The 144179-nt window shown below is 49.0% G+C and overlaps 1 protein-coding gene and 1 pseudogene across 1 annotated transcript; both read left to right on the plus strand.

Annotated features, from left to right (window-relative positions):
* The first annotated feature begins 70941 nt into the window (after positions 1–70941).
* VSTM2B (V-set and transmembrane domain containing 2B) lies at positions 70942–97757 on the plus strand. The gene is made up of 5 exons (XM_044260429.1): positions 70942–71023; positions 71579–71763; positions 72678–72707; positions 74062–74542; positions 97259–97757. Exons 1-5 carry the CDS (start codon positions 70942–70944, stop codon positions 97345–97347), a joined length of 867 nt encoding a protein of 288 aa, XP_044116364.1. The 3' UTR covers positions 97348–97757.
* A 43980-nt stretch (positions 97758–141737) lies between these two features.
* LOC122911489 overlaps positions 141738–144179 on the plus strand; it is a 5525-nt pseudogene continuing 3083 nt past the window's right edge.

The following is a 144179-nucleotide window of genomic DNA, read 5'->3' on the forward strand; positions in this document are numbered from 1 at the left end:
AATTTCCCAAATGCACACAAGGCTCAGGGGATAGACTGGGTGCTATTCACAGATTGCAGGATCCTGTGACGGTTTTAGGCAAATGAGGAAAGAGTATTATTTGCTTCTCTAACGGTTGCCTGGTGCATTTTGGTCTTGATGATGGCATTTCCAAAGCAGTTTCAGAAACAGATTAGAGAAGTAGCATTTTTAATCTTTAGCAAAAACCCAAGATGTCAGGAAAATTGTAATGTCTGGCGTTTTTGTTTTGTGTTTTGTGTTTCTTTTTTTAGGACTATGTTTTCTAGAGTTGGGGCAAAACGTGGCACACAATAAAGCAACAATGGCATTTACTATGTAAACAGCTACATTATCTCCAATCACTCAGACTCGGGCTGCCTGCTCCCCCCACCCCAACCTCAAGAGAACAAGGAAGGGAGTCAAGGGGGCAGACGCATGAGACCCACCACTCACCAGGAGGATCTGGAGCCAGGGGAGAAGCCCCTACCCTACCCCCAGTCTGGTATTCCATTGTGAAGAGATGTGTTTCTCATGTGATGCCGCTACCCCCAAGGACAGTGGTCCCTTTAGTGTGAAATGGACTAGAACCTAATGAAGAAGTTGGGTGGGATACCAATAAGAAATAAATATCTGGTCTTTGTCCCAGGTTGGTGGCACATAGCTCCTAAAACTTTTGGGGTCTTCTGAATGGTGTGAGTGTCTTTTGTATGCTAAGGAGATGACTGGTGGCAGGGAGGAGGGGGAAGGGGGCGGTCTTCGGGGCTTCAGGATGGGGGCTGGTCAAGAAAAACCAAGCATGATTAGAGAGTTGGAATTTCAGCCCCTTCAACCCCCATACCTCCCAAGCAGGGAGGGGGCTAGAAATTAAGTCAATCGCCAATGCCAGTGATTTACTCAATCATGTCTGTGTAATGCAACCTCTACTAGGAAAAAGAAAAAAAAAAAAAAAACCCTAAACCAAGGAGTTCAGAGAGTTTCCTAGTTGGTGAAAGCACCACGTTCTGCCAGGGTGACATGGTCCCAGCAGACAGATGTGCTGGGCGCACCCACCCCCCATCTTGTCCTCTGTATCTCTTCCAGTTAGCAGTTCCTGGGGTGCTTCCTTTCTAATAAACCATGGACAGAAAGTAAAGCACCTCCTTGAGTTCTGTGAGCTAGTCAAGCAAATGTTCAAACCCCAGAATTCCAACTAATTCACAGCCAGGTCAGAAGTGTGGGTGGTCCTGGACTTGTGATTGGCATCTGAATGGAGCACAGCCTCTTGGGATTGAGTCCCTATCCTGCCGGGTCTACGGGTCTATGCTAGTGTGAGCCCTGAATGGGATTGTAGGACACTTAATTAGCATCTGGAGAGATGGAGGGCTGGCCGGTGTGGGAGCAAAAATACCCCCACACATTTGCCGTCAGAGGGCTGGTTGTTAAAAACAGTGCACAGAAGAAATCCAGAACACACCCGGACAAGACTCACAGGGGACATGGTGGCAGCCTCAGAAGGAGGAAGGGCAGGCAAGGTGGCAGAGGCTCCATGGCATTAGGAGGACAGGTGTGGTGCTCAGGGAGGACAGACAGAGGGAGAAGGGGCCGTGAGAGGTCAGTGGCCAGCCCCCTAAACTCCCCATGCATCACATGCTGGGCTGGTGCCTAGAGCAGAGCAGGACAGAAGGGTCCTGAATCGAGTGTGCCCAGGACCAGCCCTCAACCAGGAGCACCCAGAAGCCTCTGGACGAATAGCCGGCTTCACCACCATTCCATCGGGATAATTTGGAAGCATGTCTCACGGCATCTCCCAGAAAGCTGCCCAGAGATGCAGAGGCCCCAGTTACCCCAGCAGTAACCTACTCTCTGGGTCGGCTTCTGGGAAAACCCAGCAGGACCGATCTAGCCTCTCCCCATGGCGCATGACACTGCGGCCGGGGATGTAGTGCTCTGATTTGCCAGACTTGGGCCACATGCCCGTCCTAGACCCAGATGGGGCACAGGGTTTAGACCCACCTGAGACATAGGGGCTAAGGGTAGGAGAGGGGAGCTCCCAGGTGAACGCAGGGTATGTCCCCAGAAGAGAGAATGCAGGTGTGAGCAGGAAAGGCAGATATCTGCCGTGGCCTGCAATGAGAGGGCAGGGTACACACGCATCACAGAGCATTCCAGAGGGACTCTGGAAGCTGAACAGGGTACGATGGTGCAGGGCACAGGAAGGAGTTAGCGGACAGTGACTGCCACCATCAGAAGTTACTCTGCCCTAGGGCTGGAGGGGGCGAGGCCACAGGAATTCTGCGCCGCTATGCTGCAGAGCCACAGGGCCCCACCCAAGCCTCCGTCCTCGCACAGAGGTCACTTGTGGGAGGCTGTCCACCCCCTCCTCTGACTCATGTATTTCTGTATCCCCGGCTGGAAGGAAGGAGCCGTTGGGGAATGAGCTCCCCGAGAGCCGAGGCGTGGGACTTACACACAGCAAGCTCTCAGAGATGCTGCTGTTTATGTAACTGGGCCCGGCCTGCTGCCAGGAGCCCTGGGAGGGCCTTTCCCAGAGCTTGTGCCTCAGAGCTCCCAGGTCTGCAGAATGTTCCTGCACATGCCCAGGGTGGGTGGAAGGGGAGGAGTGATTCTGCCATCTCGAAACCGTGGGAAAAGGGAGGATTATGTGAAATTGGATGGGTGTCTACCTCAGGACTTCTCGGGGCCTCCTCTGTGTGGGGTACATAGGACTCTGCGGGGAGAGGTATCACATGCAGTGTTTCCCAAACGACGCGACCTCGGAACACTTCTCAGAGCATAAGATGTCTCATCCGGTAAGGTGTCAGGACCAGGTTTCAAGGAAACCCTCTTCTAGAAAGTGCTGACCCAGCAAGGCCCCCTCTCATTCCCCAGACGCCTCGCCCTAGAACACATTCCAGACAATCCGCCACACAGCCCCAGCCCTGGCTGCTCCCCACACTGACCTGTCACCTCCCATCCCCACATCTGACATCCAGGACAAAGTAGGCGAAGCCAGCAGAGTCAAAGGCAAGGCTAAGCCACTCCAACGGCGTAGACACAGCGAAGCCCGTGGCTACGGGTGTGTTGGGTGTCCTCAGACTTCCCCCCATTACTGCGTGTCAATAATGAAAAGACTTGGGTGCCTGAGCGCTGAGTCCCTGTAACCCCGGATGCCCGATACCGTCCGCAGGTGTCGACAGCACACGTCTTGTGTCATTCCCGGATGAGACATCTTATTACAGAAATTGCAGCGGAATCCTAATTGCTTCCTTTCTAGTCCCACCATGATAAGACTCGTTGTAAGGCATCTTTTTTTTCTTTCTTTCTTTCTTTCTTTCTTTCTTTCTTTCTTTCTTTCTTTTCTCTTTGGTGTGCAGCGTCACTGTTTCCTGCCTCACCTCATCTCTGACAAGACGTTATCCGCACGTGGTCTTTCTTCCAGGAGCGTGCTGGACTTTACGGGCTCTACAGGAGGTACGTTTCTGGAAAATTAAGTGCCAGGGATGCCTACTTGTCCTAGCAGTGCAACCTGAAAGGGCCTGGAACCATCGCCTCGACACCCCCCGAGACGCCGCTAAAAACACTGTATATCCTCGTGGCGTTTTCAGGAGAACAAGACTATACACAGACTCGCCCTCGATGCAGGGCTCTTTGCACACATCCTCTTGGCAGGGTTTGCCCATCCCAGGTGCCCATCCCATCTCGTCGTTCAGGACGAGAGGCTGTTTTGCCTCCTGTGAGTCAGAGACAAAAAAAAGCCCAAGTTTGGTCCCTTCGGAAGCCAAGAGCGGGCCACCCCCTGCCTCGCAAGTTAAGAAGAGGATTTACTAGCCCACGGCCATGCCGGCTGCCTGCCTCCTTCACTTCCACTTCTCAGAGGCTTCGCCTAAGGTGCAAAACTCTTCTGCATCCCGTCTTGAATGGTGTCCTCGTCACAGTCCTGCGTGGTGGACAGGGCAAGCTCGTTACTTCTCCGGTATAGGGGAGAGAACCTTGACGCTAGGATCAGCCGCCTATGGCTCCAGGACATCAGAGTGTTAGCGGCAGGATGAGAACCAGGATCATCTCAGGATGGCCGGGCAGCGCTCTACACCTTCCTCCAATATCTTGGCAGAAAAATCAAGCTGGACTCTGAGAAGGTTGAGCTGCTGTCCAGCCTGTGGGAACTCTGCTTCTTCCAGTGGGGAGGGGGCCCGGTGGCTTGGAGGCAGCCATGCCCTGCTCCTGGCCCACCAGGGGTGCTCTCTTGTTCCTTGTGGACAGTTCAAGTACATTCTCCCTCTCTCTCTCTCTCCCCCAACAACAGTGTCATTTCCTATTCCCCAACTTTCCCATCAGACTGCCCCTCTCATTGTTTCCCAGCCTCTGCTTGGGAGCGGAGTGGAGACCAGCCTAACCTGGTCTAGCCTTTGGGCATCTGGATGGCTGGCGCCAAGTAGCTGAAGCCCCTTGCCAAGGAGGGACCTAGGTACCGTGCCGGATGCCTCTTCCTGGCCAGCCCAATGCCACTTCCAAAAAGCTCCTGTGATACCCCGACAGAAGCGGCAGGTGTCTCCTGCCACAGCCCTTTCCGCGCCACATGCCCCTCAGCTGCCCACTGCCCTCTCTGTTATGGGGGCTTCTGTGGGGGCAGGTTCTGTGTCCCTCACCTCTCACGGTGCTGGGCACAAGAGGGGAGGACCCTTGCTGGGTGACAGCTGCAGGACACTGAGTGGGTTTGCTTTCCCCGCAACCCTCCCCCTGAAGAGGAAAGATATCCCATGGGGACAGCCAGATACCTCCCAGCGAGAGCTGAGAAAGAAGAAGCCAAGGGCAGGATCAAATGTCTGAAAGCGCAAGCCTTCAAGGATCCGGGGTGGCGCCAGGGACACATCCCTCCCCTTTTCCCTGGTCCTGCAGCGTGTCCCGCGGAGGAGAGTGGCTGAGCATCGGCACAGGGGTCGCAGGCCCGCACTCCTTTACAGACTATCTGATAACCGCTTCACACCAGGAGTGCCTCCACGTACACAGACACTGACTTTGACCCTGACCAAAACCCACTGTCTCATTTTAATCCACCCAGAGCACGGCTGAGTTCCCCAACTTAACTCTCAGACTGAGCACAGAAAAAGGAATGTGAAATACCTCATTAATATTTTTTTGTGTTGATTATATGATAAAGTGCTAACATCTTGACAATACTGAGTTAAAGAAAATATATTATGAAAATTAATATCTCCTCTTTCTTTTGACTTTTTTTTTTAACATAGCTACCAGAAGATTTCAAATCCCACATTAGCAGTATATTTCTATCGGTCAGCACTGCTGCTGCCAGACCGAGCTTGAATATGGGAAGAAATGACTCTAAAGCCCTTGGCAAAGGCAGACAACGTGTTTTCTATGGGTCACACTGAGGAGTTTGGGCTTTATGTAGACATAAGTCTCCCCAAGTCCTGAGGATACATCTGTCAAGAAGAAAGACATGGCTCCCCCCTGGTGTGGCTTAAGTTCTAGAAGGGAAAACAGACCACAAACAACTAAGTGAATGAGCAAGACAATGTTAGATAAAGAATAAACCTGAATGATATGGAGTCGAGTGACTGGAGAGCCTTTTAGGAGGAAGGTCATGGAGGGCTTCTCGAAGGAGGTGGCATTTAAGTTGGGACTAAATGAAGACATGGTGTTGATGAAGCAAATGCTGGGCAGAAGGAGCAACAAACCTCAGTGCCCAGCAGGAGCAGGGGTAAGCCATGGGCATTTGGGAGCCAGAGCTGACTGACCAGAAAGAAACAAGAGTAAGATCCCCTGGACCTCACACAGGGGTCTCGTGTCTCAAAAAGAGTGGCCCTCCAGGGACAGTGGGTGATCATTTCTGTGGCCTGAAAATCAGGGTCTCTGGGCTGTTGTAATCTTTCATCCATTTATTGGTTGTGGCTTTAGACAAACCTTTCTTTTTGCTGAGTTCTCATCTCTGAAATGGAGGAGGGAAGCCTGCAAGGCTGCCTCATGGGAGTTCAGTAGGACCCAATAAAGCAATAGTTGTGGATGCTTCCCTCACTCCACACCACTGAAGGGCCTTCCTCTATGGTCTGGAAATAATCACAACGGCAATAATGATCCATGGTGAGAGTGTGAACAAGTCTTTCAGCAACAACACACATAACCTGAGTTTGCATAGAACTGTGGGGTGCGGAAGGCATCTCGGAAGAAGTGGCTTTTGATCTGTGCCTACAGTCAAGCAGAATGGAAGGAGATAAGATGACCAGAGAGAGGAGGGCATGGCACCTACCAGGGTTTGGAGGTAGGGAAGGACAAACAGGTATGGAAGACAGAGCACATGCCAGAGACTAGCCTCAGCAAAACACCAAGCGGACAAATGCTACTTACCCAAACGCTGTGCTTGTGAGGAAACTACCAATGCCTCCGGGGCAGACCTTCCCCCATTACCCAAGATGGCCCCAGACTGGTCCCAATGCCCCTCCAAGACTGTGCCCACAGCTTGTCGGTAAGAACAGACAGCACCAAACATGTAGATAAGAAATGTATAATGAATAAACATTATTTAAAGGGACTGCATAATGCCATGAATTTTTCAGTGGCAAAAACAGCCGAGAACTTATTAAAAAATGCATGAATTTCACATTTGATTATAAGTCAAGAGCAACCAAAAAGAGAGAGGGAGAGAGTTCAGTGTTGTGGGGGGTGTGGGGGGTGGCAAAAGACACCAGCAGCCTTGCAGACTAGAATTAATGAGGTTGTTCCTAACGGGGAAGGAGTGACATGGTGATTAGTTAATTACTATTCAGCCGCCTGTAATTAATGCACAACTGAAATTGGTGTACAATGAATTAAACTACCACATAAAGCTGCTACCCAAATTGAGCCGAGGACCTTGATTACTGATTGAGGAGGTCTATTACCACGGCTGCAGCATTGTGATTTCAACAGTGTCTCCCTCCGACAGCTTGTTGCATGACTAGCAGGAGAGTTGAGCTGAAGAAACCCGCCGCCTGGGGCTGGGTGTGATTCTGATGCTCACGCGCAGGGTGGGGCTCCCCACACTGGGCGGGGCTCTGGCTGTGCCCCAACATCCAGCCCAGGGTAAGCCCACAGAAGGGGCTAGGGAAGGGGTGTTGAGGACTGGATGGCGGGAAGGAAAGAGGGATGAGAGGGGAACAGAGATGCAGCTACCAAGGAAGAAAAGAATCTGTTCTCTGCTCTCCGGGAGCATCCTTATTATCCCAGGCTCCAAGGCATCCTTACCCCTTTCTGAGGGCACTGCACCCAGGCTGAGGGCTACTGCGTTCTCTACACAGCAGCCAAAGGGATCTTTCATAAAGTCAACTCAAACTGTGTCTCCCCTGCTTAAAACCCTACTGTGGATTTCTACCATAGTGAGAATAAAATGTATTTTCCCTAATGCGGCTTATGAGATCTCCATTACCTCCCCTCCTCCACATTCACATGGTCCAGCCCTCTTGATCGTTCTACACCACAGAATCTCCAAGCTTAAGTCTACCCCAGAACACATGCCATTCTATCTGCTTGGAACTTTCTTCCCAGGCTTTTCCTAGAGATGAGGTCTCAGCTGAAATCTCATCTTCCCAGAAAGACTTGTTCTAACTTCTTCATGTAAATTAGCCTTCCCACTACTACCATTATTCTCTGTCACATGAACCCTGATTATTTCCTTCATGGTATACCCTAGGATCTGAATTATTTTCTTTGGGTATGCTGTCCCTTATTGATGCTGTTTCCCCATTAGATCACAGCCTCCGCAAGGGCAGAAGGTGTCTGTACTCCCATGTACGCCCATGGCCCCAAGACTAGTGTCCAGCAAGGAAAAGCAGCAGGGAGACCCATCACAAAGGCCTCATGGAGGCCCCGTACAAATGATGGGTCTCATGGTACAGGAGACAGCAGAGGTCACTCAGAAATTCCTTCTAGCAGAAGTCCTGGGACTGCCCATTATCCCCTCTTATGTGCTATCCCCACATCCGGTACCCCTGAGAAAGTGGGCTGACACAGTACAGCTAGAGGGACCCCGCAGAAAGACGTGACTATGGGAGTCAGAGACCAGCTGAAGCATTCAGTCCACCCAGAAGCCTTCACTAACCAGACGGTCTCCTCTGGACCCCACCACCCCATGCCCAGAGCTCCACAGGGCCTTCCTCCCCATAGACAGGGCCCTGGGAGAGTACAGCCTGTCTACCCATGGCATCTCAGGTGGTGCTATGATGACCTAAGCCAAATGCCCTAGAGACTGTGAGGTCCCTGGGGACAGAAATCACATGCTCCTCTCTGTGCCCTGGTGAGCATGGCCCACCACTGACACCCCCAAACACACTATTGTGCCAGTCAGGGCCCTGTGGTTATAAGTAACAAGGCCTGATTCAAACTGGTTTAATTGACAAAAGGGAGGAGTTACTGACTCACTGACAGAAAAAGTCCAAGAGAGGCTTCAGGCATTGCTGTATCCAGGGATCAGGACACTATCCCTCCTCTTCTGTCAGCTTTGCCTTCCTCCTGGGAGACTTAGCTCTCAACTAGGATCTCCCTAGGAAGTTTTTCTGTTTTGTTTTGTTTGTTTGTTTTTTAAGATTTTATTTATTAATTTGACAGAGGGAGAGAGCACAAAAGCAGGGGGAGAGGCAGGCAGAGGGAGAGGGAGAAGCAGGGTCCCTGCTGAACAGGGAGCCCAATGCTGGGCTCAATCCCAGGACACTGAGATCATGACCTGAACCGAAGACAGATGCATAAGTGACTGAGCCACCAAGGCGCCCCTAGGCAGGGGTTCTTAACAACCATTTTTATATTAGTCTGGTGAAACCTATGGGCTCTTTCTGAGAATAATATTTTTAAATTTCTAACATATTATTAAAATAAATGGAAAAATAAAATATATAAATACATAAAGTAAAAATGTAAAATTTACTTCATAAAATAATATGTATATGCTTAAAATAAAAATACGGGAAATGTAGTTATGCTGCAATACAGTTCTACACATTCACCTAAGTCAAGAACCCCTGCCCTACGGGTGGTCCCCAGGAGCTCCCCAGCCACATTCCCCACAGCAGTACCCATGAAAGCTCAGGACTGGTTCGTGCTGGGACCGCCTAAGCCACCTGACCACCTGGGCACCAATCACTCACAGATCAGGGTGCTGACTGGCCAGGCCTTGGTCATGTCCTCTATGGAGATGGGGGGGGTGGTTAGGCCAGGTTCAAGCTCCCCTGAAACATAGTGATTGGGAAGTAGGGAGGGACGAGTGACCCCAAAGAGGAAGCGGGCAGAAACAGCAGACCTCATGAGTGACAAGCCCAACTCCAGCACACGGAGCACAGGGGGAAGCTGCTTTTACATCTCCGTTTCCCCACCAAACGGTGATGACTCTGGACAGTCACTTAACCTTTCTGAGCCTCACTTTCTCCCTCTCCAAAATGGGGGGACTCACCAGCTCACAAGGAGCAGAGACTAAGAATGAAGCTCAATATGGACACAAGGTACTGAGTGAGTGCTCAGCTAACATTCGCTTCTCCCCGTAAGTGTTTGCTGAGCACACACATTGTGCACGCATCCTTGACAGGACACACAGATACTTTCTGCCCAGTCCAGCTCTGGGGTCAGCCTCTGACCAGCTGCCAGCCAGCCCCCAGTGGCTCTGCAGTGGGTTAAGTCTTTGGGAAGGAGTAAAGAGCCTCAGGTCAGGTACTGCTGAGGTCAGGGAGCCCTGGGCCGGCGAGGAGTTTCATGGGGGCTGCTCAGAAGGCAGCGACTGTGGGTTCAGACCAGACCAAATGTCACCTTGCCCCAGTCCCAGGCCAGCGGGTTACAGGGTGTCTTTCTCCCTGTGGGTCCCACATCAGGAGGCATAACTACTTCCCAGAGCCCTGACCAACCTCAACCACAAAGGAAGAGAAGAATAAGCTACTCAACCCTCCCTCAACCACAAAGGAAGAGAAGAATAAGCTACTCCCCAGTCTAATGCCACATAGGGAAGTCTGAGAACATTAGCTCAGCCCCCAACTTGGTGTTCAGGCAAGATCCCATGGAAGAGGAACAGAACACAGCTGGACCTTCCTTCCACTCAGGCTCTGGCATGGTAGGAGACAAGCCGTGGCTCCCTGCCCCATCAGCTTTAACGGAAAACAACTGCTAACTCCAAGCAGAAATTTCATGAGGCCTTGGAGGAGTCTCCATGCCTCTGTTGGCCTCAATTCTCCCATCTGTACAATGAGGGCAAGAATCCCCACTTCCTGGCATTGTCCTGAAATCACGGGAATGAATGAGGATGCAACTCTTCCACCAAGTGCTCTAGTAGTTCACATCTACAATGGAACCAGGCCAGGGAGGATAGGATCTTGGGGCCTGGCCCATGGGCCCTGAGGAAACCCCCCTGGGGAGTGTGCTCTGCCAGCACCACAAGGCCCTGTTTCTGTCTGCCCCCTCTGGCGCTCTGCACTTGCTTCCAGCTCCGACTCCCTGGGTAATGGCCAAAGCCCATTTCAGACCAAACTTGCAAGATTTTCCGAGAAGGAGAAAATTAGATTTGTTCTCGGTCTGACTTGCCCCCCTGCTCCTTCCAAAGGTTCTCAAGCTGGCTCTGATGCCCCACTGAGGGGCTGATTCAGTCCCCACTGGTTCCTTCCACTGAGCAGCAGCTCAGGCTCCCGTTCAGGCCCCCAGATGATCGAAGGGGGAGGCTAGGGAAGAACCTTCCTTTCTGACTCTGGAGGGGACCTATAGGTTATGCTCTTGAAGAACACAGGATGCCTCAGAGCCTGAGAGGTACTGAGAGGTGTTCCCTCCTGGGACTGGGAACAGCGCCCTGGCTCTAGCTCTGTCACTAAACGCTCATATGACCTTGGCCTGTCACCTCCTTGGGTCTCAGTGTCTTTGTCTAAAGATGGGTCCACTTATTCTCATCCTGACTGCCCCTCATGGGAGGTTCAGTAAACTGAGGTCAGACACAGGGCACAGTGGGTGTCACCTCAGGATGAGTCCTGGCTCTGTGGGGCACAGACTGTTTGCAGATGCCTGGCTGCCCAGAAGTGAAGGGCCATGGACTGGAAGGCTCAGAGGCCTGGCCAAAATCTTTCCCCTGCCTGTTGCCTACTGGAGGGAGGGGAGAGCAAGCCCAGAGGACCACGCTGAACTTGCATGGCCTGTAGGCGAGGAGGAATGAACCCCGGGGCCTTGACCCCCACTCTGAATAGCATGTCCAGGGGCCTGAAGCCTGTCAGACTGTGGCCAGTCACCAGCTGAGAGAAGCTTCCATGTGGAAGCTCCCAGTTTATTGGAGGTCTCAGGAGAGGAGGTCCCAGGACCTGGTCACACTGCCAGACTAATAGCCAACACTGAGGATGTGAGAGGCTCCTAGGAGTTCTGCCTGGGGAATGAAGAGGGGACCATCTTCATGCCCCTGGGATCTTGGACAAGAACTCCAGGGGCTCACGGTGGGGTTGGGGACAGGGAGAGGCCAGAAGACCATGTCTTTGATTACAATTTTGATTTTTCATTTTTTTTGAAGTATAACATACATCCAGTAAAGTATCTGAAAGCTCCAGCTCAGTTAATTTTTAACTTACATGCATGTGTAACATTTCCAGCATGCGGGGTTCCCATCCTGTCTCCTGTCCCTGACCCCCCTACCAAGATGACCAGGTCTATCAATGTCAGTGTTTGAGCTTTGTGTAACTGGCTTTGTGTGTATGTCCAGCATAATGTTTTTGAGACACTTGTGGTAATATAGGTATCGGTAGCTGTTTTCTGTTTTATTTCTGAGCAATATTTCATCATGGGGTTGTACTCACTTTGGTTTTCCATTCACCTATTAGTAAGCATCTGGGTGGTTTTCCAGTTTGGGACTATTATGAGTAAAACTTCTATGAACATTCTTGTTTCTATCTTTTGGTGCACAGAGTCATTCATTTATTTGGATATATACCCAGGAGTGCGAATGTTGGGTCAGAAGGTATGCACACATTCAGTTTTAAGAGAAAATGCTAACAGTTTTCCAAATGAACGTATCATTTTATGTTTCCACTCATAGTGCTGAGAGTTCCAGTTGCTCCACATTCTCGCCAGATCTTGGCGATGTCCGTCTTTTCCATTTTGGCCATTCTGGTGGGCGTGAAAGAGATCTCACTGTAGGTTTGCTTTGCATTTCTCTGATGCCCGATGATGCTGAGCATGTTTTTTAGGTACTTGCTGGCCATTTGTGTATCTTCTTTGGTGAAGTGCCTATCCAGATCTTTCACTCATCTCCTTTTTTTTTTTTTTTAATTTATTTATTTTTTAATTTTCAACATAACAGTATTCATTGTTTTTGTACCATACCCAGTGCTCCATGCAATCCGTGCCCTCCCTAATACCCACCACCTGGTTCCCCCAAACTCCTACCCCCCGCGCCTTCAAGACCCTCAGGTTGTTTTTGAGAGTCCATAGTCTCTCATGGTTCACCTCCCCTTCCAATTTCCCCCAGCTCCCTTCTCCTAACTCCCCATGTCCTCCATGCTATTTGTTATGCTCCACAAATAAGTGAAACCATATGATAATGGACTCTCTCTGCTTGACTTATTTCACTCAGCATAATCTCTTCTAGTCCTGTCCAGTCCCGTTGCTACAAAAGTTGGGTATTCATCCTTTCTGATGGAGGCATCATACTCCATAGTGTATATGGACCACTCATTTCCTTCTTGAATTGTCTTTCCTTTCCTAGATTTGTAGGTATTTATATATTCTGGGTGGCAAGCCCTTTGTCACATAGATGGCATAGGAGTATCTCCTCCCACCCAAGGAGTTTGTTGAAATGGCTGATTCCTTGGCTGCCCCCCTAAAGATTCTGGTGAAGAGGGCTTTGAACCAAGGCCTCCCCTGGGATCTGCTGCCTTGCTCACATTTTACTTTGAGAACCACACTGAAGTGTAGGGTGGGAAGGCAAGGCCCAGGATGAATCCCCATTCTGAACAAGTCTGCAAACTTGTGGAAGTTGATTGGGGCTCCTAGCAGTCCCTGCCCCATCCCTGCCCCCAGCTCCACTCTGTGCTGGGGGAGGGAGGAAGAAAAGAGGCTTTTCCAGGCAGCAGAATGTCCCAGGGTCTGCACACAGTTTAGAGAGTCGACAGATGTGGACTGAAGGCCTCTGGCTCTGTCACTCTTCAGCCTCCTTATGTCTCGGTGTCCTCATCCGTGAAATGGGGATAGTAACTCTGTTTACCTCAAGGGTCACTGAAAGAGCTAAATGAGACAACGCATAGGAAGTGCTTAAGCCTAGCACACAGCAGTACTCCATAGATGGTAGACAGCTTTACTTATTAAATGACATGTGGCCTTTCGGCTTTAAATGGCTACCATCTGTCTCCATAAGGGCTCAGCTTTTCCTTCCAGGAGGCCTCTGTCCAGTTCACTCACATCGGTCCTGGAGTTGCACGCAGACGTTTAGGAAGGCCTGGACCAGGCAGAGCACAAGCCCCGGGAACCCAGCCCTGGAGCCCAGCCCTGCTGCTCAGGGCTTATGGATAGAGGACACCAAGAGTGGATGTGACTCTGGCCTCACGATGGTGCTCCCAGATGCCAGGCCACCCTTCTCCCAGAGGAACATTTCTGTCTCATCCCTCCCCGAGGGTGTCTTTGCCCTCATTCGTTGTGAGTCTGTTTTGCTGATTGACTGCAGCTACCTGCTGGCAGCAATTTCAGCCAGAGACTTTACCCAATAGAATAAAACAGCCATCACCTCAAGAAGGTAGCAGTAGAGTAAATGCCTGTGTGCCCTTTAGATTTCAGGAGCTCCTCAATTACTCTGCCAGCCCTAGAGAGGCAGCTGCCCGAGGACTGGGAACGTGTCAGAAAATCTTGCCTTGGCCTCTCCGTGCATGGCATGGGGTTCTGGAACAGTCTGGCAGCCGGGCTTGTATGTCATTAGTAGCATTCAGTCTGTTTGTGGAATGAATGCATTAACTAACCTCAGATCCTCTCATTCATTCAGTTTCAATTAAAAAAGCATTATGGAGCAACTCCTGCTTTCACTAAACGTGTGTGACCAGACCTGAAGAGTTTGTTTTGCAAAACACAGACTCACCCCCCGATGGGATAGGATGGGGATATGACTTGGCAGAGCTGTTGACCTGCTTGAGGGACATTTCTTCTTGGGAATCCCATGGACTTAGAATCCATAGCCACAGTGAGAAGTTTTCCTATTTGTCTAATCTCTACCCAGCCTGCTTTCGCCTAACTAGACTCATTTCCTGAATCTGTACTTTGAACCTGACAGTCTGGTACAATTCCTCAGTCCGAGGTTCCACCTCCACCAATGGCACCTTCTCCCTCAGACTCAGGAAATGGACTCATCTCAGGAGCAACTAAGCTGGAGAAGAAGGAGCCACAAGGACCCAGGCTTGGCCCAGGAGGGAAGATGGACAGACCATCCCCACAGTCCTCACTGTGCAAAGGGACCTAGAGATAGGCAGGAAGACCTTCTCAGAAGCCCCCTTCTGGTTTTCCCCTGTGGGCAACGGATTGCAGTTGGACTCGAGTCTCTAAGGATGTGGTCTTCCCTGGGCATCTAAGGATGGATTCCAGAGTCCCAAGGAGGACTGGACAGTCTCCTTAGCAGACACACTGGCCCCCTCCTTTATAATCCTCTCAATACCCAGGCTCTCCAAACAAAAACCTGCTATGTAGTGTCAGTGGCCAGACAGGGCAACATGAAGACATGCATCATCTCTTGATCCAGAGGTACAATATATCTCATGGCAGAATCCCTCCAGTCCCGTAGGTGTCAGAGTCAAGCCCCAGGTAAGCTGGCTTATTAGACACTGTCAGAACTCCCCCGCTATGGAGGACTGACCAGTGGCTGGCCATTTCATCTGCCAGCCTGCTTCTCCAAATTCAGAAGCCCTTTGCCTGTCATGCTTGCCCACAGACCACCCCGGGCAAATCTGCCCGACCCAAGAACTTTTTAGCCCCACCATGTCTGTTTCCCGTATGATCTTCAAAATGATTTGGCCACTGCCGCACACAGTCACGGACAAGAGGCCTTGCATGGTATGAGCACGCAGCCACTGGTTAATGATCTGCCAACGCTTACCAACACATGCCTCCTTTAAGCATCTTATAATGTCAACTAATAAGAAAAAATGGCATCCACAAGAAAAGAAAGCAGTCAGCCTTCCAGAGGCGTGCTTGCTCAGAGAGGGGCTGCTCTCTGACAGTGGGAAGGAAATTGGCCAAACCAATGGAGACTCCCCAAGGTGCAGTTTTAAGAGTGAATCTCTCCCCACAAGTCCTCTGCAAAAAGAAGGCAGTCTCCATAGAGAGACGATGCCCCCTCCCGGGCAAACAAAAGGAAAGATGTGATAGTCACCCCAGGATACAAAAACCTCACAGGAGCCAACGAGTGAACGCCATGACAACAACCACTGGTGTTTATTGGAAATTTTCTCTCTGTTGGACTCAGGCTCAGAAGTTCACATTTATATTCTCAATTAATCCTTGAAATTACACCAGGAGACCCTCTTTATTATTGCTTCCATTTTACGGTGAAGATTAGGAGTCTGAGAGGTTAAGGAACTTGCACAAATTCACAGAGCTAGTAAGTGGCAGAATTAGGCTTTATGCACAGACCTATCTAATTTTAAATACATTCAGCCCACTGTCTGTCTATTCCATGCCTCTGCAGCATGCCTGCTATGTTAGGACTGGCCCCAAAGTGGTTAAGGCTCAGCCCAGAGCTTCCCATGCAGGCCTGGGCCAAGACATTCATCTGCAAAGCTATTTTTGGACAAGCCCCAAAGGCTCCCACCTGGACCTTGAGTGAAGCTGAGACCGCTGGGAGGTCTCCAGCCCCTGGGGAGACCCTGGGACTATCCTGACCTCCTGAGGCATGAGTACCTGGATATCAGCAAAAGCACCATCTTTGCCACCTGGCCAGAGGGAAAGTTTCCGTGTAGCCGAGGAATCGTCTTTCCTGACTTTAATTGATGACAATGATCACACTTCAGTTAACCTTAAAACCCGCTTTGGCTTCACACTCTGTTTCAGAAGCCAAAGATGGAATTGCTTTTCCAGTCCTCCCCTGAAGCCAACCAGCCTGCACACAGGCCCTGACAGCCTTCCCACCACTCTTGCTCCCAACAGAGTTCTGGGGGTACCTGATTTCTAGCTGTGACCCAATACTGCCCTGGCCAGCCCCAGAGCCCACCCCACCCCAAAGACAGGCCAGGTCCTAGGCTGAGGATCCTCTCATAGTCAAGCTGTCTGCTCAGGACAGTCAGAAACGCTACTGACCAAGAGATCAGTGACTAGGAGGCAAGGACTGGCCTGGCAGCACCTAACTGTATGACTTCAGGTTAGTCTCACGTCATTGCTGAACTTGGTTTACTTCTGTAAAAGAAGGGGTGCTTGCAACCTACACCCACCGACTTCAGGTTATTCTCACGTCATTGCTGAACTTGGTTTACTTCTGTAAAAGAAGGGATGCTTGCAACCTACCCCCACCGCAGGTAATAATGTAAGGTAAGCACTCACTTGCCAGAGAGTGGTGGGGAAGGATCTCCCTGCTGTGGGCGAGAAGTCCCACCCCTGTGCCAAACGCTCCAACAGCGGCAGCTTCAGGTAAACCTTCACGAGTCTCACTTGAGAAATTGTGTATACAAATCCCATTATTAGTGACGTAGCCCCCTCTAATTTCACTCTGAGCACTCTCTGTGGGACCTTAGTCAATATTTGCTGAAAATCAAATACGGACCTTGTTATGATTCAGTGCAAACACTGTGCTAAACTCCACCAAAGCATGACCCAGGCTCAAGAAAGAGAACATTAAATTACTTTGCACAATAGCCAATGGGATGAAAGGCATCTCCTGACCCCTCTTCCAATTTAGGGGACCCAGGCTCTGCCCAGGCATTCTCACTGACTCAAGGACTCCACTATCCCAATGGTGCATCATCATCAACATGCCTGAAAATACGAGGCACGGAGCCTGGCACATTCTCGGTATTCGGTGAACAAAGTAGGGAAGGAAAGGACTGACAGTAGGGTGGCAGGAAAGCCAGACCCAGAGTCGCAGAGTCTGGAGCTGGTCTTGCCCTGCCACCCCCGTCCGCATTCTCTGGCTTACCCTCCGAGTCTCCAATTTCTCACCTGGAAAATAAAGTGAAGATTATATACAGAAAGGATTAAATGAAAAGATCTTGGTAAAGGGCATAGCACAGCGCCTGACACATAGTAGACTCTGAAAAGCTACTGTACTACATCAGCCACCTCATGATAATAATAAAGCCACATGTCCATAAGCACAATTCAGATATATGTACTTGGAGACGTCAACTATTTAAAAATGTAGACCTAGGAAAAGGCAGGCCGGGATTCCACTTAGGACAGGGTTGTAAATTCCAGTTTGGAGCCTGCCCTGCTTCAAACTCATGCCGTTATAATAGGTAGAATATAATTCAAAAAATTGTGAAACACAAAGCTGTCTTCAAAAACAAGATAAGCATCACAATGAAGAGCGATGAATTAAACACACAAAGGGGAAGTCAACTGCCACACGCAAACACAGAACTCCAGGGTAAGAAGCCCTGGAGGGCACCCTGCAGGGGTCATGGGGACTGAGACCGGCCCCCAGAAGGCAGGAGCCACTGGTTGATCCAGCAGACCAGAGCTAACTTACAAAGGGTGGCTAGGAAAGAGTGTGTCCACCACTGTCAGGTGAGGGGGGTGCACTAGAGGACTGACAAGTCTAGAATCTGAGATCAGTGGAGGACGTCTCAGGGGTAAGACCTGTAGAAACCGTGAGGTGCTGCTAAGTGTTATTGGTGCCTTGAAGAGGAAAAATGACAGAATCCCGTCAGCCTATTAAAGACCAACTTCAGGTATGGCATGATGCACAGAAGGCCTCTGTGATGATGCTGGACCAGATCACCCCCTCCTACACTCGGAGGAACAGACCAGGCTTCAGAGGAGCCCTGGAATCAACCCGCAAAAGCAACTAAACTTCAGAAGGACCGACACCTCCTATGCCCAAGTCAAGGCCTTGAGAGAAAAGAACTGCAGGCTTGGGAGTCGTGATGGTGACATGTGAGCGCAGCCTTGAGAGCACGGAACCCCCAGATTCCCCCAAACCCTCTCTGTCTTCAGAAGTGGCCCCCTATCCCTTTTAGAAGACAGCAGACCTCCTTGCCCAAAATATATTCAGAGGCCCCCATGGTGACAAATCCCTTGCAAGGTATCTCCTTCCCGCCTCAAGATCTGCCCCCACCTCCCCTCCTGACCACTAGGAGGATGGCCAGGGTCAAGCCTCAGAAGGGCCCAATTGGGGAAATTCTGTTCTTCTCAGAGAAGAGAAGGATTGTTCACCAGGAGAGTGAAGGACCTGACCGATATGAGCCCACAGGAACCTGCAAAGTTTGCCTGAAAGTAGATCTTGCGGGTGTTAAACCAAGGGTAGGTAGGAAAGGGGCACAGAATATAGGGCTGTGAAGAGATTTCACACTTTGTCAGGTTCTGGGAGCCATTCCTAATAGCTTCTGGAGTGGCTCCTAGAGTCTTAGAAAAAAAATGTCTCACCTAAAATAATATATGAAAATATGAGGTCAGCCTCATTAGAGTGTTAAATAAGGGATTCAGATCTCTTGATCTCAGTGTAGCTGGCACGTTAGAATAGATCTATTATATAAGATCCAAGTTCTTACCATATGACTATGTTGCTAGAGGGACCCCATAGGAAGTGTCCTTAACTAAGAAGCAGGGAAGGAGCTGGGGAGGGGGCGGTGGAGTGGGTATAGGCATCATTGAGAAGCTCAGAGGTTGCTATCTGCTATAAGCTGTGTAGACAATAGATCGTGTCGTAGTTGGCTCCCTAGAGTCACTAAAGACAGAGGATTCTAAAACAGCAGAGGCCATGCGGCAGCACGCAATCATCAGGAGCAAGGTAGAAAGCAAGTTCAGAATGGCAACCGGGGGCTTTGACCTACAGGGATGTGTGGTGATTCCCAGCAGACCGTGGCATATCTAGAGCAAGATATATGGGTAGTTGGCAACGCTATTGATCGAGAAAGGATAAAAATGAGCAAAAACTAGAGATAAACCTCAGCAGTGGGTGGTCACAGTGTTGTGTCACTTCTCAGACCCAGAGCCCAACAACTGAAGAAAGACCCCGCAATGCTACTAGATGCATAAACCACGTCCGTTACTCTAGTTCTGAGTAACAGTGCATTGGAGAAAGCAGAAATCCTCCATCTCTAGTATTGGACAGAGCATCTGACCTGACGTCAATACTTGGGGACTCAAAGCACAATCATTCCCCACCCCTCATTACAGTAAAAGTGCATAGGTACAAAGAATGAATGGAATCTTTCCCCCAGTGTGTACCATAGATCACAGACCTACCAGTCATTTCCCCCGTTCCTGAATACATAATCAGGATGGACATACTTAGCAACGAGCATGGTAGGAAAGGCCAGATGCCAGGCCCTGAAATTGCCCCTGACCATCTGACCCCATCAATCAAAATCAATACAACATCCCAGCAGTAAAGGCAGAAATTAGTGCTATTTTCAAAGACTTAAAGAATGTAGCAGCAGGGACCCTGTTATGTCTCTTATGTCCCATTTCATTCACAAGTCTGGAACCTGCAAAATCCATAGTAAATCACAGTGGATAATGGTGAACCACCTCAGACTTAACAGAATTTTGCCTCAGTCACAGCTCCTAGGGCAGATATGGTGGCCAACAACAGAATGAGAGCCTCTGCTACTTCCAATGCAGCTAGGGATCCAGCAATTTTTTTTAATCCCTATCAGGAAAAAGAACCAGAAGCAGTTTTCATTCACTCAGGATGGACAATAAAACATCCTCGTGGTCTTTCCCTAGAGCTATGTTTACTCTCCTGTTCTCTGTCACAATGTAGCCCAAGGTGACCTTGAACATCTGGACATTTCGCAGAACATCACGCTAGTCCACAATTGTCCTACAGAAGTTGGAGGATAAACTGCAAAAATCCCAGGGCCTGTCATATTGGCCCAGTGGGCTCAGGAACATTTGTGAACAGTATACCTCCAACCACCCAGGAAAAGCATGGTGTTTGTGTTCTGAAGAAGTATGCATTACACTCAGAATACTTCTCTGACTCATCTAACAAGCAACTGTGAGTAAGGCCCAGAGTAAGAAAGCTCTGCCATGGTCCAGGACACAGTGCAAGCAGATCCAATACTTGGGTCATATGATTCAGCAGACCCAGTGGTGCTGGCAATATCTGTGGTAAACAAAGGTGCGGTGTGGCGTCTCCCCTATAGGAGGGTTATAGCACAGAGTTCAAGATTTTGGAGTAAGCCATGCTCCAAAATGTTTTTTTATTCAAAAATCAGCTCCTATAATGTGAACATCATGTAAAGACTGGGATTCTAACCATGGCGCATCAAGTGAGCTGCAACCAGAGCTGTCCATATCAAGCTGAGGGCTCTCTGAAGTGACAAGTGGCCGTACTGTTAACAACGCATCATTTTATGGGAGTTATACATGAAGATCAGGCACAAGCAGGTCCAGAAACACAAGGAAGCTATACAAACAAAAGACCCAGACCCTCATGTCATCAATCTATGTCGTGCCAATTCACAGCTATGGTTTTACTGGGGGTGGGAAGTGGTCTCTACAACAAGCCAACAAAGGAGGAGAAAGCCTGGATCTGGCTCACGGTTTGGGTCTCCTCAGCATGGTGATGCAGATGAAAGTCTACTTCCACGTACAAGTTAACATAGGGGCAGCCCTGTGAGCCCAAGCAGACCCTCTGGTCATCCACTTTGCATAGAGGAATGGCCAGAGGTAAGGATGTACATAGATTCTGGGGCAGTTGAATTGTTTGGCTGATTGGTCAGGGTCAAGAAAGAGAAAGATTCAAAAGCTGGGAACAAAGCCATCTTCTATGACCTATCAATGCCCACAGGGAGCACCCCATGTGGGGGGGGGTCTTTTAAAAACCAGGTGGACAGGTGCTCTCAACCAGGAGGTATCAACTAGCATCATCAACAACCACAATCCTTCACCACAATACACATTAGGCCCCTCAGCAGAAGCCTCCCACACAGTGTCATCCTCAAGGACATCAGCAAAACACCAGGGGCAAATTAATTATATCCAAATTCTTCCTCCCTGGAAAGAACAGTGACTCACCCTGTGAGGCATTAATATACACTTTTGGTAGGTTTGCCTTCCGTGCCCATAGCATCAGCATCCAAAGCAAACAGTGCATGATTTATTGTTGCTGAATTCCACACACATTGCCTTACATCAGGGACCCAGGTGATGAGAAAAGAGGTCAGACATACACAAGGCTCATTGGGTCTGCCACATATATCACCCCAAAGCTGCCAGTCTGAGGCACTAGCTTGGAGATGATACCCTGCAGGGTTGACATATAGTCCTCAAGATGCAGAATATACCTTAAACTGAAGGCCATTATATGGTGTTCTCTTTTCAATAAATGTAATATATTGATCTAAGAAGTAAGAGGTTGAAGAGGGGATGGTCCTGTTATACATCACCCCCAATGACCTCCTCTGTTCCTCCTGGTCCCCTGAAGGAGAGGTTTTGCCAGGAGATACAGTAGAGTCTTAAAACTTAAAAGTAAAGCTGTCACCTAGTTATCTGGGGCTCCCCATACCAGTAGACCAGCAGGGAAAGAAAGGAATTGTCACACTGGCAGGATTACTAGAGAAGAGAGGGTTGATGATACATGATAGAAAAAGGAAAATCATGTTTGGGACAGAACAGGACCTGATGGGCATCTCCTGGGGCTGATGTATGATCATTATGAATGGTAATTATAGCAATCACAGCCTGAGAGGACAGAGTTCAGACCCCTCAGGGAATGATGGTCAGGCCCACCCACCAGGTAAGCCACCTAGACCATCAGAGGAATCCAAAATAGGTGGTTGAGGAGGGATCCACTGAGTATAAGTTATGGCCTCAGAACCAACTGGAGTAGTGAAGGTTGTAGCTTCTCCGACTTACCCTCTTTGCCTAAGTTATACTGCCGCAGAAATTGTAAGACATCACTCACCCAAAGAACTATGATGGGACAGAGTGAAACTATGAGACATAAAAGGTGGGATAATGCAGTACTCTACCCCAAATCCTTTGGCTCTCTTTGGACACCCTTCACCCATCTCTTGGACCCAAGTCTGGGTAGCTCTGAAACATAACTTCCACTCCAGAACTCCCTGGGAGACCAGGCTAAAGCCACTCTGCAAGGTCCTGAGCCTGAGCCCACCCTCCTCCACCCTCCCTCACTCCCAGCCTTCACAAACAATTCTCACATAGGTCCTCATCTCAGAGGCTGTTTCCACAGACCTGACCAAGAAGGTATCTCTGTCTTTTCTTTCTCTCCTCCTAGAAAAAAGAAAATTCTTTCTGAGGAGAATTAGGGGATTGTTGGAGCAAATACCAGGACAGACACTCTGATGTGAGGGAAGGCTCCAGGATAACCCATTGGATGCAGAAATGTCCCAAAGCCCTAAGGTATCTCCTACAGGAATGTCAATGTTCCTATATAGATGTAGTAAGCCCCAGAACATTTAACAACACCTCCAAAAGGGTTGCAATGGCTTTGCAACCCTTTTGGAGGTGTTGTTAAATGTTCTGGGGCTTACTACATCTTCCTACAGAGCCTGCATACCTCCCGAGGTGATCTCACGCCACCCCCCCCATACCATCCCTTCAGGTAGTGAATAGAAAGCAGGTATGCAGCCACCACCTGCAGCTGAGAGGGATGGACTCATAGTACAGTGATCAGAGCAGAGAAGATGCCCAGGCAGATGCTATGTGTGAGCAAGACAAAATACCTCAGTGTGGAAGCCAAGTGAGCACAAAACAGAGAAAAGGGAGGTGGGAACACACACAATAGAGACAAGACAACAGGATAACTAGACAGACCAGACAAACGCATCCTCCAGCATCAGAAGATAAAAGCCCACCACTGCTTGAAAGTAGAGAAGAATTTAATAGAAATAGCAATTTAATAAAATTAAAATTCAAAGATGAGATGATAAAACTACAGAAATGAGCTGGAAAAAGAGATTGAAAACCTTAAAAAACAAATTAGATCCCAAAAGACATCACTATAGAGGAAAACATGGGACACTGTTGATTATCTAATTATTGACACAGAGGAAAAACTTAGGACAATAAAAGTGAATGTGAAAGAAGAAAAGAAAGGAAGGAACAAAGGAAGAAGGGAGGGAAGGAGGGAGGGAGGAAAAAGGAAGGAGGAAAGGAAGGAAGTGGGGGAGGGAGAAAGAGAGGGAGGGAGAGGAAGAGAGGAAGCAAGGAAAACCCAAGGAGATCAAAACCATTACAGAGACAGACACTGATTTAAAAAAAATAATAAACATTTTAAAAAAGATTATTTTAGAAACAGTTGGTGATCCTAAGAAGAAGATCCAACAAATGAAACAAATTATATATTCAAAGATATAATACAAGAAATTTTCCCTGTATTGAAAAAAAAAATGGAAACTGCCAAAAACAAAACAAAAAAACACAAAAAGAGCACAATGTATTTCAGGAAAATTTGAAACAGAAATCTCACACAAAGATACATCCCATCCTAATTAAGTTAGTAAAATCCAAAATTAAGAGAGAAACCTCACACATCTGAGCAGAAAGAGCAAAATCATACACACTAGGAAAATCAGGCCAGAATCTGGCTTCTCTGCAGTAACATTCAACCAGAAGAAAAGGTGCTCACATTTCAGAGTTCCAAGGGAAAGAAAAAGTGAGCCAAAAATAAAACACCCAGCCAAAGTCATCCCCGCATAAAGGCAAGAAGCCCCCATTTCAAGACATTAAATACTTCAAGAAATACAGAACACATGTACACTTTTTTTGAAAAAAGAATTAAAAAAAAAAAACTATTCACGATTACATCCAACCCATTAACAGATCAATAATAAAGATAAACTCAGGAATTTTGACACAAGGTAAAAGAACTGGGGATGGACAGGGAATTTATCTAAATATAGAACAAATACTAAGCAACCAAGAGAATGAGGATTATAGAACACAGTATATTCACTTGGGTAAGGAAAAAGTCATAACCTAATTAAAAGATAATGCCTAGCAGATGAGAGGGAAGCTGATAAGGGTCTCATTTTTTAAAAAAGGGAGTCGAGGGGCACCTGTGTGGCGCAGCTGGCTAAGCCTCTGCCTTCAGCTCGAGTCATGATCCTAGGCTCTTAGGGAGCCTGCTCCTCTTCCTCTCTTTACTCCTAGCCCCACCACTGCCTCCCTCCCCTGCTCTTGTGCTTGCTCTCTCTCTTTCTAATAAATAAATAAAGTCTTTAAAAAGTTAAAACAAAATAATACAGAAGGGAGTCCATTGAGTAACTCAAAACTCTGAAACAAACTTGAAACATACTTTTTAAAAAATAGTGACTATGAATTCCTGATGCTTCTCAAAATCTCTTTTTTTATTTATAGGATACCTTCTAGGAATTAATTTTGTTTACTTTAAAAAACATTTAATATTAACAATTCCCTTAATTTCACTTCAGTTACTTTTTCCCCAAGTTCTAGGGAAGTTAAAAATAATACCTTATATTTTGAAAGAACATCTAGAGATGGTCATATTTTTATAAAAGTAAAAGTAAGTCACTGCATCCATATTGCCTTTGGTCATATACTTGCATAGATAACTGTCTAGAATAATGTTTTGTCAGGGTAGAGGGATTTTTTTTGTAACTAGCACAAATTTTTTTTAACATTCTTCATTGTACATTTCTTCTTGTTTAAAGTCTTTATAATAAGCATATTTCATTTTTATAAAAGTAGTAGATTGATTTCCTAGAAGTACATCTGCCAAGATAAGTGATTAATTTCTGGTAGTGGGAATACTGATTTATTTGTCTTGTATTTTGTTAACTTTAACCAATTTGAACTTTAAAAATATGTTTAAGAAAAAATAAGGATAATCACTTAGAAATAGAAATCAAATCTATAATCTCCCAGTTAACAGAAGAAAATGATAAAAGCTTTAGTAATCAAATGTAAAACAGAAAGGGAATTGCAGAGAAGCAAAGAATAACCATGGCAAACAAAACATAAAATAAGATAGTAAAAATAAGTCCAAATAGATAATTTCAATAGCCATAATAAATATAAACAGATATAAGTTACTGAGTAGATGACTACCCGACTACAGTTTTCTTAGTCTAGTGATATGGTGCTTCCTACAAAAGATACACTAATATAAATAACACAGAAAAGCCAAAAATAGAGGAATGAAAAAGAAAATTCCCGGCAAAACAACAAAACAAGAATACCAATATTAGTAGCAGATAAAATCAAACAAGGCAAAAGCCCTTCATAGTGATAAAAAACAATATGTAATTGTAAAAGGAAAGGACTCACCAAGCAGTTACAGCAGTCATGAATACTATGAACCTTACAACATCATAGCCCCCAAAATACATAAAGCAAAACTGACAGAATTACAAAAAGAAGCTGACAAATCTATAATCAGAGTGGGAGATTATAACTTGCTGTATTAGAACCTAGTCCTGCAAACAAAAATTACCTTGGGTATAGAAATTTGTACAACACTGTATTAAGCCTGATCTAATAGATATATAAAGAAGCATGCAATCAACGAAAAAAAAAGTATGCGTTATTTTACAGAAAATCAGAAATATTTACAAGTAACCAAACTTTCAGTAGAACAAAGCAGAAGTCTCAACCAATTTCAGAGAATCAAATGTCACAATTACCATTCTCAGAGCCTACCACAATTAAATTAAATTAGGAATTGCCAATGAAAAGAACTTTAAGACAAAACTATGGAACATTTTTAATGACATGCCTTAACTACTTCTACTTATGTGTTAAAAATGAAAATCCCTATCCCAAATTAAAATATTTAGGGCAAAATGAAACAGGGGTTCTACATACCATAAATTGTGGGACAAATTCAATATAGTTCTTGATAAATTCACTTACATAAAAATAAAGGGAGTTGAAAATAAATTAGTCATACAACTCAAAGAAAAGTAAACTCAAAAAGTAAGTGGAAGAATAACATCTAAGGTAAGGACTAGAATGTGAATAATCCTAAGGAAGTACTCCCAGAAGAGACCAGTAAGGAAGGAAGGAAGGAAGTGGAAAAGCAGGATTAGGAAAGGAAAGTTTTGTTTGTTCCTGTGGCAAAGGAGTTGAGCCAGTCCTTGGCTAAATGTTGCATGAGGGTGGGAGGGATGTAAACTGCAAGGACTTCTAGCTCTCCATGCCAGCAGATGGCTCCAGTGCTCAACAGCACTCCTTTGAAGATTTCTAGTACAAACATTTAACAGTGAAGCAGGCAGAAGCTGGGAGATGGGCACACCTAGCTGGTAAATAGGATGCAAAGGCATTTGGGAAGGGCACCAACAGAACCTTCTACAAATAGCAAACAACTCTGCCAAAAGAGAAGCTTAATACAACAACAACAACAACAAACAGTTATTTTAAAAGAATAAGAGTAGATAAACGCCTAAAAAAAAAAATACAAATGAAGAAAAATAGTGACACCACTTTTGAATGTTTAGCCAACATTGACTAAGCTCATCATAATCTATCTCTTTCATTGATTACAACTAAAATTCTAGACAAAATAGAGAAAACAACAATGTTGAGAAGTTAAATATTCCAGAGCAGTTACTAAAAACAAAAGAACCAACAGGTTAATAAAAATGAAGGGTAGCAAAAAAAATCCAAATAATCTAAAAGCAGGCAGGAAGTAAAGAACAAAGAGTAGAAACAACACACAGAAAAAGTACAATAAAACACTTGACCTAATCCAAACATATAAATAATTATATTAAATATAGATGATTTAAACATACTAAATAAAAGACAGAGATTGTAGTTTGGATTTAGAAGGAAAAACGTCCACTAAATGCTGTGCAAATACTTAAGGGAGAAATAATAACAATTCTACCCAATTTATTCCAGAACATAGAAAATGAATTAATATTTCCCAACCCATTTTGTGAGGCCTGCAGTACCTTATTCCAAATCTGATAAAAAGATATTATAAGAGAAATCAAGCAATCAACAAACTACAAATATCCAAAATATATAAAGACATTATATAATTCAACACCAAAAAAACAAATAACCCAATTTAAAAATGGGCAGAAGATATGAACAGACATTTCTCCAGAGAAGAAATACAGATGGGCAACAGAAACATGAAACATGAAATTCTCAACATCATTCATTATCAGGGAAATGCAAATAAAAACTACAATAAAATATTACCTCACACCTGTCAAACAGCTAAAATCAAAATCGCAAGAAATAACAAGTGTTGGTGAGGATGTGGAGAGAAAGGAACCCTTGTGTACTGTTGGTGGGAATGCAAACTGGAGAAAGTGGTACAGCCACTGTGGAAAACAGTATAGAGACGCCTCAAAAAATTAAAAATATTATTACCATATGACCAAGTAATTCCGCTATTGGGTATTTACCCAAAGAAAATGAAAACACTAATTTGAAAAGGTATATGCATTTCTATGATTATAGCAGCATTATCTACACTAGCCAAAGTATGGAAGCACCCCAAGGGTCCATCAACTGATGAATGGATAAGGAGGTAACATATATATACAATGGAATATTATTCAGCCATAAAAAAGAAATTTTGCCATTTGTAACAATATGGATGGATCTGGAAAGTACAAGGCTAAATGTAGTAAGTCATTCAGAGAAAGACAACTACCATATGATTTCATTCACATGTAGAATGCAAGAAATAGGAAACAAAGCAAATGAACAAAGAAAAAATAGATAAACAAAAAGACAGACTCTTAGCTATAGAGAACAAACTGATGGTTATCAGAGGTGAGGTAGGTGGGGGGGATAGGTGAAATAGGTCAAGGGGATTTAGATTACACTTATCTTGATGAGCACAGAGTAATGCATAGAATTGTTGAATCACTGTATTATACACCCGAAACTAACATAACCCTGTATGTTAATTACACTGGAAGGAAGTAAATCAGTAAGGAAATAGGTAAACTACAGACCAGTATCTTTCATAAGTTTAGATGCAAAAATTCTGAAGAAAATGTCAGCAAATCAATCCAATAATATTTTGAAAGAATAATACATCAAAGGGGTGCCCAGGTGGCTCCATCAGTTAGGTATCTGACTTTTGATCTTAGTTCAGGTGATGATGTCAGGGTTGTGAGATCAAGCCCCACACCCATGCTGGGTGTGAAGTCTGCTATAGATTCTCTCTCTCTCTCTCTCCCTCTCCCTCTGCCCTTCCCACCACTTTCTCTCTTTAAAAACAGAGAGGGAAAGAGAAGAAGAAGAAGGAATAATATATCATGATCTTGTGAGCTTAATTCTGAGAACACACAGGTTAGTTCAACCTAGCAATAAGTGTAAATCACCAGATTAACAGAACAAAAAAGAAACAGCTTGAGATCATCTTCATAGGTCCAAAAGAAGCATTTGACAAATTCAACCATTTGTAAGTTTTTTTAAGATCTCAGCAACCCTGGAATATAAGGGAACTTCCTTAATCTGATAAAGGGCTTCTGCCAAAAAAAACCTATAGCTAACATCAAATTTGATGATGAAAGATGGAATAATTTCCTCCTAATGTCAGAAACAAAGCAAGTCTTCTATCCTCATGACTTTTATTCAACATTATACTGCAAGTCCCAACTAGTACAAAAAGGCAAGAAAAGGAAATAAAATGTATACATATTGTGAAGGAAGAAATAAATATCCCTTTTCTCCCCCCTACCCCAGGCTAAATAAGGGCTAAGCAGAAAAACCAAAGGAATTGATTAAAAATAACTCCTGCAACTAATAAGTGATTTTAGCAGGGTCATGGGATATAAGACAAATACACAAAAATCAATTATGTTTCTATATACTATATACAAAGGAAATTAAAAAATTTAAAACAGTACCATTTTGTGTTTACACCACCTACCCAAACATGAAACACTTAGGTATAAAATTTAAGAAAACATGGTTGGGACTTACACACTGAAAACTACAAAATGCTGGTAAAAGAAAAAATCTAAATAAATGGAGTGATAAATTTATGTTTGAGGGTTGGTGTGTCAGTATTGAAATTATCTGTAGATTCAGTGTGATTCTAATCAAAATCCTGGGATAGAATTTTATAGATATTGATAAACTGTCTCTAAAATTGATTTGGAAAGGCAAAGAAAATAAAGTAGTCAAAAAATTCATGAAATGTAACAACGAAGCCACAGGTCTTTCACTACTTGGTTTTAATATTTGTCATAAAGCCACAGTAGTCAAGACAATGTGATTGTGTAAAGATAGTGCAGAAGTATAAAAATGGACATAGAAATATATGGAACAAAATGGAGTCCAGAAACAGACCCAGAGAAATGCAGTCAATGGATTTTTTTTTTTACAAAAATGTAAAGGCAACTAAATATAGAAAAAAACAATTTTCAATAAATAATCACATGAAAACTAAACAATTGGGTAGATAAAAGCAAGAAAGAGAGAGAAGAGAAGACAAAAAGAAAAAAAAAAAACTTCCACTCATACCTCGCACTTTATCCAAACTTTAACTAAAAATTTGTCTTAAACTAGAAAATGTATTTTAAAACTAGAAAAAGAAAGGAGAAAATCTTTATGACCTTGGGTTGGGAAAAGACTTCATAGATACATCACCAAACATGACCTACAATAGGAAACAAGTGCAAATTGACCTGCGTTGAAATAAAAAAACTTTGCTTTGTGAAAGCCTCTTGCTAGCCACGGAACGGGAGAAAATATTTACAAATCACAGATCACACACACACACACACACACACACACACAAAACAAAACAACAACAAAAAAATAAATCAAAAACCTGTATCCAGAATAAACAAAGAATTTAAAACTCAACAATAAGAAAACCATACAAAGTGGGCAAAAGATTTGAAAAGGCACTTTGCCGAAGAAAATACACAGATAGCAGGTAAACACATTTAAAAGTTCTCAACATCATTAGTCATTAAGGAAATGCAAATTAATACTACAGTAAGATAATATTACCTACCTATTAAAATGGCTAATTAAAAAAAAAACAATCAATACCAAATGCTGTCTAGGATACAAAGTAACTTTCAAACTTTACAAAGGAACAAAGGAACTTTAAAACATTGCTGGTAGGAATGCAAATTGGTATAGCCACCAGGGAAAACAGTTTGTCAGTTTCTGATAAAATTAAACATGCACTCATCACTTCATGCTGCAAAACCAGGCTCAGGTATTTAACCAACAGTCATGAAAAACTTATGTCCACATAAAATCCTATACATAAATAATGTGTATAGTCTGACTTTATTCATAATCACCAAAAAAACAAACCAAAACAAATAAACAAACAAAAAACCCTGGAAAAAATGCAAATGTTTTCAACTGGTGAATGGAACCACAAAGTGGTGTGGGTGTTAGGTCCATAATCAAAGGAGCGAGACTGACATAAAGCAAAGGTCAAGCAAAGCTTTATTTCGTGCCAAGCATTGAGAATCAAACTGACCGTTTGGGGCCGCCTCTTACAGAGAGGGCAACCCCTCCCTCCTTACAGACTAACTTTCATAGAACAAGGGCCATGTGGTTAGACCTGGCCACACACACTTTGGCCAATGAGATTGTAATACACAGAGAAAGCTGCACAGTCATGCTAGGTCACACACGGGTGGCCAATTGAATTACAATTTACCCTAGTAGATATTTGAACTAGCCTATCACCTTGGTCAGAATTGGCACCCAAAAGGCAGGACCTGCACTCTTTGGTAGCTAGGGAGACAGTATGCGCACCCCACTGATTGGATGTCTCCACCTAGCCTGACCTGTCCTTGTATTTGGGCTTTGTTACCTGGGACTGGTTTCCTGGACTTGCTTTTAAGTAATTTCCCTGAGGGGCCAGGGGGTGGGTGGGGGGCAGGGTCAGTTTAAGTTTTACTGCATAAACAACAAAATCACTGTTTAACCGGATGGAATTGCTCTGGCTAAATAGGCCCTTACAGTGGGCATACAGTGGAGTGCTTTTTTTTTTTTTTAATGGAGTTTAGCAATCTGATTTTAAAATTCAGATTGAGGGGAGGAAATAGGGAAGGCAATATGATTTTAAAAAGAAAATGTAAAGAGGGAAATGCACCAGGTAATAGATTTGTTAGAGAGCAAACCTCATTGAACCAATGAGGTTGAGATAAACAGACCTGGGCTAATCTAGAAATAGGAGGACCATTTAGTGGGGAAAGGTGGAGTGTTCCACCAATGTGAGGGGACAACGGTCTATCTATCTATACATACATATATATACACATGCCTGTGTAAGTCCACATGACATCCACCTATAACATGGAGGGAGCTCTAGAGATATTTATGTGGATCTCTGTGTGTGTGTGTGTACACATGTGTGTATATACACATATACATAGAATATATATATATATGTATATTCTATATATTCCTACATCTCACTATTTACAAAACTGCAATCTGGGAATTATAAAGTAATAAATGTGAAAATGCAAAAGGTTTGGAGGTGGATTTCTTAAACACAATACCTAGAGCACACACCACCGAAGAGAATACAATGATAAGTGTGATTACATTAAAAATTAAAATGTCTGTGTGTCAAAGGCACCATTAACAAATTTGAAAGTGTAAGTCATAATCTAGGACTATATATCCCAACCCATATAATCAACATCACAGTATCAAGAATTTATTAAGTACTCCTACAAGGCAATTAGAAACAAATAGTTTAATGGTCAAATTCATAAGAGATAAAACCCTAATGGCCCATAAGCATATGAAGTGCTGCTTAATTTCACTAATATTCAGAAAGAATTCAAATCAAAACAATGAGATGCAATTACTCCACATCAGAGCCTGCCCCCAGATTGGCTGAACTGTGAGGATCTAGCAATATCCAGTGGCGCCTGAGATGGAGGGCAAATAAAAACATTCACAAGTTGTTGGTGGGCATTAAAACTAATATAACTACTTTCAAAAACAATCTGGCCGACTCGAATCCAGTAGACAGTGCATATAGCCAGTGGCTCAGGATGTCCACCCTGGGTGTCTGCTGCAGAGGAAGTCGGTCTGGCTGTTCACGAAGGTGCGCTCAGGTTGTGTCCGTGGCTACAGCAGAAAGTCGGCCAACAGAGAGTGGATACAACATCGTGGTGCATTCAAGATCTATAACCCTTCCATTAAAATGAAAGAACAGAATGTGTGCCTTTCCACGGGGAAAAATCCCAAAAGCATAATGTGGAGGAGGAAAAAACAAAGTGGAGATACAGACGAATTTCATGACACCATTCCCGTAAAATGTGAGATCACATACATCGTTCACGGATGTGTATGTAGGAGGCCACAGGAGGAGTCCTGATAAGGAAGGACTCACCCCCACTTCAGGGGCTGGTTCAGGGGAGACAGAGGTATGAAAAAGGTTCAACCCCATCTGTAACCGTTTTCCTGAAGGAGAGGAGGGAAAGAGGGGAAAGCAAGGGAGAGAGAAGGACAAACGGATGATACATTTGTATGTGGATGGTCTGTTGTCTGTTTTCCCCTGTATTTTGCTTCTTTCTGTTTGAATGATTCTGTAACTAAAATAAGAAGAAGGCAGAGATGAGGGAGAAAGGAAGGAAGAGACCAAATAGAGATTCACTGAAATACTTAGAGCAACCGTCTCTTCTCGACGGGAGATCGCTTTCTGTTCTTTAGGCTCGGTCATATTTTCTCAATTATCCCCAGTAAGCAGGTATGACGTTCATCAGCTCAGCAAAAACAGTGAATGCTGTTTTAAAAGCACCTTGTTAAGCTGTTGTGATTTGAAAGTCTGGACGGTGGGAGAGATGCTGGTATTTTGGACATCCAGGCCGGCTCCCAGAGCAACTTTTCCAAGTCAGCTTTCTGGAGGAACTGATAAGGGCACAACCGGATTTAAATTTCACTATCAGTGCCACCCTCTGGGCCTCAGGAGGTGAGGGTTCTAAGAGTCTCGATCCCTCTGCCAGCCTCCCGGGGGGACAGGGGCTGCAACAAGAGATAAAAGCCAGCTTTGTTGTTCTCTCCGAAAACCTGAAAATCATTCTTGAAAACCAAGGTCACTGTCCCCACAGCCAAGTCATCACCGGGAAGGTCCACTGGATGCCCTCGAAACGTGGCTGTGACCCCATCTCCCAGTAGGGACATGATCCCATGCGCATGGTGCAGACATTGTGCTCGGCAACTTTGATTTTATCCCCAAGGGCTCTTACATGTATTTCTCAGACCAACTCTGGGAAAGCTTTGTCTTGTTTCCATTTCAGAGGGGGTGAACTGGGAGTCAGAAAGAGTCACCCAGCTAACACGCAAGGTAGAGTCAGTACCCCAGGAGGCCACCCTGAACTCGAATGGTGGAATATAAGGTACCAGTAAAAAGCTGAGGAGTTAAAATATCGGATAGGGATGGAACAGTTCCCCACATCCTAACCCCACATCAAGAGAGCAACCCCAAGTGTAGGGGCAGGGTGGGGCGTACTGGGAAATCAGACTCTGGGCATTCCCATCCCAACACCATCCCTGCCGTCCTGTCCTACAGGGGTCCCTATAAGTAAGAGCCCGCCACCTCCTCCCACCTCCCACCACTCATGCTTAATTATCAGGCACTTAATGTTAATACAGAAGACATTTAAGTACCCTGGAAAGAGCTAAATGACAGGAATGAGAAAAGGCTCAATGTTTTCTCCCATCAGTCTTTCTGTTGCTCTTTTTTTTTGAAAGATTTTATTTATTATTTATTTGACAGAGAGAGATCACAAGTAGGCAGAGAGGCAGGCAGAGAGAGAGGAAGGGAAGCAGGCTCCCTGCTGAGCAGAGAGCCTGATGATGCGGCTGGATCCCAGGACCTGAGCCAAAGGCAGAGGCTTTAACCCACTGAGCCACCCAGATGCCCCTTTTCTGTTGCTTTTAATTTGGTTTTCCGGACAGGATCTGTTGCAGCCAAGCTTCAAACTAGTCATTTTTAACCTCCTCCGTCAGGAAAGACACCCAGCACTCAGAGGCCCACAGGGGTCCTCAAGAGATCTAGGCAGGCAGCAACCCACAGCGTGGCTATTCCCCCAAACTGGGACAGGATCTAGGAAGTCCTGAAGGTTTCTGCATACCAGCCTAACAACAAAGCTCCCAAGAGGAGGACTAGAGGCTTCTGGCCAGTCTCCTGATCTCCTCTCCGGGACCCTGGACCTGCCAACTCCAAGCTTACCCAGCATCCATACTGGGTGACTTCATCCCCTTGCCCCATGGGACAAGCTCCTTCTGCATGCCAGGCTCTCCCAGGCCTGAGGATGTGTCCAGGAAACTGGTCTTGCCCACCAGACAGGAGATCATCTAAAAGCAGCAGGAATCATCACTCGTCTGCCTGGAACTGGGAAGCCACTGGTGCAGCGTATGCTGAAGGGGTCTGACATTGCTCTCCTGATGCCCTGGGGCCACAAGCTGGACCAGCAGAGCTGTTCTCAGCAGAGCTTGATACCCCGGGGGCTGTCACATCATCTTGACCCAAATCCGGGCATCTCTCCCCTCCAGTCTTAACGCAGTCCTGCAGGGGCCAGGAGGTAACTAAGTGTGGTTTAAGGGTAGCGGGGCCAAGAGCCTGGAGAGCATGTGCTCCTCTGAAAGGATCACCCCTACTCATGGTGTACATGCAGTAGAGACAACCCGACAGGCAACTAACCAGCTGTTCCCAGCAACAGGGATCCAGCAGCAGTACTGGGCCAAGGAGAGGAGAGAACCAAGATAAGAGTCACTGAGGTTGGGCACATGAATACAGGAGCTCCATTACACCACAGCTTTCAATTTTTTTTGAGAAAACCTGGAACTCCTGATTTTTATATTAAAAACTCTCAAATTTTTTTTTAAAGATTTTATTTATTTACTTGACAGGCAGAGATCACAAGCTGGCAGAGAGGCAGGCAGAGAAGTCAGGGAAGGAGGCTCCCTGCTGAGCAGAGAGCCGATGCGGGGCTCGATCCCAGGACCCTGGGATCATGACCCCAGAGGCCTTAACCCACTGAGCCACCCAGGAGCCCCAAAACTCTCAAATTTTTAACAGTAGTAACTATTTTTTTCAAAAAGGCTGTGTGTCTCTCTGAATCAAATTGAACAAGGGTGCTAGCCGGATTTGGTCTCCTGGCTACCACTGGTCTGCGGGCTGGCTAGTGGCAGGTCCAGGAACTATAATACAGCCATCGCCACGGTAACAATAACAGAAGGAAATTATTACCTTCTCACTACTGCTGACAGAAGCCTACATTCAGTCAGCCCAGTGAGACAGGGGCACAAGTGTTTTTTTGTGTGTCTTTGAACCATGTTCCACCTGGGATGTCAGAGACACGGTGTTGGGCGGGTCTGTACATGTGGACATCCGAGGGCCCACTTAGTCCTTCCACTCTCTGCCACAAAGCTTCCTTCCAGGGGTAGAGGGGGCTCCTTCTAAAACAGGAGGGGGTGGTCGATGGCCCAGAAGTGGGGGTCCCTGCTGGCAACCCTATCCAATGGTAGTAGGACTCAGTGGACAAACACCTCAAACTGCTACCTTTGGGTAGCATTCTGAGGGGACAATTGTCCCCTCTTTGGGACAATTCTGAGGGGTGTTCTGTGAGTGACTTTCGAGAGTCCCCAGCAGGAGTGAGCCATCATTGTCCATAGCAGTACCCAGCTCACTCCATTTTCTTCCCCCTGCTTCTTCTCTGCTCTCCACCCCCTCATTCCTGCTTCCTGGTATCACCTGCCAAAGAAGTCATCTTACCCAAGTTCTTCAGTTGGCCGCTGCTTTCGGACGTTCCTAAATTAGGACAGCTTGAAGAGAAGGACACGAGAGCTCAGAGAGGTTAAGCAAGTTGCCCAGGACCACTCAGCTCATAAAGGATACAAGTGGGATTAAATAAGGACTGGCTGGTTCTTTCGTCCTGTCCTTAACCACTGCCTACCACCTGCTTGCAGAAAACCAGGTTTTGGCCCCTTGACCACTAAGGTCATGGTTAGGTTTCACACTCTGAATTTGAGCCTTTCGGTACGCCCAGTGGGGAGTGCCCAAAGTGTTGCACACCCACCAAAAAGCAAGACTATCTACTCTAGAACTGGAAAAAACCAGTCCAGTGCGCACCCCGGAGGGTCCTGGGAAGAGTGGGCTCAGGACACTGCCTGGACACCCTGGAAGTTTACCTGCCTTGCTCCCCGCTCAGAAAGAGCAGAGCGGAAAGGACCTTGAGCACCCCCTAGGGGCCAAAAAGATCCAGTGGTGCCTGGAATGTCCAAGCTGAGATGGGCTGGGAGGGCTGGGGAGGAAGGCTGGGGCGTGGAGAAGGGCCACTTTCCCAAGACCCCACCTGGGTCTGGGATGAATAAAGGCACATAAGGAAGAGGAATGAGTCCAGGGTTCTGCCTTTCTCCACTCCAAGGAAAGATGGGCCTCCAGCCTCGCAGGAGTGTCAGCCACTCTCTCAAGCTGGGGGAGGAGGACAGGCCCAGCCCCAGCCTGACCTCCTCAGGGTCTAGTCAGAGAAGCCAGGCAAAGCTGGAGAGAAAGGCACAAAGGATTTGGGATGTGTGAGGCTTGCCTCCCTGGCACGCAGGCAGTGTGAGGGGTCAGGGCCTCCTTGTCACCCCTCCCGACAAAATGGGTCCAGGCTAGGACTCGAGCGCTGGCTGCAGGGTCAGATCTGTCACCCTCTGCGGGATCGCAGGTCCACGGGCTCACTTCCCGCCTCTGTTTCCTATGTACCTAACAACGACCACGATGTCGGTTAAGTTCTCCCTCATACCCAACTTTTGCTGAATCACAGCAGCCCAGTGGCTCGTGTGCTGACTGGCAATGCTGATTTGGGAGTTGAGGAAACTCAGGCGCGGCGAGGTTATTAACATCCCCAAAGTCACACCGCCTATCCACAGCCTTATGGGCTTTTTGATTCCTAAGACCATGTGGACTCACTCTGCTGCCCTTCCTCTGCTCCCTTTATTTTTAGAAAAAGTCGTTTTAGAAGGAGCCTCAACTCCAGCATTCCGGGGGATTTACTCTGCTGGATGTGGGAGAAGGAAAACCCTAAAAGATCTCTTTAAGAGCCTGTACACCAGAACAACCACCCTGAGGAGAAGGAGCAGAGCCACACCAAAGAGCAGGTGTGCCAGCAGAGCTGTGAGGGGCTGGTCTGGGGGCCTGGCGCCCCGTGGGCCTGAGCCCTGGATTCGCCTGCAGATCCCTCCCAGAAGCCCTCCCTGAGACCTGACCGGGAAAACCCCTGTGGGGCCTGAGCCAGAGCTGTAAGGACTCAGGGATACCATCTGAGAGCAGGAGAGAAGCTGACCCAGCCCTACAGGCGACACACAGCTCCCAGAGTCCAGGAAAAGGGAGAGGCCGGGGCGGGGGGTGGGGGCTGCTTGTACAAACGTACACATCCATCCCGGTGAGGCCCCTTGAGTGCTCAGGGCAGCTGTGCTATTCCCACGCTCCTGTGAGGTCCCTAAGGCTCGACAGCACAACCAGCCAAGTGGACATGGAGCCCAGGCTGCTGACAAGCACGCCCCCCTTTTTTTCATCCCATGTGTTCCCGGCAAGCGCCCCGGTCTTTACAGGTTCATGCAACAAAGGCTTGCAGACCCCGTTGGGCACCACGGCTCAGTATGAGTTCTAGCTGAGCTCATGGGATCAGGGAGGACTGGTACTTCCGCGATCCCCCTCTTGGTGTCCAGAAATGTGGGCATGATGACCTCTAGACTGGAGTTCTCTTCCATCGGGACGGGGAGAAGACCAGACTATAGACTCAGGAGGCGTATCTAAAAGCATCTATCGGACACATGTGATAAAATGACATGGAACCCCACACACTCCTTGTCATTGCCACAAGGGGTTTGATACTGTGCTATTGTTACATGGATGTAACTGTCGGCACTGGGTGGAGGCTTCACTAGATCTCCACACCACTGCAACTTCCTCCCAATCAAGAACTATTTTAAAATAAAAAGTGTTTTCCAAAGTTCTTGCAGGGAGCTGAGTATGACAGTGTTTCCCTGCCCCACCACTGTGTCTTCCCGTGACCCTAACTTTCCAGGAAGGAGGTGCAGAGCCCCAACGAAGCCTTGGCACTCTCTCCCCATACGGCTCCAGGTCAGAGCCAATCCTGGGAGTTCTCTCCTCGGCCTCCCGTGTGCAGAGATGAGCCGAAGGAGAACGCCAGCCCCTCCATATTAGCAGGAGGAAGCCTGATTTATTCCCTGGGCAAGAAGGAGATGGAGGTGCTGTAGGGACTTCCAGGGGGAGAGTGGGGGAACGATTTCATGTCAGGGTGTTTCATTGACTGGGGCCGCGGGACTCAGATTTACTGTTCCAGGAAGGAGTGAAACAAGGACCGTGATAAACTGAAGGCCAGAGGTGACCAGGAGAGGTGTATGGAGAGAGCTTGGTATCAGGAGACATTTGTGGAAATAGATTGAAAATGAGGGGGGAAAAAAAAACCAGTATACTAAAAATATACTAAAATAATTCCCACCAGTCTGTTCTTTCCCACTATGTGCCCCAGGAATATGCCTTCATGTCCTTACAAAACCTGGAGAGATGGGCGCCTGGTGGTTCAGTGGGTTAAGCCTCTGCTTTCGGCTCAGGTCATGATCTCAGGGTCCTGGGAATGAGCCCCGCATGGGGGGGGGGCGGTCTCTGCTCAGCAGGGAGCCTGCTTCCCCCGCTTCTCTCTGCCTACTTGTGATCTCTCTGTAAAATAAATGAATAAAATCTTAAAAAAAAAAAAAGAAAGAAAGAAAAAGAAAAAAACACCTAAACACCTGGAGAGAGTGAGTCCCAAGGGCTGCCTGTCCACCCTGGGGCCCTCAGTATAGTGTGCGGGCTGACCCACTGCCTGGGGAAATGCTGCGGATGATAAGATAATGTCCCAGCAGAGGCTTTTTGGTGAGCACACCCCACACACTTGTCCTCTGAAGGAGGCAATGCTATGACGCCCCCATTTCCCAGGGGAGGGGACTGAGGCTGAGAAGCTACAGAACTCACTGAGGTCCATCAGACCCCAAACTGATTCTCTGATGGGCTGTCCCAGACTGCCCCCAGCAGGGGCTGAGGTGGCTCAGGATGAGGGTGTTTTCCTCCGAGACCACCCGGGAGTGGCCGTGCTGCCAGGATGGATGCTGGGGTGAGGGGTGCAGCCAGCTGGTAAGCACCCTCTTTGCCCCACGGAGCCTCTCAGTGTTGTGCTGGACCCCGCCCAAAGTCTTCTCAGCCACCAGTGCATTGATCCTGAGGAAGCAGAAAGGGAGCCCCACTTTGCAGATAATATAGTAAAGGCCCAGGGAGTGGAACAGCTGGTCAGGGCCTCCCAACAGGGCTGACACTACTCCAGGCCTCTGGTTCCAGGCCATGCAGTGGAGGGTAGGGGGACCAGTGTGACCTGGCCTGAGACTGAAGGTCGGGGCCCCAGACCAAAGGCAGTGGAGATGGGGAAGCCTGGGGTAAGCCTGGCTGGTGTGGCCTCTAGGGGCTCCTAGCCTCTCTCCTGGCTTCATCTCTGCAGGCTTTACGGCTGCTCATTTTGTCAGCTGTGCTCCTGCCCTTACTAGGGGCTGCCAACAGACTCTGATCTACCTGGTGTGGCCAGCTCCAGCCCTCAGATGCCCCAGGGAGAACTGGGGCAGTGGGGGAGCTTCTCCTGGATCCAGCATCCACGGAATACTGCTTGCTAGTCCTCCCTGGGCGCTAGGTGCTCAAGGACGGCAGTGATGCTGGGACAAGCAGGACATAGGGCACAAACCCCAAGGCCTGGGAACTGGGGACCTGGGACCCTGCCCTGGACTGCTAGGTGGCTGCATCCTCTTCCCCTATCCACATGCTCTCCGTCAGCACAGAGGCTGCCAGGTCAGAAGTCCTGCTTGGCTCACACCTGGATGTGGGACTGCCAGGAGCAGACTGCTCACCTTGGGCCAGTCAGGCCGGCCTGAGCAGAATCCCTAAGTTAGAGATCAAGGGACAGCCTCCTGCCTGGTGAGATTTGAGAGGCAATCCCAGAAAAGCACCCCCACAACCACTCAAATATGCCTGAAATGCACCATCCCTGCATCACTTCTTGGAGGTATGCCTTAGCCACACGGCCCTCTTGGATAGGATGCTGCATCATTTCACCTACAATGGTCTCTTATCTAGCGGGACAGAAGGGGCAGCCCCCAGAGAGGCATGGGGGGAGGAGCCAGGTGGACATTCTCTCCACATCCTTCTCTTACCCAATGCAGTCCCTGCAGCCTTGCCAAGTTCATGCTTCCATTCCCACCCTACAAATGGCCACAGTGGCGAGGGGCAGCTGGAGCCAGAACTCAAATCTAGGTCATCTGAATCCTGAGCTCTTTCTCTGCAAAGGACTGCAGGGAAGAAAGGATGGACAGGCCCATATTGCCAGTCAGGCCAGCAGCTCCCAGGACCCAGAACTGCCACTCAGCCCACCTAGTCTGCCTTGGACAGAAAAGTTAGCAAAAAGCAAAATGAGCAAAAATATTAAAAACCTGACTACAAATTAATAAATCTTATTTCCTATAGAGAATATACTTTTCCAGCACCCGTGATAGGTTTACAAAAATAAATATTTTTGACCACAAGAAACTCTAATTCCCAAAGTTACTTAGGCCATAATCGTTTTTTTTTTTTTTTTAATCACAACACAATAAGACCAGAAAAGAATAACAAAGATGTAAGCCTAATACCTTGGAGCTTTCCAAATTTTTTAAATTTAAAACTGTCCCACAAAACTCTTGGATTAAATAGAATTTGCATCTTATTTAGAAAAGAACAAAAATAAGGCACTCATATCATCATATCAAAGCTTAAGGGATTCATCCAAAAATACACACAGAGGAAAATTAATAGCCTTGGTTGATTTCATTATTTAACAAGAATACAAGAAATAAACTGAGCATTCAACTCAATACATTAGAAAGAACCAGATAAGGAGCACCTGGGTGGCTCAGTCAGTTAAGCCTCTGCCTTGTGCTCAGGTCATGACTCCAGGGTCCTGGGATTGAGCCCTGCATTGGGCTCCATGCTCAGCAGGAAGTCTTCTTCTCCCTCTCCTCTGTTCCTCCCTCCTGCTCATGCTCTCTTTCTCTCTCAAATAAATAAATAACCTTTAAAAGAAAAAAGAGACAAAGTGTAGCATGAGAAAGTAAGAGAAAGGAACAGCCTCTGTCCTAACCTAGAAAGGAGGGGCATCCAAGTTTCCTACCTCCTTTTCACGAGGACGGTTTGTATAAAATAATGCAACATGAATGCTTTTCTAGACCATTTTTATATTAGAATCTATTGAAATAAACACTGTGGGACACTGCCTTAGGTAAAAACTGTTTTCTTTGTAAGACATGAAATGGGCAAGCACTTCAATGCCAGGGCCAGACCAGAACTTGCAAATGAACTACATCAACCCACATTTAGAAAGACCCAGCAAGTAAATCTGACCAGTGAGACTCAGAAAAACCTGATCTGGTGCTTGCCCATCCTCGACTCTGGCACATTAACTGCAGCTATCAGATTCAGAAACCGAAATGCCATATATATAGATGTTATATAAATATATAGCTGTTTATGACCAACACAGATTAACTGAAAAGGTAGATTGATGATGACGATGATGATAAACTGAATTCATACTCGTAATCAATAATGATGAAATATTAAAGTTATACTTTTTCCAAAAATGCCTAGGGGTGGAAAAGGCCACGATGAGGGCAGAAATTCTGATTCAGGTCAAACAGAAAGTGGAAAATGAGAGACTTTGGGAGAACACACTGTGCGGCACGCACAAGTCTGGCGTTGAACCTCACCCTCAGTGTCAGCCATGCCCTTGAGAATGCAGGAAAGGCAGATGCCCTTCCACCTGTGACTGCAGGTAGAATGACTGAAGAAGGAGAGTCTGCTCTTGGGGCTTCAGTGTTTGTGACGGTGGCTTCTCTCCCAGCAGCCTGTGAACCCCAGTGGTGCAGAGGCCAGAAATCGGGGCTCACGGGACCCTCCAGGAAGCCTACTATTGTGTTGACCCTAAAGTAAGTGCATGTCAAAGAACAAAGTCTATAAAACTTTTGGCCAACTGGAAAATTTCCATCTCCATCCATGAACAAGCCCCCAAAACTAAGATGTAATGAGGCAAGAGGGCAGGAGTGGTGGGAGGAGGAGAGGGAAGAGACAGCTTAGCCCATTGTAGACAAATGGCGACCAGCATTTACTTTGGACACCACTGCTGATCAAACCTTAAAGTCATTCGGTCTCCACATCAAGACCTTCCCAGGTAATTACAATCTCACAGGATCTGCTCGGGGCCCACAGCAATGATTACCTGTATGGTAGACACATTTCCGTATTTGATTATAATTAACTTAGTAACTACTTTATTTTATAACAACTTTATTGAAATGTAATTTACATATTCAAAAATTCACCTAAAACTACTTTAAAGAATGCATAATGAGCAATTAGGAGCTGATCAAAGTTATTAAGAGAATAGGAACTTCTCAAAGATCCTTGGGGATCCATAATTCAGACATGCACGGAATTGGACCATCCCTGGGGAGAGGCTTCAGGGAACTGGGCCCTTTGCTCCACTTCCTAAGAAAGCACAAGGGTGTGTGGATTCCAGCAGGTGGTTGCGACTGTCTATGCCCAGGCATCTCGGACTTTTTGCAGTCGAGGAGCCCCATGTTTATTGCAAAAATTATTTCTCTGAAAGCTGCTGAAAGGGATTGTGGACTATAATTAGAATAAGGCCCTACAGGATTACCTTCACAAATGTAATTACATAATCGTTTTGAGCTAAATAACACCATGAAAGGACTCAATTTCCTGAGGGTTGTGCTGGGGGAGCTGTGGGTGCCTCGTGGAGAGCCAGAGGTCACGAAACCCCTTTCTGATGCCAGTGGAGCCCAGAAATGGAGGAAGGAGAACCTGAAGATCCCTAATTCCTCAGTGGGCTTGTCTTGGACATCAGATCAGCCCAGACTTCATGGAGGATGAAGATACATCCACATATGACCCAAGCTGGAGTTCTCACCGGGTTCTCATTAAACACACTAGAAAAGAGATTGGGGTAGGGGGTGGGGGATGGGATTCATAAGCTGCTTTTTATTTGGTTCATAGAAACCCCATCTGTGGCACATATGTGTCTGCAAGCGTCAGGCACTCAGCCACACTAGAAGATGCGTAGAAGCTGTTGTCTTTACTCTCCAGAGGCCTGCAGAGCACTCAGCCTTCCGGACCTTCTCAAGGATCCCTCAGCTGAGTCTCGGATCTCTCCTATTCCATAGCGGACATTAACATGGCGACCAACCCAACCCTGGGCTTCCAGAGGCGACTGGATACCGTTTTCTTCTATCAGACAGCAGTGATTTATTCGACGTGCTCGGCTTCTCATAACTTTGTCAGATATGTCATGCGGTTAAAGGTACCACTGAGAAAATTCTCTTTCGTTGATCTGAGTGTCCTAAATTTCGGTCCAAGAAGAAAAGGTAGCTGTACAAGCAGACCACAGCTTTTGAAAGCCATGACGATAAATCGCATTAATTTGGACACCATTAATCTAGAGAATGTGCTAATCCCATAGGCCTGGAAGGAAGCTTAGCTTTGAAGAAAGCATCTGCTTTCCAAGCAAAGGAGGATGCAAACAAGCCACAGTAAGTGTAACCTACTTAAAAGCAAATGTTGTTCTTAAAGAAAAATGTGCACATTAAGTTATAGCTGTTGGTGAGCCCCAAGCTCTCAGCTCCCCCTTCACTCTAGCCATAGCCCAGCCCATCTGCTGCCCTATATCAATTCCAGGACCTCACCTGGCCCCATCAAGCATGATGATTCCTCCAGTACTGAGTTAAGAAGTAGAAGTACCCCCCGAGAGCCACTGGCCTCATAGACACCTTGGGGAACTTGAGGCCCAAAGAGGTGAAGGAACCTGCCCAAAGTCCAGCATCCAGCAAGTTCACCCAATGCTTAGAGCCCCCAGCCTTGCCTCTCACAGATCAGGGTCCTAATCTCAGCTCTCTGTCTCCTTTAGAGAGACTTTGGACACAGCAGCTTGGCCCTGTTGAGTCTCCATCTATGTAAGACAGATAAGGGCTCCAGACTTCTCTGAGGTTTAGATACCACTGATCCAAATTCCAACTGCACTATCCATGAGGATCCCCCCCGCCCCAAGATCTCTGAAAACCCCTGTGGTCACCTCTGCCTGGGGATCCCACTCCCCCGCACAGTCTCTGTTCATGCTGCACTGACGCCAGTGGGACAGCTGGCCCGTCCTCAGTGGCACATCCCCCCAGAAGTGGTAGGATGCTGAAAGGTTCACTTTGGGTTAGCTCCCCAGCAGCACAGGAAGGGGGTTGGCCTTTTGTACCCTTGGGGTGACTCAGCCAGGTGGAGGCTGTGGTGATCAGTGGCTATAATCAGCTGTGGGCAATTCCCCAGAAAGGGGGCAGAAGCCCCATAACCAAGTCTGGCTGGGGCACCCACCGCATCCAGCACAGGGAGAAGGGGGAAACGGTGCCCTGAGACTTCCATCGTGAATGCAGAGCTCCGCATCAGCCTCAGGCACCCTGTTCCCAGCCCACACCGTAGAACCCTCCTCGCCCATGCAATGCCACCCTGGCACCCACTTGTCTCTTTCCTCCATTCCCTGCTCCTCCTTGTCTTCTCTCCTCTCCCTCTCTGGAATGAGAAAAGTCTCATTTTCTTCTCCAGAACAGCTTCATCATTCTTTTATTTTTCTGTCGCCCAAGCCACTGCCCACCTGCTATGTACATGGCAACCACCATCCCCATGTTTGCTAGTTCTAGCCCTGGAGGTCCCACGTCTCAGGAACCTCCGCATCCCCAGGCAAGCTGGAACCCAGAGTATGGAGCCAGGTGCGGTTGTCTAGAATTGAAAAATCCTTAAATCTGAATTGTTTTATATAGTTTTTATAGTGACTTATCAAGGCTCCCTCTCAAATGGACACCAAGAGTGATGTTTGCTAAGATGGCTAATCGTCTTTTATTTCTAATCAGGAGTGGACACTGCATTACATCAAATGGACACTAAGTATGATGTTTGTTAAGATGGCTAATCGTCGTTTCTTTCTAATCAGGAGTGGGCGCCGCATTACATCAAATGCTGCTTCAGCCTCTATTAAGAGACTCACATGACTTAATCTGCCAGTGGAGTAATTACATTAGTATATTTCCCAATGTTGAATCGTCCTTTGTTGCTAGAATAAGCCATATTTGAACACGCTGTATATTTCTTATGATCTCATGCTTGATTTGATGTACTAATATTTTATACATAACTGAGGTTCATCCACAGTTTTCTTTGGTTGTCTTTGTCTGATGTTGGTGCCAGGCATAGGCTCACCTTGCAAAATGGGCTTGGGAACTTTTCCACTTTTTTCACCCATTTCCTGAATAACCTGACCATGAGAGCAAAAACTGAAAGAAGAAAGATATTCAAAGATACAAGAGATACAATACAGAAAATTTTCCAGATGAGGAACTTCATTTTTACATCCAAAAGGCACAATATCTTCAGGAACAAATTACTTAAAAGGATAGCTATCAAGAAATATAATGGTTAACTAAGAAAATAAATCTTCATGCATTCAGAGAGGAAAAGGAAAGTTTTCTCAGGGCAAGAGAGGTTTGTGAAGTCATGCTGTGTTTAGTCTTTTCCTCAACAATTTTCAAAGCAGTGGATGAAAGGAAAATGTCCACAAACTTGCAGTTAAAATGTAAACCTGAAATGTTATGACCATTCCATGTGTCATTCGAGCAAAAAAGCGACAGGAAAACATTGTCAAAGAACACGAAAGAACTCAGGGAACATAGCCCCCAGGAACTTTCCTTTAAAAATCTAATTGATAGTTAAAGACAGGCAAGGTATAACAAAAAGAAAAGGAAATTGGCAAAATGATAGCGTCAGAGAAAAAATGGAGAGGTCAGGGTAAGGAATCCTCAACCCTGGAAGTCTCCAACGCAAAGGCACTTTTAAAGGCAAAACTATGCATGTCTCCAGCTGTCCTTGAAATCTAAAAATCAGAAGACAGTCATTCTCCGGCATGCAGAAATCAGGCAACATAGAACCCATGATTCTCAGAAAGAAAAATAGCTATTTCACAATAAAACCAAACATCAAAATAGAAAGAAAGAAAAAAAAAAAAACACCTTGAAGTGAAAACGTCATGGGGAAAAAATGACAACCACTGAATACAATAAAACAGAGAAAAAAGAAAGCTTGTAGAAGAGAATCCAAACATTATAAACTTAGACAAGGTAAAAGAAGAATCTAGCAAGCAAACAGAGACAAAGAATCATCCGGAAAAAAGAAGCAAATCCTGCTAATTTCCTCATCTTTCGGAGTAAGGAGCCAGTTGCAATTGTCTAGAATTGAAACGTCCTTAAAATGACTGACTCTTGGCTCACGTTTTTCATAATCCTTTTTTTTTTTTTTTTAATCTTAGGGACTCATTTAGGAGTGATGTTTTTCTGAGGTGAAGACGCATTGTTCTAAAGTTCAAACACTTCCACTGTCACTTTAGGCTTCCCATTGCTGCTATTAAATCCAAGCAAAATTTGATGATTTTATTTGTGAAATAGCTGCGTGAAATAATCTCATTTTATCAAACTGCTTCTATTTATATATCTGTATATATTCCTAGAGAGATATCTGGAATGACCACCACCTAATTTTTGTTTCTTCTTCCTTCTCTCTTATGCCTGAATTGTTTATGTTAACATAATTTTTAATAAAATCAATAAATTCATGACTCTTAAAGGGAAAAAAGAGAAAGAAAGGGAGGGAGGGAAGAAGAAAGGAAAGAAGCATTCAGGTACAAAAGCATGACTCAAGTTGCTGGATAGCACTCACTCCTGAGACTTTATCTTTAACCCCTAGGGATGCTGGTGGGTTCTCTTTTTGCCTGGGCTGCTTCATCTGTTCAGATGACGACCTATAGACAGCAAGGGCACCCATATGGGAGAGCCTGCAAGGGGATTAATCTCAAAGAAAAACAGACAAACACATGGAAATAGGGAGAGGTTAAACCCCCGGATCAAGCCATGCCTGAAGGCTAAGTCTTTTATTTATTGAGTCAATAAATTGCCCTCTTTGCTTAATCCAGGTATATAATGGTCTTTATCAGCTACGACTACAAGCATCCCAACAAAGCAGCCTCCAAAGGCCCTTCTAGCTGGACTTTGGGATTTCCTTTGTCCTATAAATGTTTCCCTGCTAAGCTCTTGCCCATAGTCCTGATGAAGTCTCAGTTGCACATCCTATTCCCAAGGCTAACTGTTAAGTGAAGTGGCTGGCAAGTAGCTGAAACCCCCTGAGTCAGCCCGGAGGTGGAAGCACATGCCGCACGCAGCCGTTCCCTGGTGACCAAGACACGCACTCATCCATCCGCCAGCCTCGTGCTACAGAGGCTCCCCGCTGGTGCTCTCTCAGCCAGGCCAACATCTGCTTCAAAGGACCTACGAGGGCTGCAGCTCTCCCACTAATTTCCAGAAAGGAAATCCTGGGGTAGCGAGCAGGAGAAGTTTAGACCAAGCATCAGGTTTAAAGGGAACTTTGATAAAAACCCAGGCTGATTTCCCCAGGGAAGGCGGTCCTGTGGGAGAGCTGGTGTGCTCAGCCCCAAAGGCTGCTATTACTGCGGACAGTTTGGAGCTCAAGGCCCCTAAGGGCCCCCAGAAAATGAGGTGGGGTGCTGGTGAGAAGCACCGGCCTGCTCCTCCCATCCAGGAGCCTGCAAGGGCCTGCACCGGAATTCCTGGCTCACCGCCAGCTTCCCTGGGCTTGCCATGGGGCCCGCCTCTCCCTTGCTTAACCGTGAGCTCAGGGGGAAGAGCTGAATGTGGCTCATCTCTGACCGTCCTCAGCCCACATTGCAGCCCGGTCCAGTGTTCCGAACTGAGTACCAGACGGACGAGCGTTCGAAGGAAGCATATTCCGTGTGCCCAGCACTATTCTTGCCTCTGGGTTCAAGGAACCGAAGGCTGGAGGGTCCCTGCTGCATCGTGCTTACATTCTTTTGGCTCATGCCTCTAAACAAGAGAAAGAAGAGGCCATCTGGCCCAGGGCTGGGCATTCAGGACATCAGACCGCTGTGTGCAGTCTCTGTCAGTTAGAGTAGCCTGACCTTGTAACTAGTGCTAAATGTCTCTGTCCAAGCCAATTTCCTTCCTCAAGTGTCTGCACTAGGCATGGCATTTTTCAGTTTCCCTGAGCAGAAGAACTGACGGAGGGTCGCGCTGTAGAGTCTGGGGACAGGGTCCCAGGAGAGGAAGACTCGCTCTCCCCTCCTGAGTTCCAGGCTGAATTCAACCTGAACCCTAACTGTCCATTTCTGAAATGGGGTTTCCCATGGAGTCCCTGTGTAGTGATGAGTATCACAATCCATTTTACTGGAATCGAGAACCCATTGCTATAGCTAAGATCTGGGTGTGACACTCCAGGGGACTGGGGACTGGGGGGCTATGCAAATAAGCCCATCTTCCCTAGCAATCAGCCCTGGGACTCTGTGAGGACTGAGCAGGAGGTCCTGGGGGACCTCTTCTGCTGGGCCACGGGGGCTGCCTCATTATCTGTTTGTGTGATAAGGAGAGCCACTCAGATGTTCAAGTTCAGGGAGGTCCAGGGACCTTCTTTGTCCACAGGGAGAAAGAGAAAGAGAGAGCATGCAAGCAAGGGAGTTAATCAAGTCTCCCCTTAGAAAACTGTAAGTCGTGCATGCAGGCACCTGGGATGTCGAAAGGAAAGGGATCCTGCCCCCCACGTCAGCAATGGAGCAACTAAGGCCCAAAGAGCGGAAGTGACTTGCACAAGGTCACCGAGAGCCTCGCCTGCGCACTTCTGGCCTAGAGCTCCTCCCTGTGCCGCTACGCCAAAGCTGGTCGAACTTGACCTCTCATCCTGAAGTTACTAAAACACAAGTTGTCAAAATATCAGCTACAAGAAGAGGCAAGAAGATTATATGCAAAAAAAGAGCAACAATTTGGGTATTCTCCAAAATTCTCCAATTGCTTGAAAACTGGTGCCTTCTTTAAAACATCCCCCTTGTCTAACATGTTATCAAATATTTTATGAAGTCACAGATCAAGGTGTTTCTGATATTTTTCGGGAGCTCCATGTCAAAAGCTGATGTTAATATTTTGTGAGAGACAGGCATGGTGGAACAAATGCAAAATCAATGCCATCTGTCTCCAGGAAACTCCTCGAGATTCCAGACATCAGAGAGGCCTGACGCAAGCAGATTCGGGACCCAGAACCCCTGCCCAGGCAGAGAACGATGGGAAGTAAAATGACTCCTTTTTGGTCAAAAGAAATACTTTGGTTGTTAAAAAAAACAAAGGTAATAAGATGGAGCCATTTCCGGGTGATTCTTTCTGCTCTAAAAGCCTCAGCCCAAACACAAGTTTCTAACACAGTCCTCACACTTTGCAGCACGGTGGTATGTGGCTGCATGGCAAGAGGGACTTCCTCAGTGAACAAGGTGGAGATTGGGAACAAGTCCATGAGGCTGATCACTGGAACTGCCCGTCAGCCTAGAAGCATTCACCCGTCCAGAGGCAGGGACTGGTAACATGGCCTCCAAAGGCTCTTAAGAGGCCAAAGCTCCTGAGAAAGCTGGCTGAGCAGGTGCACTACTTGGGCAGAGGGCATGGCTGGGAAGGAGGCTTCACAGACTCCCTAGGCAGACTCCCACGCAATGTGGGCTTGAGAAATGGGCCAAGGTGGCTCTGGAAGTCCAGGTGCAGGACACATTGTGACCACTGAGTCAGCCATCTATTGGCCACATCGTAGAGCCAAATATCCACCTCAGTGGACATCTGTGCATGGGGCCACTCCAGCCCTGGGGTCCCTGGAGACTTCAGAGCCTTCTGAGCAGGTTCCCTTCCTACCTGGCATCATGGCCACTTGCGTCCGTCTTACCTCCATGGTGGCCCACGGCCTCGACATAAGGTCTAACGACGACACGTGTGTGAATGGGGAGAAACGGCAGGCTTGCAGTCTGGAGAAGTCTGGCCCATGGGTTGTCCTTATCACTGCCTATCACCACCGCGGACCACTGTCGCAGGCCACGCCGTACACAGCTCTGTGCTCTCCACAGCCCTGGGCACCAGGGAGGTTTGCTGGCCCAGTGCCCAGAGCACTCCACCTGCTGTCCCAACTCCTCCCTCTGCTCAGGTCAGGTCTTTTCTCCCAGAGGGTGCTGAGTGAGCGCCACGGAGAGCAAGCTGACAGCTCGCCACCACACCACTTCCTCTGACACGGTGCCCCATGGCAACTGAAGGGGCCACAGCTCTTGTCCTTTGCAGTCTGTCTTTAGTCTGGTTTCCTGGGGACTACCTTGGTCTCTTGGCTGGATTGGGGACCGCTTTTGGTCAGAGACATTCGGTGGTAAGGGGCATTCACTGGACAGTCGAATCACAGCAGATCTGCCAGAGGACATTCTGCAGATCCGCAGTCAGTCACGACGTTTACAATGAGCAAAGAGCCTCCGTGGCTGGACAAGTATGCCTTCGTGTGGGCATGGCAGTCAGAACACTTGGTGACAAGGGGCAGGAACCATCCAAGACAGACCAGGGGAGTTTTTATGGGCTCAGTAGTCAAGCCCCAGGAAGGCTGGGGTCCAGCGGGGCCAGATAACAAGTGGGGTTCTCAGGATTCTTTCACCCTCTGTCCTCTCCCACTCTCCCCACGTGAGCAAGCATGCTGTCACCCACGTTTCCCCGCTATGGCTGGACGGTGGCTGCCACCAGGCCAGGGCTCACAGTTCTCAGCTTCCTAGGGTTGGAAGTGGTCAGGCGAAGAGAGGCCACTTCCTTGGCTTGGATCCCCTGCCCCCACCAGCAGTAGCCTCACATCCCTCCAGGAGCCACAGGCTTGACCGAGGGTTCGAGATCCCCCAAAGTGGAAGGATGCTGATGATACAGAAGGGGCAGACCTGGCATTCCAGCAGAGTGAAGGATGGCCATGCCAGACACATTTAGAAGCTCCTCGGGGCGCCTGGGTGGCTCAGTGGGTTAAGCCGCTGCCTTCGGCTCGGGTCATGATCTCAGTGTCCTGGGATCGAGTCCCGCATCGGGCTCTCTGCTCAGCAGGGAGCTTGCTTCCTCCTCTCTCTCTCTCTCTCTCTCTGCCTGCCTCTCTGCCTACTTGTGATCTCTCTCTGTCAAATAAATAAATAAAATCTTTAAAAAAAAAAAAAGAAGCTCCTCTTCATCGGGGCTCCTACACTGGCAAGAGCTAACCCTGTATGAGGGTTGTTTACCCTTAATATCTGAATGGGGGCTTCTCCTGGCTTCATCCCAAACCGCAGAGAAGCTGGCAGGCAGTGGAGAGGGGGAGGTGAGGCAGAGGCTCCCCTCTCCAGACAGATGTGCTCTGAACACGGCGCTCAAAGCTTTGGCCGCAGAGGAACACAGTCGCCTCGATGAGCGTGTGCCTTTACCGGCTGAGGCTGACATAACGAAATACCGTAGATCGGGGTGGCTTAGACAACGGACATTTATCTTCACACAGTTCTGGAGGTCAGATGTCTAAGATCAAGGTGCCAGCAAGGCAGGCTTCAGGCTTCAGGCTCCTTTCTGGGCTTGCAGGTGGCTACCATCTCTGTGTGCTCACATGACATCCATTCTGTGCGTGGGTGTGTGTGGGGGGTGGAGATCACTCCTCCCCTTCTTAAAAGGACACAAGTCTCATCAGATTAGGACTCCACTCTTAGGACCTCAATTAACCTCATTACCTCCTAAAGACCCTATCTTCAAAAACAATCTAAGCAGGCATTGGGGTTAGAGCGTCAATATACCAGATGATGAAATGGGGGGATACACTCAGTCCATAGCAGCGTACCAGGCACTGTGGGCGCAGAGGAAGAAGCCTGCAGGGATGCATCCCTTGTGCCCTTCAAATCACCAGACATTGCCCAGCCTGGCACTGGGCCAAGGGCAGATAACACCTGCAGGAAAACAGGTGTGCAGAGGCAGACCCTCATCGGGCCCCCTGACCATGCCCTACAAGCTGTCCTCCAACCTGTCTGCTACTCTAACACTCCTCACCCCTGGGAGCTGATCCTGTGACAGAGTTTAAGCTCCAGGTGTCTATAAGAGGGCTGGGAAGGAACAGTGCAGGATGAGGCCACCTGCCGGGCACCCTGTGACACTGCAGAGCACACCACAGAGCAGCCCCACCCACAAGACGTGAAGCTGGGGGTCCTGTCATCACTGCTGAAAGCTGCTTCTGGGGGTGTTGTCTTCTGTCTGTGCAGGCATGTGCTCCATGGCTAGAAGGACATGGAGGCAGAGTTGCAAGTACAAAGGGTAAGATGCTGCTGGTATGTGGATCCACTGTGAATGAGCCAGGGAAACGCACACCAGTGGTAGTGGACACTCTCCCCGAGCAGACACTTCCAGAGGGCTGAGAGTACCCTCAAGTGCCCAGAGATGGTGGACCCCCACCAGGGCTTAGTCCTAGTGGACAAGCCCAGGCTTCATTCAGAAATGTCCACAAGCCACCAAGGGGAGCTGGGTGACCCTGATGGGTCTGCCTATCTCCTTGAGCGTGCAAAGCTACACGCCCAAGAAGCAGCATTTGCCCCAGAGTACAATCCCCCTCCGGGCTCGGCGGGCACAGCAGGACGGGGGCAGAGACTCAGTCTACCGTGTTAAATCGAGTCAGATAATTCTCCCGTCTGCCTCATAATTAACTTTACTTTATTCAGAGGAATACATTACAGCAAAATATTAAGGAATTTTCTTTAAGAAGAAAAGCCTTTTCCTCACTAGTATTATTTTTAATGAGCTAAGTGATGTTAGTTTTGAAATTGCAATTGGGAGAGAAAGCACACACACACAGTAATGGACAATTTTAATTTTCAACAATTGTGATTGTGAATAATGCTACTAATAGCTTCCACAGTGGTTTATATTCATTTGCCTAAAAGCCAGAGCCCAGACATCCCTATTGAAGAACGAAAACATGACTGGAGCTGACCTGTGCCTGCCTTGTGCGTCCCGCCCCCGCCCCTCTGGAAATTCGTTCTGGGCTGTACCCCTTTACCAGAACCGTGGGGGTGTTCTGGGCCCTTACTAGGAGCTAGAAGCGTTTGGGGAAGTGGTTAAGTTTGGACCCTCTGGCTCACGAACGGAATCGAGCACAGGAGGCGGGGGAGGCTCAGTCATTCCCTGCAAGTGACTCCCCAACTGCCACCAATTATGAATGGCTCTAACACAAAATATTCAAATGGACAGCAGCAACCCGCACGCTGTGGGCTCCTTTAAAAAGAAGCCCCATTGTTCCCCAACCGCCTATTAATAGCTAGAAAAGACATCTGTTCCTAATTTGGTCTTCTCAAATCAAGAAATCTTCCCTGCACTTCCCTCTGGGGCCAGGATGAAATCAATCAAGTGACAAAATTTACCAAGCACCAGGCGCATTCCAGCCCGGAGCTCAGAGCCAGCTCTGCAATCGGACCCCAGCCACGCAGAGGCCCGTGGCCAGAGGAAGCGAGCACCCTGTCCAGTGTCGACATCCTCCCACACTCGGGCAGTACAGAGACCATGAAGAAAGACTCCCATGTGGGCTAGTCACACCCCCTTCAGTACTCAAGACCCCTGCTCCATCACCAAAGACTGGCTGGTCCACTGGATTCTGACTCCAAGCATAGCTCCCCTTGGACTCAACCCGTGACAAGCAGCTCACCACCTACCAGGGGGACTCTTTTCACCCCTGAATATCTGTGACTGCTAGACACACCCAAAACCCAACTCCCACAACAGGACCGATTCTGCTCTAAGAGACCAAATACTGCACAACAATCCTCCCCCTATCGGTCCTCTGACTGCTTAAGTAGAGATCCCTGCCTGTGGCCAAGACTCCATGTCTCGCTTTGATACCTGCACAGCAGGGAGCTAGTTATGGACCCAAAGTCCAGAAAGGACAATGGAACCTAGTGACATAAGCCACCGGGTGGCTCCCCCTCATTCCTGGGAGTGTTCCTATGCCCCCTTCCATGCCCATGCCCGTCGTTCCAGATTCACAGTCCACTCCACACCCTCCCCTGCCCCAGGGCCTTTGCCAGCTCTTTCCTCTGCCCAGCATGACTTTGTGCAGTGTCTTCATAGCTCATCCCCGTCTCGTCCTTCAGATCCTCCGAGCAGTAGGTCGTCCGAGCAGCCTTCACTGACTGGCCTGCTAAAGGCACCCACATCACGGCCAGGCATTACCCTTCTGGTTAGACGCTTTGCATAAAAGTGAGCACTACATGCTTTCTTCTCTCTCAGCCACATGTTCCTTCTCTGACCCCCATTCCAGAATGTAAGACTGTGAATACACACAGGGTAAGAACTCAGTAAATGCTGTCATCTGAAGAGAGAACAGCTCTACAGACAAAAGAATCAGCAGCCGGAGCCAAAGCCCAGAGAAGCCACGGAGCCTACTGGTTCTAAGCACAGGCTCTGGGTCGAGAAAGATCTAGGTTGGCCCGCTGTGTAGCCTTGGGCAAATTACCTGACCATCCTGAGTCTCAGGATTGTCCTCATTTTGTGCGTGCAGAACCCGCGCAAAATAAGAGCTCATGATAAGAGCTCATGCCCCCCACCCCCCCATGATGGGAGTGAGGAGGTGTTTGTGGAGCACTTGGTCCAAGAGCAGGTTCAGAGCAAACCCTCCATCCATGGGGTGATGGTGAGTCGTGGGGAACCTGGGGTCAGAGCTGGGACTCCCGGGGGGCCCTGCATCTCAGAGGGAGACAAAGCAGGCTGGCTGGCGAAGAACATGAGCGCTTCTGCCCCAGGCAGGAGCACCGTGGCAGGAACTGCCCGGCCCCTTGGAGCTGCAGGTGGGATAGCCCACCACTGAGGCCCAGGCTGAGAACCTGCCCCTGGCCCAGCTGTTTCTCCCTGTTCTCCTCCTTTCTGCCCGGCGGAAGAGCGTCCAGCCCACTGCGGGCCTTGAGCTCAGAGGAGGGGACCAATAGCGGAGCAAATCCATAGCTGCTTTCATCTGCTGCTCACGTCCCCTGAGAGCAAGGAGGCCAGTGAGAAAGGAACAGGCCTTCAGCATCCCTTCCAAGGAGGCTCAGAGCCCCCTCCTCTGCCAGTGTGGGTCCTAGAGGCGGGGCTGCGGGAGAAAGCAGATGCCCTGGAGAAATGGGCTCCCTGGGGCCTGCCTCCAGCCCCACAGGCCCAATGCCCCCCACAGCTCCTGGACCTGAGCCAAGGCGCTTCCGTTGGCCCCTGGCTCCCCAGGACACAGCCGGAATTGTGCGGCCCGCGGCAGGCGCTAAGCCGCAGCTGAGGGGACAAGGCCCAGCTGTTCCTGGAGACAAGCGGACAGCTTTCTTCCCACATGAAAAGGGGACCTGTGTCCCCTGGGGGAGGGGAAGGAGGAGGAGGAAAGGGGCCACGGGAGGCCCAGGCAGAGCTGTAAACACCCCTCCTCAAGGTCCCCTCTGTGGTCTGGAGTGGGCCAGGTGGGGCCAGGAAGGGGAAGGCAGCAAGGGCTCTTGAACAAACTTCCTAGTCTGAGCCCCGGCTGGAGCCTGAGGCCCGGCCTCTGGTCCTGACCCCTATGTGACCTGGGCCGGTCCTTTCCCACTCTGGCCCCATGCTCTCCACTGTAAAGGGGGTGTTGGAGCGTTTTTCCTATGATCCTGCAGGGAAGGGGGTGGATCATTTCCTTGGGAAGGCAGGTCGCCCTGCATGAAGAGGAAGCAGGACCCAGGACAGAGGACCCAGGACACATGGTCTGAACAGCACTGCGGCAGGATCCTGCCTCTGTTTGGCCGGTAGACCAGCACGCTCCACGGAGCACCGCGGGCATACAGGCACATGTGTGAACCCCAAGGCCCCGAGAAGGCCCCCAAGATGGCGCTGATGGCAGACAAACTCTGCCCCGGGAGCCCCAGAGCACCGTCACAGAATATGACAGCCTTCCGAGCCCTCCCTCTGAAAACTGATGAAAATTGTCCAAGGCAGATCATTTTTTGGTTTCCTCCTCCCTGGGTCTTACCATTAATCATACACCTTATTTTTTAGAAATAAGGAATCCTAAGACATCCACACATTCTGATACCAGTTCCTTCTTACACACACACACACACACACACACACACACACACTCCCCAGGGCAGCCCAGGGCAGGCTTATCCCCCTGGGGACCTTACTGCAGGTTCCAGGTCTGGGTGGAGACAGTCCGGACGACCTTCGTGAGTGCCAGACCCCCCGCCAAGCTCAGCGACAGAGCACAGAGATCCACCACCCCCAGGAGGGCACAGTCGGCACAGAAGATGGACCAACAGTGTGACAACAGGGTTGGAAGAGGAAACCATGAGCGCATTGTGGGGAGCTTCTAGAAGGGGGCTGGGCCTTATTGAAAACAACCATGAAACGCTATTTGGGGAGTGATTCTCAGTCGGGGAGAAAGACCTGGACAGATAGTGCCAGGACTCTTCCAGTCGTAGCTGATGGAAAACTGGAAAACTGAAGTCCTGGGGCGTCAAACCGAAAAGGAAGGGACTGGCCATGGAAGTGAGGAGCATGGGGGATGCACCTGTCTCCAGGCCTGGCTGAGCCAGGGACACGAACATCGTAAGATCATCTTTCTATGGGTCAGCTCTGATTTCTCCCGAAAGGGTCAGGGATGGCTCTGGCTACCACAGAGCCCACCACCGTGAGGACCAGAGCGTGCTACCTTCCTGATGATTCTGGCCAGACTCCTCCTTGCGGCATGGACGTTACATCTAGCCAGGACCCTGTGCGTCCCTGAGCTCTTTTCCACAGATGGGGGACTGAGTGTTCCAACTGGCAAGGTCTGAGTCACGTTCACATCTCCGAAGCTGAGAAGTGGAGTCAGCCCCACATACCCCGTAAGCACAGGGTGTGGGGGAAGCAATTATCTCCATTTGGAAAGAGTTGTAGGTTTTTTTTCTTAAAAATCAGCTATTCCCTATAATGTGAACAGCATGCCAGTATCGCCCATTCCCGCAATGGGGGTGGGGGGGTGGGAGGGGTGGCTGCAATCTGCAAGAGTGGAGAGAATGAGGCTAGCATGAAGAGAAAGGGAGAGAAACAGCTAGAACAAGCATCCTGATTGATTCATTTGAGTCCCTGGATCAAGCTGTGCCTGAAATCTATTTGAGTTATGCGAATCAATAGATTTGTTTCTTGTTTGTTTTACATGGTGTGAATGGTTTTTCTGTCACTTGCCACCAAAATGAAGACATGTTTAAATCCCTGCCCTCCCACCTACAGGGTGAGCTCCAAATGATCGGAAATCATACCTTCTCCATCTCTGGATACCCAGCACCCGGGACAGGGTCTGGCACCGATGAAAGATGCTAACTGAGCGGTTGTTGAATGAATGAAAAGTATCAACGGGGATGAGGAGGTTTCTCTGCCCACTGCCCTCTGCAAGCTCTCCACACTCGCGGAGCCCATTGCTGTGTTCACCGCACCTGCACACCGGGCCCCTTTGCCATCCCCCACGACATCCTCAGACTCTGGCAGGATGGGGTCTGGCTCCCGTCCTACAAGAAGAATGAGGGCTAAGGAGAGTGTTACCCAGCCTTCTCTCCTCAGGGCTTGTCCTTTGCTGCATGTTGATTAAAATGTTTTTAAGAGACCCGTTTATGATACTAGGGAGCCACCTTTTGGACAGGTGGCATCCACGCCTCCTCAGAGGGTCCCCTTCTTCGGAGTCTCCCTACATAGCTGCCCATGTACCCAGGCACCCACTGATAAAGGGCTTCTGCAAAGCAAGGCAGGCAAAGCCTCGGACATGTTTTAAGAGTGAGATGGAAATCGTTAGCTCCCATTTTAATTTAACAAGCCCAATTTTATAAATAAGAGTGAATTTTCCCAGGCTATTATATCTAATTATGCATTTACATCAATTCACATTATGCGGTTGATGAAATGTTAATACCAAAGGCAATTTTCTGCTGACGGGTGGCATGGAGAAGAGCTTTCTTCACATTACAAGTCAATATTTTTGGAAATAATTACCCAGTTGCTCACTAGAGTCTGCACTGACTAACCCAGTAGCTGTGTCGACACAGCCCCCAACTTGAGATGCTACGAGGGGAAATCCCCTGACAGGCAAGGAAGATAGGAGAGACCACGGGCGCCTGAGTGAGGGGTCCTGGCGGCCTCTGGTGGCTGGCAGAACAGGCTTCACCCAGACTCCACCTCGTACCAGTACCAGGTCCTTTGATTACGTTATTACTCAATTGCGCCCCAGCTCAGACTTTCATCTGCGAGACGAGAATGACACTAGGTACTCTCTCCTAGGGCGTAAATGCATTTATGCCTTCACTCATTTGTTTGTTCAAGGAATGTTTACTGCAGGTTACTCTCTCTGGGCACTCGGGAAATACACGGCACACGGTAATGATGATTATATGGAGGAGGGCGAAGAACTCGGACATCCCGACGGGCCTGGCGGGTACTCTTGGTCCCCAGGGGCAACACCTCTCAGGACTGATGGAGGCCAGCAGCCACAGAGCCTGAGGGACCACCAGAAGGACCATGCTTCAGCAGAGAGCCCCAGCAACGCTTCACTGGGCTTCCTCCCCATGGGAGACAAGTGCTTCCTCCCCATGGGAGACAAGTCCCCAGGGGCCAGGGGACGCCTGGGCATCAACCAGCAAGGGGTGGCAGGGATCAGGATAGGACGGCCACTGAGGAGGTGAAGAGAAGCGGGTGATCTGAGAGACATCCCAAGGGTCAAATCACAAGCCGCTCCCTCCCTCCTGGGGGCAAGGGAGAGAAAGGCGCTGTGATCTCTCCAGCTGGGCTGCAGGAAGTCAGATCAGTTGCTAAGCCAGAGAGAACTTCCAGGCTCACAGGACACCAGGCTTTGGAGAGGGCCAGGCTGTCAGGTCCCGTGGGACATCCACGCAGAAGTGCACACCCACAGAGGAGCATTGCTGACCGGAGCTGGAGAAGAGGGCCCAGGCCCAAGCCATGAGGACTCTGAGACTCCGAGGCTGGGCGGAGACAGCCAGCCCGCAGGGAGGCAGGTGGCACAGCCAGAGCAGGAGAAGAGACGTGCGTGAGAAAGAAGAGCAAGCCCAGCTGTGCCGACTGTGTAGAAGCTCAAGCTGAGAACGACAGTGACCCTTAAACTTGAGAACACTGACATCCTGAGGTTTGTGAGGTTTGAGGTACCACTGCGGTGAAGGAATGGGGTTCTAGGCAGGCTGAGGAGGGCTGGACAACAGGGACGCAGACCGACCTGCCCCCGAGGGAGGGAAGCAAAAGGCAGGTGGCGGTCTCTGTCCGCCCCTGCAGGAAGGCCCCAGGAACGAGACCAGCCCTCCTCCTCCCCAGCCTGGGCCTCTAGAGCGCAGGAATGAGGAGTAAAGCAGGCACTGCAGGACCCATGGCCCAGCTCCTTCTTATTGTACGTGAGCCCAGCCTCCTCACCTGTAAGTGGGGGAGGAATTCTAGACACAGGTGACTGTGAGGGTGACAGGGCGAGGAGCCTGGCTGGCACCAGCACCAGCCCCATCCCTCCAAGGCAACTCCAGAGCCAGCTCCAGTGAGAGACCTCCGACTGAAAACAAAGTCAGATTCAAGAACATCCTCACCCAAACTTGAAATGGACAGAAACTTCAGGTGAGTCTGAAAACTCCACAGGGCCGTGTCTCATAGGAATCTCTAGTCTCGCAAGTATCCCCAGAGGGTGCACAAGGGTGCTGCCCGCTCTCTGTCCGTGTCTCCAGGAGGCATGGGGGAGATTGGACGCAAGGGCCACACCCTCGTCCCTGGCGAGGGACGAGGCATGCTAAACCGACATGGGAAACCAGGCCCTGTAGGCCAGGGTGTAGCCGACAGATCCCAGAGGTTTATTTCTATAGTGGAACCAACATTGAAAAATTAGATCCTGCATAGAAACCTGGATTTGGGGCGCCTGGGTGGCTCAGTGGGTTAAGCCGCTGCCTTCGGCTCAGGTCATGATCTCAGGGTCCTGGGATCGAGTCCCACATCGGGCTCTCTGCTCGGCAGGGGGCCTGCTTCCCTTCCTCTCTATCTGCCTGCTTGTCTGCCTACCTGTGATCTCTGTCTGTCAAATAAATAAATAAAATCTTTTAAAAAAAAAAAAAAAAGAAAGAAACCTGGATTTGCCAGCTTCACCAGAAGCACGGGTCCCACAGACCGGGAGCACGAAAGCAAAGGCGACCCCAGTCCCGGCTCCTCCCCAGCATCTCCCGCAATGGCCCCTTCCCGTTTTACATGTCTGCCCGGGCCCTGAAGGCTTCAGGCCTTGCCCCTAGAAGAGAGATATGGAGTGCAGCTTCTAGGTAGCATGCGGGGACAGGAAGCACTCCTGCAGCATGGACAGCTTGGCCCTCTTCCGCAGCTCAGACAGGGCCTGCCCAGAGTCCCTGTCCACTCGCGCCCTAAGAGCAGCCAGGAGGAGAAGGGGGACTGGCTAAGGGGGAACAAGTCAGGGAGGGGAGTCGGCTCAGGTCTGTAGTCCCAGGGGGGATGTGTGCCATTGAAAGGAGAGGAGGGGAGAAAGGAGAAGGAATAGAGGGAGGGGTACGGGAGAGGGAGGAGGAGAGAGAAGGAAGAAGGGAGCAGGAGGAGGGAGGAGGAGGAATGGAAGGTGAGGCCAGGCAGAGCACAGTCTCTGAGTTCCAGTTCAGTGTCATAAGGGCCAACCAGCCACCTGGCTTCAACTTGTCACCCTGATTTTGTGCATGGTGCACAAGCCTGCACACACTGTCCATATGCGTGCACAGTGTCTGTGTACAGGCTGTCTGGGCATAGGCACACCATTTACACACATCTACACTGTCTGTCATGCCAGTTGTCCACACACACACACACACACACACACACACAGGCCAGCTGTCTGCATACCAGTGCCCCATCTGCACATACAGGTACACTTGTACACACACACACACACGTCCTTTCCTGCATCCATGCCGTCAGTACACATAAACACAGCATGTGCCCACCGCCCGCATCCCGAGAGCACACCCCTGGGACCCCAGGCCCTGGATAAAAGGGTTGGGGTAGAAGAGCAGGACCCACGTGGAGAGTGAGCCTGCACCAGATAGTCTTTGAGGGGACAGGCCACAGGGTGTGTGCCAGAAGAGCACAGTGACAGAAGTCGGCAATGCCTGGAGCCAGGACCCAAGGGTGGCCATCTTCCCAGTTCCCCCTTGTCCAGAGACGGGGTGCAGGTGTGGGGAGATCTGTGCCCCTTTGTCAAGCCTCCAGCTTTACTTGAGGCGCACTCTGCCACTCTCTTACCACCAAGAACCCCTGTTCTGTCATCCTAAGCTCTGTCACCTTGCACAAATGTGCCCTCCAACAGCCCCTTCCCCCCAACTTGGCCACCATGGTCTCGCCCCAGCCATCCCCAGCTGGGGGTTCCAGAAGCTATGCCATCTCCCTCTTGCCTCAGCACGGTGGAGACCCCGGTGTCAATGCGCACCAGGGTGCCCACCAGAGCCTGCTTCTCTTTGTTCCAGCTTGCCTTTCCCTACCCGCCAGCAGAGCCCTCTCTGAGCTGCACTCCCACCAGGGGGTCTAAAAAAAGGCTGGCCAGGCTGGGTTGAAACTCTGAAAACCACTTCTCTAAAGTGCACAGAACAGATCACAACTGGACAACAATTCTCACGCCCGTTCTCCACCCTTGCTAGCTCCCTGACCTGAAATGAGCAGGACAGGGTGTTCTGTTTGTGGGGACAGCTGGGAGCTGAGCCAGAGAGAGAAGGAAAGGGGCACAGGCCAGTGTGGACAGGGGCCTGGTCTCTCCCCAGGCTCACACCTCTTCCCAAACAGAGAACCTTACTCAACAGCTTTTTTTTTTTCCCCCTTGGAAAGGGAAAAATGACATTTTGAAACATTACTGTGAAAAATTAATTTTGGTCTGAAGCATCAAAGACATTTTGCAAACAAAACCAGGGCATTTTGTGGTTGGCGACTGCCCAAGTTTAAAGCCCCAGGTGCCCCGGCCCAGTCAAAAGGCCCCAGAGGGCGTAGGGACCTCACCCACCTGCAACTGCTCTCCTGGGGGAAAGCGTGGCCAGCTCCAGAGCCCAGGGGGACGGGAGAGTAATCACATGTGTGCAAAGCCAAGGCAGCCCCCGGCTCCTCAGGCAGGGTGACCTTTTGTCAACTTTGGACAGGAACACAAATCTACCGTCACTCTGGATCGGCCTTGATTGGATCAAAATCCCATTGGAAAACAGGGGGGGAAAGGCAATAAAACCTCCAAAATTGATATTAAACCACTGACATTTCACAAACGGAGCGGCTCTGGCAGCTGCCAGTCTACCGGCAGGAGGAACTCTAAAGGGGCAAGTCAGGCGTGAAGGTCACGGCGGTGCCGAGGAGCCTCTCCCAGGCCCAGGCATCAGCACAGAGGGGCCAGGGGCCCAGCTGGCCAGGGCCCAGCAGGCTCGGGCCAGGGTGGACGCCCCTGCCTGGGGGTCCTGTCCCTTCTGGACCCATGCATTTGCACAGGTGCACCCCAGCAAGAGAGATGAGCTGACCTCCAGGGCCATCCAGACCAGACACTCTGGGGCTCTGAAGCCAAAGATACTGTCAAACCTGGAGCTTGCGCCTGTTTCCTTGACCCCAGTGGTACACCTGCCATGGCCCAACAGTGGGGAGGAGCCCCTATCCAGGAGGAAACCAGGACCAACAGACATTCCTTTGAGAAACGCGCCGGGAACTGTGTGATTGCCTCAGCTCCCTGAAGTCCAGCACACACTGAGCCCCTGCTACATGCCAGGCCAAGTGTCTGGGTAGGTCCAGACCAGCGTTCTTTCCCTGCAGGTAACCCAGCTTGGGCAGGAGCAGGGAGACAGGCTCAAACAAGGCACTGCCAGAACCAGGTACCTGTGCCTACCACTGTATGTGGACAAGGAGGGGGACCCAAGAGCTCTCATGTTTATGCCCAAACGCCACCAACTCTAGGTACAGACCTACAGGTGCTGACCTCAAGGGGGAAATGGGAGAAGGAAACCCTCTCCAGAGCTCAGGGAGCCCAAGAAGCCACTCCAGGGATGGCAGATGCTGCTGTGTGCCTCCCGCCCCCCACCCACAGCAATGGCACATGTCACTTCACCATGAAAACATGCTTCCCGGCAAAGCCCAGATGTGGCCTCAGAGTATTCCCCAACACAGAGCCCCAGTAGAGGCCAGCACCTCATTGAGTCATCCTGAGGAATGACAGCAGGTCTGAGCCTTCCTAAAGTGAGAGTTTCCAGGGGGCATGAGGGGTGTTCTGAATGCGGACCAGAGAAGGAGATCATGAGGAAGTCTTCCTGGAGGAAGAGTCTGGAGGCAGGAGTCAGCCAGAAGAGCCAGGGGGTAGGCAGGGGAGCATACCCTGGGCTGAGCAGGGATGGTAGGGCAGGACCACGGGGCTGGGTCTGCAAACTGGACTGCAGGACTCCTAGGTGGGGCTGGAGGTGACCCTTCGCCGGATCCTCAGGTTCCACATCAGCTCAGGATGGAGGTGGGGGACGGAGAACCCGTTCTGCTCCCTCACTCTCCAGAGAGAGGTGCCACAAGATGTGGCACCAAGGACGGCACCACTTGGCCATGGGGTGTAACTTCCCATGGGCCGCAGTGCCTCCCGATGGCCCCAGGTCCCCCATGGGGTTGCTCTGTTCAGAAGCTTCTAGGTGGTAGTCCGGAAAGATGTAGAAAGATGCCCAAACCTTAGGGTCCTGGAATTAGAGCCATCTGATAGCCAGACAGGGATTTCCTGAGTTGCTTGGGGGGCCCAAAAATGCAGGGGACACAGGACCATAATGACGAGTCTTCTCCCATGACAATTCACAAAGCTACTTTGTGGACATCAGCTCTTTTGACCCCCACAACAGCCCTGGGAGGTAGGGATCGCAGTGCCCTCCGATGGGGAGCTCGGGCTCAGCTCAGCCTCAGCATCAGGGAGAGACTTGGCCCTGCCCTACCAGGCTTCCATCACCCCATCACTGCCCCCCTAGTACCACACCAGGTCTGTGTTTTCTAACCACATGAAGCCAACTCCTCAGAAGGCTGCCCAATCCCAGACATAGGGAGGCTGCCACGGACACCTCTGGCCCCCAAAAACATCTCCCGTGGAACCATAAAACAACCTCTCCCGTGGGGTCTCAAGACCTTGCTGTGGGTCCAGAGAAAGCACTGGAGCCAGAGCCCTGACCCTCAGGCTGACCCCTGGCCATTACAGCCAGCTCTGTGTTTCTAATCACCATCCTCACCATTAAGGTGAAGAAAGCACATAGGGAAATAACAGGGTTTTATCTCAAACGGATCGATCTGCTCAGATCCGTCTGGCCCCGGCCTCTTAATTCTCCATAATGTCAAAGCAATTTTTGGTTAAGTATACAGTCTGTCCTCTACTAAATTAAACTAATAGATCTAGTGGGAAATAAAACCCCAAGTGTACTGAGAATATTAAAAATTTAAAAAAATAAACTCTTCATGGGTCTGTAAGATTTACTTTGGCAAATGATTAAGTAAATAACACACGGACAGGCTATAATAAGATCCATTATGGGACACTCAGCTCCACCGGTCACCTCCCTGCAGGCCACACGACCTGCCCAGGCACCCAGGCTTGAGGGTGGCCAGGCAGTTCCCTGAGGTCCCCCACCCACATCCTCATGACCCAGAAGCACGCAGGACACACACTTCAGAATGCGGACCGCGGCTGCTGGTCCTCAGTCTCACAGGCCTTTAGCTCAAAAGCCAATGCTCCCATTCCCCCTGCACTTAGCACAGCTGGGACACCCTCCTTACAGGTAAGAAAAGTGAGGTTCCAAGAGGCCAAGGCAAGACCAAGGTCTGAACAGGAGCCCCTGGATTCCACAACCCTGGACACCACTTTGCTTTGCTTTGTTTTGTTCGGTTTGGTTTAGACTTAATTTTTCATTGAGCCATCAATAACCAGGCCACGAAGCAGGATCTTGCGCCCATGAAGCTCGTCAGAGCAGGGTCTGAAGCCCCAGAGCCTGCCCCCCTGCTATTCCTGCCAACCCTGGCCCAGCACCTTCAGGCAAGTGCATGGGAGAGAGGACGCATGCAGGAGAGAGAGGAGCTAGGGCAGGAATTAAAAATCCCACTTTGCAGCTGGGGAACCTGAGCCTCAGGGGCTTTCTTACCTGCACCTCAAGGTCCTTCCACATGTGGCTAGAAGCCTATGTGTGCCCTCACCTGCCTTCCCCACCCCCCCCAGCCCCACTGTGCACCCCTCTCCTAGGAGGCTCTGCCACCTTCTTCCCTCCAAGTGCCCACCCTGCCCAACCCTTGGCCTTCACACTTGCTGTGTCATCTGCCTGAAATAGATGGCACTTGCTGTGTCATCTGCCTGCCTCCCCCAGGGCTCTGCCTAGCTGACCACTACAGGTCTTCCTCTGCCCACGAGGCTCCCACTAGGTACGTCTGTGTGTGTGCGTGTGTCTGGGCCACGGGTCACAGGGTACACAAAGCTAAGACGATCAGGCTTAGGTTTTGTTTCTCCTCTGCAGGTGTATCTCTGCCCCCTTCTGGGCTGAAATGCCCATTCCCTGCAGGCAGGAAGCTACAGATTCCCCACACCCTATAGAGTCCCTGCTGACACCTATGTGCAGGGTAAATGAAAACTGGGCTCTCAGGACACATTGGCTGGATAAATGTTTGAGGCGAAGCAGGCTCTGCCTGGAGTTTCTCCTCTCATTCCATCTCTCCAGGCAATCCACAAGCCTAATCAATCCTGTCTCTGACAAGCAAACAAACAGCCCCAGGCATAGGGGACCCAGAGCAGTGACACCAATGCAGCAATGACAGGCCAGAATGTGAGCCAAGCCTTCTTCTCAGAGTGCACCTGGGCAGAACCAGGGGCGAGGCCACGCCCACCTCCCTGATGGCCCTGAGGTACGGTGGTGCGAGCCAAGGACCCTCTCTTGTCTCCCTGGGATGGCAGGGGCTGGAGGCCGCTCTCATCCTCCTGCGAGGAGGAGGGGTAGAAGAGGACCACAGGAACCCAGGACCCCAAACAAGCAGCTTTTCCACTTGCCTCGCCTCATGTCTTAGGGGCAGCCAGGGTGCAGAGAAGGCCACCCTCTGCCACCTCCATCTGGAGACGCTGACCTGATGTTTGCCCTTGGAGGGGAGTAGTCCTGAGGCTGGATTTCAGGCCTTTATCCCCTGACAGTGATGGCCACTGAATGACTAAAGTGGCCAAAAATAAAAGTCCCCATAAATCTGGTATTTTCCTTTAAGTTGTCGGGTACACAGAGAGTGCCGGGATTATTGATAGAAAAGTTTATGGATGGGCTGCATCTTAAAATCAAAATACATTACCCAAAATCAATGTTGCCATGCGTGGTATGGGGAGACAGGAAAGGTCAGCCGAGACACGAATATCGAAACCAAAACTCCAAGAGGACCTGAGCATTAAAATAAATATATTTTGAAAGTGAGTTCCAGGAAACATATTCACTTAGGGCTGTAATTTAAGGGTACTTTCACGAAAGGCTGGGCACTCTTTTTAAATGGTGCTTTTTGAAGTGCCTTTGAGAGTCTAGTGAATCCATCCACAAAATGGTATTGACAAGCGCCACACACCCCAGCTGGCAGCCCGATGACGGGAGCGTGGGTGATGAGGCAGGACGGGGCAAGGGTGACCCCGGGCGAGCACCCAGCATGGGGGAGTCCAGGACATGGAGGGTCTAGTGGTCACGCCACAGGGGGGCCCACCTCCAAGTCTCTGTACACTGTGATCCTGCAGGCATTCTGGAGCCTGTGAATGGACAGAGGGAGAGAAAAACCTTGGGGTCCCAAGGTTACTGTTACTATTACTACTACTACTGTTACTACCCACCCATGCACACTCAGGATCACAGACACAACCTTCTGAAATGCTCTCAGAAGTCCACCAGTGAAGAAACCAGCCCCATGCCACATGACCAACATTTCCTCTAAACAGGGCATCTTTGCGGGGACCCAAGGGACACTCTGGCAGTTGCTAGGGGTGAGTGGGGTAAGTGACCGTGTCCCCAGAGAGAAGTTTCCTTTTGAGAAGAGAACCAGAGAAACCACACACGTGCTCCATCACAGATGCCTTCTTTACAGCCCCCGACTGAGACCTCTTCCCACGTCTCAACACAACCAGAAGGAACCAGCTCCCTTGCAGAAAGGGGGGCAGAGGCCAAACATCCCTTCCCGCCACACCTAACAACACTCCTAGTTGCAATGTTACTGAGCCTAAGCAAGGGCTGGCCTAGCTGAGACTTAGAGACACAGAGAGGCAAGGCACAGCTGCCGACCTCCCAGGCTGCCAGAGGGAACAGAAGAAAAAACAAACCCTCTGGATACAGAACCCCTGTGCACTTTTCAAAAAGTAAGGAAGAAGCTGCAAGGCAGGTCAGGCTGCCATCAACCAAGGGCAGGGAGGTCCTGCCCTCCATACCAACAGCACATACGGAGACCAGAGTGTCACCTGGAGTGGGAAAAGTTGAATGTTTAGGTTAAGAATTTACCCCAGACTAAGACAGACCTGGGCCAAAGCTCTTACTATGCCACTTACTGACCTGGGGCTAGTTCCTTAAGCTCTCTGAGCTTCAGCCACAACATCTCTAAAATACAGTGAAATCACAGTGTCTACCCCCACAGAGTTGTTATAGGGGTTAAATTAGCTCTTTCATTCACTCCACAAATATTTATAGGGTTACTCTATGCCATACCCCGTCTAGGTGTCAGAGATGTGTCAGTTAACAAAGCAGTGAAACAATCCCATCCTAGTAGAAACTACAGGCCACAAACAAGAAACACAAAAAATAAGGATGATTTACCATATGCTGGAAGGCATTTAGTACTAAGGAAGGAGAAAAAAAGTGAGGGGAGTGCCAGGGGAGAGAATGTGCAGACAGCAGTATAAAAACGGTGGTCCCAGGATCCTAGTTGAGAAGGCAACGTCTTAACTAAAGCCAGAAGAACATGATGGAGTTTGTTTAGTAGGTGTGAGGAAGGAGGATCCCAGTCAAATGATACAGCTGGTGCAAAGGTCCTGGGGTGGGGCCACAGTGTGTTGTACTGTAGTAAGGAAGTCCGGGTGGCTAGAGAGCGTCATCAGGGAAAGGACACAAAAAGTATGAAGACATAGTGATTGAGTGGAAGACAAAAGCAGATAGTTTGACCTTGTCAGACATTGTAAGGCCTCTGGCATTAATCCTGAGTGCAAAAAGAGCCTCTGTAGGATTTTGAGCAGAGAAAGAGTGATCCAATTTCATAGTGAGAACTAATGTATGGTAAGTATATAACCAATGCCTGATACATGGAAAGCATGTGAAAGAACATGGTCATTATTCTTGTTAATAATAACACCAGCTCATGAAGCAGTCAAGATATAGCTTACCCCACAAGGTGGTTCAGGTTTAGAAGACTCACAGATCTAATGGGGAACCAAGGTATAACTCCCTCTACCTGCAGGAATTCTCCCCTCGCGTATCCCTGATCACTGGCCATCCATCTTTGCTTGGATCTGGTGTCAGGACAGGAGATGGCTGTGTCCCCAGGCAGGCCCCCTGCCCTGTGGGCTAGCTCTTGCCATCGGAGACCTGCCTGTAATCAATTCCCAAATGAATATGCTTTCCTAGAATCCCCTCAAGGTCCTGAATCTCCTTAGCACAGTGCAAGTCTGCCCCCTCCGTTCAGAAACTAAGGACAGCAGTGGGGCCCACAGGGTCTTCCATTCAGCAACCCAAGGCAGTTTCTAAAGAGAGGTGGGATTTCTAACGGGAAGCCCCTAGCCCTAGGGAGATGAAATGACAGAAGGCAGCTGGCAACTGCCTCCATGGGTTGGAGTCCCTGCAGAGAAACTATAGAAATAAGAGAAAGACCCTAGACATTTTCCCAGCCAGGGCTCCCTAGTGGAGCAGCAATGGCCTGAGGGGTGGGAATGACTCCGTAGTCACAGATGAGGATATTGAAAGCCAGGCCCAGGAGGGGTAAAGGGCACAGTGTCCAGGGGTAGCCTTATTGATAAGACAAAGCTTAGGAAGGGACTGAAGCTACTACTTCCCCACCGAGGGTGTGCCCTGGGCAGCCTGCACCATGTCTGCTGCCCTGAAGTATCTGCCCTCTGGGTTTCCTTCTCCCTGGCTCTTGGGGAACACTCTGGTGGTGCCTCCAGAAAGCTGGCAAGCCAAGCTGGAAAACAGACACGTCAACCATCCACTGGTGGGGGCCTCCTGTAGGACTGAGCTGAGACGTTGGGGCCAGGAAGATAGGGACAGAGAAACTGAAATCCGGTATTCAGGTCTCCCATGGGAAGGGAAGCAAGAGAGACCCAAGCCCAGTTGCGGGACTTGCCCCTACAACTGTGTGCCCATCGGAACCAGAAGCCGGCCCTACACTCCCCCTTGGGGGCCAGACTGCACTCCCGCAGAGAGCTGGGGAGGGACAAGCTCCTGGTGAAGGCTGGGAGAGGTACAGGGATGCGGCGGGGGGTGGGGGTGGGGGTGGGGGTGGGGGCGAGAGATGCAGGGACAGGGGATGGACTTCGGAAAGCTCCCTGGACCCGACCTCTCGCCGCCTGAGGATCCCCTAGCCTTGCACCGGTAAAGAGAGGGCCGCGACCGGCGAGGAACGAGTGGGCACGCATGGGCCAACGATTTAGGTGCAGGAACCCCACCCCCGCTCGGAAACCTCCGGAGCCCTGAGTCGTGCTGGGCGCTCCCCACCCCACCCCACCCCCGCCGCCTCTGCCGTCACTCACGGCCGCTGCTCGCTGGCTCGCTCGTGCGCTCTCCGCGCCACAGGCACCTGCTCGCCGGGCGCTCTGCGCTCACTTCTCGCTCGCACACTGCAGACTCCCGGCGTCGCCTCCGTCACCCGGCCTCGTCCCCAGCCCAGCACAGCGCTCCGCCCTTCTCCCTGGCCCCCGGCGCCCACCCACCAGCCATGGCCTGGGCCTGGGACAAAGAGCGGTGCAGCTCTTTGCCCAAACTGGGGTAAGGAGTTGAGGGCGGGGGTCTGCGGAGAGGGCCGCGGGGCACGCGGGGTGCAGGGATAAGCGGCCGTCTCAGGCGAGGAAGATTGGGAAGAAGCCAGGGAGAGTTTGGGTGGGAGGACCCCCAGCCAAAGAGGGTGCGGGCGGGGCTGCGCTCCAACCACAGAGATTGTGGCCCCTCCAAGCGACCCCCGCGGGGCTGGGGGGGGGCGCGCTCTGGGGCGGGGGCGGTGCAGGCTGTGGAAGAAGAGGGGAGGGCGGGGGTGATGCAGCGGTGGAGGCGGCTCCGAGCCCAGCCACTGACCGCCCCCTCCCTTTCTCCTTCCCCTCCCCCTCTCCCCGCCTCTCCCCGGCTCTGGGTCCGCTACGCCGGACCCGCTCTCCCCGCGCTGCACTGGGTCGGACGCCAGGTCTGTTAGCCGCGGCTGAGCGCCCACTCGCCTTGCGGAGAGACGCTGAGGGACCAGCGGGGGCGGCGGCGGGAGAGCTCGGCGGGAGCTGGAGGAGGTGGCATTCGGGAGCCAAATCAGAACGAGACCGGGAGGCAGAAGCTCGCGGCTCTGAGGCTCGCGCTCCCTTGGACAGGGATGGGTCTCGGGGCGGCCCAGCCTCTGCCCGGCCCGCCGGGCAGAGACTGAATTGAGCTACCCCATCGTCCTGTGGACGGCCCGACAGAGGGAAGCACGGACAGATCACCAGTAGCCTCCCGGCGGGACCTCGCGTCCTGCGCCCCCCGCGCAGCGCCCCCAGCCGGAGCCGCGCCGGGCAAGCCGGCGAGGGAGCTGGACTGATTGGCGGCCGCCGGCGGCCGGGGGAGGGGGCGCCGCGCGGGGCCATGGCAGGCTCGGAGGCGTCCTAGCCCGAGCCCTGAGCCGGATCCGAGCCCACGCTGCCGCCACCGCTGCCTCTCGGCGCCCGGGCCCCCGCCGCCGCCGCGCCCCCCGCGGGAGATGGAACAGCGGAACCCTCTCGGAGCCCTCGGATACCTGCCGCCGCTGCTGCTGCACGCCCTGCTGCTCTTCGTGGCCGACGGTGAGCGCGGGAACTTTGCTGCCGCGGGGGGCTCGGGCGGGGGAGTCCTTGCCGGGGCCGCCAGAACCGTTCTGTCCCGGTCACCAAGGAGCCGGAGAAGGAAGAGAAGGGGAAGGCTTCATGGTCTCCAGCAATCCCGGTGTGCAGCCCAGGCCCAGAGGGGTAGGGGGAGGAGAGCAGCGAAGGGTCGCCGCAGCGGCGGAGCCCTCTCCGGGGTCATTTGAAGCCGGACAGGTGCTCCGGCGGAAAGGCGGCTTTCGGGGCGCGCGACCTGGCGCGCCCCAGGCTGGCTCTGACAGTGCGGCTGGGCGCGGGGTAGAAGCGTAAGCTGCCCGTGCCGCTCCGCCGGATCCGGAGGAAAGCAGCCTGCCGCGGTAGCCGGTCTCTGCTGGGGCCAGGCAGCTGTTCGACCAAACTTTGCTAGCTCCTGGGCCACGCTTGTGGCTACGGGGTGGCAAGCACAAAGGCCAGCGAGCCGGGACGCACAGTCTCGCCTAGAGTTGCCCCAGGCCCCCGCCCCACAGTTGGTCACGCCTCTCTCTTCCCCGCCCCCAGCTACATTTACCGAAGTCCCCAAAGATGTGACAGTACGGGAGGGAGACGACATCGAAATGCCCTGCGCCTTCCGGGCTAGCGGAGCCACCTCGTATTCGCTGGAGATTCAGTGGTGGTACCTCAAGGAGCCGCCCCGGGAGCTGCTGCACGAGCTGGCGCTCAGCGTGCCGGGCGCCCGGAGCAAGGTAACCCGCCGCCCACGCGGCGCCGGCGCTCACTCGGCTCAGGCCCCGGGCGGCTGGGGCAACCCCGGCAAGGAAGGCAGGGCGCCGCCCTGTGGAGCTGTCCGTCTCCCACAACCCCCATTCCCGCAGCATCTTGAACAACAGCACAGTTTTGGTAATACCTTCCCTTCTCCTTTCATTTAAAATTCTCTTAAAAGCAACCCTTCATCCAGTTCGTCTGCTCTTGCTTGCTGGCTGCTGGCCGCAGAGTCAGACGGGTACTGGGTGATGAAGGAAGACCACTTAGATGGGCCAGGCTTTCCCTGCCCTCTGCTACTCCGAGGTCCCCAGGGCACAGGGCCAAGGAGTTAAGCTCCTCTGGGCTGCGTTCCAGAAGCCCGCAGTGCACCTCCAACCCCCACAGGATCGGAGGGAAGCCCCCACCGTCTGTCTGCCTCTTAAACCGGCCTCTCACTTACAGTCTAACACACACACATGCACACCTACTCTCTACCCGGGGTCCCACCCAGAGTTACTGCTCACGTCTCCCTCTGTGTCCTGTCCGGATACACGGGCCCCTCCGTCCAGCTTTCCACGGGATTTAGAGAAACACGGCAGGGAATGATGATGTTCCGGGGGGAGGGAGATGAGCCTTTCTTCCTACCCTGGTGGCAATCCAGCCTTTACTCTCTGGCGGCCAGGTGTGCTAGGGCAGCCTCTCCTTGTCCAGGGACCATGCTAGCTCCAAGCCCTGCTTCCTTCTGGGTAAAACTCCAGGAAATCCTCATGTCCTTCGTGACTTCAGCCTGGCTACATCCCGGGCGGTTTCGAGTCCTAGCCCGCCCGCGGAGAGTCCCCTTGCTTGAGGCGCATCTGAGTTCCCGGAGCCTGAAGGCCGAGAGCCTAATGTGTCTCTCTCCCTCTTTGCATTTTAGGTAACAAATAAGGATGCAACTAAAATCAGCGTAAGTGTGGAGCCCAGCGCGGGCCGCGGGAGACCCCTTCTGGCCGCTTCGCGCCCCACATTTTCCTCTCTTAGAAAGGCTTAGCGGCCTCGCGATGTAGGGCCGTGCTCGCAGCCTTGCGTTGTCGGTTGCTTGGCTTGTCGGGGCGCCATCTGTCGCCGCTAGTAGAATCCGGTTCGCTTTTGTGTAAATCAAGGGTCCCAGGCCTGAATCTCCTTTCTCTGTGAGGCGCTCACCTGTAAAACTCTCCTTCGTCCAGTTGGCGCGTCCAGACCCTTGCCAAGCATCGCCTTGCCTCTCCTCTGCTGGCTTGCCTCCCAGCAACTGGAGCGCGCTGGCCTTGACCCCTTCGCCAACTGGTGGGCCTTTCCGGCCCCGCCCACACACACCCGGCGCCCAAGTAGCGCCCTCCACCGCATTCCTCTCCTTTGCGTGGCTTTCAGGTCCGGTGCCCGGTGCTGTGGGCAGGTCCTGGGGGAAGGTGAGGGGCGGGAAGGGGTAGGGGGAATTGGCGGGGCTGCTTGGGGCCGGAGTCTTGGGATCTATAACTCAAGGAGGAGATGCGCCCAAGCTCTCCTACCTGGAGCGTGGAAATATCAGGGCTTGGAAACCACTGGGGCCTCATCATGCGCTGGGTTCCGAGGTGAGCGCCTCAAAGTGGTTGCTTGCCAGCGTATCCTCCAGGCCGGGGAGGAGGTGGGCTTGTAGGAAGCTTCGGGCTGCCTCTTTGAAATGCAGACTCAAAAGTAGCAGAGCCCGGGGAGCCCAGCAGCAGCCTCCGCGTTGCCTACATCCTCGGAAGGGTGGAGGGTTAGCTGTGAAGGGCAGGGTGGAGGGGGGAGGCAGATATTTATGTGTACTCTTGAGAGCCAAGTGGCTGTCCTTCAGGCACTAACCCAGGCCCTCTGGATTCCAGAGAAAAGGAACGTTGGTGGAAGTGGATGTGGAGGGCTGGGCTTAAGGCCCTGCGGTGGTTTAGCAACAGGAGGCCAAGCCAGAATTTTCCAAGGTGAAGAAAGGAGGAAGGAGGGGTGGGTTCTGCTTCTCTGATGGACAGAAGCATAGTTTGGCGAGCGGATGTAACATGATGCATTCGCTTAAGATGATGGGGAGACGGTGCAATGGGTAGGGCCATCCAGGGTCCAGTCAGGTTTGGGAGTCCCATGACTCTGGGGAGACGCGGCATGAAAGAAAAACTGAGTCACCAGGGGCCGACCTGAGTCCGAGAGGTGTTGGGGTGCTGCGGCATGAGGGCGCAAAAGCAGAAGTGGGGCGCGGCGGCACTACGCTGCTGCAGAGCTTGCTGTGGGCTTGCGCATCCCAGCCTCTGACCCCAGCGCCTGCTCTCTTGCAGACCGTGCGCGTCCAGGGCAATGACATCTCACACCGGCTGCGGCTGTCCGCCGTGCGGCGGCAGGACGAAGGCGTGTACGAATGCCGCGTGTCCGACTACAGCGACGATGACACGCAAGAGCACAAGGCCCAGGCGTTGCTGCGCGTGCTCTCGCGCTTTGCGCCGCCCAACATGCAGGCCGCCGAGGCCGTGTCCCACATTCAGAGCAGCGGCCCGCGTCGCCACAGCGCCAACAGCGCAGCCAACGCCAACAACGTGGGTGCCACAGGCGCCGCGGGCCGCGCCAACTCCGACCCCGGCCGCGGCGACAAAAGCCTGCCTCCGGGGAGTCCTCCTGCGGCCCCAGGTCCTGCAGTCCCCGAGGCGGCAGCCGCCTCCGCGGCCCACGCTGCCACGACCACCGTCGCGGCTGCGGCCGCAGCTTCGTCAGCGTCACCGCCACTGGGCCAGGCGGTCCTTCTTCGCCAGAGGCACGGCTCAGGTAAGGGAAGGTGCCGAGAGGGGGCGCGCTTGCGCGGGGGCTGCGGAACGGGGGACGGGAGGAGTAGGGGAGGGACTCTAGCATTTGAATTTGCCTGATGATTGGTAATGCACTTGGGTGCGCCTGGGGCAAGTTTTCCGCAGCCTCATTTGGGCTCCCTCATTTCCTGAGTTTCCTGTTTATTGCTGGTCGCTCAGAAGCATTCAAGATGAGTATTTATGAAGGGGGTGGGAGCCGGCCTGCCCCGATCTCCCGGTACACTCGTGGCTGCTGTGTGGGGAACCCTCTCTTGAGTTTGGAGAACTGGACCCTTTTCTCCTGGAGCCCTGAGAGCCTAGAGGGTAGGGCGCTAGCGCCCAGAGTGGGAGGAGGTGGCTACAACTCAGACAGTGGGCGTCTGGATGCTGATTGCTAGAGCAGACATTGTCGGAGGCTGTGGGTTAAGACTGGCTGTGCTGCCTCTGCTCTCTTTGGCTAAGTCCAGACTGTTTCCTAGGCACAGGCTCTGCTATAAATAGTCCCCTTTGGGCCTTCTTGGGGAATGGGGGCGTGAAGATAGAGCCTTGCCATGGTTAGCAGGGCACCCAGAGGTTAAGACCTGCTTTCCTAGGGAGCTGAAAGGGCTGGGAGAGATGGTAGGGGGACAGGAGAGAGGGGAGTTGGAGAGCAGAAGGGAAAACAGACTGACTGCCCTGGGCAGACAGCTCTGGGGCAGGACCCCCAGACTTGTTTGACCCAGTCCCAGAGAGAGAGCATCTCTACTGGCTTTGCAGCACTAGGTGTCTGGGTTCTTCGACAGTGGCCTATAAACGTCACTGTGGGATGGAACACACTGTGCCCTAGGCTCGTGCTTCTCAAAGTGCAGGCCGCTCACCAGCAGCATAGAGCTGGTTAAGGACGCAGGATCCTGGGCTCCCCCTCGGATCTGAGGTGACAGGGATCCCAGCCTGTCTCCCTTGGCTGGTTCTGAAGCTTTCCAACAGTTGAGACCCTATCTGTCTGTCTTCCTGTCAGTTCAGTTCCACTGCCCTTTGGGGGTCTCTCCATGCAGCTCAGGCTTCTGGCTGGATCTTAAGCTCCACACAGCCCCCCCCACAAGACTTTCCTCCAGGCTGTGGGAGAAGGTGGGTGAGCTGAGATCTGTGGAGGGCCCCTCTCCCAAACAGCACCAGCCTTCCCCACCTGACTTGGAATTTTCTATCCCCTGTGTAAGTATGAGATAACACTAGCTGCTGTGACAAATAAACCCTAAAATGCCAGTGCTTAACACAATTCAACTGTATTATTTCTGGTCCACGTCTCATGCTGCTCTGAAGTCAGGGGTGGGGGTGGGGTGGGGTAGGATAGAGGTTCTGTTCCATGAATTCATTCAGGGACCCAGGCTAACATGCACTTTCCCATCTTCAAAATGTGCCTGCCAGGGTCACTCTGGGCATTAACTTACAGCCAAAGGGTGGGAGTGAACAGGAGCAACATTCTCACTCCAGTTCCCCGAGAAAACCAAGCCCTAATGCTCTGAGGCATACATTGTAGATAACAAATTGACTTCTTTCTTGTTCATTTAGAACAGTTCTAAGTTGTATTGTTCTTGGAAGACTGAGAGAATGGCCACTGAAATCATTTTGTTAGGGGTGAATTCTCCCGGAGCAAAGCTGTTGTAGAGAATGGCAAGGCAAGTGTTTAAAGACCAGGCCTACAAGTGGTAAAGGTTACTTCCCTTCTCACCTTTTGGCCAGAACTCAGTCACGTGGGGCAACAGAGCTGCAAGGCAGGCTGGAAAACGTAGCCCTCACCCTGGCAGCTGCTTTCTGACCTCATGTCCTGTCTCTACAGGGGGTTTTTGGCCATCTAAAAAACATCTAGGGGGTTAGCCATCTTTGTCTAGCACACAGTAGGTCTACTGGAAAAGTGTTTATTGACTTGTAGAGTGAGGGACTTAATTGGGTTGGTGAAAAAAAAATCCCTTTGCTCTATGCCCTTGGTCCCCAGCAAGTAAACACATGTGTCTCTGGCCGGAACATTCCTCTGGGATGTTCCATAGACCATGAGTAGTGGCAGAGCAAAGGGTTCAGAAGGCAGGGCCAGATGTGAGTTGTGCTCCCTGCACTTACTGTATGAATGACTTAAGCAAGTGGTCTAATAGCTCTGAATGTATGTCCTCATCTGTAAAAGAAAGTGGGAATCCCTGACTGCAGAGGGAGCTCAGTGTGGAAATTTCTATGTAAATGTTCATTATCACCACCGGGGCCATCACCTGCTGTTGCCAGAGAGGAGGGGATCGGGGAGATGAAGCTGAGTGGTTGGCAGTTGGAGGCCACACTGCTGAGGACCTTGGATGCTAAGTGGATCCAATAGGGACCAATAGGCTTTGGTCAAGGAAGCATCATATGAAACAGATCTTTGAGAACGAACTTGATAGGGTTCACAAAAGGTGTTAATGAGACCAAGGCCACAAGCTCATTCCTGCTTGAATCTTCTCTCCCCAGCCAGAACCCTGACACCCTGAGCCCAACCAGGCCTGATCTGAGTGTGGCTGGCATCCCTGGTCTGATATCCAGTCTCTGGGCTGGACACAAGGGGCTCCAGGGTCACTCATCCCCACAACAGGACCCCCACTTGTGGAAGGTGGCCCAGATTGTGTCCTTTCTGGAAGATCTAGAGGGTCTCACACCCATTCAGTTCTGAGGGTGTAGTGCTCAGGACCCCCAGCAGGTGGGGCCTTGGGCACTTGCCTGCCACAGGGCAGCATTTTTAACGGGGGCTCCTCTGTCCTCCCATGGAGTGGCTTGTAGTGTGCATTTCCTTCCGAAAAGCACACCAAGTGGACTCCCAACAGGGCTGATAGGGCAGTGCCACCAGGATGGGGGTGTGGTGGCCCCTAAGGTCTCTGTCATCCCGAGCAGTTGCCGGCTCCTGAACAGGCCTGGAACTGCTAGACACATCTCTGAAAGAACCCCAAGTTTCTTTCCAGCTCCCATTCAGAAGGCCAGAGGTGGACCTTCTGCCAAAAGACCAGAAAGCCTGTACCATCCCATCTCCAGGTGAAGGTCTTGGGAGAGTCACAGTGCTCTGGGTACCTCTGTGCCCAGAGGTGGGCCATGGAGAAGTGTATGAGCTGATTTCTAATCCACAAACATAACCAAATGGCCTTGATCCCAAGGAGGGGGCCCTATGTGGTCCTATGTGTCCCATCCCGCCTACCACCCAAGGCCACCCAGGTTTGGGCTGTCGGCGGGACAAAGCCTGAACATGGTGTTTTAGGTGGCAGGCGTTGATCACTGTTCTGCAGATGTGTGTGTCACTGAGCCGTGCACGGTCCTGCTGAGCCTTCCTGGGGTGCGGCAGGCCAGCCAATCCACCGGAGCCACCAGCAGCATGAGCCAGACAGGGAGCTTGAGACCGTGACCTCAGGCCTAACCTCCCTTGCTCAGTTTTCAGCAGCCTCGAGGACAAGGCGCCGGCAAGGACTGCTGCCACCTGGTTAATGAGCACGGAGTACTGACGGAGTTTATCAGTTAGGGGCTGGCAAAGCAAATGGCACATTCAAACAGGGTCACTGGGGAAAGGTGACGAGAGTAGTTTCTGAAGGTGTGGACAGGGCTAGGGTAGCCAACAAAACATGAGTGCCAGTCCCCGGGGCTGGGGACAGTGGGAGCCATTAGCACCCCTGGCCTAAAGGGGCAAAGGGGGAGCAATTAGTATAACCCGGAGGGGCTGGCCAGTTGGAGCAGCCTGCCTGACGGGAGCTGTGGGCTTGGTCGGATGGCCCAGCAAGGACCTCACTTTCCTCCTGCCCTCCAGTTCCTGGGTGGGCCTCCTACTGGCCAAACCCTCCTGAAAGCCTCGGGCAAGGACTCTGATGAGGTGGCCTGGAGGGACCAGTGCCCAGGGGCTTCAAGCCGAGTGCAGAAAGGTGGATAGTGATTCCAGGGCGCGTCGGTGATAACCCAACTCTCAGACGGAGGAAGAGGGTTTCTACCCCACCCCAATTCCAAGACAAACCCAAAGCTGAGTTTCCAGCTCAAAAGGCCATTCCAGGCCTGGGTCAAGGGGACACTCTGGCTGTTTGAGAATGGCAGCCTCAGGGCTGGTTCCAGCCCACCTCCCCAGTCATTGGTTCAGCAATTGTTCCTGGAAGAAAGAAGTCCCAGACAATACTGTGTTCCTCTGTTTTTCAAGCAAGCTACTTCAGCAATGCCAGGAAAGGGGTGTGTGTGTGTGTGTGTGTGTGTGTGTGTGTGTGTGTTGCAGGGGGGTCGGGGGGTGGGTATTCACTTGAATGTCTGTCCTTTAACTACTGCCCAGCCAGGCCAGAAAACCCTTCCTGTGCCCCATAGGTGCCCAACACAGCCAAATACATATTTGCACTAAAAGTTTATGTCCAAAAACTCATTCATTTCACGTCTCATTTGTCAAGAGACATTTTGATATTTGTGCTTAAAAATAACATGGGCTGGATTAGCACAGCGGAGTTGGCACAGGAGACCAGGCCCCTTCTTAGCCACGTCCTCGTAAATCTGGCTCCTAATTAATCTGAACGCTGACCTATTTTTTATGAACACTTTGTTGCTGATTGCCATTTCTAGAAAAAATAAAAAAGAGAGAGCGAGAGAGAGAGAACAAAACAGAGTATCTTCCAGACAAACCCTTCTAATCGGGAAAGGCGTCGGTGCCACAGTGAAGCCAACGGCAGCCTCAGAAGAATATAGTTTGCAACTCAATGGCTTGTGTGTTGGCAAGAGGTTCCCCTCTGCGGGGACCTGGGGATCAGATCTGTGGCATGCGAACCTCTAATTAGCCTCAAGGCTCCTGCTCCAAGGAGAGGCGCCCAGGCCCCTACAGAGAGCCGGCTGATGAGGCAAACTGCAGCCTGGGGCCCAACAGGGAACTGGCTCTCAGTATTTCAATTACTAATGAGAGAGAGAGTCAAGGCCATGGGTGTGCCAGCTTTCAAGAGGCTCTTACTGCTGGGAGCCACTGAGAGGAGCATCCTTGGGTATCGCCATGGCAACTGTAAACCATACCAGAAGGGGGCTGTGGACAAGGTGAAGGCCCTCACTCTCAGCCCATGCCCCCTGGGGATGACCAACCTGGGAGAGTCTCCATGGAGCTGGGAAAGTCTCCACCCAGGCCAGCAGGGCCAAGCAAGAGTCACCTGGTGTTCCCAATCTCCCCGGACCCAAGAAGAGCCCCAAAACAACTGCCTTCAATAAACAATTCACTCTTCCCTCAAGCTCTGATGCGACATGAGGATCATAATTAAAGAGAAAATAAGTCTAGCAAAATTTGTCCCAGAGAAGAGGGCGAGGCTCCCTGAACATCCTGAAAGAGAAAATTAAAGGATTTCATAAAGAAAATGGCTGAGCCTCGCAGCTGGTGAGAGAGGCCTGCGTGATCCCCGACAGCAAACGTGTGTGATTATTGGCTGCATGGCATCCTCGGCCCCATGGGCCAGTCACGTGACCACCATGAGCAGGAACCGGCAATGGTGGCCATGCACCCAGCTCAAGAGTGTCAAGGGCACCTGTGGATCTCCACCACAAAGAAGTCTGTGTCAGTGGAAGTTCCGAGAGGGGATAGTCCTCATCCACCAAAGGCAATCAGAGGAGGCTTCCTATAGGGAGCATGCAGTTTCTGACACGAAGAGGCTTTCTGACACAGAGCTTTGTCCGCCTGCTTAGGTCAGTCCTGGGAAAGCTGCTGGAGGCCTTTCCTCCCTCCCCATCCTAAGCCACATGAATTGAGAAAGTCACACCAGATGGGATGACCTTCGTCCACCGCTGAGTGGTTAGCCAGCCCATTGCGTGGCCATTCTTTCTGCATAAGGGAGATCCCAAATTAAGGACAAAACAGCTACCCTGTGGATTGCAATGACGATGAATAGAACTTGCCTTTTCCTGAGCACTGATTATGGGCCACACGCCCATACCGGGTTTCCCTTCCTTTTTGCTGTTCTGAGTAACTCCTCCTGCCTCCCTTCATCTCACAGTCCCCTCCCCAGGGCACAGACCCCTTCCTCAGCTCAGGTGGAAGCCCCCACAAGAAAAGTGGAGAGCCGGCCTTTCTAAATGTCACTGGGAGCCAAAGCCACCAAGGAGCTACTCATTAATAAGCCAGGTGCACACTTTTAAAGCTCTGAATATTAAGGATTCCCCAAGCATCTGTGGGGATAAATAAGGTCAAGTGCTTTTGTAATATGATATTGATTAGTTCTGCCCCATGTGGACAGAGGCAAGGGCTTGGCTGTGGTCTAAACCCCTGAGCTTTATGGGAGATACTGGCTTGGATCGAACACTTCTTTGCAGCACAGAAGGAAAAGAATTATCTTTTCTATTCCTCCGAGCTTTGTTGACTGTTACTGGTCATCTCTCAGAAACTCCTATCCAAAGCGTGAGAAGCTTCCCTTTGTCTTATGTAAGGGCAGCAGGGAAGTTTAGGATGACCAGCAAACAGGCCTGGCCCCTGTAACTGCCGATCCCTACCTGTTCCTTGAAGGGGTGGGGCTTCTGGGGAAACTAGCCTGCTTGTCTGTGGATTTGCTACTCCTGGGGAAGGTGTGCTATAAATACCAAGATGACTTAACCAATTCAGCCTCCTCTGGGCTACCTCTGGGTTTAGCTGCTACTGAGCAGCTCACCATGCAAATAGCTACAGGAGGAGCCTCTCAGCCTTCAACAAGAGTGTGAGACCTGTGCCCTCCTGGAGAGGCAGGCCAGCTGGCAGTCCTGGGGAGGCTGCTTCTGGAAATTACTGGTCATTGTGTTCCACATTATCACTCCTTGGACTGAAACATCAAAGCCACTCTGGACTGACTTCTGGTGTTTCTGTTTCAAGCGGAAGGTTTGGGGGGCCTCTGTCTGCACAAAATAGGGCCAAAGTGGACATTTCAAAAGCTTCTCCCCAGCTTTCAGCCACCCCCGGGGGCTCTGCTCTGTCCAGCTCAGAAGCCACCACCTGGCCAGGAGGGCTGATGTGGGGAACAGACCCCTCATGTCTGGAAGCCAACTACAAAGAGGGTGTGGCTGAGTGCTCCCAGCTGGACACCTGGCGCCCATAAAGGGCGAGCCCCAGGGAAGTGGCCCAGTCACTTCTCTCAAGAGCTGCCCCTTATGGTGGAAGAGAAAAAGTGCAAACCTGGAGACCAAGAACAATTCAGAAGGAAGCTTTCCTTGCCACCTTTCTCAGACATTTTATTCTTCCTCCTGACATTTCGAATGTTCCTTAGTGTCCAGTGAGATGGCTCATATGCAATCCAGGGGTGGGTGCCGCAACACTCGCCCCATTTCTGGGCTCTACAGAGCCCCGACTGCAGAGATATCACAGTATGTGCCTTATCCCCCGCTAGCCTTCGTAAGTACCGTGCTTCCCATTTTCTGCACGAGTCCAGCTGCTTGGATCCGAATCCTGATCCATGCGCCCCATGTGTGACTTCCACATCAGTTCTTGTCTGGGTGGTTCCTGGACCTGTGCCAGCATCAGAGGAAACAATCTACAGAAAGAGAGCTGAGCTTAGCACAGCGCCTGCCACCTAGAAAAGCCTCAGTAGATGCTGACTCCTGTTATCTGCATCATTTGGGCAAATGGCATTGACTGTCCAGGATCCTTTCAGATCTGAGCCCTCGCCCTGAGACATTTCTCCCTCTGCACTGCTGTGAGCATCATGGAGCTAAAGGTGATGGGAGGAAGCTTAGGAGCTTCAGAACAGAAAGTGCCTTCAGACTGTAAATGGCTCAGTGGGTTTCTATTTTTGTCCTTTTTCTCTCAGTGCCTTTTCCAGGTAGGAAGTGGGGAGGACTCTACACCCTCATCCTGGCCTGGCTGTGGCTGTTTTTGATGTGTTAGGAGCTCCTTCGTGAGCAAGGACAAACTTATCCTGGTTTTTCTCGAGTTCCACCTTAAACCACACCATGTGTGTGCACCTGCCTGTAGGCCACTCTGTGCACCTGTGTTATCCCTGGTCTTGGTTCAGGGTTGTATAGGCTGCTGTCCACAGGCCATTGTGATGGGAGGAGACAGGCCCTTTGGTGTCTGGAAAGCCATTCTGAGGAGAGCCTGGTGTCTGTAGCGCTAGACAAGGACCCCTCCACAGGAGAAGGGAGCAGAAGGAACAACTCCTTCAGTGACAGTCAAATAGCCAAAGAGCCTCCAGAGCAGGCCTGGACTGGGGACGGGGTGGCCCACGTCCCCCTTACTGGGACTCTTACCACTCAAGGTAGAACCGCTTTTGTGGGAAAGCCTGGTGTCCCACAGAGAGGCGCCTGTGGAGGGGCCTTTGGGCCACTGTCACAGGCTTGGGCTTGCACTAGCTCTTCCACACGAGGTCCTGTGGTTGTTTTTCATGTTCACGCTCTACCCAAATGCCCTTGCTGTGGCTCACTGTGCCTGACGACGACCAATCAAGGTGTTGGTTGGTCCCAAGGACCACGGGGGAGAAGGTAGGACAAAGACCACCACGGGGAGGTGCTGGGAGCCTGAGCGGGCTATTTGCAGAACTGAAGGTCAGGGCCCCTTCTGCCCAGCCACACCCCTCCCTGCCCCATGGGAACCTTCTTCCCATCCAGCACAGAGAGCCCATGCAGACTCACCGAAAAGGAGGCCCACCTACTCTTAATGTCTGTCGGCAAAGACAGAGAGCCCCTCGCTCTGCTCATTTCTGGCCCCCTGCCCATCAGCTTTCCTCAGGAGGAAATCCATTTTCTTTAACCAGGAAAGCCCAGCTGCCACGTGAGTCCCCTTATAGCAAATTTTATTACAACTGATTCTCACAGAAATGCCACTTGGCCCAGATGAAGGATCTTCATATATAATATAATAAACCGGAAGGAGGGAGAGTTGACATACCGTGGCTCATCCTGAAAGGGGGCTCTTGGCCAACTATATTTGGTCTGGCCAGAGCCAACTGCCCAGAGCATCAGGGAGCCCCATCCCCTATCTCAGGGAGGAGCTCACAGTCTCACAGTGGTGGTCAGACCAAGCAAGAAGTATGTTGAGAATGAATTCAGGGCTCAGCTGGGGCACAAGAAGGGCTCAGAAAAGGTGGGACAGGTAGAGATCACTTCAAAGAAGGGAGGAGAGCTTTGTTGATTCTCCGGTCAAAGGGGTCTCATTCACCCTGAGCACCCAGAAGGGCTTCACTGCTGTCTCGGGGTTCCCAACCTTTCCTTCTCTGTCATGGAGTCAGTGTCTGGCGGATGCCAGGCTGATGCCCCAGGGAGGCAGGCCCAGTTCTTTCTTAGGTCTTTATCCTCCCTACCCCATGTTCATTGGGCCTGGCACTAGTTCATTCATTCATTCACTCGTTCATTCAACTAATGTCCGTTGAACATCTTTTATATGCAGGAACTGTGCTAGGCATTGAGGACACATACAAAGTCCTCAGAGTCTGACAGAGAGAGAAGCAGACATTGATCAAATAGTCACATGGCAAGTGGAAGTTCGCAGCCATAGCTGGTTACTCTAAGTGAGAGGCCCATGAGCTATAGGAGCTAAAAATAGGGAGACTTGACTCAGTCAGGGAAGGGTGTTTGAGGGAGTGACGCATGAGCCATAATCTGAAAGATGGTTAAGAGTAAAGAGAGAGGATAAGGAGAGTAGGTTGTGTATCTAAGAAGAGGGGACAGTGTGTGCAAAGATCCTGTAGCAGGGCAGGGGGGAACAGGAGAGTACAAAGACCTGACAAAAAATTACTGCAGTTGGGACAACAAAACATGAAAGGGAACAGAGGGAAATGTAAGTAAAGAGTAGTTCAGAGCTCCGACTCCATAAGGCCTTATGATAGAGATCGGAGTTTGGGCTTTGTCTTATGGGCAACAGAATGGGGAGCAAGTGGGTGATAAGGGATGATGTTTTTGGAACCGATACTCTGGCTGCAGTGTGGAGGTTGGAGAGGTGAGGACAGAGTGGATGTGGAGAAACCACTTTAGAGGCAGTGATCCAGCTAAGAGGTGATGGGTCTTAGACTACCTGTTTGGTTAGATAGGTGGTGGGACTGGTAGGGGGTGGAAAAACAAGCCGGTGGCTGAGTCAAGGGAAAGATGTGAAAGTATGGTAAGAGGGTAGGGATGAGTAGAAGGAAAGATGAGTGGGTGTGCAGATGGGTGGATGGATGGAAGGACAAATGGATGTGTGGATGAATGGATGGAAGGATGAGTGGATGTGTGGGTGGATGGAAGAATGGACAGAGGTGTGGACAGTTGGAAGGACATGTGAACATGTGGATGAATGGATGGAAGGATGAGTGGATGTGTGGGTGGATGGAAGGATGGACAGAGGTGTGGACAGTTGGAAGGACATGTGGACATGTGGATGAATGGATGGAAGGATGAGTGGATGTGTGGGTGGATGGAAGGATGGACAGAGGTGTGGACAGTTGGAAGGATATGTGGACATGTGGATGAATGGATGGAAGGATGAGTGGATGTGTGGGTGGATGGAAGGATGGACAGAGGTGTGGACAGTTGGAAGGACATGTGGACATGTGGATGAATGGATGGAAGGATGAGTGGATGTGTGGGTGGATGGAAGGTTGAGTGGAAGTGAGAATGGATAGAAGGAGGGGTGAAAGTGTAGGTGGAATGAAGGATGAGGGTAGGTGAAGATAGATGGAAGGAAGAATGTGAATAGGTGAATGGATGGGTGAATGGGGGATAAAAGGAAGGATGAGGGGATATGTAGATGAAACAGGAATGGGAAGATGGGTATATGTGGAGTACATGATGAGTCTTACAGAATGCGTGGGGTTGGGGCTGCAGACATGCCCAGGGTTGGCATTGCCCAAACCTGACACACATGTGCAGTCCATATTCCAGAAGAAATTTTTTAGGCAGTGGCATGGCACAAACTGGTTCAGCTCAGAATTCCATGTGAGCCCTTGCTTCTGTCTATAGTCCCCAGGTACAGTAAGAATGGGCAGGGCAAGTGGACACAGCTAGTCTCCAGCCTGCTCCAGCTCCCCTATCCCTTCAGCCTTTAGAAGGCACCACCTTCGCTCCCTGGTGAAGGACAAGAGTGGGGGACCTTTCCATCTGCTGGACACTGGGCACTCTGGTGATTGCAGCCTGACCAAGACTGATTGCATGATTATTATCCATCCAAAACTCAATGTGGATACATTTGTTTTCAAGCATCAAAAATAAAATAAAATAAAATCTCCAGGTGGGCAGGAATAACTATATTCACATTAAAGACTAATGTAACAAAAAATACACAAGGCAATAATTCATAATGCATTCTAGTCTACAGAGTCATATTTTAATGCGTGACATATCCTGGGCAGCTCCTCTGTGCTAATTTTATTTAATGAGCACATGTTAAAGAATTTTCAGAGCACTATCCCTGGGCAATTAAAATGTGTTAACCTTTTCAGTTAAATTGTATTTCTAACGAAAAGTCGTCAGTGTGAAACAGAAAGAAATACCTGGGCACGGTCAAGGCAGAACGTAGAAGAAAGGTTTGCAGTTGTGTCCTGGCAGTGCTGAGCTTGGGGACCTCTAGGCCTTCGTCCTTGGCCCTCTGGCCTCTCTTCATGGCCAGGTCCCGCTCCATAGAGGAGGGCAAGGAAGCAGGGTCCTGGACCCACACATTAAGCAGGCTTCATTGAGCCGGCATTGAGTGCCCAACATTTGTCTGACCTGGGGTATATGGGGCACACTCTGTCAAAGGACACAAGGGCTGTAGAGGGGACGTGTGGGATTTGGATGGGGCTAGGATGCCCCAAAGAGGGGCAGGGTCCACTAATTTGAAGCCCTGGCAGGTCCTCCATTCCCTATTTTTGTAATAGGTACCCTAGTGCCCCAGCAGCCACAGGTCTGTGTGTTTCAGATCTAGAAAGGATCCTGAAGAGCCTCTGGTGAGTGGTTCTCAAGCTGTGTTCCTTGGAACCCTGAGCTCCAGCCCTATTCCCAGCTTTAACCAGAGCTGTTCGGTTTTTCTAATGCCTTGAAATATCAGGGTTCCATGCAGCAATTAGCTTAAAAAGGGATTTCTACTGCTTTAGATTTAAAAAGCAATGGAAATAGCATATATATATATATATATATATAAAATACATAAATTACATAGGGTATACAAGTAATATATATATATGCGTCACCTTTTTTTTTTTAAAGATTTTTTATTTATTTATTTGACAGGGAGAGATCACAAGTAGGCAGAGAGGCAGGCAGAGAGAGAGGAAGGGAAGCAGGCCCCCTGCTGAGCAGAGAGCCCGATGCGGGACTCGATCCCAGGACCCTGAGATCGTGACCTGAGCCAAAAGCAGTAGCTTAACCCACTGAGCCACCCAGGCGCCCCTATATGTCACCTTTTAAGGGAAGAATTTAAAGTGGCTTACAGACTGCATGTAACATAACAGAACAAAAAATTTTTAATGAAGAAATAACCATAAAGGGAAAATGAGTGTAAAACAGTGAAATTCGTTTGAGGAAAAGTTGGACAAAGAGACGTGGGCGCACAGTCTCAGGCAGTTGAAAGGTCAGATCAGTGTGGTAGCAACCGGCCTCCAGCACCAGCTTGGGTTTGAAGATGAAAAATGAGATTCCAAATGTGAAGCATCTGGTGAATGTCTGGATGCTTAGACTAAGAAAGACGTCCATTCATTCATTCAGCCCGTGTTTTATGAGCATTGCAGGGTGTGGGCAGGGTGCTGGGAGATAGGAGTCAGAAGGTGAACCTTCCACGGGCGCCCAAAGGCAGCTGGGAAGAATTGGAACTTGCCCTCAAGTCCACAGGGGGCAGGGAGTCTCCAGATGGAGTCCAAGTGGATGCAGTGTCTGAGGGAGACCTTGGGGGTGCAGAGGAACCCATTAGGGGAAAAGGCAGGCACGGGGTGAGCAGTGCAGTAGATGACAGGGCTGGAAGGCAGGTGTGAAGGTGCAAGGTGGGCTGGGCTGGGGCCAGGTGAGGAGTCAGATCTCCTAGCTGGGATGGAGCCCCTGGGGGGCCAGGGTGTGACGGGCGCTTTGCATTTGAAAAGGGCACAGTGGCCTCTGACTGAGTAGGTGCCTGGCTGTTGGGATCAGTGGATGTGGGGCGTCAGGAACATCTCTGCCCTGCCAGGAGACAGCTGATTTGGTGAGAGGGAGGGTCCAGGTGTTAGGTCCCCCAATAATGCATCTGTGATTAAAGGAGCAAGACTGATACAAAGCGAAGGTCAAGCAAAGCTTTATTTCACGTCAAGCATCAAGAATCAAACTGACCGGCCAGGGCTGCCCCTCTTACAGAGAGGGCGACCTTTCTCTGTTTCACAGACTAGCTTTTAAGGGCAAAGGCCATGCGGTTGGGCCTGGCCATGCACAGGTGGTCAGTGAAATTGTAACACACAGAGAAAGCTGCACAGTGATGCTAGGTGACCAACTGAATTACAGTCTACCCTATAGTAGACATTTGACCTAGCCTATCACCTTGGTTAGAATTGGCACCCAAAAGGCTCGCAAAGGGTGGGGCCCATACTCCTTGGTAGCTAGGGAGACAGTATGCAACCCCCCACTGATCGGATGTCTCCACCTGGACTGACCCACCCTTCTATCTGGGCTTTGTTACCTGGGGCTGGTTTCCGGGACTTGTTTTTTTTTTTTAATTTATTTTTTATTTATTTTCAGCATAACAGTATTCATTGTTTTTGTACCACACCCAGTGCTCCATGCAATCCGTGCCCTCTCCAATACCCCCCACCTGGTTCCCCCAACCTCCCACCTATCCGCCAATTCAAACCCCTCAGATTGTTTTTCAGAGTCCATAGTCTCTCGTGGTTCACCTCCCCTTCCAATTTCCCCCAACTCCCTTCTCCTAACTCCCCATGTCCACCATGCTATTTGTTAGGCTCCACAAATAAGTGAAACCATATGATAATTGACTCTCTCTGCTTGACTTATTTCACTCAGCATAATATCCTCCTGGACTTGTTTTTAAGTAAGTCCCCTGGGGGAAGGGGAGCAGGGATAGTTGAAGGGTTAAACAATATTGTTTAACCTTGATGGAGGCCTCTGCCTAAATAGGTCCTTACACAGGGACCAGGCAAGGGTGGGCCAGGACAGTTCAGCAGGGGGTAGTATGCGACAGGAGAACTGTCTTTTTTTTTTTTTTTTTTTTTAAGATTTTATTTTATTTATTTGTCATAGAGAGAGAAGCGAGAGCAAGCATAGGCAGACAGAGTGGCAGGCAGAGGCAGAGGGAGAAGCAGGCTCCCCGCCAAGCAAGGAGCCCGATGTGGGACTCGATCCCAGGACGCTGGGATCATGACCTGAGCTGAAGGCAGCCGCTTAACCAACTGAGCCACCCAGGCGTCCCAGGAGAACTGTCTCGTCACCTTGTAAGGGCCTCTGGGTTGGGCTGGGCTAGGCTGGGGAAGGGGAGTGGTCTGTAGGCAGCCAGAGGAGACAGAGCAAGGCCCTTAGTAAAGGGGACAGCGTGAGCGGCCTCCATGCAGACCTCAGTCTGCTGGAGCTGGGGGTACCTGAAGCATTGTGGAAGCAGATGAGGCAGAGGGATCCCTGAGTGGGGTCAGGAAGAGCCTCCCTCAGGCTAAGGAGCCGAGATTCCACTCACAGCTACACCAGAGATTAACTCCTATACCTATACTGCCTACCCGCTGTGCAACTTGAACAAGCCCCTTAACCTCTCTGGGTCTCACCTGCGTGAGGGGAAAGTGGCTTCTACCTCCTAAGGCCACTGAGAGGATAAAAGGAGAGAACCCAGAATCATGTGCTGTTAGCACCCTGCAGCCTCAGAGCTCAGAGAATCCGGATGGAGAGTGGCGGATCCCCCATGAGGATGGGCCAAGCACTGAGGGAGCCCCCCTCCCCCCGCCCGGGGTGCACCCTGACGGTCACCGTGGTCAGGGCTGTCCCTGGCTCTGCCAACCCTGGCCTCCTGACAACACGGAAAGACTAGTTTACCATTTTCATTAAGTGACACCATTAAGGGATCATTTGGAGCGAGATCTCATTTCAAAAGAAATAGGAAGCTGGAAGGGAGTTCACAACAAAGTTGTGGCCACATTAAGAAGCCATTATGAAGGTTAAAATACAGAAGAACATCTCCTCCTACGCCATCTCCCTCGGAAGCAGCTTGGGGCTGGGATCCAGCTGGGGCATGGGGGGTGGGGAGCAGCGCTCCTGCTCTTTGGTTCTGACATTTGCTTGGGGCAAATGTCTAGGCAGGGGGTTGGTGTGTGGACAGCAGCCGGATGGTCTGGGTATAAGTCTGGACTCTGCCATTTATCTGGCCCTTGGTAGGGCCAGATTTAAAAAATGAAAATACAGGACACCCGGTTAATTGAATCACAAGAAACAAACAATAGCCTTTGAGTACAAGTAGGTCCCATGCAGTATTTGGGATACACATGAACTTAAAATTATTCATTGTTTACCTGAAATTCAAACTGAGCTGGTGTCCTGTATTTTCTCTGGCAACCCTAGGCCTTGAGTACTTCAGGGCTCTGGATCTCAACTCCCCCCCGCCCTCCCCCACCCCCCATGAAGTAGAGTGAAATAGCAACTCCCGCAGTTAGGACGATTGCATTTAATGTACCATACTGTGACAGTGTCTGCCCTAACAGGGGCTAGCCAGCTCTGCTGTCCTCTTTCTGAAGGTGCCTACCTCTCTCTGCTTGGGCCTGGCTGGGTCTTCTTCCGGCCATCCACTCCCCAGTGATGGACATCCGCTCCCACATCAGATCGCCGTGCCTCACTGGGGGTGGGGCTGCTTGCCGAGGCAGAGGAGAGGAGGAGGTCTGAGGCCAGCCCTCTGCTGCCTGGGCTTCCACCAAGGCAGGACATATTGTAAGAAAGGCATTTATGGTAATGGGGAGAGAAGTGGTAAAGAGACAAAGGGCCCCATGAACAGTACAGACATTTGCCCCAAGCCCTCTGTGCCGGGGCGCTCAGGGAGGACTTCCTGGAGGAGGTAGCACTGGTTGCGGGCTTGAGGCACAAATCAGAACTAGACAAAGGAAACAGAGGTGCCGCATGGTGAGCCCAGAGTCCACTGCAGGTGCTCACAGAGAACGGTGGACTGGAGAGCAGGTCGGCTGGCAGGGGGGCAGCAAAGGTGAGGTTGTTAGGGAGTAGCCCAGCTGTAGCCCGGAGATGGTTGCTCTTTCTCCTAGAGCGGAGGGGCTCTGCACCTCAGAGAGAGCTCTCCAGGTGTGTGTGAAGAAGGGAGGTGAGCAACGGGTGGTGATGGAGACAGGAAGCTGCTTTAGGGAGCGCGGGGGCCGTGCGCAGAAGACACAGCAAGCAAGGGCTAAAACCAGTGTCCTACCCTGCCTCTGCCCCCCGTTCACCCCAGGGCTCCTCCCACTGGCTGGACACTGAGGCTGCCGGAGGACAGCTTGTCTTCCCACCCAGGCCCGGGGCAGGCCAGGCAGCAGGGCGGATCAACATGGGACCAAGGGACGGACCCTCGTCCCATTTGCTCTCCCGCAGCTCTTCCTTCCACGCTCAGCTTTCCTTCCCAACATCTCCGTTGCCTTTAAAGCCCAACTGCACTGGTTGCGAGGCCTGCTCCACGTGGCGTCTGGGGAGGAGGCAGAGAACCACGGCGGCGGTGGCGTGGGTGCTGGTGGCCATGCGCAAGTCAGGAGTATCAGAGCGGGGAGGGCCGGTGTCTGTCTTCACACAACAAGATACAAACTGAGGCAGGACCAAGGCCCGGCCTCCTGGATGCTGCCACAGAGCTGGCTCGGGGGCTGCAAAGTCAGGGGCTGCTGAGGGCCAGGCTGGGTGGTGGAGGTGAGCGAGGCTGGCTGAGCGAAGGGAGCCCCAAGTGCTCGAGGGCCGGAGGGTAACTGGCAGCCACCCTTGTTCCCCTCACCCAGGTGAGACCCAGAGAGGTTAAGGGGCTTGTTCAAGTTGCACAGCGGGTAGGCAGTATAGGTATAGGAGTTAATCTCTGGTGTAGCTGTGAGTGGAATCTCAGCTCCTTAGCCTGAGGGAGGCTCTTCCTGACCCCACTCAGGGATGCCTCTGCCTCATCCGCTTACACAAGGCTTCAGGTACCCCCACCTCCAGCTGGGGTTAGGGAAGGAGCAATGAGCAGCAGAGTCCGGCTGAGAAGAGCTCCCAGCTATGGGCCGTGTAGCTGGGAGGAGTACGTGCCCAGGGTGGCTGGGACTTGCGTGTTGGCAGTAGACGCCCAAACCTCTGCTTTCATGTAAGAGCCTCCTCCCCGGTTTTGCATGCTGGATTATAATTTAGAATTTTTTAAAACTGTGTGCACCAAGCCAGACCCCTCTGCAGACCTTACTGAGCCTCCAGTGGCTTCTTCCCTCTCCTTCTCCCTGCTGTTGCCCCTGGGCTCAGTGGGAGCTGGTGATCCCTGGCCAGGGAGGTGGAGAAGGGGGTGGGGTGGTGAAGAAGAGGGAGAGGCCAGCCCGCAGGAGTGCCGCGACCCTGCCTGCAGCTCTGGCCTGATGTTCTGGGTCAGGCGTCTCCACCTTGGCCAGGGTGACTCCTACATGTTCTTTCTGCTCCAGTTCACAAGCGCCTAAAAACCCAGAGAGAAGGCCCCTGCACCCTGGCCCTGGGATGCTCTACGAGGGACCCTCTCCTTCAGCTGGGGCTTGGCCCCCTCTGCCTCGGGTCCAAGAGGGCGTGGGGCCGCTGATGGGAATAGGAGTGAGGCCAGGCCATCCCTGGCTGCTCCAGGCAGACAGCCCTCTGTCCCAGGGCTACATGGAGGTCCAAGGCCAGGCCCATAAAGACCAGCCACACGTAGGCTGCTGCCTCTTGGGGGCCGGCCCTCCCCTCTCACTTTGAGGCAGAACAAAAGGGGAAAGGCCGACACTGGACATCAGCGAGGAAAGGCCTCATCCAGGTCACTCACTTGGCTTCCTACTTTTCTAGCCAAGAAGCCTGTATTTAAAAGAGGTGTTATGACAGCACGAAGTGCAGAACAGACTCATGTGCCTTGCTCTGGGTGACGTAGAGGAGGGGACTGTCCTCACGACCCTCCTCACAACCCTCACGTTAGGCTACCCTCGTTCTCTGGTGGGCTGGCTTGTCTGTGGAGACCAGACTAGTTCTCTGGCCACCTGTACTCAGCATGAAATATTCTAGGGCATTTCTGGGAAGGGAAGGGCCTAGCATTGTGCTGTCAGCCCTCAGAGTGAACCTCCAACTGAGCCTAGGCCCTGAGGGCCAGAACTAACCAGTTATCTGTTTAGGTACGTAGAGCCAGGCCTCAAATGTATCTGAGTTTTATTTATTCTTTGCAAACAGGGACCACATTTTGGTTTTTAATCTATAGTGAAAACAAAAACAAAATGGCCTCCGAGCAGCACTGGACGCTGAGGAGGACTCAGGGCAGCCCCTCCACGACAGCAGCCAGGCCACCCGCAGGCCTGCAGCTGTCTCCTGTCCATGGCTGCGTGGCAGGTGCTACAGACCACATCAGGGCAGAAGTTACCCCCGAGGACAGGGAACCCGGGAAGGGCAGGCAGGGTCCATGGAGGGAGGACGGTGGCTGCCCTGGCTAGCCATACTCCCTCGGCCAGCCGGGGAGCAGCTCACCATGCTTCTGATGTCCACAGAGAGGGGGCGGTCCCATCAGGGCTCCCAAGCCTGTGGGCATCTGGGGTGTAGTGGGGGTGTCCTGCTGTTTCCCCTGCAGGCCCTCCCCCACCAGGAACCTAACTCATGGGCTCAGCCTCCAGACATTGTGGACAGGGCAGGGGTCCCAGGAGATGACCCAAGAAAAAACCTCCTCTTGCACCTCTGTCACGAGGCCTCAAATGGCCTCAGAGAGCCCGTGCTGTTTTCTGACGGGGCGTTTGGCATTCTGCCATGGTTGTGTCCATGGAAAAGTGGGACTTCCCGGCCAGAAGCCACTTGGCTGGTGCCTCTGCTGTGCCCATGGGGGCTCAGGGCCCCCACTGGCTTCTTCGGGAGCCTCTTAAATGGCTCCAGGAGGCGTCTTATCCCGCTCACCCTCTCAAGGATAAAAGTTAATATTCACAGAGCAAAAGCAGCTTTGATTTCTTTAAGAATGATTAGCAAAACGGTGCTACTTGTTAAAGAATGAATCAGCCACTATCCTGTCAGAGGGCTTCCCTCACCTCTGATTTTCCAGCCTGATTGGAAGCAGCCTGATTTTCCAGCTTAATCATGACAAATAAACTGCGTGTTCCAGTGCTATTCCTGTAGTCCTTGGGAAGGGAGGAAATAGATACAGAGACGGGCCGCATCCCATTGCGCAGCAGCCTCAGGCCCCCTGGAACAGAGCCGCCTCATACGGCATAATGAAAGAGGCCAGTACAGGAGATCCTACCCCAGTTGAGGCACATGCCCGGCCCTGCCCAGGAAGATGGGCCCCGACACAGTGAGCTGTCCTTGGTTCACTCCAGGTTAGTGAAGACAGGGATGGGGGCAGCAGCTGTTGAGGGGGGCCCAGCAGTCTCGTGCTAACCGCCCTTGTCCCTCCCAGGAGCTGGCACCTGGGGAGGGCGACACTGGACAGCCAGAATCCTGAATTGCCCCCTCTGGTGTAAAGAGCCCTCTTCCTCCAGGGCTGGCCTGGAAGTCAATCTTGCTCCATCGGCCCTGATCCATTCGGGAAGCCAGGTGTGTGTTTGTATATCCAGTGAGGATTGGCAAGACATTCTAAAACTTTCGAACAAAACATTCCAAAACATTCCAAACAAAAACTCAGTCTTTCTCCCACCAAAGATCCAGGGACGTCCGTCGGTCTTGTAAGAAAGGGCTGGGGAGATCATTTGCCCTGCTTCTTCTCTCTTGGGAAATTTTCCTCTTGAGAGAACGACAACCTCCCACATTCTGTTTTTCTCCAACGCTTTTCAGAAAAGTGATTATGTTACCCTTTTCGATAAGATTTATTTGCAAAGCGACTGACTGTGTTTGAGGCACTGATGTTTGCATGATTGTGTGACAGGGCACTCGAAAATTCGGAGGCTTTGGTGTAATGTGAGAACCATTCATTAGCTCGTGATCTGCCGTTCTCATCTGGGCTCACTCATGCTTCTCTGCACAGCTGAACTTTCAGCTGAGGACTGACTGGACTAGACAGGCCGAGCAGGGACATCTCATGGCTTTTGTCCTGCTGCAGGCTGGCCCAGGCTTGGTCACAGGCTACAGGAGGCACAGAGGAAGGGCAAGCCTTGGCTTGCCTCATACTTGATAATGTTCATTGGCCAAAGCAAGTCATGTGACCTAGCCCGGGGTGTCGGGGACACCACCATAGGGTGCAGCTGTGGGGATCGCAGAGATGAGGAAAGGAGAGTGTGGTCATTCCTGCAGTCAGCCGCTGTGACCTTGCTTGATCAGACCCCAACCTTGTGCATCATGCCAAGTGCCTGTTAACTGTATGGAGCCATGAGTATGCACATCTCCACTTTAAGGAGTGTGGCACAAGACCTGGAGAGGTACAGGGTCACACAGCAAGTCACGCAGGTCACACCCAGGGCACACAGCAGGCTGGCTCTGAAACCTCTCTCCCAGGTGCCGGCCCACTGCCCGACACCACCCCCCTGGGCCCCCTCTCTGGTGACACTAGGCCAGAGAGTGGATGACATGTCACCCAGGAGCCAAAGCCTGGCTGTCCCCCCACAGACATCCATCAGCAGAGACACCAGAGACCTTGGCGTCTGCCGGCCCCAGGCACTGGCCTCCGGGACCCACCAGCCCCTGCTGCTTCCACTCTGGCCCAGCAATGAATGGCAGGCTGATTGTTTTAATCCAGGGTCTTTGGGAAGTCTCATGCAATTCTAAAACTTGGCAATGGGAGGAGGTGATAGTGTGACACTGGGAAGGGCCAGTCAGCAGTATTTGGAGGAAAATTAAAATTTCTTCTCGCATCTCCTATGCACAGAGTTCCGCAGGTGATGTTTACCTTGTCCGGCTCACGAGCCCAATTGCCCTTTCTCCTGCCCCTGCATCCCTTGAGGGTCTCTGTTCTGCTGTGCACATCCCTCTGCTTTCCGATGCCTCACGTGGCTGTTTGGTCCCACTTGCCTCTGCCTGAGTGTCAGGGTTTGCAGGAGCACAAAGATCTGAGCCAGGAGATCTGGAGGCCAATGGGCCCAGTCTGGGCATGTGAGACCTGGGTGCCCAAGAGGCAGCGCTCTGCCCGCTGCATCCCCCGTTTCCGTGCTCCTGAGTCCAGGTGCCCGGCCATCCATCAACACATCCGTTTCCACACCCACCCTCATCCTTTCCAGTGATGTGTGACAGTGAAAAGCAGCAAAGGAGGACCCAACCGAGTCTTTGGAGTGACCAGCATACCCTGGTCCTCCTCATTGATGGATGGCAAGATGCCCAGGACCACTCCGACCAGGCTGCAAAGATGGCCAGTAGCAACACCTGTGTGGAAAATCAGTGTCTGAAGAGGAAGGTCAGCACACTTGGATTTGTCCTGTCCTTGTGCTTCTCCTCGGGGTCTCAGACTGTGCTTGGAAACGATTCACTGTGGGCGAGAGGCACACCACAGACGGCCCCCACCCCCCTTCCATTCAGATGTTCGAACATAGCCTGTTTCCCAAAATGGGCAGATGGAATCCCGGAGTCTGCAGCAGGAGTGGCCCCTGGATCATTGACCCATCCTCCTCCTTCTACCAAGGGAGATGGGCCCAGAACACAGTGATTTCCAGAGCAAGATGGATTTGTGATTGGGGGAAACACCTTGAATAGAAGATTACTGGCTCTTTCAACTGGAGAGAGGGGCAGGTCATAGGTTCAGGCCCAGCCTGGTCAGGAAAACCAGAAACCTGGCCTGCTTGGCACAGGGAAGGGCCTCCCGCCTGTCTCCATCCAGGTGCAGAGCTGCAGCCCAGCTGGTTAGCTGGAGTGAAGGGAGGAGAGAGGCCTCCAGGGGGTGCCAGTGAGCAGGCTGGGGCTAGAAACTGTCTACATTCAGGAAGCCAGACCCTAAGCAGGGCTTAGGGGCAGTGCTTTCCCCAGGGTTTGGGCAGCACTTCTACACGGGCTTCTCTCTGGACCCCTGGGGCACCCCACCTTCCAACGAAAGCCTGGGGTTCACAGGTAGGCCTGTCCCAGCTTACACCAGAGACCTCCAGTAGACATAGACCCTGATGACAGATGGGCAGGAAGCCAGAGCAGGCTGCCCAGGAAAGGCAGAATGAAGACACATGTCATGATTCCTGTGGTGGGCCAGGGGCCCGAGTTCATGGCAGCACCGGAGAAGCAGATGGAAGTGACCTCCCACTAGAACTGTGCAGGCGTCACTCTTCCAGGAACCCCGCCCCCTCACCTCCACCAACCAGTGATTTCTGAGCTCCCCACTTTGACCCCAAGGGCTCCACTGACTGTACATGGGAAGAGGACTCGGAAACATCAGGATGCCTAAGAGAGCATTTGTAATGCTAAACTGTGCGATTCAGGCAGGGGTTGGAGGGGTTGGAGTCATGGGAAGTCGCGGAGTCTCCCTAGAGAAGAGGGGACTTTGGGGCTTTCCTGCAGAGGGTACTTTGCAGTATACATTGAGGGGAGTGGGGGGGGTATATTGTCTTTTTATTTAACTAACTGCAATCTAACTCACCCAGCTTGAGGCCAGGGTACCTTTTGTCTGAACCCAGTAGGCGTCTAAAACGGGTGGTCTGAAAACAACAAATGGCAAAATGCCTCATTGTTGTAGGGAACCGCTACCAAGCATCAGCTGCGTGCCCAGCTTCTCTCTGGTCTGCTCATGGCCACTAGGTTCTCGTGCATCAGGCGTTCACTGTGCCCATTTTCTCATCCCCTGCAGGCACTGGCCCTAGCTCGGCCACAGACCCACTCCTGTCCCTGCTCCTGCTAGGTCTGCATAAGTTCCTTCGCCTGCTGGTGGGGCACTGACAGACAGGGCCATCCTGCTCCCCTCGGCCGCCCCACAGGACCTGCCTGGACCCGGTGTGAGGCCCGCGGCCCCAGACGGACCCAGAGAGACTGAGAGAAGCATGACAGAGCCACGTGGAAAATGAATAAATCATATTTTGGGGGAGGTTACTCAGACGTAGAACACCTAAAATAATGCATCTCGTTTCCAAATAAGATGGAATTGGGGCCATGCGGTATGCATGGGATCCGTGATTTCTCTACTTCAATGTATTTTTCTTTTCTAAACTTTTCCTCCAAGTCTTCATTTTGCACGAACTGTTGAGCAGTTATCTTTAGGATACTATGTAAAAATGTTGGGTCAAAGCCTTTCTGACAAAGCAAAATATTTTTAGTAGATTATTGTGTTTAGGAATTTTTTATTTACTTCTTTTCTTTGGGGGCTTTCCTTTTTTTATTGAAGTAAATTATTTCTTTTGAGACATTTTGATTAAAAAAGATACATCTTATCATAATTAAAATTCACTGTCAATAATATTTATTTTTAAATAAAGATTGGAAACAAGGTCAGACACTTGTTTATAAACTGTATTGTATATTGCTGATAACAGTTGAATAAAAAACAACTTTGAAATAACCTTTCTGCAGGCATGTATAAATGTTAAGCCCAGGAGCCTAAAACAGCCCGAATGCCATGACCTCTTGTTCTTTGAAGCCAGCTGCACACTTGGCAGGGTGCAGCCCAGCATGGAGGACAGCCCAGGAAACCTGGCCAAGGCTGCACAGAGTAGACAGAGTGTTTCCCAGCCTCCACGAGGCACAGGGGACCTCACAGAGCCAGGATCGAGAGCAGCCCCCAGCCTGGGTTCAGAAGGAAAGAAGGTTGCTGGGAAGAGTGTAATTTAAATCAAGAACCAATTTTCCCCTTTTGGTTTAAAGTAATTATGCAATGTATTTGTCCACTTGGATAAGACTATTTCACATTGGATTCACTGCTAGCTTGAGAAGGGAATTCCGGGAGAAGATGGGGAAGCTCATACTCTTTCTATATGCATAGAGGGATAGCTTTGAGCCTCTGAAATACAGGTGTCTGGGTAGGTGTCACATGTCTTAAAGGAATAGACATGACGTGGGGGCTGTTATTCATTCCACGATAAGATACCATTAAATAACTAGAACCCATTGGATTTGCTAGCCTAGCAAGTGTTTTGTTTTGTTTTTAAAGATTTTATTTATTTGTTTGACAGAGATCACAAGTAGGCAGAGAGGCATGCAGAGAGAGAGGGGGAAGCAGGCTCCCCGCTGAGCAGGGAGCCCAACGCCCATCCTAGGACACTGGGACCATGACCCCAGTGGAAGGCAGAGGCCCTAATCCACTGAGCCACCCAGGCGCCCCAACCTAGCAAGTTTTTAAACAAGTGTGTTTGTGCTTGATGTTGGTCATCTTCCTGCATTCTGTGACAGGTGGGGCAGCTCTGTGAGAGAGTGGTAAATAAAGGGGGATACATGACTTTCAGTCCCAGGCATTTGACTGCTAGTGCAAGACCCTTCAAAGCCTCTGGTAAGTCCGGCAGTTTTGCAGTCAAACGCTCTACCACTGAGCTATACCCCCAGCCCGGCAGTTTTGAAGACTAAATAAATACTCAGCCTGCCCAGGTCCTGAGTTTCTATGGTGCACGCAGCCCCCTCTTCTGGTCAGTACTGGAAATGCAGCACCATGGCGAATCAGCCTGTGAGGCTTCAAGCCACTGAGTTTGGAGTTATTAGTGCAGCACAGTCCAGCCTATCTCCACTGATTCAGCAAGTCACTCCCGTATTCACTTGAGGGGTGAGAGGAAAAGAAGGTGCATTTGGATGACTCCACGTGTGCAGAGACCCCCGGTGTGGAACTGATACCCTGAGATGCCAATGGGAAAGACCACCTATAGTTGCTCTTTCTGGCGGATACATGGAGTTTGTTCACATTTCATTTCTATTGATCAGCACCAATCAAGCTTTAAATTTAATCATTTGCCTGGTGGACAATGATTCTGTCCAGAGGATCATCTCTTTTATAGTTAACTCAATAGTGCGGTGGGCTAATGTCATGTTAAATACAGGTCCTCTGTGCTTGAAAAGAAAACGGCACCTCCTAGGCTGACTCCAGGTTGAATGGAAATGATGTGTCAGTGGTGGGCTAACATTGTGCCAGATCACTCCAGGGACCCGGACTTGCGGAGCCATAACCTATCCCTAAAACCAGACCGTCTGCACATGCGCAGTCAGCCAGGTTTCTGCCGGCATGATGGGCCTGGGAAAGAACAGGCTGATGTGCTTTGGGGAATTGCTCTCCTGGGCTGCCCTCTTTCTGCACAGACGCGCAGCACCTCACACTCACAGGAACAAGCCCTGTGTCTTCTCCTCCAGACGAGGGCTTTCTAGGAAGGAAGTCATGGGTGAGGCTGGGCTTAACTCCTCAACAGAGGCCAGTAGAAGTCAGACCAAGACCAAGGTGGAACTGGGGTCCAAGAGGGCCAAAAACGAAACTTTCTGGCCATGGACCCCCCTGCACCACGTCCCTGCTGGTTAGTGCCCTGGACTCAAAGGAAGAAGAAGTGAAGGGTGCACATGTGCACCAGAAAGCGTATTGACAAGAACCTTCACCACATGCTCCCTGAGGTCCCTCATGTGACACTCCGAGATGCTGACAAAAAATGGACAGGCTGCATTGAGTTTTCTGGCATATACACAAACCAGGAGGATCAAGCACCCACCCAAAATGGAAACCATGGGACTGGACTCACCACCCAAACCACCTTTCCCTTTGGATTTTGGCCCGAATCCACAGCAGACAGGGGCTCAGGTATGAGGACAAAGATGAATATTTTGATTCGAGAAGAAGGCACTGCAGGTGATTCAGGAACTCTGGCCCCAGGCTGTGAAGACCACCCAGTTGACTAGAAGGGATTGTGGAAGTGTGGGTCATTATTGCAAATAACACCAAAATGAGGGTGAGGAGGCAGGAGGGGAGAGGAGGGAAGTGATGGCAGGGCAAAGTCCACCAAGCGGGAGACTGAGTATGGAAATAAGGGGGTGCGGGGGTGTAGACATGTTAGAGAGAGTACACAACCCAGACCTGGGGAAGCGGCCCTGCATTCTGCAGTTGTGATAAGGGCTGCCCCTGTTTGGCAGCACCCCATGGTGTTGCAGGCAGCCTTTCAGGGCAAAGCTTTGCAGGAAGGACAGGAGTCCTCAGAGAAGTGACAAGAGGTGACATGACCAGAGGGAGTGGCATTCTGACCTTCAGTTCTGTATCAACCCCGCATTCTTAGCTACAGCTCTGACCTGTAAAACAGAGCTCCATGTGATTGGTCAAGACTGACCTTGGTTGGAATATAATCAAGTAAGCCATCTGTGAGCTGAGCTTGTGGCTAAGGGGCTCCTAACACTGTCAGGGGCGGGGTCTGATTCCGGCTTCTCTCTGCACTGCTTCCCCAGACAGGCTCATCCTTGTATCAGTTGGCACTGGGCATCCGTGCTGCAAACGTTTCAGAGGGTGCACCCCCTGCTGTTTCTGGGTAACAAGCAGCAAGAAGCTCAGTGCACTTGTTCCTCATGTGTGGGCACACGTCTGCTGAGCGGTCCACTGCTTCAGAGCACATTTGTTTTCTTTGTAGTGAGTGATGCAGCAGTGGGGGTGGCCCAATGCTTGGGGGAACTTTAGCCAGCCTGACCACATGGTGGGGTTGCTGCCCCTCAGGCTTCCGTGACTTCTATTGCCAAGAAGAACCTTTACCCACCCATGCATGGAAAACCCATGATGTGTAGGAAGGACCTACCCCCTCTTGTGCCTGCAGACACAACATGAGATAAAGTCTGAACACAACACCAGCAGGGACCCCTTTTAAATGACAAAGAGCCATGGAGCACTAAAAATACGTTTCAAGTCAGAGAACCGGACTGCACACCAAGTCTAATGTGCCACCAGCTAACAGAAACCCAATGAAAATCAGATCTGTTCCTTGCCCTTGATTTTTTAAAGGGGCAAATGATAAGAAATACTCATCAATCAGTGATAATCTTAGAAAATATGGATGATATCTTTCAGATTTTGAAGGGGAGGAGGATTTCTTTCTTTTTTTTTTTTAAAGTTTTATTTATCTATTTGACAGGCAGAGATCACAAGTAGGCAGAGTGGCAGGCAGAGAAAGAGGAGGAAGCAGGCTCCCCGCGGAGCAGAGACCCTGATGCGGGGCTCGATCCCAGGACCCTGGGATCATGACCTGAGCCGAAGGCAGAGGCTTTAACCCACTGAACCACCCAGGCGCCCCTAAGGGGGAGGATTTCTTTCTTTTTTTTTTTTTTTTAAGATTTTATTTATTTATTTGACAGAGATCACAAGTAGGCAGAGAGGCAGGCAGAGAGAGAGGAGGAAGCAGGCTCCCTGCTGAGCAGAGAGCTGATGTGGGGCTGTATCCCAGGACCCTGGGATCATGACCTGAGCCGAAGGCAGAGGCTTTAACCCACTGAGCCACCCAGGCGCCCCTAAGGGGGAGGATTTCTTAAATAACTCCCGAAGACGGTAAGTTTAAGAGAAGAGATGGATGATGGTGACCAAGTATCATGAAGAGCATTTGTTCATCCAAAGCCACCATAAAGAAAGGGAAAAGAGACTTACAAAATGCAACCAATAAAGAATTAATATCAAGAATGTACAAAGAACTCCCGGAAATCAGTAAGCAAAGCATAATGCAGAAACAGACAGAAAACATGAGCCACAAAAAATATGGTCTGTAAGCATAAAAAACGTGTTCAGCCTCACCTCACTAGTGACAACAGAAATGCAGAACAAATCCATAATAATTATGGCCACTCAGTTACCAACAGTGTGAAAGCCCGATAATACCATGTGTTAAGATGTGGATTGTAAGATCTCTCAGGCATTGACTGTGGGAGCATAAATTGGTGCAACCTAATTAGACATGATTTGCCACTGACTCTCAAGATTGCACATTCCCATACCCTGTGGCCCAGCAACTTCACTTTTTTAAGATATATTTTTTAAAGATTTTATTTATTTATTTATCAGAGAAAGAGAGAGCACAAGCAGGCAGAGTGGCAGGGAGAGGCAGAGAGAGAAGCAGGCTCCCCGCTGAGCAGGGAGCCTGATGCAGGACTCGATCCCAGGATCCTGGAATCATGACCTGAGCTGAAGGCAGCCGCTTAACCAATGAAGCCACCCAGGCATCCCCCAACAACTCCACTTTGGAGTGGAAAAAGTCTTGCTCATGGGCCAGGGAACGTATACACAAAAGCTAATGGCAGCCATTTGCATAACCTGGAAACAGACAAGTTCCCGTCAACAAGAGATCAGATGTAGAATATTCTCATCAGGGAATATGACATAAGAGTCAAAAATGAACTATTATCTTATGATCTATTAGTTGAAAATAGTAAGTCCCAAAAGATTACATACAGTATAATATTCCTTTTATAAAGTTAAAACCCAACAAGAGCCAATAGATAGAGCATGAAAGGATGGATGGATGGATGGATGGACTCTCTAAAAAACCTATAGATGAGATAAAACTATCTAAAAGGAAAGCAAGAGAGTGAAGAATAAGGATATGGAACCACAGGACCATGGTTATCTTGGTTAGAGGAGGCAGAGAGATGGGGTGAAGGAGGAACCCACAGCCAGATGCAGGGGATTTTCAAGACCTTAGTTTTCAGACTAAGGTGGGGGTACTGACTGCATCATCTTGAATGAATGAGTGAATGTTACCACACTTGAATCAATGATAAGAACTTATCACGAATGAGGGCCGTGATCAATCAGTTCAACCCAGGTGAGGTTAAAAACAAAAGAAGCAAAGACGGCGTCCCATCAGGGATTTCTGTTAAATTCGAGAAGTAACATTCAGTGCTCCCCTTCCACAGGCTGCAAGACAAAGCCACATCTTCCTCAGTCTCCTGCCCTGAGGTTGCAGACCGAGGGTACGTGAGTTACCTCTGGCTCACAGACTTTCTTTGCTTGGCCTGCACAAGGATGTTGATTATTATTTTACAACAGCAGGAACTCTCATGTGAAAATCCAAATTTCTGGTTTCTCTTGAGAAAATCATCATAGGTGGCCACATGGGGCCCACATTACTGTGTGGTCACAATAGATGGGTGCCAAGCAGCTGTTCCCTGAGAAAGAGCACCGTCTCCCCACTTTCTGACAAGCCCTTCTTGCCCCACTCGGCCTGCTTCATGCAGGTGCCAAATCTGTAAGCACCTGAGGCCAGTGAGCGCCGCCCCCACCCCCAGGAGGGCCCTTGCCAGCCTCCCTTCTGCCTCTGCCCTCAGCAGCTTCCAACAGCTATGTCCAGTCTCCTGGTCTTGCAGGGCCAGAAGAGATTGCAGCCGTTCAGAATGCTTCCCAAAGGGGTCTGAAGCAAAAGAAGTTTTAGGGTTAACCACTTTCCATTCCCAAAGCAGGTAATTGATGTTCCTGTAGAACATGTATCCAGTTTTCGATTTAAGAACACAGTGAAGTTAAATTGGATTGCAGATAACCTGAGTTTTCTTTTCCTTGCAAATGTTGATTTTTCGGTGCTTTTTTTTTTCAGTAAATTATAGTATATGAAATTTTCCATTCTGCTTTGGAAGGTCTGCAGTATGTCTATAGCACAATCTATAACATACTCTTATCTACATAACCCACTAATGCGCTGTTTACAGCCAAACATCGTCCTGCTCCCTAAATCCGTAAAAGCTTGGTATTGTCAAGCTCCTCTCCAATGACCCAGCTCTAAGACCCTCAATGGTAAAAATTTGATCCCACCAACCACCACCTCCCACAGCTTCTCCAAATAGGGTCCTAATGAATTGGTACTTTTAACACCAACTTTTCAGAATGTTAATCCTATAAAATGGAGTGTCAGTTTTACAGGGAAAACTCTCCTTTATCAGCAAAACTGATTCCATTTGACTGATTAATTGCCTTTAGAACTGTCAAAGGCTTCTAGATTAGCGGTGACAGCTGGGGAGGAGGTGGCCATGCAGTGTTGTGACGTGGAGCACTCCTGGGCTGGGGAAGCCAGATTACAAATGCACAAATAATTAATTCAAATCAATACAGCGAGAGGTTCAGGCTGAGAGACATTCAATTATGTTGTTCAAAGAGAAGATGCTGATCTTCAGCTAGTGTGCTTCATGCTGCAAATAATAGAGCATTTTTAATTTGTGCGGCAGGGTTGTTAATCTTTCCTGGTGTAATCCAGCCCTTGGGGAAACCCATAAACGTGTGGCACTGAGTGTGCAAGGCTCCCTGTGGAGGGCACTCGATCAACCCAGCCCTGGCTTCCCTGCCTGCCTTTTTATGTCAATCTATCAACACTCAATTAAAATATATATGGTAGGCTAATAGATGATGGATGGATGGATGGATGGATGGATGGATGGACGCATGGATGAACAGATGAGTGGATGGTTAGATGAATGGATGGTTAGGTGGATGGATAAAAGACGGATGGATGGATATGGAGGGAGAGACAGAAATAGAAATTTTCCAAGACTGTCAGACATACACACCCCAACCATAACTTCTAGATTTATGACTTCTAGATTTTACCTGAGCAAGTAGCACCAATAAATCCCAGAGGAGTTATGTCCCCAAAGGATTACTTTAGGATTCCCTTAAATAGCAAGATCCTGAAGCCTGTTCAAAATAAGGTTTAAATCTTAATTTTATTATACAGAGAATATAAGCACGTGTGTGCTTGTGCACACAGACAAATGCACACGTGCACACACACACAGATTTGGAAGGTTATACACCAGGATGTTAAGGATTGATATCTCCATGGTGGGTGGCTTTAGTGGCTGACTATAAGGCTCAACTTTTCCGTGATGAACACCACTTCTATAATAAAATAAAAGCAATAAGATATTTTTAATTAAAGCAACTCTCACACACAAAAAGGATGATTTGTGTATAAAAGTTACATAACTTCCCAGTAGTTTTCAGAAGGACATTTCCTCTAGGAGGGGGCTTTCCAGGAATGTGGTGCTTTTCACACCTGGCTCCGTGGTGGCCGAGCCTGCCTCAGATCACTTGGGTGGGAGCTTGGGGTTCATCTGAGGTGAGTGATCTACCACACCCCACCACCCAAAAAGAAAAAAAAAATCTATTTGGCCCAAACACAGGGTTGGTAGCAAACCAGACTCAGAGGAAGAAGAGGTTAGGGATATGGGGTGTCTTGGGGGACGTGGACCCATGAGGTCTGCAGAACGTGACATTAGCTACTGTTACTCAAATTCAAACTCAAACATACATTGTTTATTATTCCACACAAGCTCGGTACAGGAGGAAGAGCTGACTACGCAAGGACACCCCCTCCACCATTCACTGAAGGAGCTGGCGGCCCAGCAGCAGGGAGGAACACAACCACAGTTAACTGGAATTCCATTTGGACCCAGATAGGCACAATAATGGGGTAGAAGGGGACCCAGGGGGAGAAATAATTAATTGTGATGGGGTGTGGGGGAGGGAAGCAGGGGCTCATCAAACATTCATGGAATTGAATTGAAGTGGCATTTAAGCTGGGCTTTAAGAGCCCTCCCTCCCTCACCCTGACGCTCAGAGAGCCCTATCAGACACAGACACAGCGGGATTTCCCCTACGACAACCAGAGCTGCTGTCCTTTGGGGAAAACTCGGTGCTTTCTCACAGCGGTTGTCACCAGAAGTGGAAGCCTCACTGCACATCCTTCCGAGATGTGTTGAGCTGCTGGAACAGGAACTCAGGGCGGTCTCAGGGTGGTTGAGTCATGTGGGAGTCTCAGAGCCCACTCAGGAGCATGGAGAGATCTCTGGGCAGGGCCAAGACACGCAGTGATGCTGAAAGTTGACCCAACCTCAGGGAGCGGCTTGTTCTGAGCCGTTCCAGGCAGGCAGTGCCTGGGAGACAGTACCGTGCTGCGTGAATCAGAGAGCACCTGTTATGACAGCGACAGATGTGGGGGAAGCCAGGCACACCACAGATCAAAAATAACAAAGAAACCTTCAGTCAAAGAAAACTCAAGCCCGCCAGCTCTTCTCCTCCTAGCTTTGCCAGAGCCTTGCGTTCTCTGCACACAGACTCCCGGGACCACAGAAATGGGCCCAGTGGAGGTTTTGCCTACGAATAGGCAGGTCCAGGTCAAAGAGATGTGTTTGTTGACCATGTTAAAAACTAAAAATCAGTCAAATAAATGAGACATTTTTCATTTCCCCCTAAATTGCAGGAGGCAAGGACTAAGAAAATAATCTATCAAGCTGGAAATATCTCAGCATTTGGTTTTTTTTCCAATTTATTTATTTTCAGAAAAACAGTATTCATTATTTTTTCACCACGCCCAGTGCTCCACGCAAGCCGTGCCCTCTATAATACCCACCACCTGGTACCCCAACCTCCCACCCCCCCCCGCCACTTCAAACCCCTCAGATTGTTTTTCAGAGTCCATAGTCTCTTATGGTTCACCTCCCCTTCCAATTTACCCAAAAGCACATACCCTCCCCAATGTTGGTTTTTATTGGTTTTTATTTATTAAAGAGATGCATGGCATTTGCGTTGTTACCGGATACATTTTCTGTAGACTAGAAATTGTAGAAAGTATCCCAGGAGACCAGAAAGATCGGAGATTTTGTCCTTGCTTGTTACTATGAATAAAGTTCCCAATTTTCCAATTTATATCACTGGTCAAGATCGAAAAGGGAAATTTTCACATCGTTGACAGATGATTTTTCAGATAATTATTCCATCATTCCAACTTGGGGGCATCGACTATGTTCCCACATCTTAGTTACGTAGGTCATTTAAACACGACCTGTCGGTGTGTCATGACTGCAACAGACGTTTTTTGCACCATACAGACCTTCCTTCAGTCTTCTTGGGCTTTCCCCAGCTGTGGGGGATGCTTCCAGATGCTGGCCTGGGGCCATTCTCAGAGGCTTGGCCTGTGTCCTCTGCTTTTCCACCCAGGGCTTCCACTAAGTCACAGCACCTGTTCGGTCTGGAGCAGGCACAGTGGAAGCATAGTAGGGTTGGGTGACTACTGAAGGGTCCTGTGGGTCCCATGGGAATCCCCCCCCACCCCGCTCATTCTCTGGTGGATTGTTCTCAAAGGAATTATGCCTGCTTCTTAATGTACAACTGAGTCCTGTTGCCTACAGAAGTGACCTAGATATAACATCCTTGATTGTCTTCCTCCTTCCAGGCTCACTCTCTGCTTCCTGCCATCCACTTTCTAGAATCATCCCCAAATAAATTGCCTCCACTCAAGTGCTTGCCCCAGGCTCTGATTAGGACCCAGAGCTTTGCAGTTTGGGGCTGTCCAGCAGCCATTCTTCCTTTATAACCGAATTTTCTTGGGAAATTACCATGCGCTGGGTGTGTGCAGATCTGTGGAGGTGGATCTATCAGGCACCCGCAAGAGAGTCAAATCAACTAAATCTGTCCCTTACCCCACACCATCAGGTCCACAGGGCCACAGAGATACAGAGGGTGAGAAGAACAGCTTGGGACCACTTCCAGGTAACAGTAATTCATGTTTACTGGACTGTCCTTGCTGCATAGCTCTGACTGTGTCTTCTGCTGCCCACCCACCCAGCTCCTTTGGTGCACCTGCCTCCCATGAGACCCTGGGAGCCTTCACAACCAAGAGATTCTCTCCGATGGAAGATAGCCAGAGTCAGGTTCCATTGCTGCCACCACAAATCCCAGCTGACATAGTTAGCCAACTCAAGCCAAGCTAGACTGACCAGAGGAATTTATTAGGAAGCAGGGTAGCCTCATGGAACCCAATGGTGGAATTTGAGCTTGTGCTTCAACATGGGGCTAAACAAGACCATAAAAGCCAGCACTATCCATTGTCTAACACATTCCCTTGCTCACGGCCCTATAGCTGGTAAAAGACATCCCATTCTCAAGTGTATAAGTTAAACATCTGACTGCCCAGGAAGAAAGTGTGTACCTCTCTCTGTCTCAATTCCTCTCTGTCTCTCCCTGTCCTCCCTGTCTCTGTCTTTCTGTGTCTTTCTCTATGTCTCTCTCTCTCTCTTTCTCTCTCTCTCTCTCTCTCTCTCTCTCTCTCTCACACACACACACACACACACACACACACACAGAGTCCTATCCAAATTCCCAGAGAAAGGCTGTGATTCTCCCAGCTTCAGCTAGGTGATTAGCTCCAATCCAATCAAATGTGACAGGGAGCTGGGGTTATGTTATCCAATGTGCCTTCCAGCCCCACCCCTTTCTTCTGGTGAGGGAATGGGGTGCCATTTTGATCTGGGAAGACTCTATAATAGATGTCCATTGTATCGATGCTGCTCACACTTCTCTGTTCTCACAAATCACTGGAGGGTCTTGTTAAAATGCAGGTCCAGGATAAGGCCTTAGAGTCTGCATTTCCAACAATAAGATGTTGACATTGCTGTGCACTCTGCATACTTTGAGTAGCAGCACTACTGCGACTCAGTAGTCAAAGAGGACCGTCTTCAGCCTCACTAAGTAAGCACCCATCCCTCCCCACAACCAACAAGAAAAACCACTTTGCTACACAGCAAAGACAACAAGGAGGACTACTTGCTGGCTGAGATACGATAAGAATTGAGTTGTCAATGACATTTTCATGGGGCTTTTTTTTACACAGGGACATTTAACACAGCCTACAAACCAAGCCATTAAACTTTCAGCCAAGTAATTACTTTCACCAAAGCAATGATCAAATCAGATCAAATTAGTTCCCAGCCCTGAGCCTTACCCTCCCATCATCTGCCAGCATTGTTGTAGAAGTGTCTTGGATTAATTAAAAACAGTGATTTTATATTTCATCACAGCATTTTTGGGACAGTGGCTTCAACTGGGCAAGTCAAAGTGGTCTCCTTCTTTTGCCCACCTTGCTCATCCCTGGAGTTTCCTCAGCTGTCCTTCCTCTTGTAAACCTCATTTGTCTATAGCTCTGATGTCTTCTGCCCTCACCAGTGAGGGCTCCCAGCCTGCAGAGTACCACATTTGTACCTTGTACACCCCTACCACACCTGTGCCTTACATTCTCCTTCCCAAGCCCTAGTATCCATTTCTGTCTGTTCTTTCTGTCTTTTCCTGTCCATGGCCTCAGAAGCTACCAGTAGCAGATGTTCCTATTTCAATGGCTCTTCATGGCTGTGGTCATATTGCCCTTCACAGCCCCATCTTCTTACTAGCCAGTCAGGAGATGACCAAGGTCTCGGGGTGAAACACCCATGAAGTTTGGAACAGTGTCCAATTAGGGAAGCAACTCAATCTTGGTGGATACCCTACAAAATGGATGCTGCAGAGTCTGTATGTGAGGCTTCAGAGGGACTAGGGAGAGCCATGTGGCACTATGGTCCAGAGAGGGCACTGTAGAAACAGTACAACCCAAACACCTGTTCCTTAGTATTTCATATCACCATGGTGCCCAACCCTTCTGTCCAAACCCTCCATACATATCTTCTGGAAAGGGCCACCCAGGGCAGGTTTCCCAATACATCAAGACCCAGAATTGAGATCCACAGTGATCTTGTAGATCTGATGGACATGCCACTGGAGCCAGAAGTTCTCTTCTCAGTACCCACACTCTAGAAGACTCCACAGCCCCCACTAGGAAAACAGTTTCTGGGAAGGGAACTCTGTCCTCCTCCAGAGAAACCCCCTCTCCAGTTTAGTAGTATGGTCATGACTATAACAATTAATAGGAAAAAGAACTCAGGAGAAAAAGTGCAGGCATGGCTGGATCAAGGGTGCAAACGTCCTTACTGGGCCCAATTCTCCTTCTATCTCCCAGCTCTGCTTTCCTTAGGGCTGACTTGGGTCCTGAGCAGGTCCCTGTCTGTGTGGTGATTCCCATGGCTCTGGTTTATATTGTCTAGTTTAGCAACCAGTGGAAAGAGGACATCTCTCTCCCTAAAGCTTCTGGGATTACCTCTCAGTGATCTTTCTTGGGTTATGTGCCAAACTGAGAGCCAGTCAAAGTGGCCAGGGAGGAGTGGCACTCCCATTGGCCAGGAATGAGTCATAGCCTCTCATTAGAGGTAAGAAGTGAGGGTGGGACAACTGTGCTCCCCAAGAGGAAGTTGAGGGCTGCTAACAGAAAAAAACAAATTACGATTTGTCTAAAAACAACTTAATTCTGGAGACAATGAACAAGATTATATAATTTCAGTTATTATATATAATATCACACTAAGCAGTTATCCAACATGCCCAAGGACAAACCTGTCTTTTGAATCCAATCTTTCAGATTGAAATGATGGGATCACACAAAGACTATACCCAGATCACTGAAGGTCATGGATTTCCCAAGATGCGGATCCTGACATGAAGGTTAGAGAAAAAGTAGTCTGTTTGGGAAGTCATGAGATATCTACAGGGGAGGTGGAAAGTGAGACAGCCAAAAAGGGTGTGTTATCAGGCTCATTACCACCATGGGGAACTGAAACCTATCCCACCAGGGAACTCTGGGAGGAGGCAAGTCACACTTGAGTTATCCCAAGCAGGGATGAGGGAGCTGGGGTATTTATACACCATATCCTGCCTGCTGATTTCCAGGACCTTCTGGCTTGCTGTACCCAGTGAAAAAGAGGGCCCTGATGCAGAAAGATTCAGGTGCTGGCTGTTGGAAGTGGGGCTGGCAAAAACTAAGGTGGGAAGGGTACCTGAAAATGGACAGGCAACCAACAACACTCACAATGTCCAAAGACAGACTAGACTGAATAGACTGAACTATATGGTCTTGGAGGTCCTAGAGTCATTTGAGAATCTTGTGATCCCTCCAGCTCTATAATAGGAAGATCATTTATAACTCTATCAAGCCCTATACAAAAATACAGTTAGTAGAGATCTTGGGTAGGTAGAATATTAAGTAAAGTAACATTATGAGGTTTAAAAGTTAGAAATGTCTTCTTGAAGAATAATCCTTTTTCCTCTTTGATATTAATATTACTCAGAATTTCAAAACATTTTATAAATAACATGGTCTCTAAGCCAACCTGAGAAAAGAAAACTGAATTTCAATGTTTTTTTTTTTTTTCGTAAAGTCAATTTCTTTTTTAAAAGATCCAAACTGGTTGCATAACCTCCTGGAAACAAAGTAACTGATGGGTTGATTTTTGCACTTTCAACCCAACTGTTTTGACTGTTGATAAGATGTCACTATGGCACATATGAGATGTAGTATCTCAAATCTACCTTGTCCAGTCCCCAGAGCTGGTCTCCAAAAGGGAACACTTTGTTCCCAGAGAGCCCAAGCCAAAGGTTTGATCATTAGATGTAAGAATCATTCCAACTTCAAACCATTAACCCCACATTCACTGGGAGCTTACCCCTTTAAGAGGCAATGTAATGCCCATCATCTCATGTGACCCTGGGAGACCAGGAGAACAGATCCACTCCACAGATGGGCTGAATTTCATCCAGGTGAGAGGAGGTTCAAGGTTGCTGGAAAATGTGGAAAACAAGCTTGATTCTAAACTCTAGCATGAAGATCTTTCCACCACACCACTAGGCCCCAGATGGTTGGCTTCTCATGCATTTGTAAAATTATTAGATCAAGCCATCTGAAATGCAATTTTTATTGGTCAAAATGATCAAATTACAGCAAATTTGCCAATCTCACAGGTCACAGAGGTCAAAACTGAATATCATGAGTTTCATATGGTCCAACCTAATACAAAATCATTTGGGAACCTGATTCTAGTGAGCAAGACTATCAGAAAAAAAAAACATTATCAATACCATTTCAAATAGGAAGACTATTTTAATCAAAAAGGTGGGAAGGTAACTATATCACAATGTGAAACATTGGGCTTTGTGAAGCACTAGCTGTGCTATTTGTATTATGTTCACTAGACCTGCTTTGAAAGCCAAGGAGCACTGTCTGTCTGGAGTCCCCATCTGACAAAGAAGTGCCAGGGAAGCCCATCCTGGGGCCGCTGCCACAAAAATCCTGTGCTACAAAGATAGAGCTCTGCTTTGATGGTCCCTTCTCTACTGCACTGTCTCTCCACCCACACACAGACCCAAGAGAGGGAAGGGTAGAAGGCATGAGGCGCCTGTCATTGGGTCCCCACGAAATAGCTTGGCAAAGCAGCCAAGGGGGTGCACAAGTTGCAAGGACGTGATCTGCTTGCGGAGCCACCCCCACTGCATGGCAGAGTTGAGCAAAGTGGATACCACCAGGGAGAGACTCCCCTGATGCAGCTCCAGGCAGAAAGATACAGGCTGAAGAGATGTGATGACTCATAAAACCCACAACTGTTTCGAGACCAGTTCCTTTTTATGTAAAAAAGAAGAAAGGAAAGAAGAAATATGTCTGTTTATTCTTTCTGTGCACTGAGCTTAATATTTAAATAAAGCATTTTTATGAACAGACCCCCACAAATCATCATCTTTGCTGCATGCATACTAATTGCATTATTGCTTAATTGCATGATAGAGTGTATAATTTGGGAGCTATAATGCCTGGGAGGGGGCAGGGATGGTTTAAGCTTTTCATGCAAATCCCGGAGTTCAGAAAACTGGGGTGAGAACAGCAGCAAGGGTCCAACTTCCCTTCCTAGCTGGCTTCTTGGATATCTTAACTCTCCATGTCAGGGAGGTAGCAGAGAACAAACCCCCCTCAGATAGTGCCTCCTTCTACCCTTGCAGCAGAAAATCACAACAAGATGTAAAGTTCAGGACTGGTACGTCATCCAGTAGTTACTGTATGCTTGTTGCCAGGCTGCATGAGCACTAGGGACACCCAGATGAATGTGGCTCGTTTCTGGCTGCAGGAGAGATGGCCTAGTAGAGGGAAGCAGACATGTAAACAGAGCTCACTGATGGAGACACATGGAAGAAGTTCCTTTGGGAAAAAAAAAAAAAAAAGGAAGCCTAGACACAAGTCTCTAAAAAGACAAAGTTTGATTCTTAAAAAAGGAGCAGTAAGACTAGCTAAAAGCTCACTGGCACTTGCTTCTCTTGGAGGCAACTAGTCTGTTGAAAAGGAACTCCTGAAGAAGCCAGTAAGGAAGTAATGGGGAAGCAGGACAGAGAAGGTAGAAGGCAAGCAAGGATGTGATTCTTGGTGAAATTCCAGATTCAGCTTGATCCCTTGGGAAGCTCTAAAGCATAACTTACATCTCAAAGTTTGACCTACCTCAAGGCAAAGATGTTGGTCTTTTCTTCCCCAGCACAGGCAACTGTGTTTATGGGATGCTCCAAGTGAGAAAATATTCTCTACCTATAAAGGAGGAGGCTCTAGTGTTCAAAACATCCCACAGAATGTATCAGATATGGTCTGTTAGCCAAAAGCCCACAGATGCTTGGGCAGAAGTGTGCATGGTGGATGAAAATGACCCAAGAGGATCAGTGTTGGTCAACACCCAGTCTGTAACCCAGACTGACTCAACCTTGGCAATGATATATGGGTGGAATGATATGCATTTGGATTTGCCAAACCATGCCTGGTCATAAAACACCAAGCCCAGCTGGCCACTTACTTAGGTAAGTGGATTAGTCCCTTTCCAGTTAATTCCAAGTCCTCCAACTTTGTTCTTCCTTTCCAAATTATTTTAGCTACCCTAGAACCTTTGCACTTACATATAAATTTTTAATTAGCATGTCAGTTTCTACAAAAAACATCTAGGATTTTGAATGAGATTATGTTAAATCTATAGATCAAATTGAAGAGAACTGACATCTTAACAATATTGAATCTTCTGATCCATGAACACAGTATATGGCTCCTCGTTTATGTGAGTCTAATTTCTCTCAGCAGTGTCATGTAGGTTTAAATCTGTAAGACTTGCACATCTTTTACCAAACTTACCTGTAGGTAGTTCAAACTTTGGATGCTATCATAAATTGCATTATTTTGAATTTAAATTTTTCATTATTGCTAGTATAAGGAAATGTAAAGTGGTTGCTCATATTGATCTTTTTCTTGGAACCTTACTAAACTCACTTATAAGTTCCATAGCTGGGTTTTGCTTGTAGATTCCTTATAATTTTCTACATAGGTAGATGCTGTCAGCAAATGAATATGGTTTAGCTTCTTCCTTTACTAATTGTATGATGGCTTGTTTTGTTTTGTTTTCATGCCTTATTGCAGCAACTATAACCTCTAGCATAAAAGTGAATAGAAGTGATAAGAATGAACATACCTGTCTTATTATTGATTTTATAAAATAGTATTTTCTCTTTCACCATTAAGTATAATGTTAGCAGGTTTTTCACAGAAACTCTATCAAGTTGACAAAATTGTGTTCTATTCCTAGTTCACCATTTATTTTTACCATTTTACTATATTTTTTACCAACATTTATCATGTTTGGATGTATGATTTTTGTCGAATTATTTTCTACATTGATTGAGATAAGGATATGATTTTCCTTCTTAGTCTGTTAAAAATGACTACACTGATTTATTTTCAAATGTTAAACTGTCCTTATGTTCCTAGAATAAACACCACTTGCTTGTGATGTATTTTTTATGTTTTGTTATATCCAGTTTGCAAAAATCTTGTTAAGAATGTTCCAGTCTTCTAGTGGACTCCATGTTATTCCTTATGCTCCACAAGTAAGTGAAACCATATGATAATTGACTCTCTCTGCTTGACTTATTTCACTCAGCATAATCCCCTTCAGTCCCATCCATGTTGATCCAAAGCTGGGTATTCATCCTTTCTGATGGCTGAGTAACATTCTATTGTATATATGGACCACATCTTCTTTATCCATCCATTGAAGGGCATCTTGGCTCTTCACACAGTTTGGACATTGTGGCCATTGCTGCTATGAACACTGGGGTACATATGGCCCTTCTTTTCACTACGTCTGTATCTTTGGGGTAAATACCCAGTAGTGCAATTGCCAGGTCATAGGGTAACTCTATTTTGGAGAAGGAAAGGAAAAGTGAATTGGGGGAAATCAGAAGGGGAGATGAAGCATGAGAGACTATGGATTCCGAGAAACAAACTGAGGGTTTTAGAGGGGAGGGTGGTGGAGTGATGGGTTCACATGTTCATGGGTATTAAGGAGGACACGTATTGCATGGAGCATTGGGTGTTGTACATAAACAATGAGTCTTGAAATACTGCATCAAAAACTAATGATGAGGATATATACACAATGGAATAACTATGCAGCCATCAAAGGAAATTAAATCTTGCCATTTGCCACGATGTGTAAAGCATGATGGGTATCATGCTTAGCGAAATAAGTCAATCAGAGAAAGACAACTATCATATGATCTCCCTGATATGAGGAAGTGGAGATGCAACATGGGGGGTTAAGGGGGTAGGAGAAGAATAAATGAAACAAGATGGGATTGGGAGGGAGACAAACCATAAGTGACTCTTAATCTCACAAAACAAACTGAAGGCTGCTGGGGGAGAGGGGTTTGGGAAGGGGGGTGGGGTTATGGTCACTGGGGAGGGTATGTGCTATGGTGAGTTCTGTGAAGTGTGTAAACCTGGCGATTCACAGACCTGTAACCCTGGGGATAAAAATATATGTTTATAAAAAATTTTAAAAAACTAATGATGTATTTTACTGTGACTAACATAACACAATAAAAAAAGAATATTCACATCTATGTTCATGAGGAATCTTAATTTGCAGTCCTCTTTTCTTGTAACTCTTTTCTGGTTTTGAAATCACAGATAATGCTGGCTTCTTAGAATAAGTTATGAACTCTTCCCTCATCTTTAAGTTTCTAGAAGAGTTTGGATTGAATTGACTTTTTTTTTTCTTTAAATGATTGGTAGAATTCTATACTAAAGCCACCAGGGCATGGAGGTGGTTTTTATTTTGTTGTCGTTGTTTTGTTTATTTGTTTGTTTTTTGTTTTTATGGGAAGTTTTTTTTTTGTTTGTTTGTTTGTTGTGTTTTATTTTAGTAGACTCCACACCCAAATAATGACCCCAGGATCAAGGCACACGCTCTACTGAGTGAACCAGCGAGGTGTCCCGTGGGTAAGTTTTTAACTATACATTTAATTTCTTTAATAGATATTGGACTATTTGTGTTATCTACTTTTTTCATTAGTAAGCTTTAGTAATTTGTGTCTTTCAAGAAACTTGTACATTTTATCTAAATTGTGGAATAATGATTATTTTTCCTGATACCCTGTGTATTACAAGATTTTTCCACTTTTGCTGTTGGGAACATGACTTATTCCAGCCCTGTATGAGTTCTGGACATTGTTCTACCTGCTTATTTTCATTGGATCTTTCAGTTGCCTCCAGTAGTTTCTTCACATTCATGCATTGACTAGCAATGAGCTGAAGACTTGAGTGGAACCTGAAGGAGTCCGGAGTGTTCTCTCTTTCTCTTTCTCTTCTCCCTCCCATCCTAATTCTTTCTCCCCCCACCCACTCCCCTCTCTCCTTTCTGATCTTTCTCTCTTCATCCCGTTCTGGTAGTCTGCCTGCAAATGCTAGCTACTTTGGCCTCCCTGAATCTTCCAGTTTCCTCATCGCTGGGCCTTGTGTGGATTTCCCCTTCCCTAGAAACTCACTTACCTCATGGGACAGGTTGGGACCAAAGATAAGTATTTGGGATCAAGTATCCAGAGCTAGTAAATAAGACCATAAGTGCCACTGGAGAGCACTTGTAGTGGAGGAAGGATAGTATCTTAAACATAAAACCCACAGGGGCACGGTAGGCACAAAAGAGACTATGATATGTAGGAGCAGAAGAAAGACATAAGTGGAAAGAAGTTCATCAAAGAATGACATTGTGGAAGTCAGGGCTTGGAGAGTTTCAAAAATTCAAGGGCTCCAAGTTTGTCCCAAGGCATGGAACATCAATGTCAGAGGGCTTACACAGGCACAATGCCACACCCATGTGATGAGTACATCTTGTGCTGTGACTTTTATTTGCTTGTCTCACGGGTTTTGCCAATATGGAAAACTGGTCCCCTTTACCAGAGAAGACTGAAATGTGGGTGAGTGAATGAGATGGGCAGAAGTGGCACAGGCCAAACTCACAAGAAAGTTGGCGGAGAAGGAAAGATTAGTAGCTAGGGGAAGGCAGGACCAAGGTGTTGGGAGTGGAAAGGACACCTTCTGCTCAGTATCAAATCTTCAATCTGTGCATGGTCTGAGGAAGAAAGGGCAGTGGACAGGTAGATCCTAAGATTTGAAAGAAGGATGATTGATGGAGCAAGAGCCCAAGAGATGGGAAGTGGGAAGTGTTGTCCCTGCATAGGAGGCAAGAATGAGTGTCAAAGCAGGAAAATAACAGGTTAGAGAGAGAACACGTTTGCGATCCATGCATTGTTCTCCGTCTTTACCAACAGAGGTTGGCAGCACATGGGCAGGTTACATGTCAGCCTATGATGGCCTAAAAATAAGCCTCAGATTTGTTTCTAGCTGCCCAAGCCTACAACTCTGAAACCTATCTCCTGTAGCAATGACTGTAAGTCTCATCAATGCAGAGATAGCAGGCATCAGAACACGGTGCTCAAGGCCACAGTTTAGGACTGCCTTGGGTCACCCAAATGGTGTGACATAGACAAGACCTTAAAGAAATCCATTCTCCATAGTATTTGTACTGAAGCACTAAGTTCCACATAGGAGAGGTACAACCATCTGATTTCTACAATTCAGAAGTGTATCATATGGATAGAACATGGCAATCCAAACTGGTTAAAACCAAAAGAGCATTTGTAGGGCTGGATGTGGCTGCATCTCATTCCAGAGCCCTGCCAGGTTACCTGATGGACAGGTAGCTACCTGTGGTAAACTAATGGCAGCGAGTTCACCAGCTGAACAAAAGTTCTGGAGTTGACTCCTGGTTCTAATTGACCTGGACTGAATCATAGGCTCATTTGGAACCAATTACCAAGGCCAGAGGGACCCAGTAGGCTGACCGTGTGAGCCAGAATGGCCTCATCTTCACAGAATGCACATGGGCTAGAAGTGAAGAACAGTCACTTTATTCCTGGGAGGGAGGGGGGAGAGAAATGCACGCTGGGAGGGACCAACGACTAGTGTTCCCTACATAAATCTCTCCGAGGCATCAGCTCTGGGGGGTCTGCTCCAGAAATGGAACACAGACACAAAGAGCCATGGCCTGGGTGTGCATCTGTGATGGAAGGTAATCCTACATAGTATGTGTGAGAAGGAAAGAGACAGTGATCCACAAGCTTGGAAAATGAAACTGTCATTCTAGAAGCACTGCGTCTTTCAGATGGTGCAACATCTGCTTAGAAAACAGGGTTCATTCGCTTCTGCTTGACCTTTGATCTTGCTGCCTCTTCAGTTTTTCTTCAAATGAACCTATAATTCCATCTTAAGAACTTGACTGGAACTAACTCCTTTATTAAATAAACTTCATTTAAGGGCTGACTGCCTCGTGTCATGGAAGAAAACACATCTCACTTTTGCTGAGACCAATCCAGGTCAGCAGTGCAAAAGCTTCCTTTGGAGAGAGGTGAACCACCATCCCTTGGATGAAGGGCTGAGGAAGCTTTTGAACTGAAGGTGCAAAGTGGAGAAAAGAGAGCCATCGCATAGGAGCCAGTTCAGAGGGTGAGCAGAGTGCACAGCCACCTGCTGCTTCTCTCACTGCCCATCCAGGAAAATTCTTTGAAACAGAGGCATCTCTGTGATCACAAGCAGGCACAAGAAGTATCTCCAGAGCAGACTCCGAGCTCCCACTGCTGCCTGCAGCCTGAGGCAGAGGTTCCAGTAGTCTCCACAGAGGCTTAGTTTGTTCAGGAGTGAGAACAGACACGGGGACCTTTGGGACTCCTGAGTCCCTTTGCTAGCAGGAGACAACCCTGGTATCCAGCCTCCAAAATGGTCCCCAATGATCCTTGTCTTCTGGTATAGCCTCTCCCACATTGAGGAGGACTGACCTGTGCAACCAATAGCATATTGCAGACGTGGTGATGTCTCTGGAGGGTAGATCATAAAAGATACTATAGCTTCTCGTTTGCTTTCTCACTGACTCTGGGAGAAGCCAGGTAATACTTTGAATAGATACTCAAACATCCCAATGGAAAGACATAAATAGCAAGGACCAAGGTCCCCTGACCACATCCATGTGGACAAGCCATTCTCACGAGCACACGCTCCTGCCCAAGTCAGTCTTTCAGTTAACAAGCTGTGGCTGGTGTCTATAATACTGAAGAGGAACACAGAGCCAGAATTCCTCAGTTAACCCATTTCCAAATTCCTGACCCACAGAAACTGAGATAATAAATATTTTCTTAAGACAGTCAGTTTTGGGGTCATCTGTTATGTAGTAAAATAAATAATATAGCTCTACTTCCAGATGCAGGCAAACAAGATGTGTTCCTGGTTATCTGTCTAATATTTGCAGAACTAGCTCTCACTCAGTGCCATAATCCCATCCTTCTGGATAGAAGCTTCCAGAGGTCATGGACCAGGTTGTCATTAACACCCACTTCTTATGCTCCTAATTTCCCCACATACTATAAATGCTCAATAAACATTTGCCAGATTAACTTGAATTTCTGTCTTCTGTAGGGGGAAAACTTGTGAACAGAGAAGTTGTTTCCTTCTCCCAGAAATTACCTTCCATAATTCAAAATGAGGAAATGCAGCTTTTTAATTATCAGAAAACATCCAAATCCAGATCTTAACAAATTTAGTATATTGTAGGGGCTGCTTCTTGCAGAGATTATAGCTACTTGAAAGAGTCCACAGGTCAATACAATTTCAGAGAACTGTGTTCAGAAAGCAATCTGAATGTCTGAGAAAGGACCTCACTGCAACACAGATCAGCAACATGTGTCTGCTTGGTCAGTACCGTCTCTACCAAGTCACAGCTTCAACCAGCCCACCCATCAGGGAGGACTTAACATGTGTCCAATACCTGCTGGCCACTCTGTCAAAGTGCCCAACACAGAACTCCATCCTCAGGAGGCTTGCAGTTGGCTAGGGCAGGAAATATTCCCATGGAAAGATGAGCCACACTCACATCTGAATTAACCTAGCATCCAGTAGAGTGGCAATGATGGTAGGTGACCTTGGAAAAAAAGAAGATGCTCCTCACTCCGGAAAAGTTGTCACACCCTGGAGTCCTTGTCAAGGAATTTGTGGTCTTCCATAGACAGCTTGCCAGGGAAGGTCCTCTAATCCATCACAGAGACAGCAACTAATGGTGAGCCTTAAAAGATGAGCAAGAAGCATCCAGGGAGGAAGAAGCCATCACGAACAAGCGGCCTCATGAGGCAGGGAGACAAGCAGCTTGTTATGACTGAGCATGTGTTGTTAGGCAGGGGTGAGGAGAGATAAGATGGGACATTGGTTGTGGAAATGTTGAGAGACAGATCTTCATGGGTCTGTCACATTTCTGCATATCTCGTGAGCAGAGGCACTGGTGGCCTTTGTTCTGGACTATCTTTTCAAGGATATTTGTACAGTGAACAGCCTTGAAAGACAGAGATAGATTTGTTTTCTCTCTGGAGTGAAAGGCAGGTATGCTAACTTCTCATTACAAAAATTCTTAGACCTTATGGATTCCACTCCTGTGACACAACCCACTGGGTTGAACCAGTACAGGAAAATTCTGATTATGGGTTACTGTTACTGCTGTGAGAATGGAGTCCTTGCCTTCTGACCCAGGACTCATATGCATTCCACCAGCATCCATGAAACTGGCAAACCAACCAGTGAACTGGCAAATGGGGCATAATTCTTGACAGGGAGCCCCTGAATTCCAGGTTTTATCCTGCTGGTTCTTGAGCAGTAAAATTACACATGTCCTTAACCACAGAAGAGTGTTAATGAGAATATAGGAGGGTGTTCTGATATAAGGTCATTTATTGGGTTGTTTTGTATTTTTTTCAAGGCCCACAGAAATCTCTGAAGGAAAAAGTTAAATTCCTTTTTTTTCTTAGCAGGGGTTAAATAAACATCTATGGAGTAGAAGGGGAGGAAACCTAGAGTGTTCCACCAAAATTAGAGAAGTTCCTGAGACTGGGAGTCCACTGACGGCTCCAGGACTGCTGCCTGGAGGGGTTAACCAACCTTGCCCACCACCTGTAACATAGAACCTGCTGACACAGATCATCAGTCCCCTCTACAGACACAGCAGTCTGAACCTTCTGGAGCATTGTCTTAGTCTTCCCAGGCTACCATAACAACAAAAATCCCCTAGACTAGGTGTCTTACACAACTGAAATTTATCTCATCACAGTCTGGAGGCTAAGTCCAAGTTCAAGGGGCCAGCGTTGAGGTTTCTGGCGAGAACCCTCCTTCAGGCTTGAAGATGGCTGCCTTTGCATTGTGTCATCACATGGTAGAAAGAGAAGGAACAAGCTCTCTGGGGTCTCTTCTTATGAGGCACTAATCCCATCATGATAGCCCCCATGCTTATGACCTCACCCAAACCTGATTACTTCCCAAAAGTGCCATTTCTAAATACCATGACACTGGGGATTATAGCTTCAACATATGAATCTTGGTTGGGGATGTAATTTAGCCCATAGCAGACTGTCTGGGGTCTTGACCCCCAAAAGCTCCCACCATGCCCCTACTAATTTATCACACAAGACTCATGCACTACTCAAACTCTCAAGGTGAGAGAACCTTGAACACCAGCTAGTTCAGCCTCTTGCCCCTGAGTGGGGAATAGCAACATTATCCAGAGTAGGTAGCTGGTTACTTCATTTTTAAAAATCTCAAGGAAGCAGGTATCACCCTTACTTCTCTCAACAACGCAATGTACCCTGATGGTCAAATGCTCAAATTATCTAACAATATTCTCTTTGGATTTCATTTAAACCCGATTTGTTGATCTTTTGGTTCCACTTAAAATGGCACTTGGTTATTCTAACAATAATTTGTTCTGCAAACAACCTGAATTGTTTTAAAATCAAATAGGCAGTTGGGAAAAGGCAATGTTAATGTGCCCTGAGCCCAAGAGTCATAAAACATTCTGCCATTACAATTCAATATCAGGCAAGTGCTGTAAAGTGGTCACAGGTAAAGAGATATCACCAGTGAGGAATCTCTCCGGCTCAGTGCCTGAGAATCCAGACTGGAGTAGATTCTATGATTCAACAGGGTTTTCCACCTGTGGTGGCTCTTCTTCTGCTGTTGCCTCATCCATCACAAGCCAAAGCAGCAACTCTGAAGCAGAGGCTCTAACACTCCAGATTCCCAGAACCCAGGTGCCAATGCTTCTCTGATCCACTTCCTGGCCAGCAGTCCAAAAACTCTGCAGGTCCTCTCAAACCATATGCATTTCTCATGAAAGTGACAATCATTCAGGCCCACCTTCAGAAGACCAAAACACATAGTGAAGTCATTTTAAAAAGGCAAATGTTATACTCTAATCCTAGAAGCCCTTGCTAGTAGACGATTTCTGGCTTTCTCTGCATTTGACCCAGTCATTTGTCATCTCTCAACATAAAGTTTTCCCCCAAGATATCACACAAGATATGGGGCTTAGAAAAAAAAATGTATGCTGGAAGGGAAGGTGGGGGGGGCTCATATCTACAGTACAAGGAGCAGGGGCTGTTCCCAGCTCTGTCATTTTTCCTTCTCAGAAAGGATGCCTAGGGAACATCAAATAAAATTCATGTAGAGGACTGGAACAGTTTTAAACCTCCATCTATCAGGTGCAATTTCCCATTTTATTATAGGTTGGTAAAATCAAATTTTCTGGTAACCCTTTGAAGGTGTAGCTGTCTCGGGTCTTATCCAGTAACACACTGCACAGCTTTATCCTTTCCAATTAGTGCCTAATGCAGGAACTGATGTACTAAAAATTAACTTAAGTGATCTTCATCTGATAATATGGTTAACAAGGCTTAATTTTTTCTGATCAATGCTACTGATCGATTAGTTAATGAAAGAAAAATAAAGGAAGGGCTTCGTTGGCATTGGAATGAACTTATACACCTCCAATGCAGCACAGCTATACCTCAGAATGGGTTCTCTGTTCAGGACTCTGCATTAATACAGATAACTTTCATGCACAAGGAGAAATGTGTGCTCTGTGCATTCAGGGAAATCATGTGTGTCTCCAAGAAGGAGGGGAAATCACCTCCTAAAACAATCAGCTTTGGGGCACACAGCACCTAGTCCCTGGCATAGATAGGTGAAGCAAGGTGGCTCACTTTCCAAGAAGAGGCAGGCACAGGAGCTTTCCTTACACCTGCTCCTCTAGTGGTATTTTATCAAGTTCCTCAGTGGAAGGAAGGCCAGGAAGTAATAAAGGAGGAAAACATTTTACTTCTCCCCAGTTATAGTCAACCAAGATAAGTCAAGCTCTCAGGACTGTGCTCCATCAGATGAAATTCTAAGTACGTTTTCACTGTGAAGACAAAAGGGTGAAGTGAGCCAACTCACTTTTTTTTTCCAACTCACTTTTTATCTCCTCCCTTGTCACCCCTCATCCCATCCTGACTCCTTAGGCAGGCTTAGCTGCCAGGTAAAGGGCTCACTTCACTACCCTCAGTTAGTGTTTATATTTCAAAATAAAGCTCTGGAGAAAGCAGACTCCCCATTGGAATTCCAAGCACCGTGGTTCCTGGAGCAGGAGCATGCCTGTTACTATATGGGTGGGGTCGGGGACGGGCATTTATGGTGCCCTGGGTTCCCACTGCTCAGGAGGTAACCTCTTCTGCCTAAGCATGAGGCAGCCCCGCTCTGTGCCTCTCAGTGGATTACAGACACACAGTCATTCATGCATCCCTTCAAAGACACTCTCTGCATGTCCTTGGGGTTCCCACACGGTGGATCCCGCAATTCCCACAGGCAGCCTGGAATAACAAGGGACAGCACCCCATTCCACTGCCCTCAGGACCTTCCATTTCCCCTCCATAAGCACTTGCTGTCTCTTGATAAGGAGGAGGTAAAACAATCAAGTGCTTCTTAACCCAGATGTCACAAATAAATGTCACCAGTGTCCAATGTCAAAATAATAATAGTAATAATGATAATAATAATAATAATAATAAAAAGCTTAATTGGCAGCAGTTTCGCTAAGTAACCTCAGCTCCCTTTGTTTTGATTTCTACCTCCATGAACACAGAAAAGGACACTTGTCACATGAAATTCATGAGCTCACGTCTATACATCACTGCCCCATGTTGTATTATTTACTCTGCAGGTAGGAGTGTCTCTCTCCATGGTAATAACAAGGTCACTGGGCAGAAAATCATTTCAAGTAAAAGGAAAAAAAGGCACTTCCAAAAACAAACAAACCCCACTGCGGTGGAAATTCTCTCACCTTCCTCTAAGCAGCCCCATCCAGAACCTGCTGCAATGTACCCACAATCGAGCCAGTGGAACCCCTCCTCACCTGCTCTCCCTGCACCTCACTGATACGCCATCAATTTCTGAATGTCAGCCACAATCACGCCTCTTCTCCAGGATCTCATCATTCTTCTCTCCTTTTAATCTCTACCTTGTTTAAACCACTTAACTCAGTCACCATCCGTTCTGGCAGGGAAAGTGTTGATCAAAATCAAGTTACATTGTTTACAGAGAAATAACCCCATCTCCTGAATGGTCGTGGTTTTTAGTACCCAGGCTGCAATTCTTTGAAGTGGATGGTAAACTGGGTTTTTGACAGGCTTGGAGGAAAAGGACTCCAAGACTCTGGAGGAGGCTGCCAGCCACTGACTCAATCCTTGTGTTAGGCTGCCATCTCGTGACACACTGGGGTATGCAGCTGAGGACCCAAGACAGCATTTACATCTAATATTCTAAAACCTCCCCTCTGCCCCTGCCCCACCAAAAATGTAAACCAGAAAATAACAGATGCTGTTATAACCTGTCTTAGCCTAAATGGTTGATTTAAAGCCAGTTCTTCTTCAGGCATCAAAGAACCTCATTATATAGGAAAGGAGATTTCACAGCTGACTCCACGTTTGTTAGAAATCTGAAGTGCGTCCTGTCATCGGCACTTCAGACCACCCAACCCTGTGTCAGATGGGCTGGGCTCTGCTCTTGGCCGTGAGCCAGGTGTGGGGGTCTCCCTCACAGCCATCAGTGCACCAAAAGCAGAGACCAGCAGGCCTTCAGGAGTGCACTAGAGATGGATCGACCATCAATATCCTCACAGCTCCTGGGTGTCTCCACTGAGTCCAGAGGACTGTGACAAATAGAGAAACCCCTTCAAGCTCACAAAGAAGGCTGCTGTACCTTCAGGTCCCGACTACTCTGGAGTCCAGCACCGGAGATAAAGTGGAGCTGGTCCTCCTATTACTTCATGGACAAACACGAACGACCCTCAGTAATGAGGTCTGACTTGGCTACTGAGAAAATTGGAAAATGACTCAGAGTCCAGCCTGGCCCTGGAGCTATTCTCCAGCTGGCAAGTTCCACATCCCAGCTATACAGATGCCTGAGGCTCTGGGACACAGTTCTCAGGACCCAGAACTCATAGAGACCATTTCCTGGGAGATGACTCCTCCTCTCCAGTAGGGCATTTGGGGCTTCAGGGGGGCGGGTAAGAGTCCCCAGGGCACCTTTTATTTAACAAGCAAGACACAGGGGCCCAGAGAGCACTCGACAGACAAATATCTGTTTATCAAATGGTTAAAAAGGAAAGTGTGTGTGGTCTGGGGATATAGCCTGAATAGTTATGAAAAGGTTAAGTTTGCACAAGTAGGCCCTGCCGTCACAGGAAATGCTGAAAATATTTTTCAGCTATGGAATTTCTGTGCTGAAATTCCTCCTCTTTTTACTGACTTTATCCCTCTTTTCCTCTAAACTATTCAATGTACTTACAATTGTATTTTTTTATTGAAGTATAGTTGACCTACAACATGGTACTAGTTTCGGTGTACAACATGGTGATTCATCAATTCTATGCACTACAAAATGCTCACCATGATAAGTGCGGTCACCATCTGTAACCATATAAAGTTACTATGTAATTGACTATATTTCCTACTCTGCACTTTCCATCCTCATGACTTACTCATTTTACAACTAGAAGTCTGTAACTCTTCATTCCTTCACCTATTTTGCCCATCCCTCCCCCAACCATATCTTCTCCCCTCTGGGAACCACCAGTTTGTTTTCTGTATTTAAGAGTCTGATTTAGCTTTTTTTTTCTTTGTTTGTTTTTTAGATTCCACATGTAATCGAAATCATATGGTCTTTGTCTTTTTCTGTTTGATTTTTTTCACTTATTCTTGCACCCTCTTGATCCATATATGTTCAGAATGATAAGATTTCATCAAGTTTTACAGCTGAGTAATATTCCATTATACACACAATACAACCTTGAACAACACAAATTTGAACTTTATGGGTTCATTTATCCATGGATTTTTTCAATAAATACAATAGAATACAGTAAATGTATTTTCTATTCCTTAATTTTTTAAAAAAGATTTTGTTTATTTATTTGACAGACAGAGATCACAAGTAGGCAGAGATTCAGGCAGAGACAGAGAGAGGATGAAGCAGGGTCCTGCTGAGCAGAAAGCCCCATATGGGACTTGATCCCAGGACCCTGGGATCATGACCCAAGCCCAAGGCAGTGGCTTAACCCACTGAGCCACCCAGGCCCCCCTCATTATTTGTTCTAATACTTGTCTGTATTACCTTGGTATTGGTCGTGGTCTCTCCTTTTTCGTTCATAATTTTATTAATTTGGGTCCTTTCTTTTTTCTCATGGATAAGTCTGGGCAGAGGTTTATTGATCTTATTCAAAGAAGAAGCTTCTAGTTTCATTGATCTGTTCTACTCTTTGTTTGTTTTGGTTTCTATTTCATTGATTTCTGCTCTGTCATTATTATTTCTTTTCTCCTGTTTGGTTTAGGCTTTTTTTTGCTATTCTCTCTCCAGGTCCTTTAAGTTAAAGTTAGTTTGTGTATTTGTGATTTTTATAATTTTTTGAGAGAGGCTTGGAATGCTATGTACTTCCCTCTTAGGACTGCCTTTGCTGTGTCCCATATGTTTTGGACTGATGTGTTTTCATTCTATTAATTTGCATGAATTATTTAAGTTTTTCTTTAATTTCCTGGTTGACCCATTCATTCTTTATTAGGATGCTCTGTAATCTCCAAGTGTTCAAGTTCCTTCTAAATTGAATAAATTTGTGATTGAGTTCTAGTTTCAAAGCATTGTGGTATGAAAATATGCAGGGAATAATCTCAGTCTTTGATATTGGTTGAGACTGGAGTTTTGAACCAGTATGTGATCTTTTCTGGGGAAAGTTCCATTTGCACTCAAGAAAAATGAGTATTCTGTTGTTTTAGGATGGAATGTTCTAATTATATCTGTGAAGTCCACCTGGCCCAATGTGTCATTCAAAGCCCTTGATTCTTTGTTGATCTTCTACTTAGATGATCTACCCATTGCTGTGGGTGGGGTATTAAAATCTCCTGTTACCATGGTATTATTATAAATATGTTTCTTTACTGTGGTTATTAATTGGTTTATATAATTAGCTGCTCCCACATTGGAGGCATAGATATTTATAATTGTTAGATCTTCTTGTTGGGTAGAGCCTTGAAGTATAATATAGTGTCCCTCTACATCTCTTGCTACAGCCTTTGGTTTAAAATCTAATTTGTCTTTGGGGTAAATTTACCCCAAATACCCCAAAGACACAGATGTCGTGAAAAGAAAGGCCATCTGTACCCCAATGTTTATAGCAGCAATGGCCACAGTCACCAAACTATGGAAAGAACCAAGATGCCCTTCAACGGATGAATAGATAAGGAAGATGTGGTCCATATACACTATGGAGTATTATGCATCCATCAGAAAGGATGAATACCCAACTTTTGTAGCAACATGGATGGGACTGGAAGAGATTATGCTGAGTGAAATAAGTCAAGCAGAGAGAGTCAATTATCATATGGTTTCACTTATTTGTGGAGCATAACAAATAGCATGGAGGACAAGGGGCGTTAGAGAGGAGTAGGGAATTTGGGTAAATTGGAAGGGGAGGTGAACCATGAGAGACTATGGACTCTGAAAAACAGTCTGAGGGGTTTGAAGTGGCGGGGGGGTGGGAGGTTGGGGTACCAGATGGTGGGTATTATAGAGGGCACGGCTTGCATGGAGCACTGGGTGTGGTGAAAAAATAATGAATAATGTTTTTCTGAAAATAAATAAATTGGAAAAAAAATAAAAAAATAAAATCTAATTTGTCTAATAGGTGGATTGCTACCCCAGCTTTCTTTTGAGGTCCATTAATATGGTAAACTATTCTCCACCCCTTCACTTTCAGTCTGGAGATGTCTTCAAGTCTAAAATCATCTCCTGTAGACAGCATAGACAGCATATGGATGGCTCTTGCTTTTTTATCCAGTTTGATATCCTCTGTCTTTTGGTTAAGCATTCAGCCCATTTACATTCACTTTTGAAAGATGAATTTAGTGCCATTGTATTACCTGTAAAGTCCCTGTTTCTATAGATTGTCTCTGTTACTTTCTGGTCTATGTTACTTTTGGTGTCTCTCTTTGCTTACAGAATCCCCTTTAATATTTCTTGCAGGAATATAAGTCAAGCAGAGAGAGTCACTTATCATATGGTTTCACTTATTTGTGGAGCATAACAAATAGCATGGAGGACAAGGGGCGTTAGAGAGGAGTAGGGAATTTGGGTAAATTGGAAGGGGAGGTGAACCATGAGAGACTATGGACGCTGAAAAACAATCTGAGGGGTTTGAAGTGGCGGGGGGGTGGGAGGTTGGGGCACCAGGTGGTGGGTATTATAGAGGGCACGGCTTGCATGGAGCACTGGGTGTGGTGAAAAAATAATGAATAATGTTTTTCTGAAAATAAATAAATTGAAAAAAAAATATTTCTTGCAGGGATGGCTTGGTGCTCACATATTCTTTCAGTTTCTCTCCATCCTTGAAGCTCTTTATCGCTCCTTCCGTTCTGAATGACAACCTTGCCGGATAAAGTATTCTTGGCTGCATGTACTTCTGAATATGTTTTGCCAGCCATTTCTGGCCTGCCAGTTTTCTGTAGGTAGGTGTGATGTTATTCTGATGTTTCTCCCTCTGTATATGGTGAAATCTCCTTTCCCTAGCTGCTTTCAGGATAGTTTCTTTGGCTCTAAGATTTGCAAGTTTCACTATTATACGTCCAGTGTTGATCCATTTTTATTGATTTTGGGATGGGTCCTCTCAGCCTCTTGGACATGAATGCTTGTTCCCTTCCCCAGGTTAGGGCAGTTCTCAGCCATGATTTTCTCAAATATGTCTTCTAGCCCTCTCTCTTTCCACTCCCTCTGGGATGCTGCTAATTCTGACACTGTTTTATTTAAAGGCATCATCAAATTCTCAAAGCCTTTCTTCATGGACTAATAGTTGTCTTTTTCTCTTTTCTTTAACTTCATTCCTTTCCATCAACCTGTCCTCTAGATTCTCTCCTCTGCCTCATTGACCCTAGCTGTTAGAGCATCCAATTTAGACTGTGTCTCTTTCATGGCATTTTAAATTCAGCCTGATTAGATCTCATTTCCACCCTTAGAGTTTCTGTATTGTCATTTGTACTCTTTTCAAAGCAAGCTATTAACTTTATAATTGATATCCTGAATTCCATCTCTGACAGAGTTCTTATACCCATATTGATTATCTCTGTGGCAGAGAACATTGCCTCTGGTTCTTTCCTTTGTTGTGAATTCCTCTTTCTAGTCATTCTGATCAGGGAAGGATGGGTGAGCAAAAGAAGGTAGTCCAAAATATTAACTATGACTTAAACAAATGCACCCTAGAAAAAAATTCTGAAGTGGTTGGAAGCCATCACAGAAAAGTGAACAAAGTAAAAGTGAAACAAAACAATAAAAAAGTGGTGGGGAGTGAGACACTATAATCTCACTCTTGGTCCTGATTGAATTTTGGTGTGTGTGTGCCAGAAGACATTACATCCCAAACTTGCAATGAAACCCAAACTTATGTCTATATATATGTAAAATATATGTATAAATATAATAAAGTACATGTAAAATATATGTATAAATGTAAAATACAAATGTATTTGTAAAATATTTGTAAATATATGTGTAAATGTAAAATATATGTATATATATACATATATTGTATACATTATATTTACATATAATGTAAAATATATGTATAAATATAATAAAGTGAAAAAAGGACTAGAATGAGTTATAAATCTATAAAATGTAAATGTGAAAAAATGAAAGTTAGAAAATTAGAAAGTGACTTAAAAACACAACTTGGTAAAATAAGAATCTAGTTGAAATGGGGCAAAGGTTAAAAAAAATAAATAAATGGGGGGCGCCTGGATGGCCTGGGTTAAAGCCTCTGCCTTTGGCTCAGGTCATGATCCCAGGGTCCTGGGATTAAGCCCTGCATCAGGCTCTCTGAGCGGCAGGGAGCCTGCTTCCTCCTCTCTCTCTGCCTGCCTCTCTACCTACTTGTGATCTCTGTCTGTCAAATAAATAAATAACCTTAAAAATATGTATATATGGAAAATTTTAGACTGAAGGATAAATGAGTTGTGAGGAAACACCTGGAGCTCAATATATTCTCAATATATTCTTCATCCCTGCTGCTGGAGTTTTACACTCTTTTGGGATCCTTGTCATTCGCCCGTTCTTCCAGTCTGTCTCTGGGGGAGGGGCCTGCTGTTCTGCTTCTCAAGAGTCTTTGCCTGGGTGAGTTGCCCCACTCCTTCTCAGGGGGGATAGGATCAATGTGACCTGGTTGTATGTGTGGCTTTTGTTTCCTTGGTGACTTTCCATGGCCCTGTTCAGAGGGTCAAAACAAAAATGGCCATGCCCAGATCACCAGCCCAGAACCACAAGATCATGATCTCCCCACTTCAATAAACCCTCCAGATCAAACCATCTTCACTTCTAGAGCACTATACTCTACAGACTCCCACAGTTCATGCCCACTGTGATCTTCCCAGGGACCCATGAACATTAGTTGCTTTGTGTCTTTCCAACTGCGAGTGAGGTTGTGTACACACCCTGCTCCACTGCTCCCAGATCATGGCTGGGTGCCACCCTGTTGTCCTTTGTGGGGCCACCACCACCCTGAGCACTCTTACCCAGTTGAGGGCACAGCCATTTCCTCCCTCCCTCGGGGTGGTATATGGCCCACATGTTCCAATCCTTCTCAGGGTGCTCAGCCAAAGAGCAATCCTCTTACTGGCCTGGGCTGCAGTTTATTGTGAACAGAGCTGAGAATCCTTCCTGGGCTTGCTCACCATAACCAGTTTCCCCACTCCACTGCTTGGACACTCTATCAGCTCAGACACCTCTTTTCTTTCTGTGTCTCCTAGAATCCTGAGACCACAATGACCCACCTAGAATTCTGCCATTTTCATCCCCTGAGCCCCTTTCAGAAAGGAATGTCTCTCACTGGAGCAGATTTCTAAGGACTCAGATTTTGCACTCGTATTATATCAATTTCTGGTAGCCAGCTGATGGAGATTCCCACATCACTCTGTTTATCTTTGATATCTCTCCACATACTCATGACTCTGCACCTCCTACATTGCAAAAAGCAGTTATTTTACTGCTCATAGCATTCCAGATATGTTTTCATACATAGGCTGAATTTGTGGGTATTCAGAATGGTTTCATAGATATCCAACTAAATTCAAGGGACCAGATAAAATGAGGTCACATACTCATCTGCTGTCTTGCCCCCACCCCTTGTATTTTTATCTACTTAGTCACCCTATGTCTTTAGATTGGAGCATCTAGTCCATTTTTGTATTGATTGGCATGTACTTATTACCACTTTAATTGTCTTATAGTTGTTTTTTTTAAGGTTTTATTTATTTGACAGAGAGAGAGAGAGAGAGAGAGATCACAAGTAGGCAGAGGGGGGGCGGGGAAGCAGGCTCCCTGCTGAGCAGAGAGCCCAGTGTGGGGCTCGATCCCAGGACCCTGGGATCACCACCCTAGCCGAAGGCAGAGGCTTTAACCCACTGAGCTACCCAGGCACCCCTGTCTTATACTTGTTTTTGAGTTCTTTGTTCTTCTCTTCTTTTCTTACTCTTTCCTTTGTGGTTTGATGACTTTCTTTAGTGTTATGTTGGGATTCCTTTCCTTCTTTGCTTACTTATTATAGGTTTTGGTTTTTACCATGGGGCTCATATAGAACATGCTAAGTATATATTACCCTATATTAAGCTAATATTCGCTTAAGTTCAAACACATTCTAAAAGCACTGTTTTTACCTCCCACCCTTCCACTGTTTGGGTTGTAATATATTTTACATCTTTTTATTTTGCAAATTCCTTAGCTAATTTTTTTTTAGAAATAATTCATTTTATTCTTTTTTTAAGGGATTTTATTTATTTATTTGACACAGAGAGAAATCACAAGTATGTAGAGAGGCAGGCAGAGAGAAGGGGAATCAGGTTCCCTGCTGTACAGAGAGCCCAATATGGGGCTTGATCCCAGGACCCTGAGATCATGACCTGAGCTAAAGGCAGGGGCTCAACCCACTGAGCCACCCAGGTGCCCCTCATTTTATTCTTTTGTCTTTTACCCTTCATACCAGTTTTACAAGTGATGGATCTACGACCTTTACTATATGTTTGCTTTTATCAATGAAGTTTATTTCCTTTCATAATTCTCTAATTTCCACGTATGGCTTTTCTCCTTCTGTATAAAGAAGTCTCTTCAACATTTCTTATAAGGCTGGTTTAGTGGTTAAAGCTCCTTTAACTTTTGTCTCTTTCTTCTTCTGGGACCCCTCCAATGTGAATGTTACTAAGCCTGCTGTTGTCCCAGCAGGGGTCCCTTAAGCTATCCTCACTTTTGAAATTCTTTTTTCTTTTTGCTGTTCAGCTTAGATGCTCTACTTTGTCTTCCAGGTCACTGATCCATTCTTTTCATCCTCTATTCTACTACTGATTCCCTCCAGTTTAATTTTCATTTATTTTCATTATTTTAAGATTATTTATTTATATATTTGAAAGAAAGAGAGAGAGTGCACACATGAGCAGGGGAAGAGCAGAGGAAGAGGGAGAGAAAGAAGCAGACTCCCTGCTAAGAACAAAGCCCCACAAGGAGCTCAATTCCAGGACCCTGGGATCGTGACCTGAGCTGAAGGCAGACACTTAACCTGACTGAGCCACCCAGGTGCCTTCCCTCTTTCACTTCAGTTATTCTATGCTTCTACTGTGAGTGATTCTATTTTACATTGTCTATCTCTTTGTTGAAGTCCTCACTGAGTTCATCCTCTCTTCTCTCAAGTCTGGTGAGCATCCTTGTGACCACTACTTTCAATTCTGTATCAGGTAGATTGCTTATCTCTGTGTCATTTAGTTCTTTTACTGAAGTTTTATCTTATTCTTTTGGAGCATATTCTTCTGCCTCGTTTTGTTTGACTGTTCATGTTTGTTTCTGTGAATTAAGCAGAACAGCTTACTCTACCATTTTGACGGAGTAGCCTTGTATAGGAAGGCTTCCTGTGTAAATTGTTATGTCCCTGACAACACTGGCTGGCTGGATATAGAATAGGAGGAGGTCTCATGGCACTTTTCCCAGGGTCATCCTGGTGTGATGGCTGGAGCTGAAGTAGGTGTGAGCCAAAAAGCTCCAGGGACTCAATACTAGAGCCAACTAGCAGGACACCTGGAGGTGGGAGTCAGCATAGGCCGGGAACTCTTGTGATGCTCCCTGAGCCATGCTGATGGAACACCTGGAGCTAGTATGGATGCTAGTATGAATTCCAAGGTACTCCATACTGGGGTCACCTGGGAAGAACAGCTGAAAGTACAGCAAGCATGGCCAAGGTGGTCCTGGGACGCTCCAGGTTGGCACCACCCTGGCATTATGGCTAGGGCGGGGAGGGTCATAGGCTGGGGCCCTCTATGCATCCACTTATTTAGCAGTAGTTGAGGCTTTATCTTTTGAGGTTGAATATGAGACTTTTGAGTACTCAACCTAACAGCCTGTCTTAAAGCAGCAATCAAAAGAAACCCATCCAAAGAGAGCAAAATATGAACTGAAGAACTTAAAAGTATATGGGTGTTCACTACAGAATTCTTTCCATTTTTCTGAACATATGAAGTCTTTCACAAGTTGTTCAAAGGGAGGCTGCTGATCATTTTCAATGACATTCTTGACCTTTGGCTTCCTATGGAACTTTCATAAAGTGGGAAAACACATGAGTAGCTATATTTGAAAATTTATCATTTGTAAGTGTAAGAAGAAAAAAAAATAAGAAAGTCTTATTTTCTCTACATAAATTTAGAAAACAGACAAGAAGAAAGAAAGAATCTCTCATAAGCTCACTTATACAGACACTAAAAACTTCCTATATAGTAGTATGTCTGTCAATCCTTTTTCTGCATACATTTAGTTTTGTGTTAATATTTTGTAATCTTTTAAAAAATTATAGTCTGTTTAATGGTGTGTGGCGTTCTATTATATTAAGTTCTATAAATGTATAATATGGTTCTGAAACCTAATGAACATTTTTGCTTTTGTTAATACAGACTTTTAGGACACACATACTAAGTAAGAATCTCCAGGGATGCTGAGGAATCTGAATTTTTGAAGTTTACCCTGTGATCGCAATGCATTTAATTAACCTACTTAATTAATTAGCATATAGTTCATTTATTTAATCCACTACTGTTTAATACCGGGTGGGTTTCCAAGTTTTTGCTATCATAAACAAAAATTACAATAATACCGATATCGGTAAGGACAGGTGCCAGTATGCATACACAGACATCTGTTTCCTGAGGACGATAAAGTGTTTGCTTTTTGAAAAACAATTTAGTGATCAGAGAGTTACAAAGTAACTGCAGTTCTCAGTGCTCACCCCACCACAAGCAGGGAACTCCATGGAAGATTGGCAGTCCTCCAAGCTGACTTGGAAAAATTCAGATAGGGTCAATTGGGAGAAAAAGAGCCTAACAAACCTAAAAAAGAAGCTCTCAAAGATAGAGGTCTGCCTTCTTCCTTGTCACCATAATCACAAAGGTCCTCTCAAAAGGGCCCCCTTGAGACTATAGCACTCAAGTTGGCTCTTACTATCTTCTGCTGTTTCGTGCTGCTCTTTTAAAGTTCACATTTGGTAGTTCAAATGGTATGGATCCCCAACAGCAGTTTCTCAAGCTTAGTCCCATAGACTCAGGAATCTACAAGCGCAATGCATTTAAATGTAATTCCATTTCGATGTTAATAAACATACAAGGTTCATGTTCACCAGGACAAGCCACACGATAGCCACTGAATTCCAGGGCCTGCAGTCCTATGTTTAAGATCAGAATAGCTCAAGGTCACCACCCAAAAACAACTAAATCAATGTTTCCCAAACTAGGACATGTGGACATAAAACCTCAGGGTTCCTAGACAATTTCTGCTCCCTTAAAAGGACTTTATACCTTACTGGAAGTTTGACCCGCTGACTTAAAGTGGAGAGGCTATACTGCTCTCCTGACCCGCACTCCGCAGAAATGAAGGCTGCACCTTTGCTGCACACCAGGTCACTTCGGAGACGTCTGCACTGGCCTCCCAGCCGCATTCTTGACCCTTCCCCAGAACAATGGGCATTAGATCCTTGCCTTTTGACTTCCTGACAGAAACTAACATTCTGGGTCTCAAGAAAACGTTCAGACTATCAGACCCAACCCACTCACAGTGATGGGAAAAGGGACGCTGGAGATGGGAAGTGCCTTAAGCGAGGTCACACAGCTAGTTTAGCAGCAGGACAAAACTAGAGCCTAAGCCGTCCATGCCAACTTCAGGGCCTCGGCCACTCTGTAGAGACGGCTGATAAGCGACCCCATGGACATCATTCCCACCATCCTTGCCCCACTTCCGTAGTCCCCTGATACCCAAAGTCCCCGGAGTCCTCTTCGGGTCGGCTGGCCCCGCTCTACTCCAGCTCTTCACAAGCAGTCCACACGCCCGAACCACAGCCCCGGGGTTTCTGGCCTTCCCCCGCCTACGGTACACGAGAGCTGAGAACGTCCCACGAAGCAGAGACACCGTCAAGACTAGTAGACCCTCGGGATGCCTGGGTGGCTCCGTTGGTTAAGCGGCTGCCTTCGGCTCAGGTCATGATCCCAGCGTCCTGGAATCGAGTCCCACATCGCGCTCCTTGCTCGGCAGGGAGCCTGCTTCTCCCTCTGCCTCTAGCCTGCCACTCTGTCTGCCTGTGCTTGCTCGCGCTCGCTCTCTCTCTCTCTAACAAACAAATTAAAAAAAAAAAAAAAAAAAAAAAAGACTAGTAGACCTCTGCTGTAGCTTAGCCGCCACCCGGCGCATGCGCCACCATAGGTCGGCGCGCGTCAGTGACGTCACAGACGACGCTACCTGCGAACCCGTGCGCCTGCGACTCCAGGTGAGAGTTGCAGCATCTCAGTCTGGCTATTTAGCGTGGCGCGCGAGCTCGGGCACAATACCTCCCTCCAGCCCAAACTTTAACGAGAGAAGTTTTGATGGCCGAGGGCTGCTGAGAAAAGTGAAGAGAGATAAAGAGTGAGGATCGCCCTCAGGAAACGTCATCGGAACGCACCGGAAGCAGCCGAGGATGAAGAGTAATGTGAAGAGTAACGTGAAGAGTAATGCGAAGAGGATGTGAGCAGGGGAGGGGTGGGATGTGAAGGGTCGGGAACTTAGTGCTGGTAGGTGGACCGGTTCTCAGCGGAGACGAACTGAAACTGCTAGGGAATTGTCCCGCCTTACATAAGGGAAACCGAGGCCCGGAGTCCCCGTTGGCCTGGCGCAGTCTCTGCGCTGAAGGTTGATGTCAGAGCTGGCGGCAGGTCCCCTGGGGCCCGCTCAGTGTGCTAAAGGAGGGCCGAGGGCCTTGGGCTGACTTGGCCACTGCCTGCCACCTGCTGACAGTGGTTAAAGCCCCGATCCTCTCTGTGACCTGGTTTCCCCTTCTGTGAGATGCTGATGGTGGTTCCTGCCCTGGCAGCTGTTCTGTGAACGACCCTAGTCTGGTGGAAAGCGCTGGGAGCCTGCTGAGGAATGGTATTCCTCCCCGGACTTTGGGAGTTGATCGGAGAAGAGTTATGTCTAGGGAGGGAGCAAGCGCCCAGGGCAGTTATAAGCAGGGCAGTGTAGACACCGTTAAAATCCGTCTTTGGACCAGTATGTTCCTTTCCACCTCTGCCACTTCATATCTCTGTAATCAAGTTATGGGTCTCAGCAAATCTGAGCTTCAGTTTTCTCATGTGCATTATAGGAATAATGTCTACTTTAAAAGATTGTTCAGAAAATATAATGAGATAAAATGTGTAGCTTTTAACCAAGTGCATGGCAAGTAATGAGTGCTCAGTAACTGTTAGATGTGGATTGTTCCAGAAAAGACTTCCAAGTCTAATCGAAGCACCCGTGAAAGGTGAAGCAAAGTCATTCCTGGGGTTGCTCTTTAGAAATTGATTTTAATGCCACTCTAGCATTTGAAGGAGAACCAGACTCTGTATATAATACAATAATATGATATGTACATAATATAATATATATTATATAATATAAACACTTTGGTTTGCTTGTTCAGATGTACTCAAGGAAGCACAAGTGAGCTGGGATGGAATTTACAGAGTGTCATGTGAATCAAATTTTCTAGTCCTTTGACCTTTAAACCAGGCCTTTGTCTTATACTTACTACATTTACACCCATACTCTATCCCCAGAACCATGTTTTTCTTCACACACATGAAGTAAGAAACAGGCATGTGGAGTTTTTAGAGGTCGAAAGCACATTGATCTATATATATTTTGAGCTTGAAGAAAGACCTACTGTGTTTTATCAGTGTAGGACACCATCTATTGTATGGACACTCCCATTTCATAGATACTGAAATGTGAAAAGTCCTTTTTTTTTTTTTAACATCTAACAGTCAAAATGTAATATTTGCAGACATCTGCGTCTGTGATACAATGTTTATATGAGTTATCCAGACCTACAGAGCGACTGTTCAAGCCCCTAACCTGCGGCAGATTAAACCAGTCGACTCCTCGTGTGGTCTGCTGACCTGCAGGAGCATCTGAAACTTGTTAGAGATGCAGGGTCTGGGGACACCTGGGTAGCTCAGTGGGTTAACTCTCCACCTTCAGCTTAGGTCATGGTCATAGGTTACTGGGATGGAGCCCCGCATCATACGCCCTGCTCAGTGGGGAGTCTCCTTCTCAGAAGCCCTACTCTGTGGGGGGTCTGCTTCTCCTCTATCTGACCCTGCTTGTGTACACTTTCTCTTCTCTCTCTTTCAAATGAATAAATCTTTTTAAAAAATCTTAAAAAAGAAAAAAATGCCAGACCTGAGTGTGGGATCTAGGTATCTACATTTTAATAAGAACCTAGTTTCCTATATTAATTTATATGAGAAGCATTGATTTATTTTTATTTCTTTCTACGTATTTCTTTATTTAATTGACAGAGAGCTCTTAGAGGGGTGGGGCAGAAGGAGAGAGAGATTCTCAAGCAGACTCGCCTAGAATGCAGAACCAGACACAGGGCTCAATCCCAGGACCCTGAGATTATGACCTGAGTCAAAATCAAGAGGCATCCCAACCAGGCATCCCAAGAAGCACTGTTTGAAAGCACACTCTTGGAACTCCATAAGATGGGTGTCCAGAGGGTAAAATAAGAGGCATCCAAGAAAGCTTAGAAGTCTGTGCTCTCTGTAGCATCCCTGTCTTCTCCTATCTCTAAATAACCATAGTTTCATAGTTAGAAAAGTCGTGAGTCTTATAGTCATGCCCAACCTGAATTGGCCATTTCTTGTTTGTTTGAATCCCCCAAATGTGATCTACCATGACTTTCCTCAGAAAGAGGCCAAAGAGCTCGACGTTCAGGTACAGTGCATGGCAGGAAGTCTGGGAGCAGCAGAGGTGATGACAAGGATGGCTCGATCCCCTCGCACTGCTTTAGATGTCCTTCCCATGTCTTACTCCTCATCCTTCCAGTAGATGTGTTGGGCTCCGTTGAGATCTACTGTTCTGATGGCCTGTTTCCAGATGCTGGCTGTTAGGGTCCGTGATCAAAGGAACGAGACTGATACAAAGCGAAGGTCAAGCAAAACTTTATTTCGCGCCAAGCATCATGAATCGCACTGACCGGTCAGGGCTTTCTTTTATAAAAGATGACAACTTTGACCCCGGCGAGCCTACTCCCAATGAGGTTGCTGACATCTAGGTCGTTTCTCACTGTGTCACTGCTGAGGGTCCTGGAGTGCGGGGCAGGGCCGCTGGCACCGCAGGCGTCAAGGGACCGCTGACAACTGGACCGCAGATGTCTCAGGACCGCAGGCGTGGAGGGAACGCTGACAACTGGACCGCAGATGTCTCAGGACCGCAGGCGTCGAGGGACCGCTGACAACTGGACCGCAGATGTCTCAGGACCGCAGGCGTGGAGGGAACGCTGACAACTGGACCGCAGATGTCTCAGGACCGCAGGCGTCGAGGGACCGCTGACAACTGGACCGCAGATGTCTCAGGACCGCAGGCGTCGAGGGAACGCTGACAACTGGACCGCAGACGACTGGACTGCTGGCCGGAGGCTGCAGGCTGCAGGCGTGGCTCGGGGCCGCCGCCGGAGGCTGGAAGCTGCAGGGGCGGCGCTCGGGGCCGCCGCCGGAAGCTGGAAGCTGCAGGCGGCAGCGCTCGGGGCCGGAGGCTGGAAGCTGCAGGCGGCGGCGCTCGGGGCCGCCGCCGGAGGCTGCAGGCGGCGGCGCTCCGGGCCGCCGCCGGAGGCTGCAGGCGGCGGCGCTCCGGGCCGCCGCCGGGGGGTGCAGGCGGCGGCGCTCGGGGCCGCCGCCGGGGGGTGCAGGCGGCGGCGCTCGGGGCCGCCGCCGGGGGGTGCAGGCGGCGGCGCTCGGGGCCGCCGCCGGGGGCTGCAGGCGGCGGCGCTCGGGGCCGCCGCCGGGGGGTGCAGGCGGCGGCGCTCGGGGCCGCCGCCGGAGGCTGCAGGCGGGGGCGCTCCGGGCCGCCGCCGGGGGGTGCAGGCGGCGGCGCTCGGGGCCGCCGCCGGGGGCTGCAGGCGGCGGCGCTCGGGGCCCCCGCCGGGGGCTGCAGGCGGCGGCGCTCCGGGCCGCCGCCGGGGGCTGCAGGCGGCGGCGCTCGGGGCCGCCGCCGGAGGCTGCAGGCGGCGGCGCTCGGGGCCGCCGCCGGAGGCTGCAGGCGGCGGTGCTCCGGGCCGCCGCCGGAGGCTGGAAGCTGGATCGCCAAACGCGGTTATAGCTCTTACAAGAGCTGTTACAGCTCTTCTATACACCGTTGACTCCCCTGCTCTTCTGCGACTTCCACCGCTCTCCGCTCCACTTCACCGCTCTCCGCTCCACTTCACCGCTCTCCGCGGACTTCACCGCTCTCCGCGGACTTCACCGCTCTCCGCCGACTCCATCCCTCCTGTAGCAGCCGCTGCTCTCCAGCAGCAGCCCCCGGCTCTCCTGCAGGAGCCCCCCCTTGGCAGCCTGGCAGAGCAACCTTTATGGGGGTGGTTGAGCCCCGCCCCTACACAGGTGGCCAATTGAATTTCAACCTTCCCAGTGGATATACATACGGCCTACTGATTGGATGACTCCACTCAGTCTGCCCCACCCTTACACTGGCCTCTTTCTCCCTTCTTTGGTTAACTGGGACCTCTTGATCCTGTGTCCTCTCCCACTGTGTAGGGGACACTGGCTATGCCCACCTGAAACCTGCCCTGGTGACCACTGTCATTTGGCTTTGTCACTGTGCCCCCTTCGCTCTTAAAGAGGGCAGGTGATCACATTTACTAAGTGGCATTTCTGTTATATCTGGATGCTGCCAACATGCTTTGTCAGTTTGGCAGAAGCTCCACTGGGGACTCCTAATGAGGGAGTTAACAGGAAATCAAGATTTTGAAAGACTGATACACTTTTATTTGGTTTCTTCATGAAGAAGGCCACTTAGGTATTTTAAAAAGGTAAGTAATTGTCCTGTCACAGTAATAATACTGACGATAATGAATCTTTAGTTAGTATCTAAGGTGCAGAGTCGAAGCTGACTGGTCTCCTGACTTGAGCTGCCTTGAAGGTTCAGTGTATCACATCATCCCTTCACCACCCCGCTTCTCCATAAGGAAGAGCGTGATTATGACACATTAGCTTCCCAGGGTTTACAGCCTGCTTAGTGCAGCAGGGGGTCAGGAAATCCCCAGCCAAGAGGCAGGACCTGCATAGGCAGTGCTGCCTAGGCTGTGGCTGACCTAGGATGCGGGCAGCTGAATGAGGAGTAGATCAGTGGAACTCCCCACATAGAGGCAGTGATGTCTGGAGTTCTCAAGAATTACACACAATCAAGGCAGTTCTTTTGCCCACATGTCCTAGGAGTCTGTGCTGAGTACGGTCAAGTGCTGTTGTGCTCTTGGGAGAGAGTGAGCCCAGGAGGCTGAGATGCACTGCTACTTCCTTCCCCCAAGTGCTGTGGGAACAGACCTAGTGAGTAGCCGTGACACATCCAGGGGGTCAAACCAAAGTAAAGGGGATTGCCACTTGGGCACCCTGTCAGATTCCTGCGCCCGACAAGGCATGGCCCACCCTGGGGCACCAGGTGGTATTGTTTTCCCAAGTGTTAGGATAATTCCTTCAAGGCCATAGCTTGCCTTCTTCCTGTCATGACTGAATAAATATCATTGGCATACATTTCTCGAGCTTTCCACCCTGCCAAGGATCAGAGAAGTCTTTTCTTCCTAATATAAAGGGTCTTGGGGATTTTTTTTTTTTTAATCCGTTCAGAATAACCTCAGAGATGTATAGTAGGAAGTTGAATTTTGATGTGGCTGTTTTGTGCAGCATTTGAATTGGTATTTGAGGGTGACTTTCACATCTGGACAGCTGTGGGGAGCTCACCTTCAGCAGATGAGAGGCTGTGTGAGGCTCAGTTGGGAGGCAGGTGGGTCAGGGAAGGCATCTCACCTGCAGTGTCTAGGAGGGCCTGGGGTCTGGGGCTGCCCCCACCAGAACAGTGGGCGCTGTGCCGCCCTGTCCCCATGCAGCTTCCGGGAGCCCAGCAGGCCAAGGCCTTCGTGCAGCGAAGCGCAGCACGCCCCACATGAGCCAGCAAGCCCGCGAGGACCAGCTGTGACGCAAGGCTGTGGTCCTGGAGTACGCCACTCGCTGGAAGTGCAAGAAGAGAAAGAAATCCAAGGGCCTCTCTGCCAGGAAGAGGAGGGAGCTGCACCTCTTTGACATTAAGCCAGAGCAGCAGAGGTATGGCAGGGATTTCCTGCCTTTCTCCCAAAGGCAGCTTCCTCCTCCTGGAGTGGGTGTGGCTTTGGGAGACCCAGTTCCCCTAAAGCTAAGGGTGCTTCTCCCACTGCCGCCACAAGGGGGCAGCCTCCCTTTACCAACTCAGGCTGGGTTTGCACTTGGCTTTCACAGCAAGGCACAGCCATAGCCATGCTCTTGCTGTTTGACTGTCTGGCTCTTGTCCTAGCCTTAACTAATGAGACCCCCACCGGAAGTGAGTCTGTTACCCATGGCAACAGGCTGTTTGTCTTTCGGCTTTCCCAGAGAGAGGGGAACTGATGAATCTTAGTATATACTCTTTACAGCTTTTACTAGCACTAGACAGAATCATCCCCTGGGTTTATTGCCAAAGAACATGCTGCCTGCATGTTTCAGAGTTTCTGAAAGGGACGCATCACTCTGGGAGGACGTGCTCCTCCCTCCAGCTGACACTGCATCCCTCCTTGGTCACGCTTCTGCACATGCTCGTCATCGGACGGTTTGTAGATCTCGCTCCAAGAGCTGCGGCCAAATAGCCTTCTACAGACACGGTCAGTCACTGTGTCTGGGACCCCGCTTGCAAAGAGAGCTGCGCTGCGGGTGGAGGAAGGGGCCACTGCCTGCCCAGGTTTCCCTCGCTGGTGTCTACACAGGTAGAACCCACTTTGAGTTTGAGCCTGAGGTTCTCCTTGGTCTGACCAACAGTTTGCTGTCATAGGTTCCCCATGAGGCACCAGGACCCGTAATAATGACCCCAGAGGAAAGCCTCTGAGGTCCACTCACCTAGTCCATCCCCTGCGTCCCACCACTTGCTCACTCACCTTCCAGACACACCTGGTCCCTTACATGGGGACGTGTATGGCAGCCTGCAGCTCCTGTCTGCTCAGGGAACAATGGTGAAGCAAGACTTAAGTTTAGTTCATGAAAAGCTGTCCAGATGAGCACATCCTGTCCCCCAGGCTGGTGTGGGAGAGACTCGGGCGGTGCTAACCTGGGAGGACCCGGCTGCTCCACCATCTCTGTAGGTGTGAGGGGTCTGCTGGAGCGCCGGCCATCCAGGCTGCATGTAGCCAGCAGGAAGGATGGCAGAGAGCCAGGAGGGTTCTAGCAGCGGAAACAGGCTCAGGAGGGGGACGCAGATGTCAGTCAGTTGGGTTATCTGCTATGGAGGTAGGATCCGTACCCAGTTCCCCATGACCGAGGTTGGGGTCCTTGTCCTTAGGCTATTTTATATGCCCTGTTGATGTCACAATCCCAAGCTCATGTTATCTAATTCTTTACTTGTTTCTTCCTTTGCTACAGATACAGTCTTTTTTTCCCTCTGCATGAACTCTGGAAGCAGTATATCCGGGACCTGTGTGGTGGTCTCAAGCCAGACACGTGAGTTGCATGTCTGCAGTCCTGCCCTTTGGGGCAGAACCCAAGACTTACGATGACTGTGAATGCAGCCTTCGGAGCCAGCTGGCTGCAGAAGTTCATAGACCTGTGTGCCCCTTCAGAACTCTCGCTCATAGTCAACACTGAGGTCTTCTGCTTACCTTCTAGGCAGCCGCACATGATTCAGACCAAGCTGTTGAAGGCAGATCTTCACGGGGCTCTCATTTCAGGTAACTCACCTACAAGCCCACTGTCCCCCGAACACCCACAGCATCACTCAGTGGCAGCGTGGCTCTGTGCCACAGGGCTAGACACACTCTTGTCACGTGGACGTTTCCAGATCACCAGCGTT

This window comes from Neovison vison, chromosome 7, assembly GCF_020171115.1.
Source record: "Neovison vison isolate M4711 chromosome 7, ASM_NN_V1, whole genome shotgun sequence".
In the NCBI taxonomy this organism is placed as follows: domain Eukaryota; kingdom Metazoa; phylum Chordata; class Mammalia; order Carnivora; family Mustelidae; genus Neogale; species Neogale vison.

What these genes read in the sequence shown, in the direction of transcription:
- VSTM2B (XM_044260429.1), top strand. Translation starts at nt 70,942, where the DNA reads ATGGAACAGCGGAACCCTCTCGGAGCCCTCGGATACCTGCCGCCGCTG. An exon ending in GCTGCTCTTCGTGGCCGACG is followed by an intron (nt 71,024 to 71,578) that starts GTGAGCGCGGGA and finishes CCCCGCCCCCAG; the next exon opens with CTACATTTACCGAAGTCCCC. An exon ending in TGCCGGGCGCCCGGAGCAAG is followed by an intron (nt 71,764 to 72,677) that starts GTAACCCGCCGC and finishes TTTGCATTTTAG; the next exon opens with GTAACAAATAAGGATGCAAC.